This window comes from Meriones unguiculatus, chromosome 14 (assembly GCF_030254825.1).
Source record: "Meriones unguiculatus strain TT.TT164.6M chromosome 14, Bangor_MerUng_6.1, whole genome shotgun sequence".
NCBI classification, from domain to species: Eukaryota; Metazoa; Chordata; class Mammalia; order Rodentia; family Muridae; genus Meriones; species Meriones unguiculatus.
In genome coordinates, this window is record NC_083361.1 from 12,123,588 (window position 1) to 12,267,766 (window position 144,179).

The window sequence follows — 144,179 nt, forward strand, 5'->3', positions numbered from 1 at the left end:
ATTGCCAGGGAGTTTGTCTCTATTTTTTATGCATCATTTATTCTGTATTATTTTCTGGAGGCTGTTGCTAAAAGAGTTAACTTTGTTCTCTGCCAGGTGTACAATCTGTGATATTTCCTGGTACCTGAATTCAGCTCCCAGTCAAGATGGCTCTTTATTTTAAAATGGAGTTCTACTCAGGCTAACTATATCAGGACTAACTTAATCTGTTCATTTCCTTGAGGGATACAGGATTACTCAATCTATTTACCTGATCTTTACTTAATTTTGGTAAATGGAATCTATCAAGAAAATTTGAACACAGGGAACTCCCCAGAGTCTCATACTCCAACCAAGGACTATTCATGGAGATAACCTAGAACCCCTGAACAGATGTAGCCAATGGCAGTTCAGTGTCCAAGTGGGTTACATAGTAATGGGAAGAGGGACTGCCTCTGACATAATCTGATTGGCCTGCTCTTTGATCACCTCCCCCTGAGGGGGGAGCAGCCTTACCAGACCACAGTAGAGGACAATGCAGCCACTTTTGATGAGAACTGATAGACTAAGATCAGAAAGGAGAGGAGAACCTCCCCTATCATAAGTGCATAACACATGTTTTGAGTGTTATCGGATATGAATTCAAATTTTATATTATGTGGTTATCATAGAAGTTAAATTTATTTCTTGAACTATGTTTTGTCAGACTTATGCTTTCTAGAATGTGTTTTGCCCCTGATATGGTGAAGTGAGTTCTTTTCTGGTCTCAACAATATAATATAACACTTAGGGGCAAATATGAAGCCAAGAAGTGCTGCACTGGAAGCCACGATGGCAAAAACTTCCATAGCCACCATGACTTTCCCTTTAGTGCTGTGGTAGACAGGGAGGAAAGTGACCCAAACACAGAAGAACACCAGCATGCTAAACGACAGAAATTTGGATTCATTGAATGAATCAGGTAGATTCCTGGACAAGAAGGCCATGGTATAACTCCCAAAGGCCAAGAAGCAGTGATATCCCAGGACACAGTGGAAGGCAAGAGCTGAGCCCTTGTTACACAAAATGATGATGTGCTCATGTTCAACATGATCATCTTGGTCAATGAATGGAGGAGAGGTTGCCATCCATATTCCACAAAGAACAAGTTGGATCAGAGTACAAATAGGAATGATGTAGTTTGTGGCCCTTGATACCATCAGCCATCTCACCATTCTCCCTGGAAAAGTAGCCTTGAAGGCAATGACCACAGTAATAGCTTTGGCCAACACAGTGGCAAGAGCCACAGTAAAGGCAACTCCAAATGTTGTCTGCTGCAGGATGCAGGTGGCTGTGTTGGGGTGGCCAATGAAGTTCAAAGAACAGAGGAAACAGAAAGTGAGTGTGATGAGCAAAATGTAACTGAGAGCTTGATTATTGGCCTTGACAATGGGCGTGTCTCTGTGTTTCACAAACACCCCAATAGCAACGACTGTGACTGCAGAGAAGCACAGGGCTATGCTAGTGAGAGCCATTCCTAAGGGGTCTTCATAAGCCAGAAAGCTCACTGCCTTCTGGAGACACTGGTTCTTCTCTGTATTTGCATAATGGCTTTCTGGACACTTCACACACTGATCCACATCTGGTTAGAAATGAAGATGAACATGAGGACATGTTGAGGTGCTCCCTTTTATTCTGAGACATTACTCACTACGTGTTCACAGCATTGGCACAGAAGTCATCTTCTTTTGTTTTCTCAGGGACAAAGTAATAAGCCCACTGTTGTGAATAATTCCAGATTCATACAGCACACCCTTTTCCTTAGATAGTTCCTTTAGTATTTGTGTTCAAATATAATAGGTTTTAATCCAACCCATCTTTCTTTGCTACCATCATACTCCCTTCTTTCCCTCAGCTTTCACTCCTGACTTAATGTGCTTTCTATCTTTTCTTTTTACATTTTGCTAACTGCTGAGTCCAGTCAATGCTGCTGGTGTATATATGCTTGGGATGACCTGAGTTGGAACATACAAAGACTTTCAAGGTCTATATTCCTAAAGAAAGTGATGTCTATCTTCAGGTTGCCTTCAACTGCTAGTAGCTTTTTCACCAGCCCTTTTATCTTCTTTATAGTGTTTGAAACTGAATAAATCTAATGCCTTTTCTCTCTTTCCTGCCTTTTGTGACTCCTTTAGAAGTAACTAGAATACTAAGTTACACTATGTAAACCTACCTGGGCCCTTGTATCACCTCACAAATTATCGTAATTAATTGTGACATCATGTTAATTATGCTTTATTAATTTGACCTATGAAATTTACATAGGAGGAAAAATTTTTTGTAATCATTTTCATATAGTGCTTTTTTCACATGTAAGTCATACATCAATTTACCTCTTTCAAATTCTTTTAGTTTCAAATTCTGTTCATTCTCTGCCAGAGTTTTAGTAATAAACTTTATTAAATTAGTAAATGCTGAAAAGATACCCAATGAAACATTTCATGACATTTAGGAGGCAGCATATAAGATGAATTGAAGGACTTTAGAAAACAGTTACCCAGTACTCTGCTCTCAAAATTTTGTATGTTATGATTGATGTAAAATATATACATTCTAATTTACATGTATTGATTTACAATAGATCTGAATCTTTATAACTATTAAAAGGGATTGAAATATAGTTTGAAAAACATCAATCTTTGATACTTAACTAATATGTGTTAAATGGGACAGTGACATAAAACACACTGTTACATACAAGGGAAAATATTTTTCTACAAATGAATGCTTGCAATGGATCACATATATAAATCAAGTATGATTTTTAATTGCTCTGGTGAGCTATTTCAAGGGTATGGTAATGAATTATGATAGTTAAGTTCCTAATCAAAAGGAGGAAAATATTTATCTCTGAATTCTAGTCAGATAATTTTCATTTGCCATTATATTATGGAATTCTGTGTAGAAATATGAAAGCTTTCAACAAAACCTTCCTTTACCTGTCTCATTAGAAATCTCATTCTCTGCACAAGGAGTGCAGTTGTAACAGCAAACAGCCTTGCCCTCCAGATTTGCTTTCCTGAATCCAGGCCCACAACTCTCACTGCACACGGACTTAGGAATCTAAGAAGAATAAGAGAATATTGTCTAATATTTACAGTTTTAGAAAAATCGCAATAGATGTTTTTTTATATTATGCAAAGAATTTTCAGTTATTGTTGTGAATATAGAAAAATATTTAGAAATATGATGTCCGTCTGAAACAAACCTTTTAAAATATTAATGTGAGTATTTTCACAGTGTTGGAGAATTTGGAAGCATAATGAGTTTGGTACAAATTTAAGAAAAGTAGATCATTGGGAAAGAAGATATAGAAAGGCATAAGTTCTCTCCAGACTGATACAGCCTTTGTATTTACTAACTACTGCATTGAGCAGCATTACTTCCAACATTTTGCTTACTGTAAATGTGTGTGAACAGATAAACTCTATCTCTGTTTCCATGCCTGTTTCCCTTTGCTGTCATGCTGCTATCCATAGTGGACTCCTGTAACTCTGGAACCATGAGCCAAAATATATTCTTTCTTCCCAAAGTCACTTTTGGTTATGGTGTTTAATAAAAGCAACAAAAAGTAATTTTATATTGTTTCATAATGTTAATCCAAAATGAGACTTTCTCAATCTGATCAACCTATGAGACATTTTGAAGACGGTAAAACCCTGCTAAAAAATGTCCCAAATTTGTGTTAATTTGAAAAAAATTAACCCTTATATGAGAGAACTTTGCGATACATTTAACACTAGATACTTCCATTAATCTGAATCAAGGAAGGGGAAAACCATTATGCTAATAATTATTTCATGTTTTTTTTATGCTGGCAATTGGAGAGTGATGTTCCTTGGGTCAAACAACAAGTGTCATTACTTCAAGATTCATAATTTTATTATCAACTTGAGCTTGAAGCCTTGACATAATATATAACCCACCTCTGAAAATATTTCTGGCCATTGTATCATATGCTCAGATAAAGATAACTGTTTACCCTGAGGAGCATTTGCACAAAAATTTCCTATTTTCTTCTGTAGTCCAAGACCCTTGGGAAAATCCCAAAGGTTAAAGATGTTATACTCTTCATTTAACTTCTCTCTCCAATATAAACCCATGTTGTCTCTCACATGAATGTCTCTCAGGAAAGCGTTAAGCTGAAAGAGATTCATGAATTCATATTAAACTGTGTCCAAGAGGTAGAACAGATCCTGTGCTATGGAATATCTCTTATTATTTTCAACCTCTGTTGTGAAAGTCAACATTAATTAAGGTTTAAATGATGTGTAGTAAATAAAAGCCTGGATTAGTGGGCTTGTGAAAGAGCATCCAGTTTCCAGGGAAAACTTTGAACCACACTCACATAGTAGATCAATGACTGCTGACTCGTGCATGCAACAATTTCTTTAAAAGCTAGTCAGACCAGATCAGGTGTGTTCAGGGTGGTATGGCCATAGAAAAGATATTTCTGAGTAAGGTTACCCAGAAGCAGAAAGACATATATGATATATATATATATATATATATATATATATATACTCACTTGTAAGTGTATAGTAGCCATATAATAAAGGACACTAAAATCTATAGTCCTAAAGAAGCTAAACAACAAGGAGGACCATAGGGAAAACGCTTAATCCTCATTCAGAAAGGCAAACAGAATACACATTTGAAGTGGGCGAAGACACAGAACAGGAAAGGAGCCTTCCACAGGGAACCTGTGAAAGACTCTACCCATCAGAGTATCGAGGCAGATGCTGAGACTCATAGCAAAACTTTGGGCAGAGTGCAGGGAATCCTATGGAAGAAGGGAGAGATGAAAATACCTGGAATTAACAGGAGCTCCACAAAGAGACCAACAAAGCAAAAAAAAAAAATCTCGGCACAAGGGGTCCTGGAGAGACTGATGAATCAACCAAAGACCAAGCATAGAGAGGGCCCGTACCTCCTACTCAGATGTAGCCTATAGGCAGTTCAGTCTCCTTAGCAAGGGCAGTTGGCATTGTCTTTGACATGGACTCAGTGGCAGGCTCTTTGATCACCTTCCCATGGTGAGGTGGTCTAACTAGACCACAGAGAAAGAGGATCTAGGCAGTCCTGATGAGACCTGATAGGTATGGTCAAATGGTAGGGAAGGAAGACCTCCTCTATTAGTGGACTAGGGAAGGTATACAGGAGTGAAAGAGCAAGGGATGTAGGACAGGGAGTTGATGAGAGAGGAGGCTACAGCAGGGAAATAAAGTGAGTAAATTCTAATAAATAATAATAATTATTATTATCATTATAAAATTTAAAAGCTAGCAAGACTTATTTGCTTTCAGAATATCTTCAGTAATCTATTGTGCAAAATGATGGTACTGATGTCTACAGTGCAATTAAAAGGCATTTTTTTTAAGGTACAAAAGCACTGTCATTGTTTCATTTAAATATCCACTTTTATTTCTTTTATCAGAGATATATATAGGAAAAATACTGATGATTTTTCATATTGAACCTGTTGTTATAAGAAGATTAGACAGCTAGATATTGTTGACATGAACTTGATGTTGACTAAACATATTTCTTCCAGGAATCTTGTATCCAATTCCTCAGCAACACATACTTAAGACTGTCTTCACCTCCACTTAAGATTAGAACAAACACTTCTGTGATTCTGGATAACATATGCTGAATTTTACAATAGATGAGTTAGTGTCTTGCAAACTCTCATATGTCCCAGTGAGGATATTAAAATACAATGGAAAGAATATTACCTGCCATGGGAAGAACTCCATCTCTTTTCCATTTTCATATGGTTGCATTTGTACTTGGTTAAGCCTCATCTCATGCAGACTGTGAGCCACAGCATACGCAGCTCTGTATATATTGTAGCTCTCTTCACTCATGGACACATCAAATAAGTGTCTAGGTAATACATTCAGAGAAGCATTGGCTTGACAGTTGTCCAAAAGTTGACAATCAATTTCAGAAAATGAGCACCTGAAGAACAAATACCACATTTTAGGAAGATAAATGTCTTCTGGGTATCTGTAAGGAGTAACTGTTTGAATAAAATTGGTAAACTCAAAACTTCCCCTGTAATGGTGGGTAAAAATGAGGCTCCCATGAAATGAGTCTAACATAAAATAATCAGCATGAGAATTAACATCCTGTACAAAGTTCATGACCCACACTTTCCATGTCAATAACTTTTGCCCAATACTTCTCATCAGACCTTGTAAAGAATCAATGTCACCATGAATAATTATCACATTTGCAGATGATTCCTGGATCTCATCAATAAATTTCCAGCGCTTGTTAAAATATAAAGTCCATGTGGTTGGGATCATCTTCACAAAAGCTGTGCAGATTCTTTTTCTCTCCATCTCATCTCTGAAATCTGATAGGATTTTATTCCCTTTGTGGTCATCTGGGAGGATGAGACCAACCCAGGACCAGCTAAAATGAATCAGCAAAGAGACAATGCCAAGTGAAAGAGATGTATCCTTGGGTGCCATCTGGTAGAGAGAAGAATACTGACCTCTGTCACTCAAGATAGGATCATAAGGTCCAAAAGAAAGCTGAGCCAAATTGGAAAGAAAGGAAGAATATTAATATCAAACACTGTTACAGTTCTACGACCAAAGATGACAGCAGGTAAAAAAAAAAAAGTCCCATTTCAAAGGCAAATTCCACTTATACCATTTTATAGAAAGTCTTACCTAGCCTGTATGCTTCAAGGACCTACCTGATTTCATTCAATTCACCTTCCTTTGTCTTTCAAGCAAGAGAAATATGACATGATCACCATGTGTCTGGATACTGGCCTTAATGGTTGCATAATTCAAGTAATTCCCCTTTTAGCTTTTCAGACACTTACAGTATTTAAAAAGGGGGTGGCTGATTCCCAGGTCCCTTCCTTTATATTTTCTCACCTGAGGAAATTTAAAGAGTTGTAGCAATGTCCCAATGTAGGCAGATGTCGTCCATGATGTGCCTGTGAGTGCAGCAATAAAATTTCTCTTTTTACAGTTGTAATTAGGTAAAACTTTTTCTCGTCTGTGTGCTGTGAGCCATATACAGGTATTCATAAGAATTTCCTTCTCAGTGAATCGGACATTGTAGAAGTCAAATCCAATAGATATGTTGGGTAAATGATTCGGGTTCCCATTGATCTCCTCAATAGCATATACCAGAGCCAGAATAAACTGGTAATTCTTAAAATTATACCTGTGAAAATGGCACAAAATAAACAAGAGGAAGGCCACATAGAGCACATATGTCTGCATAGTTAGTCTAATAACTTTTTTATTTCACCTTTGTTTCTATAAAAAGTGTATTTTAATTTTTTTCACCATGAGTGGATGGATCTAGATTGGGTACCTCTTTTAAGATTAGGTAAAAATCCTTTATCGTTACCAGTCAATACTCTTAGTTCCTCAAAGCATGCTTTATTTATTTTTTCATTGATTGATATAGTACAAATACTGTCTGCAAATCAGAAATTAGTTTTTTTCAAAAAAGCTGATCTGCTGGTATCTAGATCTTAGCCTTTCATTCTCTTTAATTATGAGAAGTCACTATTTCCTTATCATTCAAATCAGTTTTTAGTAACAGTACCTTAATAAGATAATACTCTAAGTTTAGTTCATTCTATACATGGCCACTGTTGCCATTTCTCTGACACTGTCTTTTGAGGGAATTTTTTGAGGCAGCCTGGATTTGCCAGTGAATAACATATTCAACTTACAGAAAATACCTTGTATCTGCCTGTGTATTGATATGAGTAAAAAGAATATACTATGATGCCCGTTATATGTTTATACTTCTGTATATTTATGATGTTTGCACATGTCACTTGTGTGCATTGTGTGTGTCTATGTGTGTACAGTATATAAAGATCAATAAGTATGAATGCAAGACAGGACAACCTCCAGAGTTAGTCCTAACTATTCACATTTTTCACAAACAGTTTCTATTATTTATGTGTCACATTGATCATGTGTTTGATTGTTTGCTTGCCTCCCTGCCTGCTTTCACAAAAATGCCTACCTATCTCTCTCCTGTAATTCCACTTAATAAAGACTATCCCCACCATACCTGGCTCCTCGATTCCTTTGTTTAGAATACCACATTGTCCAGTTCTCTGTACAGCAAACTTCTAGAGACTCTTCTGTTTCTGTTTCCTGCCTTTCATGTGATCATTAAATTACAGGCATGCACTCATAGCCTTTTTTGGGAGAATTCTTTTTAGATAGTTTTCATTTTTATTTTTATTAATTACATTTTATATCCAACCTGTAGAGTCCTCCTTCTTTCTGTCCCAATCCCACCATCCTTCCTTCTTCTCCACCAATACACCTTCCCCAGTCCACTGATAGGGGAAGTCCTCCTCTCCTTCCATCTAATCCTAGTCTATAATGTCTCATCAGTAGTGGATGCTTTGTCTTTCTCTGTGGCCTGGTAAGGCTGCACCCCCCTAAGTGGGAGGTGATCAAAGAGTAGGCCACTGAGTTCATGTCAGACACAGTCCCTGTTTTGATTACTAGGGAAACCACTTTGAGACTTAGCTGCCATGGGCTATATCTGTTCAGGGGTTCTAGGTTATCTCTATGAATGGCCCTTGGTTGGAGTATGAATCTCAGAAAACACATCTGTGTTCAAAGTTTTTGGTTCTCTTGCTCTCCTTGTGGAGCTCCTGTCCCCTCCAGGTCTTTCTATCTCCCCTTTCTTTCATAAGATTCCCTGCACTCTGCCCAAAGTTTGGCTATGAGTATCAGCTCCTGCAACATTTGCCTGCAAATTTAATTATTTTTTGTTTTTAATTGCTGAGTAATATTCCATATTGCAAATGTACCACAATTTCTGTATCCATTCCTCAACTGAGGGGAGAGAAACTTAAATCAATCCCACTGTAATCAAGGACAAGGCAAAGCTGCCCATTCTCTCCATATCTCTTCAAGTTCTTGAATCCTTACTAGAGCAATAAGACAAGTAAAACTGATCAAAGGGATACAAATTGGAAAGGAAAAGGTCAAAGTATCACTATTTGAAGATGATATGTTATATACATGAGCAACCCCAAATATTCTACCAGGGAACTCCTAAAGCTGATAAACAACTTCAGCAAAGTGGCTGGATACAAAATTAACTCAAAAAATATCAGCAGTCCTCCTGCATACAAAAGACAAAGGGGCTGAGAAAGAAATTAGGAAACAACACCCTTCACAATAGCCACAAAGGTCATAAAGTACATTGGTATGACTTTAACCAAGCATGTCAAAGACTTATTGAAAAAAAAAATCCAGTCTCTGAAGAAAAAAATAGAAGAAGATATCAGAGAATGGAAAGATCTCCCATGTTCATGGCTTGGCATGATTAACAGTAAAAATGGCCATCTTTCCAAAAGCAATCTACAGATTCAACGCATTAAATTACGAACACAATTCTTTACAGACCTTGAAAGAAAAGTTCTCAACTTCATATGCAATAACAATGAACACAGAATTGCTAAAACAATTCTCTACAATAAAAACTCTTCTGGAGGTATCTCCATCCTTGATCTCAAGCTGTACTAAGAGCAACAGTAATTAAAACTGCATGGTACAGGCATAGAAACAGAATGGTGGATCAATGGAACTGAACAGAAGACCCAGAAATAAACCCACACAATTATGGCCACTTGATCTTTGACAAATATGCCAAAACCACACAATAGAAAAAAGATAGCATCCTTTTGGGAGATTTAAACTGAGATTTTCACACTTGTACTTACAGTATTCTCCTTTTCTAAGCACCTTTTCACCTGTATAATAATAAGGTAAGTGATGAAAATACCTTTTTCCCCAAAAGGTATTTTAGAGTAAAAGGTTGCAAATCCACAAGAGTATGATGTCATTTCAGTGTCAAAATATGTTGATCACACAAATGTCTTCATTAAGGTACTATTGTGTAAATTGTTCTTCTTTCACAAGGCTTAAACATCTTAGCTGAAGAGCAGTGGAAAGATTTTAAGAAGAAATGGCTATGAATAATTGCTATGAATGGTCCCTAGACACAGCAGGGAAGTTATACTTATGATCTCATGGTAAGGTAACAACATGAAAAACCTGTTCATTCTCAAGCGAGACAAAATGACAGCCCAGACAGTAGAGGTATGCACAAATTCACAACGGGGCCAAGAGGATTTTTTTTCATGGTCTTCTTGTGAAGATACACAATGACCATGGTTACTCTCATTAGGGAAAACATTTCATTGTGGCTAGCTTAGTTTCAGAGGTTCAGTTGATTATTAATATTGGGGCTAAGCTTGGCAGAGACAGGCACACATGGTTTTGGAGAAGAAGCTGCTAATATTACATACTGAACAACACACAGGAGAAGACTGAGAAACACTGGTCAGACCTGAGCTTCTTAGACTTCTAAGCCAACAAACAGTGACACATTTTCTCCAGCAAGGCCCCACCTACTCCAAGAGGGCAACACAGCTTAATAGTGCCACTCATTATGGACCAATCATTCAAACACATGAGTCTGTGCAGGTATTTCTATTCAAAACACCACAGTGTTGAAACTTGATAACTGTGGGAGAGGAAGAGTCACTTTTCTTCAGTCATCTGACCCTTGCTAAGCCAATCATATTTAGGATGATTCCACCTTCATAATACTTGAGCAAGACACAGTTGACTTGACTGGAGAGAAAGAATTAAATTTAAAATTGGGCAGGTATATAGGTGAAGACAGAAAAGGTGACTATAGATTAGAAGGGAGATTTATTGAATATAACCAATAAACCAAATTGCTTAGAAATGAAAACATATTGTGGTTAAATTTTGCATGAAAGCCATATGAGGTGTGGCAGGAGAACTTCCTCAGCAATAACAGTGCTTCTTTCCGGAGAACTCAGAAATCATGTCAGCTATCATGAAAGGCAGCTTGCACCTATCCAAAACTATGTCTCCCGAGGATTCAACACCTCTGCTGGCCTTTTTGGTCATTACCATAAAAGGATCATATATTCACACACACACACACACACACACACACACACACACACATGTAAATGAATAAATAGTAGTCTTAGTAAAGAAAATAATATAAAAAGAAGCAAATGGGGTATTGAAATGTAAACAGGAAAACAAGATAAAAAACATGGCAGCTGGGTTATATGCTCATTGCTCATGCTACCTATTTGCATGTATGTTTGAGATTTACTATAATGTTATGTTTAAATGCATGTCTTTGTTTTGAAAATAAATTTATTCTGTACTTGATAGTTAATAAAGTTGTTTGACAACAAAAATATCAAAATTTGTAAACATTCTTTTTAATTTTTTTGAATTTTATTATTTATTAAAATTTATTCACTTTGTATTCCAGCTGTAGTCAACACTATTATTTAAAAGAAAGTAGACTGAGAAAATTAAAATATATATATGTCTACATATATATATATACATATTGTTAACTGAAAAGGAATTAATTAGAAAAATGTTTACTTGTAAGGAATTGGACAAATGTGACATTTTCTCATCTATAAACACTACATATTTAAATGTATGCTGATATCAAATGAAGTTATGTATGTGTATATATACAAAGTTTTGACAATTCCATACATGTGTGTATATTCTACAAATAATAATTACTATTACTTATAGCAAACAAATCTGAGCAATTTAAAATGTCCAGTCACAAAGCAATCATAAAGAAATCATTTAAGCTCAAAGATTTGCTTGATGTCTTTAAGATACCTGTCTTGAAAGCTAACAGTATATAATAAATATTTTTTGAAAATGAAAACTAGTTTAATTATTTCCCCTTTTGAGATATATAAGATAATTTTTGAGATTACTATACAGTATGCTTTGATTTTATATAATATAGTAATATAATATAATGTAATGTAATGTAATAGTACCCTTCCTCTTTTTGCTATGCCAGCCCATATGCACTTCTTTTCTCTTTTTAAGTTTATTGGACTATTCTTTCTGTAATTGCCCAGGAAGACTGAAACGTACAAATAAAAAAGTGTACCTAACTAAAATAAATATGTAAAATAATCTGCCCAAGATATAAATAAATAGCCCCTGCTCCCTTAATAGGGAACCCACATGGAGACTGATCTGCTATGGGCTAATCTGAGCAGGGTTTCTAGGTCCTCTCCATGCATGGTCCTTGGTTGTTGCATCAGTCTCTGGAGGCTCCCTTCTGGGGCCAGATTTGTTGGCTCTGTTGGTCTTCCTATGGAATTCTTTGCCAGGTGAAAATGTTAAGAAATTGATAAAATTAATTTAAAATTAGAGTATAAGATGAATTGTCAGAAAAAATTTTAATGAGTAAAACTTGATAATATTGTGAGAAGAAGGATAATAACACCAGGATACGTAGACAAATCACTTGAAACTGTCATTAATCTGAGACACACCTTTTATACATTTTTAAAATTTTTATTTTTTAATATTAGTTACAGTTTGTTAACTTTGTATCTCTGTTGTATCCCACTCCCTCTTTCCCTCCCAATCCCACCCTCCCACCTTCATCTCCTCCCTGCCCCTTTCCAAGTCCACTGATAAGGGAGAACTTCCTCCCCTTACATCTGATACTGGTTTATCAGTTATCTTCAGGACTGGCTGCAAAGTCCTCCTCTGTGGCCTAGCAAGGCTGCTCCTCTCTGGGGGTGGAGGGGTCAAAGAGCCCACCACGGAGTTCATGTCAGAAACAGTCCCTGTTCCCCTTATTAAGGTACCCACTTGGATACTGAGCTACCAAGGGCTACATCTGAGCACAGGCTCTAGGTTGCATCCATACATGGTCCTTGTTTGGAGAAACAGTCTCATAAAAGACCCCTGTGCCCAGATATATTAGGTCCTTGTGGAACTCCTGTCCCCTTCAAGTTCCTTTTATACATTTTCAGCAACATCTAACTTTTCCAAAAATCATAGATAATATCACCAACTCTTAATTTATTCAATTAAAATAGATAAAGGTCAAACATATTATTCAATTTTGTATGGATTCCTAGCTTAGAATTGATTTCACAGAAAATCAATCCACAAAGTTCTGAGTTATTACTGAATGTGAATGCTATAGCTGGATACACACATCTTTCTCTATACATGGCAGTCCGAGATGAATGGTGAAAGAATCCCTGCAGTGAGGACAAACAAGAGCTAGAAGTACTTACCTCAGTGAGGCCTGGCAAGCACACTATACCAGAAATGTTGGTATCTCATTACTGAGATGCTTGTGTTTGTATTTATGCTGTTGCTGGAATATATCTCTTCAGACTATGTATTCCTTACAAAACACACTGAGAAAAATAGAACTAACGAACAAGACCTGAGTGCCAATGAAAGGCACAAACCGGAGAGGAATGAAGGCTAGTGGCTACAAAAGAGTAGACGACAATGAAGGAATTTTCAAGTAAGTGAAAATAAAAAGAATACCATAATGGAATTTATACAACACTCATAACCCAGTCTAGCTCTATGCACTGAAAAAAACACATGGGGGAAATTCAAGGAAAGAGGGAGATCAATTATAAGACCAAGTTGGGATCAGAATACAGTTAGGAGTGGAACCATATTCACTGCTATTATACATAAAAGAAGACATGGTAAAGAGAATCCAGAAGGGCATTATCTAAATGAGAAACCATCTAGAATTACCTAAATGAGAACTACTCTAGAAAGTTGGCAATGGAATATTTTAGAGTTTTTCCAGTCCTTCCTGCTACAAATGTAGTCCACATTTGTTTTAGTGTTTATGTTTATATTTAAACATTTCTGCTGTTGACAATTATATTATATAAATACCATTAAAAATATTGATAAATCTTAGTCAGAGTGGAATTTCATGTATTTTCAATAATGAATATAAAAAAATCAAATATGTTTAAAAATACATCACAATGTAAAATATTTTAGAATAACTTGACAGGAGATATTTTTGTGTTTCAATATGGAAAATTGTTCATAATTATACATAAATATAATAAAATTAAGAGTCAATGACATTTTTGCTTTTAATAAATTGCAAATTGTTAAGAAATATGTATGTTATTTATCAATTTTATTAACAGAATAATTTAATAAATATTGATGAAATACAAATTTGCATATTAATTAAAAGCGTATTTTAATTCACGTAAAGAAAAAGAATTCACCCTCATAAACATCCTCATAAACAAATAAGGATTCCTTATTTGATTTAGAAAGATATGAGCTATATCAATAAAAGATTTAACATACTGATAATAAAATGGCTTAGCCAGTGCAGGATCCTGCTGTGGGGCTGAGTGGCTGAGTTTAATCTCAGCACACACATTATGGGATGGGAAAATGGATTCCTACAGTTTTGTTTTCACGAGCAAGTATGAGTTGCATCAAAGGCAAAAGTACACACACACACACACACACACACACAGAGAGAGAGAGAGAGAGAGAGAGAGAGAGAGAGAGAGAGAGAGAAATACTGGATGCTGTAATAAACTTGAAAAAATTTTTTGTATGAATCTCAAAATGGAAAATCCATTTTTCTCTTAGAATAATTTTATACTCATCAGGAAGCACATATGCATTTCTTCAACACTCTATGCAACAAGTACTCACTTGACACCTCTCCTATGATGATAAACTAAATGAATTTAATTTGTTTTTTTCTGACTTAATAAAAAGTTAAATATTTTTGAGAGTTCCCAATCCTTGTGTTTATGATGAACAATGCAGATGTTAAATATTAAATAAATATTAAACCCAGATATTAAGTAACTGAAAGTATACTCTTCACAGCAATGGGCTTGATGCTGCACAACATACAGAGAAACACAAACCAATGCACGTTGGTACCTGCATTGCTGAAAGCAAAGGGCAGAGAAAATGTAGATCCTTAATCATGATGACATGGAAAAGGATTTACCCAACATCCACATCTGTTTTACATATGAGAAATTTTGTGATTTTATTTGAGACATAATAGGATTCCCTAAGAAATTAGAACTACCAAATAAAAATTTAATGAAAAACAAGAAATTAGAACTACCATGAAATATTTTATCTAAATAAGAAATTTTAAACAGCTCTTTCCTTTTTCAATTTTCTAAAAAAAAATTTGTCAAGGTAACCAAACATTTATTGGCCTTTACTATCTAACCAGATTTTCTATTCCAATGTCTTTGATTTGATGAATTAATACAACACCAAGTTCTTAAGAAATATATAGTATTCACAAACTGAGCATGATTCACTTTCACACTTATATTTCCTTTGGTCATTTTTCCACTTGTTGACTCTGAATTCATTTTCTTATGATTTCAGAGGAATTTACAATTGTTATTGCTGTAGTTCAGGTCCTTACATTTTGGATCTATACAGATATAACATCTGTACAGGAAAGGAAGGTCTGAATGGGATCAACCTATCTTATCTTACTTTCTTTATTAAGAAACATACATGAATATTTCTCTCTAATTCTGCAAGACCTGTTTGACACTATTAATCTCACATATTTTCAAGTAAGTGAAAATAAAAAGAATACCATAATGGAATTTATACAACACTCATAACCCAGTCTAGCTCTATGCACTGAAAAAAACACATGGGGGAAATTCAAGGAAAGAGGGAGATCAATTATAAGACCAAGTTGGGATCAGAATACAGTTAGGAGTGGAACCATATTCACTGCTATTATACATAAAAGAATAATATTTGACACTATTAATCTCACATATTTTACCCAAGCTAAGAAACAGTCCAAAGTTGGCTCCTTCCCAGACACTATAACTTGGTGAACACATCTAACTGGCACAATACTTCAAGACTTCAGGAATTCCATGAGCATCAGTGTCAGGCTTAAATAAAACACCCTTCCTTTGAAGTCATAAAGCTAAAATCTATTGAAAACTGGTGGCCTTACAGGCATGGTAGTCTTGCATATTTCACAAAAGCTAAAGAATAGCTCCATGTTCACACTTTCACAGTCACTGTGTCTTGATGAACACATCCATAAAATTGAGATGAAATACTTCAAAGAGATGGAAATGACAGGTAAACTGTGGAAATCTGCCTGAGAACTAAAAAGGAGATTAGCAAACACACACTTATACAAAAACATGGCATAAAGGACATTTTTGTAGAACACAGCAATATACACGACTTTTAACTGTGATATTCTTAAGTCTGGTTCAGTGTCAGGTAAAACAAGAGAGTGTCTTCAGCTAAGCATAATAATGAGCATTCAGGAATCACTGCATTTAGTCACCCCATTCCCTGATTAACAAGGTCAGGCTTAAATGAAAGCATCATTCCTAAGAAATTATAACACTGAAAACTATTCATACCTTGTGGCATTACAAGCACGTGACAGGTTACACTTAACAATCAATTGAGGAAACTAAAATGAAGAAAATCACATTTTCTATTTTATTTCCCTTTCGGAGAGGAATAGAAGCCAAAATGAAAACAAAATTGACAAGATTTGGAAACTGTAAAATAGAAATTGTCACAGTAAAAACCATAAGGAATATTCAAGATTTTTATAGGTATATCCCCTAAGTCATAAGAATTGTGAATTCTAAAAATGAATAATTGTACTTACTGTAGGTAATAGTCCTCATAGTACCCAAGTAGATGGGAATGTGGAATTTCTTGGATGGTGTAATAAGTATGAACAGGGAAAAATGCACCAATCACCACATCTCCTTCACGGTGAAAATCTTCTTTTATTTGGTAATAGCATTGATTGTTGTTAAAGGCACAGATAAGACTGGGAATCTGCAAGAGCCAGAGAATAAAAATCAAGGAGAACATCCCACTAATACATGTGTCTGCTTGATGCAGATCACACAGAATGCAAGATATATGCTTAGTTCATGTGTTTGCTAGCATGTGTGTTTTGAACATTATTGTTGTTTGAGACTCTCACACTAATCATTCCTAATCTTTGCTGTTTTCTTATCCCCTGCCACTGGGGATTCGGAACCTGTTTCTTCCATTGACTTTTCCATCTGAGCCCATCTACTTAGGTCAAAAACAAGCTAGAAAATATGTTTGCAGATCTTCTTTATTAGCCAAAGTTACTATGGTTTCAGCCAAGAGCTTGGGGTCAGGCTAAATTGGCTAAAAAGATGAAGCAAGAAACTTTTATATGAAACAACTTAGACTGATCCCCAGAGGTTACATCAAAAGAGTCCTACTAGTTTAAAAAGAAAGGGCCACAAAGAAAATGTTGTATGTATAACTACAATAAATGAATGAGACATCAGACTGTTTAAAAATCAAAATATATGTGCATGTCCTCCTGGCCTGTACTCTGCTGAAGTCTAACATGCTTACTTCTATCATATATGTACAACAGCATATCAGTATTATACAGGTGAGCACACACACACACACACACACACACACACACACACACACACCAAAACATGTTTATTCTCACTTCAGGGAAATTAATGGCTCTTCTGTATCATCTGATTGATGTATCAATCAATTCTTCTTTATATTTGGAGGTTTGAATCTTGTACTACTAATGTCTTCTTTTATGCTGTATAATTCATTGTATTGATTTTTATATCAGAATCAGTCCCTACATCTTGAACAGTGGGGTTTACCTTTTTATGAGTATATAAGCATAATTAGATATCCCTACCATTTCTTCATATACCTTTATAATTAAAAAGTATTTGATTGTTTTATTACACAACTTTTTAAAGCAAGCTATTCTTAGCAGGGCTCTATTATCAAGTCCATAGGAGTATGATATAGTAGTGAAAACTATATGTGTTATAGTATAGCAATGAATGGATGCCCTAATATATAAACTCTTTAAGAAGAATGGAAGAATGGGAACAGGAAACCAATGCAGCAACCAAAACAAAAACTATAACACAATCATAAATAGGTTAAATTGAATCTTTTTTCACTTGATGGATGACACATAATATATTCATGTACCATGAACAGAACCTCAAATATATGTACAATTAAAGTGTGAAAAAAAGATTAACTGTGGTAGACAACCTAAAGAATTTCATTTTATTGTACAACTGTCTAATACAGACTTGCATTGCTCCACCTTTTAGTAGAAGGACTGAACCAGGTTAAATAAACTATGCTTACTTTCATATCTTTCTTTTCTTAAGTAGTGAAAGTAAACTTGTGCACACCCAGGTTATTTCATTTCCATTGACACTCTATCCCATTCTGTCAAACATCCATACCCAGATACAGTTACACTAGGCATCTCTCTGGCCAAACATGTCTCAGACAGAACTGCTGAACCCAAGAATACTTTCTACCAAACACCCAGTTGCCACACTCAGCTGAGAATAGACCTCCTCTTCTAGGTCATTTAAATTTCTTTGTGTCAGATTAGATAATCAGAAACACTTTGTCCTAGGAACCTCCTGTAGCCATAGTAGCATTGGACCCAAGGACCCACATCCACAGGTAATGCTTAGGAAACAGAGAGGGTTATAACAGTCAAAGGGCAGAATATCCACTCAACAAAAATATGATCACATACTGACATCAAGCAACTCTTAACACATTACAACTGTAGTCCCAGAATAAAAAAAATTTAAAATGCAAAAAACAAAAATCATGAATAAACATGACAACATACTTTAGCAGAACCCAGTAAGACTGATACCATAAGCCCTTTAGTATAGTTAAACTTTGGGAAAGAACTTAAATATGGGAATTATGAGTAAATACAAAGACTTCAAAGAAAAATGAGTATAACTGTAGTCATCAAATAATGATGAGATAATCCCCAGTTAGACATATTGGTTGATCAAGTGACAATTTTAATGCCAGGAATGATGTACATTTTGTTCAGTTACTGGCCCAAGGACCTCCATGGGAATCTGCAAACATCACAGGCTATTGCCATCACTATTTATTGCTCTCCACAAACTGATAAGTTGGTTTGCTGCAAACAACATTTCTATATCTTATGTTATACAGAGAAGAAGAGCTGGTATCTAATGAGATGCTCCAACCCTAATGATTAATATTCATGGTACTGTAAGGTACTCTACAAACTACCAAAGAATGGTAAACTCCAACTCAGCATAAACCTTCATGACCTACAATGATAATCTCTCTGTATGATTTGCTGATCCAACAGTGCTTCAAAAGCTATGTAACTTGATTCTGATTGAATTCAAGGCAAATACCATGAAATGAAATGCATGTCTGACACTGTTCAGGTGGCCAAGAATCTACAATAATATAGGTCAGAGGATTTGGGAAAAACAAATGTATTTGTTCTGCTAAAATAAAAACCATATCAATTAAATTACTCTGAATCCTTATAACATTCTGCTATACTCATACATAATTGCCTCACCCAGCCATCATCAGAGAAACATTTTCTTCCAGTAAAGTGAAACTAGTGCAGAGACTCACAACAGTACAATGTCCTGAGAGAAAGAGCCTTGCTAAATGGGATGTTTTCAACAAATACCTCATCTCAGTGCTTTAGTGTGGTACTGTTCCTCTCTGGAGTATGAGGATATCACCAGGCACTGAGTCAGGAGGAAGGAAGTGAACACTTCTCCCTGGAACATCCAGGTGCTGCCAGACTCTGAGCTGAGGAGGAGGGATGGAGGATTTCTGGTCTTGCCTGAGTGCAGGAGAAAACCCTTTCTATCCAAAGTGTCATAGCTCTGTGATTAGCACACATGAGAGAAAGACCCTCTGCGTAATTCAGGTAGAATCAATGCTCTTTCACCAGGGCTTTGAGCACCAGGAAAAAGATTTGAGTCCATTGATGTTGATAGGTTATAGTGAACAATGAATGTTAGTTCCTTTTGTTGTGGATAGTGTGTTTGGTGATAGTATGTTTGTGTTCATGTTTTCTTTTTCTTTTTTGTTTTGAAGTTATCTATTTCTAATGTTTTCCTAAATGTAGTTGATCTCGTTGGGCTGGAGTTTTCCTTCTAGTATCTTCCTAGGGCAGGGTTGCTGCACATATATTGTTTAAATTTAGTTTTGTCATGGAATATCTTGTTTTCTCCATCTATGTTAATTGAATGTTTTGCTGGTTATAGTAGTCTGGGTGACATATGTTGTCTCTTAATGTCTGAATGACATCTGCCCAGTTCCTTCTGCTTCTGACTTTCATAGTCTCATAGTCTCTGTTCAGAAGGCTGGTGTGATTCTGATAGGACTATATATATATATATATATATATATATATATATATATATATGTTACTTGGCCTTTTTCCCTTGCTGCTTTAAATATTTTTTTCTTTGTTTGGTAATTCAGTGTTTTGATTACAATATGGTGGGAAGAGTTTCTTTTCTGGCCTAGTCTATTTGGTGTTCTGTAAGCCTCTTGTATGTTTAAGGCATCAATTTTTTTAGACCGGAGAAATTTTTTTCTATGGTTTTGTTGAAAATACTTTCTGGACCTTGAAGCATGGAATCTTCTTTTTGTCTGTTTCTGTTATTATTAGGTGTCATCATTTCAAGGTGCTCTTGATTGCTTGGATGTTTTGTATCAGGAATTTTCTATTTTTTAGCTTCTCTCTGAGAGATCATTTGATTTCTTCGATGAATCACCTGAGATTCTCTCCTCCAACACTCTATCTATCTATCTATCTGTCTGTCTGTCTGTCTGTCTATCTATCTGTCTATCTATCTATCATCTTTATTACAATGTATTCACTTTCTATCCATGCTGCAGCCCCCTCACTCATCTCTTCCTTTTCCAAACCACCCTCCCTCTTTACCCCCTATTCCCTTCCCTAAATCCCCTGATATGGGAGGAACTCCTCCACTGCTATCTGACCCTAGCCTATCAGCTTTCATGAGGGTTTGCTGCATCATATTTCTCTGTGGCCTGGCAGGGCTGCACCACATATGGAAAGGTGATCAAAGAGCTGGCTACTTACTAGGCTACCCACTGGGAAACTGAGCAACCTATCAACTTCCTCTAGGCAGGGTGCCTAGGTCCTTTCTAGGCATGGTCCTTGGTTAGAATATTCGTCTCTACTGGGCCCCCTGAGATCAGACTTTTAGCACTGTTTGTCTTTTTGTGTATTTCCTATCCCTTCTAGGTCTTTCCAGCTCCTTCTTCCAGAAGTTTTCCTGCACTCTGCCCAATGTTTAGCCATGATTCTCAGTATCTCTTTTGATATGCTGATGAGCAGAGTCTTTCAGAGGCCTCCTGTGGAAAGCTCCTGTCCTGTTTCTTGTCTTTTATGTCTTCCAATATCTATTGTCTTGCTCTCCTGAGTGAGGTTTCAGACTCTTCTCTAGGGTCCTCTTTGTTGTTTAGCTTCTTTAGGTTTATAGATTTTACTATATTTATCCTATATTATATGGCTAATGTCCACTTCTATGTGAGGATATACTATGTGAATCTTTCTGGTTCTGGGTTACCTCACTCAGGATGATCTTTTTTAGTTCCAGCCATTTGCCTGCAAATTTCATGATGTACTTGTTTTTAGTTTCTGAGTAGTATTCCATTGTGTAAATGTACCACAGTTCTGTATGCATTCTTCAGTTGAGGGACATCTAGATTGTTTCTAGATTCTGGATAATGGAGCTCCACAAGGAAAACAACAATGCCAAAAATCTGTGCCCAGAGGGGCTTGTAGAGAATGATATTCCAACCAAGGACCATTACATGGAAAAGACCTAGAATGCCTGCTCACATGAAGCCAATATGCTGTTCAATTTTCAAGTGGGTTCGCTAGTAAGGGGAACAGGCGCTGTCTCTGACATAAATTCAGTGGCCTTCTTTTTGCTCACTTCTCCCTGGGGTGTGCAGCCTTTCCAGGCCACAAAGAAAGTTAATGCCTCCAGAGCTAATGAGAAGAGATAGGCTAGGGTCAGATAGAATGGGAGGACTTCCTACATTATCGGTGGACTAGAGGAGGGACATAGGGGGAGAAGAAGCAAGGGGGGGGTCAGACTGAGAGGAGATGAAATAGGGCTATACCATGGATACAAAGTGAATAAATTGTTATTAATAATAATAATTTAATTGATTGAAAAAAAACACAGGAAGTTCAAGGCCATTTTGTCCTACATGATACTGTCTAATCAAAACATCAAGCAAACAATCTTTTCTTTAATCTTGTCTATTTCTTCTCAGTACTCTTCAATGACTACCACTATTTGTATCAATGTTGTTCATTTTATAGACTTCATGTCTTTCCTCAGGTTTTCTGATTATGCTAGCAACATAACCAACTTTTCTTTTCTTTTACTTTTTCTATTTTATTTTTTAATTTAATTTTATTTTTTATTATTAGTTACATTTTATTAACTCTGTATCCCAGCTGTATTCCACTCCCTTATTCACTCTCAATTCCACCCTCCCTCCCTCATCTCCTCTCTGCCCCTTTCCAAGTCCACTGAGTGGGGAGGACTTCCTCCCCTTTCATCGGACCCTGTTTTAATCAACTATCTTCAGGACTGGCTGCAAAGTCCTCCTCTGTGGCCTAGCAGGACTGCTAGTCCCTTGAGGGGTGGGGAGGTCAAACATCCTGCCATTGAGTTCCTGTCAGAAATAGACCCTGTTTCACTTACTATGGGAAACCAATTGGTTACTGAGCTACCATGGGCTTCATCCAAGCAGAGGTTATATCCATACATGGTCCTTGGTGGAGTGTCAGTCTCAGAAAAGACCCCTGAGCCCATATATACTTGGTCCTTGTGGAGCTCCTATCTTTTCCATGTCATACTAACTCCCTTTGTGCCGAAGGTTTGGTTATGAGTCTTAGTATCTGTTTTGAAACAGTGCTAGGTATGGTCTTTCAGATGCCTTCTGCGGTAGTCTCCTGTCATACATCCAATGTACATCCCATTTGTCTTTCTAAGTGAGTATTGATCCTCTTACCCCATGTCTCCTTTCTTCTTTAGCTTCTTTAGATGTATAGATTTCATTATGTTTATTTTTTCATATAGGTCTATATAAGCGAATATAAACCATGTTTTTCTTTCTCCTTCTAGGATACTTCATTCAGAATGATCTTTTCTAGATCCCACCATTTGCCTGCAAATTTCATAATTTTCTCCTTTTTGATTGCAGTGTAGTATTCCATTGTGTAAAAATACCACAGTTTCTGTATCCATTCCTCCATTGATGGACTTCTGGGTTGTTTCCAGGTTCTGGCTATTACAAATAAAGCTGCTACAAACATGGTTGAACAAATGTCCTTGTTGTGTACTTGAGCAAATTTTGGGTATATGCCTAGCAGTGGTATAGCTGGGTCTTGACAAAGCACTTTTCCTAAATGTCCGAGAAAGCACCAGATTGACTTCCAAAGTGGTTGTACCAGTTTACATACCCACCAGCAATTGAGGAGGGTTTCCCTTTCTCCACAACCTCTCCAGCATGTGTAGTCACAAGTTTTTCATCTTGGTCATTCTGATGTGTGTAAAGTGAAATCTCAGGGTTGTTTTAATTTGCATTTCCCTAACGGCTAATGAGGTTGAACATTTCTTTAAGTGTTTCTCTGCCATTTGATATTCCTCTATCAAGAATTCTCTGTTTACCTCTGTTCCCTATTTTTTAATTGGATTACTTGGTTTGCTGCTTTTCAGCTTCTTTAGTTCTTTATATATACTGGATATTAGTCTTCTGTCAGATACAGGGTTGGTGAAGATTCTTTCCCAATCTGTAGGCATTCGTTTTGTTTTGATGACAGTTTCCTTTGCTTTACAGAAGCTTTTCAGTTTCATGAGGTCCCATTTATTGATTATTGCTCTTAGATCCTGTGCTGTTGGTGTTCTGTTCAGGAAGTTGTTTCCTGTGCCAATGAATTCTAGGCTGTTCCCCACTTTTTCTTCTAACCGATTTAGAGTATCTGGTTTTATGTTGAGGTCTTTGATCCACTTTAGTTTTGTGCAGGGTGATAAATATGGATCTATTTTCATTTTTCTACATGCAGACATCCAGTTGGACCAGCACCATTTGTTAAAGATGCTGTCTTTTTTCCATTGAATGGTTTTGGCTTTTTTGTCAAAAATCAAGTATTCATAGGTGTGTGGTTTTATTTTTAGGTCTTCTATTCGGTTCCATTGATCCTCCTTTCTGTTTCTATGCTAATACCATGCAGTTTTTATTACTATTGCTCTGTAGTACAGCTTGGGATTGGGGATGGAGATACCTCCAAATGATCTGTTGTTGTACAGGATCATTTTGGAGATTCTGGGTTTTTGTTTTTCCATATGAAGCTGATATCTTCTTCAATTTCTTTCTTCAGAGATTTGAAGTTTTTTCTCAAACAGGTCTTTCACTTTCTTGGTTAGTGTCACTCCAAGGTAATTTACATTAGAAGATGGAAAGATCTCCTGAGCTCATGGATTGATAGGATTAACATTGTGAAAATGGCCATCATGCCAAAAGCAATCGAGAGATTCAAAGCAATTCCCATCAAAATACCAACTCAATTCTTTACAGACCTTGAAAAAAAGATTCTCAGTTTCTGATTTATTTGAGTTGATTTTTTTGAGTTGCCACTTTGCTGAAGGTGTTTATCAGCTGAAGGAGTTCTCTGGTTGAATTTTGAGGGTTGCTCATGAATACTATCATATCATCTGTGAATAGTGACACTTTGACCTCTTCCTTTCCAATTTTTATCCCCTTGATCTCCTTTAGTTGTCTTATTGCTCTGGCTAGGACTTCAAGTACTATGTTGAAGAGATATGAAGAGAATGGGCAGCCTTGTCTTTTCCCTGATTTCAGTGGGACCAATTTAAGTTTCTCTCCATTGAGTTTGATGTTGGCTATAGGCTTGCTGTATATTGCCTTTGCTATGTTTAGGTATGTGCCTTGTATCCCTGATCTCTCCAATACTTTAAACATGAATGGATGTTGGATTTTGTCAAATGCTTTTCAGCATATAAGGAGATTAATAAGTGGGTTTTTTTTCCTTTCAGTTTTTTTAATATGGTGGATAACATTGATGAATTTCTGTATATTGAACCACTACCCCTGCATGCCTGGGATGAAGCCTACTTGTTTGTAGTGGATGATATCTTTGATGTCTTCTTTGTTTCATTGGCAAGTATTTTATTGGGTAATTTTGCATCAATGTTCATAAGAGATATAGGTCTGAAGTTTTCTTTTTTTGTTGGGTCATTGTGTGGTTTAGGTATCAAGGTGACTGTGTCTTCATAGAATATGTTTGGTAATGTTCCTACTCTTTCTAGTTTGTGGAATAGTTTGGAGAGAACTGAAGTTATCACTTCTTTGAAGGTCTAGTAGAATTCTGCACTGAATCCATCTGGCCCAGGGCTTTTTTGGATGTGAGATTGTGGATGACTGTTTCCATTTCCTTGGGGGAATATATGAGTATTCAATCTTTCTACCTGATGTTGACTTAATTTTGGTAAATGGAATCTATCAATAAAATTATCCATTTCTTTTAGATTTTTGAATTTTGTGGTATATAGGCTTTGTAGTACGGCCTAATGATTGGGTTTCCTCGGTGTCTGTAGTTCTGTCCCCCTTTTCATTTCTTATTTTGCTGATTTGGATAATTTCTCTCTGCCTTTTAGTTAGTTTGGCTAAAGGTTCGTCTATCTTGTTCATTTTCTCAAAGAACCAGCTCTTGGTTTCATTGATTCTTTGAATAGTTTTATTTGTTTCTAATTGATTGATTTCAGCCATGAGTTTGATTATTTCCAGCCATCTGCTCCTCTTGGGTGTATTTGCTTCTTTTTTTTTCCTCTAGGGCTTTCAGTTGGGCCATTAAGTTGCTTTTATGAGATGTTACAAATTTCTTCTTGAAGGCACTTAGTGCTATGAATTTTCCTCTGAGCACTGCTTTCAATGTTTCCCATAAATTAGGGTATGTTGTATCCTAAAACTAACAGATTTGTTGTGGTAACAGGAACCAACATTCTGCTGCATCCAAGAAACACATCTCTTCAACAAAGATAAACACTACCTCAGAGCAAAGGGCTGGAAAATTGTTTTTTAAGCAAATGGACCCAGAAAACAAGCTGGGGTAGCTATCCTAATATCTAATAAAATAGACTTTTGAAAAATATTAATCAAAAAAGATGAGGAGGGATACTACAATCTCATCAAAGGAAAAATCCACCAAGAGGACATCACAATTCTGAACATCTATGCCCCAAATACAAGAGCACCTACATTCATAAACAAAACATTACTAAAACTTAAATCACACATTGATCCCAACATCTTGATAGTGGGAGACTTCAACACCCCACTTTCACCAAAGGACAGATCATCAAGACAGAAGCCTAGTAAGGAAATAAAGGCACTTACAGAGGTCTTAAATCAAATGGACCTGATAGATGTCTACAGAACTTTCCACCCAAACTCAAAAGAGTATACCTTCTTTTCAGAAGCTCATGAAACCTTTGCCAAAATAGACCATATAGTTGGTCACAGATACAAAGAGAGTGAAATAATCCCCTGTATTCTATATGACCATCATGGACTAAAGGTGGACCTCAACAACAATGGAATTAGAAAAAAGCCTAAGAGCACATGGAAACTGTACAACTTGCTGCTCAATGATAGCTGGGTCAAAGAAGAAATAAATACAGAAATAAAAGACTTCCTAGAATTCAAGAAAATGAAGGTCCAACTTTTCTTTCATTCAGGAATTTTTAACTCAATGATGACCTCATGGCAGTTGAATTACCACAGTGCTTTAAATAATTTGAACACACATCAGGAATATTGCAAAAGTGATCAAGTGTAACTGTTTTTTTTCTCAGTTCATGTGGCTCAGGTATCTACTGAGCCCCAGACAGGGAACCAAGGAGAGAAAAAAGTAATGATCATATAAAAGTCCAACTTGGTGAATTAAACTTGTTGCAATAACTTAGAGGAGAAAAAATTATTGGTGGTTACGTACTGCAACACAAACAACACAAAGGAACTCCATCACTCTAAAGTCCAGCATAGTCTGTATGTTGATTCAGGAGGGCTGTTTCATTTTTGTGTGACTTGTCCATGTCTTGGAAGACTATAAGTCTGTCATGTCTTGACAGACTCTTTGAGGAAGTTTTGCCACCACTTTTATCCTCTTATTTATTTATTATTTCTATAATTTTGGCTCAAATGAGACATTAGTATGAGCACATAAACACAGAGCATAACAACTTCTTTTAATACATTGCAAGCTTTGGAAATACCATGTTATCCATTTGTAAATATTTTCTATTGAAAATTGAATGTATACTAAAATTGCAAGATACTTACATACTAATGAAATTTCTAGTATGGCTATTAGAATGCATTTTTTATATTAAAAATATATTAGTAATTCAAACAGAGGAAAGAATATACATCAAGTTCATAAGCAGATTAAATCAATACTTGAAAATAAACAGTTTATATCAAAGAAGGATGCAAAATTGTGCCATGGTACAGTTGTTGTACCACCAATTCTCAAATTCAGAGCAGTTCATTCACCAAAGAGCAGACATTGATAAACAAATCATATCCTGCTCTACATAGAAGTTCCTTGAGAAGCTTGATATAAAGTTAGAAATTAATCACACATATAGTACACTGTGGTTTATAAACATGAACAAAATAAATGGCTCTCACACTAAGGCACGGTAAAACTGGAAAAGAAATAACATCTGACATAATGAAAATCATATTATATTGCATAACATATGTTTTGAGTGGTATGGAATATGAACTCAAATCTTGTACTATGTTCTTATCATAGAAGATAAATTTATTTGAACTATGTTTTATGAGGCTTATTATTTTTTAGAATGTGTGTTGCCCCTGATATGTTGAAGTGAGTTCTTTTCTGGTCTCAACAATATAATATAACACTTAGGGGCAAATATGAAGCCAAGGAGTGCTGCACTGGAAACCACAATGGCAAAAACTTCCATAGCCACCATGACTTTCCCTTTAGTGCTGTGGTAGACAGGGAGGAAGGTGACCCAGACACAGAAGAACACCAGCATGCTAAACGAAAGAAATTTGGATTCATTGAATGAATCAGGTAGATTTCTGGACAAGAAGGCCATGGTATAACTCCCAAAGGCCAAGAAGCAGTGATATCCCAGGACACAATGGAAGGCAAGAGCTGAGCCCTTGTTACACAAAATGATGATGTGTTCATGTTCAATATGATCATCTTGGTCAATGAATGGAGGAGAGGTTGCCATCCATATTCTACAAAGAACACAAAGTTGGACCAGAATACAAATAGGAATGATGTAGTTTGGGGCCCTTGATACCATCAGCCATCTCACCATTCTCCCTGGAAAAGTAGCCTTGAAGGCAATGACCACAGTAATAGCTTTGGCCAACACAGTGGCAAGAGCCACAGTAAAGGCAACTCCAAATGTTGTCTGCTGCAGGATGCAGGTGGCTGTGTTGGGCTGGCCAATAAAGTTCAAAGAACAGAGGAAACAGAAAGTGAGTGTGATGAGCAAAATGTAACTGAGAGCTCGATTATTGGCCTTGACAATGGGCGTGTCTCTGTGTTTCACAAACACCCCAATAACAATGACTGTGACTGCACAGAAGCACAGGGCTATGCTGGTGAGAGCCATTCCCAAGGGGTCTGTCTTCATAAGCCAGAAAGCTCACTGCCTTCTGGAGGCACTGGTTCTTCTCTGTATTTGCATAATGGCTTTCTGGACACTTCACACACTGATCCACATCTGGTTAGAAATGAAGATGAACATGAGGACATGTTGAGGTGCTCCCTTTTATTCTGAGACATCACTTACTACATGCTCATGGGATTGACACTGAAGTCATCTTATTTTGTTTCCTCAGGGACAAAGTAATGAGACCACTGTTGTGAATAATTCCAGATTCATAGAGCACACCTTCTTCCTTAGAAATTTCCTTTAATATTTGTGTTTAAATATAATAAATTTTAATCCAACCCATCTTTCTTTGCTACCATCATACTCCCTCATTTCCTTCAGCTTTCACTCCAACTTAATGTGTTTTCTATCTTTCCTTTTTACATTTTACTAACTACTGAGTCCTTTCCGTGCTGGTATTGTAAAATGCTTGGGATGACCTCAGTTGGAACACACTTAGACTTTCAAGGTCTACATTCCTAAAGAAAAGTGATGTCTATCTTCATGTTTCCTTCAACTGCTACTAGCTTTTTCACCAGCCCTTTTATCTTCTTTATAGTGTTTGAAACTGAATAAATCTAATGCCTTTCCTCTCTTTCCTGTCTTTTGTGACTCTTTTAGAAGTAACTAGAATACAAAGTTACACTGTATAAACCTACCTAGGCCCTTGTGTCACCTCACAAATTACCTTAATTAATTGTGATACCATGTCAAAATATCCTTTATGAATTTGACCTGTGAAATTTACATAAGAGGAAAAATTTTTGCAATAATTTTCAGATAATGTTTTTTGCACGTTAGTCATAAATGTATTTTAAAATTCCTTTTAGTTTCAAATTCTGTGCATTCTCCTCCAGAGTTTTAGTGAATAGACTTTATTACATTACAAAATGCTCAAAACATACCCAATGAAACATTTCATGAAATTTAGGAAGAGCCACATGAGAGGAATTCAAGGACTTTAGAAAACAGTTACATGGTACTCTGCTCTTGAAATTTTGTGCACATTTGGTTTGACATAAAATATATGCACCCTAATTTATATGTTACATTATCACTATGTACAAATAGTTCTATAATTCTTAATCCCAGAGCTCATCACCAGATTTTCAATTTCATTTCATTAATAATATTGAATTAATATCTCTCATTAAAAAAACAGTGTCCGTGAATAGTCCTTGGTTGGAGTATGAGTCTCTGGGAAGTTCCCTGTGTTCAAATTTTCTTGTTCTGTTGCTCTCCTTGTGGAGACCCTGTCCTCTCCAGCTCTTACTATTTCCCAGTTCTTACATAAAATTCCATTCACTCTGCCCAACAGTTGCCCATCAGGCTCAGCATCTGCTTTGATAGTCTGAAGGGCAGAGGCTTTCAGAGGCCCTCTGTGGTAGGTTCCTAGGTTGGTTCCTGTTTTCTTCTTCTTCTGATGTCCATCCTCTTTGCCTTTCTGGATGGGGATTGGACATTTTAGTTAGGGTCCTCTCTCTTGCTTAGTTTCTTTAGATGCACAGGTTTTAGTGGGTTTGTCCTATGTTGTATGTCTATATGAGTGAGTATATACCATGTGTGTCTTTTTGCTTCTGGGACAACACACTCAGGATGATCCTTTCCAGATCCCACCATTTACCTGCGAATTTCATGATTTCCTTATTTTTCATTGCTGAGTAATATTCCATTGTGTAGATGTACCACAATTTCTGCATCCATTCTTCAGTTGAGGGGCATCTGGGTTGTTTCCAGCTTCTGGCTATTACAAATAAAGCTGCTACAAACATGGTTGAGCAAATGTCCTTTTTGTGTACTTGAGCCTCTTTTGGATATATGCCCAGTAGTGGTATGGCTGGATCTTGAGGAAGCGCTATTCCTAGTTGTCTGAGAAAGCGCCAGATTGATTTCCAGAGTGGTTGTACAAGTTTACATTCCCACCAGCAGTGGAGAAGGGTTCCCCTTTCTCCACAACCTCTCCAGCATGTGTTGTCACTTGAGTTTTTGATCTTGGCCATTCTCATGTGTGTAAGGTGAAATCTCAGGGTTGTTTTGATTTGCATTTCCCTAATGGCTAGTGAGGTTGAGCATTTCTTTAAGTGCTTCTCTGCCATTCGGTATTCCTCTACAGAGAATTCTCTGTTTAGCTCTGTTCCCCATTTTTTAAGTGGATTACTTGGTTTGCTGCTTTTCAGCTTCTTTAGTTCTTTATATATACTGGATATGAGTCCTATGTCAGATAAAGGGTTGGTGAAGATTCTTTCCCAATCTATAGGTGGTCGCTTTGTTTTGATGACGGTGTCCTTTGCTTTGCAGAAGCTTTTCAGTTTCATGAGGTCCCATTTATTGACTGTTGCTCTTAGAGCCTGTGCTGTTGGTGTTCTGTTCAGGAAGTTTTCCCCTGTACCAATGAGTTCTAGGGTATTTCCCACTTTTTTTTTCAAGCCGATTTAATGTGTCTGGTTTTATGTTGAGGTCTTTGATCCACTTGGACTTCACTTTTGTGCAGGGTGACAAGTATGGATCTATTTTCATTTTTCTACATGTAGACTATTCACGGAGATAACCCAGAACCCCTGCACAGATGTAGCCCAGGGCAGTTCAGAGTCCAATTGGGTTACATAGTAATGGGAAGAGGGACTGCCTCTGACATAATCTGATTGGCCTGCTCTTTGATCACCTCTCTCTGGGGGGTAGCAGCCTTACCAGGCCATAGTAGAGGACAATGCAGCCACTTTTGATGTGAACTGACAGACTAAGATCAGAAAGGAGAGGAGAACCTCCCCTATTAGTGGACTTGGGGAGTGGCATGCAAGCAGAGGGAGGAGGGAGGGTGGGATTGGGAGGGGAGGAGGGAGGGGCTTATGGGGGGATGCAGAATGAATAAAGTGTAATTGATGAAAAATTTAAAACAAACAAACAAACAAACAAAAAAACAGTGTCAAGTTATTGTACAACTTTCAATCAACAGTATTTTTAAATTTGAAGTGTTTAGCCATTCTGTTTTCTAAATATTCATTATTATTATTTATTATATATACAGTGTGTTTTTTCTCTTTTAGTTTTTAATTTAATTTTTAATGTTATATTAATTACAGTTTATTCATTTTTTATGACAGCTGAAACCCACTCCTTCATTCCCTCCCATCCGACTCCACCTCCCACATCTCCTCTGCTTCCCCTCTCTAAGTCCACTGTTAGGGAACTCTAGCTTATCAGTTCTCTTCAGGACTAGCTGCATTGTCCTCCTCTGTGGCCTGGCAAGGTTGCTCTCCCCTAAGGGGGAGGTGATCATAGAGTCAACCACTGAGTGCTGACTCAATGCCCATCAGCATCAGGGAAATCTACATCAAAACAACCCTGAGATTTCACCTTACACCCATCAGAATGGCTAAGATCAAAAACTCATGTGACAATGCATACTGGAGAGGATGTGGAGAAAGGGGAACCCTCCTCCTTTGCTAGTGGGAAAGTAAACATGTACAAACACTTTTGAAATAAATCTGACACTTTCTCAGACAATTAAGAATAGCCCTTTCTCAAGATCTAGCTATACCACACCTAGGTGTTTAGCCATTCTTTAAGCTACATACTGTTTTTTTAATAGTTTATTATACATACAGGTTTTTAAAATATTTTTAATTAAATTTTTATTTTTTATATTAATTAGAGTTTATTCATTTTGTGTCCCAGGAGTAGCCCCTTCTTTCAGTCCCTCCCAATTTCTCCCTTCTTCCCTCATCTCCTTCTATGCCCCTCTCCAAATCCTCGGATAGGGGAGGTCCTTGTCTCCTTCCATCTGACCCTAGCTTATCCGGTCTCATCTGAACTGGCTTTAATGTCCTCCTCTGTGGCTTGACAAGGCTGCTCCCCCATCCAAAGAAGCTGATTAAAGAGCTAGCCACTGAGTTCAGGTCAGAGACAGTCCCTGCTCCCCTTGCTAAGGAACCCACTTGGACACTGAGCTACCATGGGCTACATCTGAACCAGGATTCTATATTATATTCATGAATGGTCCTTGTTTGAATTATCAGTCTCAGAAAAGACCATTTGCTCAGATATTTTGGTGCTGTTTCTATGCATATGGAGTTCCTGTCCTCTCCTGGTCTTATAATCTCACCCTTCTTTCCTAAGATTCCCTGCACGCTGCCCAAAGTTTGTTTATGAGTCTCATTATTTGCTTTTATACAATGCTGAGTAGAGTCTTTCAGAGGCACTCTGTGGTTGGCTCCTCTCCTGTTCCATGTTTTCTTCTTCTTGCTATGTCCGTCCTGTTTGCCTTTCTGAGTGAGGATTGATCAACTTACCCAGGGCCCTCCTTCTAGTTCACCTTCTTTATATGTACAGATTTTTGAAGGTTTATCCTATACTATATGTCTAGTATCACTTATAAGTTAATATATACCATTTGTATATTTCTTTTTCTGGATTACCTCACTCAGGATGATCTTTTCTAGCTCCCACCATTTGCCTGCAAATTTCATGATTTTCTTGTTTTCAGTTGCCGAGTAGTATTCCATTGTGTGAATGTACCACAATTTCTGACTCCATTCCTTCGTTGAGGGACATCTGGGTTATTTCCAGGTTCTGGTTATTACAAATAAAGCTACCACAAACATGGTTGAAGAAATGTCTGTCCTCATTGTGTAGTTGAGCATATTTTGGATGTATGCATAGGAGTGGTATAGCTGGATCTTGAGGAAGCACTATTCCTAATTGTCTGAGAAAGCGCCAAATTGATTTCCAAAGAGGTTGTAGAAGTTTACATTCCCACCAGCAATGGAGGAGGGTTCCCCTTTCTCCATATCCTCTCCAGTTTTTGTTCTTAGCCATTCTGATGGGTGTAGTGTGAAATCTCAGGATCATTTTGATTTGCATCTCCCTGATGACTAAGGACATTGTGCTTTAAAAAGACAGCATCTTCAACAAATGGTGCTGGTCTAACTGTATGTCTACATGTAGAAAAATGCAAATAGATCCATTTTTATCACTCTGCACGAAACTAAAGTCCAAGTAGATCAAAGACCTCAACATAAAACCAGACACACTAAATTGGTTAGACAGAAAAGTTGGGAAGAGCCTAGAACTCACTGGTACAGGAGACAACTTCCTGAGCAGAACACTAACAGCACAGGCTATAAGAGCAACAATCAATAAATGGGACCTCATGAAACTGAAAAGCTTCTCTAAAGCAAAGGATACTGTCATCAGAACAAATCGGCAGTCTACAGACTGGGAAAAGATCTTCAACAACCCTGTATTTGACAGAAGGCTAATATCAAGATATATAAAGAATGAAAGAAGTTAAAAAGCAACAAATCCCCCTTTTTGTTTTAGACGCATCAGGCAAGAGTAGAGGTCTGATCTCTGATATTAGAAATAAATTGGGACTTTGTACCGATGTTCCTTTAGGTGTCATCCACCCAAAGAGCATCAGACCCGTCCGATACCTTTTTCTCAGCGGCGGGACCTGGGGTATCAACCCACATGCAATCAGACATGCTCTTCTCTGGGTCGAAAGCAGCTGACCCTGAGTGCAGTGCTTAGCCTTGCATCCTGAGCGTAACATTTTAGCTTTTTATGGTATCCAACCATGCTTGGGGCGAATGTCCTGCTTCAATGGCTGTAAAGGCCTGAATGATCATGGCTGCATCACACTGTTGTGAGACTCTAATCTTGCATATATACCACAGGCAAACCAAGGAGACCAATACCAGAAGGCCTGCTAACGCTCCCATGCCCGCCCATTCCTTCAGATGATTCATGGCTGCAGCAATCCATGATGATAATCCTGTGGCTAGTCCTGCGTCCACTCTGGTAGAATTTACTGTGACAATGGCCACTCTCAGCTGCTCCATCGTAGTATCGAATTCTCCAGTCCAATTACCTAAAATATAGCTCGACAATTGTTTAGACAGATTTGCAGCACAGGAAAAATTCCTGGTGAGTGCTCTCTGTCACGAACAATTCCACATTTGGCTAAGGCTGAGGATCTGGCTTGCTTCCATGTATGTGGACCTATCTGCATTGCCTACGTGGCATGCCTGGGTTGGCTACCCAGAGGCTATTTAAGCTGTGGGCTGGCTTTCCCCAGGGTCAGATGATTGTTCAAGGTTCCTGAATAAACTGCATTGAAAAAAAAAAAAAAGACACACAGCAAACTTTGTGTTCTAATGCAATTATATACCATCAGGGTGAAGGAGGGTTATTTTCTCTGTCAGGCACAAAGCCACTTATTTGTCATTTTGTATAGTGTACCTTCTACATAGGTAAATCATGTTGAATCTATATAAAAATATAAAACTTGTGAAATAGTTTTCTCTATTTTCCCACCAGTAAAAGAAATGTCTATGGTTTCTACAATTCTAAAAATAACCTTAATTTTTTTCTTATTTTAAAAACTTTTAAAATTTGTTTGTAATTAAAATAGAATTATATCAAAAAAAGCAACAAATCAAAAAATTCAATTAAAAATGGGGTACAGAGCTAAACAAAGAATTTTCTGTAGAGGAATATAGAATGGAAGAGAAACACTTGAAGAAATGCATACTGTTTTTAAGTTTAGATATTAAACAGAAATCCAATCTGATTTGGTCTTGGTATGTGAACAACCACTATTATAATGCACAGGATCCATTCACCTCTCACTTTGTGACAAAGTGCCACACACACATACATGTATACATACATGAATACATACATGGGCATATTTTATTGAGGGTTTGTTGACAACTCTCAAGTGACATCCACACACTCAAGAGTAGATGAGCATCATAGATTATATAGGTTAATTATACAAACTTGGGCCGTTAGAGAAGAAAGAATTGATCTGGTAGGAGAGGATATACATATTCCCCGTCACCTGCAATGAGGCAAGGATGACATTGGAACAACAGATAAGCACTTGCATAATAATTTTAAAGCAAGCGGCAGAGAGAAAAGAGAGACTGGATGTGGAATGGACTTTTGAAACCTCAAAGCTTGCCCGAAGTACATGCACACACACACACACACACACACACACACACACAAATGCCATACCTCATAATCTTTTCTAAAGAGTTGGCTAACAAAATAACCTGTTTGAAAAATTCTTCTCTAAGAAAGGGGAGAAAGCTAACAAGACCTGCAGTCTGAAGAGTACTACAATAAAACAGGGTTTTCTGTACACATAGAGTAGTTCAATCTATGAATTCATAGCACTTGAGGCAATGCAATAGATGTCTGCTGGTTTAAGCCAGACAAAAATCCTGCATAAAGAGTTGACATTGGAACACCCCCAGAAAAGGAGCAATTGGAAACTGAGAGCTTTTGGGAGGATAGTCAGTTTTCTTTTTCAGGGTGTTTGTTTAACAACCCTCATGTGACATCCATAAGCCCAAGAGCAGACGAGCATCAAAGATTACATAGGTTAATTACACAAATTTGGGTAGTTCGCAGAGAAAGAATAGATGTAGGAAAAGCGGTAGGTGTGAATATAATCAAAATACATTCAAACAAATTATTGAGTGAGCTATCCCAGAAGCAGAAAGATGCACATGCTATATAATCACTCATATAGACATATAATATAGGATAAACCTACTAAAATCTGTACACCTAAAGAAACTACTCAAGAGGGAGGATTCTTGCTAAAATGCTCAATCCCCAGGCAGAAAGGCAAAAAGGATGAACACCAGAAGAAGGAGAAAAGAGGGAACAAATCAGGAGCCTGATACAGAGGACCTCTGAAAGGCTCTGCCTTGCAGACTATCAATGCAGATGCTGAGACTTATGGCCAACCTTTGGGCAGAGTACAGGGAATCTTAGGAAAGAAGTGGGAAACAGTAAGATCTGGAGAGGACAGGAACTCCACAAGGAGAGCAACAGAACCAAAAAAAAAAAAAAATATGAGCACAGGGGTCTTTCCTGAGACTGATAATCCAACCAAGGACCATGCATGGAGATAACCTAAGACCCCTGCACAAATGTAGCCCATGGCAGTTCAGTATCCAAGTGGGTTCCATAGTAATAGGTACAGGGACTGTCTCTGACTGATTGGCCTTCTCTTTAATTACCTCCTCTTGAGGGGGAAGCACCATTACCAGGCCAAAGAACAAGACAATGCAGCCACTCCTGATGAGACCTAATTGACTAGGATCAGAAGGAAGGGAAAGAAGACCTCCCTTATCAGTGGACTTGGGGAGGGGCATGCATGCAGAGGGAGGAGAAAGGGAGAGATTGGGACAGAAGGAGGGAGGGAACCGCAGGGGGAATACGAAGTGAATAAAGTGTAATTAATAAATTAAAAAAACTAACAAAAATGACAAAAACCATCTTTAAAATGAGCTAGAAATAATCACACAGTGAATAAATTAATGCAATAGATCTGAATCTTGTATAACTCTTAAAAGTCATTGAAACACAGTTTGAAAAATATCAGTCTTTGATACTTAATTAATATATGTTAAATGGGACAGTGAAATAAAACACACTGCTACATACATGGGAAAATATTTTCTACAATGAATAGTGGTAGTGGATCACATATATAAATCAAATATGATTTTTAATTGCTCTGGTGAGCTATTTCAAAGGTGATGAATTATGATAGTTAAGTTCCTAAACAAAAGGAGAAAAATATTTATCTCTGACTTCTATTCAATTTTCATTTGTCATGATATTAAGGAATCCTGGGTAGAAGAAAATGAAAGCTTTCAATAAAACCTTCATTTACCTGTCTCATTAGAAATCTCATTCTCTGCACAAGGAATGCAGTTGTAGCAGCAAACAGCCTTGCCCTCCAGAGTTGCCTTTCTGAGTCCAGGCCCACAACTCTCACTGCACACGGACTTAGGAATCTACGAAGAATAAGAGAACATTGTCTAATATTTACAGTTTCAGGAAAAATCACAGTAAAGGGTTTTTAATATTATGCAATGAATTTTCATGAATTTTTGTTATAAATATAAAAAATTAGAAATGTGATATCCTTCAGAAGACAAACCTGTTTAAAGATTAGTCTGAGTATTATCACAATGTTGGAGAATTTGGAAACTTAATGAGTTTGGGACAAATTTGAGAAAAGTGGGTTACTGGGAAGGAAGATTTGGAAAGGCATAGGGTCTCTCCAGACTGATACAGACTTTGTATTTACTAACTAATGCATTGAGCAGCATTATTTCCAACATTTTGCTTACTTTAAATGTGTGTGAACAGATAAACTCTGTCTTTGGTTCCATGCCTGTTTCCATGGATACCCCTTGCTGTCATGCTGCCATACATAGTGGACTCTCATAACTCTGGAACCATAAGCCAAAATATATTGTTTCTTCTCAAAGTCACTTTTGGTCATGGTGTTTAATAAAAGCAACAATAATTTTGTATTGTTTCATAATGTTAATCCCAAATGAGAGATTTTTCTTCATTACATCAATCTATGAGACATTATGGAGACTGTAATTCCCTGAAACAAAAGTTTCCCAAATTTGTGTCAATTTGAAAAAAAATTAACCCTTATATGAGAAAACTTTAGTATACATTTAACTCTAAATATTTCCATTGATCTGAATCAAGGAAGGGGAAAAATCATATGTTAATATTTATTTTATCGTATTTTATACTGGCAAATAGAGAGCAATGTGTCTTGGGTCAGACAACAGGTGTCATTATATCAATAATCATAATTTTATTATCAACTTGAGCTTGAAGCCTTGACATAATATATAACCCACCTCTGAAAATATTTCTGGCCATTGTATCATCTGCTCAGATAAAGATAACTGTTTACCCTGAGGAGTATTTGCAGAAAAAGTTCCTATTTTCTTCTTTAGTCCAAGACCCTTTGGAAAATTCCAAAGATTATAGATGTTATATTCTTCATTTAACTTTTCTCTCCAATATAAACCCATATTGTCTCTCACATGAATGCCCCTCAGGAAAGAGTTAAGCTGAAAGAGATTCATGAATTTATATTAAACTGTGTCCAAGAGGCAGAGCAAAACCTGTGCTATAGAATAGCTTATTATTTTCAATCTCTGATGTGAAATTCAACATTAATTAAGGTTTAAATCATGTGGAGTAAATAGAAGCCTTGATTAGTGTCCTAGTGAATGAGCATTCAACTTCAAGAGAAAACTTAGAACCACACATAGTGGATCAATGACTGCTGACTCATGCAAGCAACAATTTCTTTAAAAGCTAGTCAGACAAGATAGGGTGTGTTCATGGCAGTATGGCCATAGAAAAGATCATCCTGATTGAAGTTAGCCAGAAGCAGAAAGGCACATATTTTATATACTCACTTGTAAGGGGATATTAGTCATATAATATGATGAACACTAGGATGATGAACACATAGTATGATGAACATATAGGATGAACACTAAAATCTATAGTCGTAAAGACGCTAAACAACAAGAAGGACCATAGGGAAGAGGCTTTTTTATATATAAATATATTTCTTTTTTATTTTATTACATAAGAGAATTCCATCATTTGAAAATAGCTCTGTCCTCTCCAGATCTTACTATTTTCCACTTCTTACATAAGATTCCATGCACACTTTCCAATGGGTCTTCCCAGAGACTCATACTCCAACCAAGTACCCAGCATGGAGATAACCTAGAACCCCTGCACAGATGTAGTCCATGGCAGTTTAGTGTCCAAGTGGGTTACATAGTAATGGGAAGAGGGACTGCCTCTGACATAATCTGATTGGCCTGCTCTTTGATCACCTCCCCCTGAGGGAGGAGCAGCCTTACCAGGCCACAGAAGATGACAATGAAGCCACTCCTGATGTGATCTGATAGACTAAGATCAGAGGGAAAGAGAGGAGGACCTCCCCTATCAGTGGACTTGGGGAGGGACATGCTTGAAAAAGGGGTGGGCAGGTGGGATTGGGAGGGGAGGAGGGAGAGGCTTATGGGGGGAATACAATGTGAATAAATTGTAATTAATAAAAAATTTAAAAAAGACCCACAAACAACAAAAAAAGAAAATAGCTCTGATCTTTAAGTTAATTTTCTTTTTTTTTACTGTTTTTTTATTTTATTATTATTATTAGTTACATTTTATTAACTCTGTATCCCAACCCCTCATTCCCTCTGAAACCTTCCCTCCCTGATCTCCTCCCTGCCCCTTTCCAAGTCCACTGATTGGGGAGGACCTCCTCCCCTTTCATCTGTCCCTGTTTTATCAGGTATCTTCAGGACTGGCTGCAAAGTCCTCCTCTGTGGCCTAGCAGGACTGCTACTTTCTTGAGGAATGGGGAGGGCAAAGGGACTGCCATTGAGTTCTAGTCAGAAGTAGTCTCTGTTCCCATTACTATTGGAAACCAATTGGTTACTGAGCTACTACAAGGTTCATCTGAGCAGAGGTTCTAGGTTATATCCATTCATGGTCCTTGGTGGAGTGTCAGTCTCAGAAAAGACCCTGTGACCAGATATATTTGGTTCTTGTGGAGCTCCTATTCTTTCCATGTCATACTAACTCCCCCTTCTTTCATACGATTCCCTGCACTCTGCTGAAGGTTTGGTTATGAGTCTTAGTATCTGCTTTGATACACTGCTAGGTAGAGTCTTTCAGGGGCCCTCTGAGGTAGGCTCCTGTCCTGTTGCTTGTTTTCTCTTACGTCCAATGCAACTCCCAATTGTCTTTCTAAATGAGGATTGATCATCTTAACCCTGGTCCTCTTTCTTGTTTATCTTCTTTACATGTATAGATTTCATTATGTTTATCACATCTTTTAGGACTATATGAGTGAGTATATACCATGTATGTCTTTCTTCTTCTGGGATACCTCACTCAGAATGATCTTTTCTAGATCCCACCATTTGCATGAAAATTTTGTGATTTCCTCTTTTTTGATTGCTGAGTAGTATTCCATTGTGTAAAAACACCATAATTTCTGTATCCATTCTTCCGTTGATAGACATCTGGTTTGTTTCCAGGTTCTGGCTATTATGAATAAAGCTGCTACAAACATGGTTGAGCAAATGTCATTGTTTTGTACTTGAGCAAATTTTAGGTATATACTTAGGAGTGGTATAGCTGGATCTTGAGGAAGCACTATTCCTAATTGTCCGAGAAAGCACCAGATTGACTTCCAAAGTGGTTTATCAGTTTACATTCCCACCAGTAATGGAGGAGGGTTCCCCTTTCTCCATAACCTCTCCAGCATCTCCTTAGATGCCAAAAAAAAAAAAAAAGCATTTGACAAAGTCCAACACCTATTCATGTTTAAAGTCTTGGAGAGATCAGGGATACAAGGTACATACCTAAACATAAGAAAGGCAATATAAGCAAGCCTATACCAAATGTCAAACTCAATGGAGAAAAGATTAAAACAATCCCACTGAAATAAGGGACAATACAAGGCTGCCCACTCTCTCCATATCTCTTTAACATAGTACTTGAAGTCCTAGCTAAAACAATAAGACAACTAAAGGAGATCAAGGGATATAAATTGGAAAAACAGAGGTCAGTGTCACTATTTGCAGATGATATGATACTATACATGAGCGACCCCAAAAATTCAACCAAAAACTCCTTCAGCTGATAAACACCTTCAGCAAAGTGGCAGGATACAAAATCAACTCAAAAAAAAAAAAATCAGAAGCCCTCTTGTATACCAAAGGCAAAAGGGCTGAGAAAGAAATCAGGGAAACAACACCCTTCACAATTGCCACTAATAACATAAAGTACCTTGAGGTGACTCTAACCAAACAAATGAAAAACCTGTTTGAAAAAACCTTTACGTCTCTGAAGAAAGAAATTGAAGAAGATATCAGAAGATGGAAAGAGCTCCCGTGCTCATGGATTGGAAGGATTAACATTGTGAAAATGGCCATCCTGCCAAAAGCAATCTAGAGATTCAAAGCAATTCCCATCAAAATACCAACTCAATTCTTTACAGACCTTGAAAAAAGGATTCTCAGCTTCATATGGAAAAACAAAAACAAAAACAAAAAAACCCAGAATCTCCAAAACGATCTTGTACAACAACAGATCATCTGGATGTATCTCCATCCCCAATCCCAAGCTGTACTACAGAGCAATAATAATAAAAACTGCATGACATTGCCATAGAAACAGAAAGGACGATCAATGGAACTGCATAGAAGACCCAGAAATAAACGCACACATCTAAGAATACTTGATTTTTGACAAAGAAGCCAAAACCATTCAATGGAAAAAAGACAGCATCTTCAACAAATGGTCCTGGTCCAACTGGATGTCTACATGCAGAAAAATGAAAATAGATCCATATTTATCACCCTGCACAAAACTAATGTCCAAGTGGGAAGAGGTTTAATCCTCATTCAGAAAGGCAAACAGGATAGACATTGGAAGTAGGATAAAACAAGGAAGAGACAGGAGCCTTCCACAGAGAACCTCTGAAAGACTCCACCCATCAGGGTATTAAAGCAGATGCTGAGACTCATAGCAAAACTTTGGGCAGAGTGCAGGGAAACCTATGGAAGAAGGGAGAGATAAAAGACCTGGAGGTAACAGGAGCTCCACAAAGAGACCAACAGAGCCAAAAAATCTGGGCGCAAAGGGTCCTGGAAAGACTGATGAATCAACCAACGACCATGCATAGAGAGGCCCTCATGCCCCTGTTCAGATGCAGCTCATGGGCAGCTCAGTTTCCTTGTGGAAATTCCTAGCAATGGGAGTAGGGGCTGTCTCTGACATGGACTCAGTGGCAGGCTCTTTGATCACTTTCCCCTGGTGAGATGGTCTACCTAAGCCACAGATAAAAGGATTTATGTTGTCCTGATGAGACCTGATAGGCTACAGTCAGATAGTAGGGAAGGAGAACCTCCTCTATTAGTGAAGTAGGGGAGGGATATAGGGGGGAAGTGCAATGGTGGGTGGGACAGGGAGGAGATGAGAAAGGGGGCTACAAGTGGGATAGACAGTGAGTAAATTGTAATAAATAATAATAATGAATTTAAAAAACTAGCCAGACACTCTTTCAGAATAGCTTCAGTGGTCATTGTGTAAAATGATGGTACTATTGTCTAAAGTGTAATTAAAAGGCATTGTTTAGGTACAAAACCACTGGGTATTTTTTTTCAGTAAAATGTCCACTTTTATTTCTTTTATAAGAGATATACATAGGAAAATACTGATTATTCTTATTGAACCTGTTTTTATGAGATGTTTGGACAGCTAGATAATGTTGACATTAACTTGATGTTGACTACACATATTTCCTCCAGGGGTCATGCATCCATTTCCTCAGTGACACATACTAGAGCCTAGGGTCTGGTAAAAGCATGTTGTCATGTTTGTTCATTTTTGTTTCTTTGTTTTAGGATTTTTTTATTCTGGGACTAGAGTTATGTTGTTTTAGGAGGTCTTTGATGTCAGTATGTGATCTTATCTTTGTTGAGTAGATGTTCTGAACTTTGATTTTTATTACACTCTATGTTTCTTAAGCAAGAATTGTGGATGTGGGTCCTTGGGTTCAATGCTTCTATGACCATAGGAGGTTCCTAGGACAAAGTGTTTCTGCACATAATCTGACACAAACAAATGTAAATGACCTAGAAGGGAAGGTCACTTCTCAGCCAAGTGTGACAAATAGGTGTTTGGTAGAAAGTATTCTTGGCAAGTAATCCAATTAAAAAATGAGGAACAGGCAGAGCCAAGATGGCGACTAGCCCACACAGTTTCTGAGCTGTGGAAGAGCTAAACATCTGAGTTGGTGAGTGGAAGGACCTCTAACCCAAGGAAAACAACCGTGAGGCATTCCAAAAAACAGGGAACATCACAGGAGGTGAAAACGTTGGTCTCAGGCCACCCGGGGACTTGTTTGGGGAAAGTGAAAAACGATCCTTTGATCTCCTGGCACTCCACTCCCCCAGACCTCCCTCCTCCTTAGCACAGTGGACTCATCTTTCTCAGCGCAGACCTAACTGCCTGGGGTCTGCAGCCGCTGAGGCAGAGCTCCAAGCCCTTTAGCGGCAAATGCCAGCAGTACCCGTCTGGGAGTCCCAGATTCGCGAGGCGGCTGCACCATCCTCCCAGGGCCTGAGTCTACTAAATGCTATACTAGCTCCGCAGGATCGCGATCACTGACGGTACGGCATGCCCAATCCCACAGTGACAGAGAATACACTATATACTCACCAAAACCAGGCAGAAACGCCATACAAGCTAGGCACACCAGGCGCTGGGCCTCCCAAGCTTGGAGAGCACAGTGAAGAGACCCCAGGACTTCCCAGAAAGCATCTGGACTAGCAACCCAGTCTCCAGTTACAGTGAAACTTCCTAACCTGGCTGCGGAGCAGCACTGAGCTGGCAGGGTACAACAGCCCTCCAGTTTAAGACTAACCAGGGCCAAACCAGAGAACAGAGAGCCTGGTTACCCCGATCCCTACTGACTTGACCACCTTGAAATCTCCACTTGCAGCAAGACCTTATAACCTGGCAGTGACAGCAGCAAGAAACTGGTGGAGCACATCAAAGAAGCAGGGCCAAACCAGAGAGCAGAGAGTCCAGATAACCCAATCTATGCCAAGTGACCTGCCTGTAAGTGAGTGCACGCTTGAGAATCTTCAGATCCCCAGATCCTGGGCCCTTCTAAAACAGAAGCCAGGCATCGAACCCTGTCCCACCCATATACCCACTTTGGGAAACAGAGGGGCACTTAGGACATTGAAGTTCCTGCTCTGTGGGTCTAATTGAGGAGTTAAAGCAGTTAATGCCAGAAATTGTACTGTGATCATCACTAGCACCTGCGACATATACAGTGCAGAGTCCCTCCCACACTCTCAAGGGTTCAACATTATCCATCACTCTGTCCCTTGAGACACATGTTCACGCACACTTCCACACACACACACACACACACACACACACACACACACACGCCTGCATTTGCCCCGTTTGCGCCTGCATACTTTTCTCCCACAGGTACAGCTAGTCCTCAGCATACGCTGAGGACACGGGACCTCTCAGCTTCCTGAAGAACTCTCCAGACACCAGAGAGAGACAGTACCAGTCTGATCTGCAGACTCCAAAAACAAACAGGGAAGGTTTCAGATAAGCCAATGGCCAGGGGTAGGCGAAAGAACACTTCCAACATAAATGAGGACATCATGACTTCACCAGCAAACCCCAAAATCGATGGATACTCCAATTCATCAGGAGCACAGGAAAATGATCTTAAAGCCATGCTTGCCCAATTATTTGAGGCTCATAAGGAGGAAATGAACAAATCTTTCAAAGAGTTGGCCAGTCAATTGGAGGTAAAGAAAGAAGAAATAGACAATATCCTTAAAGAAACACAGGCAAACATAGACAAACAAATAGATACACAAGTAGAGGAAAAATTAGTGGCATATAGAAGGAAATGAATGAAGAAATAGAGGCCATCATAGAAAGACAGAAATCCAAATTCAAACACATGAAAGAAATGGTGCAAGGCATGAAAACAGAATTAGAATCAATAAAGAAAACACAAAATGAGAAAACCCTTGAGCTGGAGAACTTGGAGAAAAGATCAGGAACCACAAAAGTAAGCATCACCAACAGAATACAAGAGATGGAAGAGAGACTCTCTGGAGCTGAAGACACACTTGCAGAAATGGATACTTCTCTCAAAGAAAAAGTAAAATCAGAAAAGTTCCAATCACAAAATATCCAAGAAATCAAGGATGCTATGAAAAGACAAAATCTAAGAATAATAGGGATTGAAGAAAAAGAAGACTCCAGGCTCCAAGGTCCAGAAAATATTTTCAAGAAAATCTTAGAAGAAAATTTTCCCAACTTAAAGAAAGAGATGTCCACAAACATACAAGAGGCCTACAGAAAACCAAATAAACTAGACCAGAAAAGAAACACATCACGTCACATTATAGTCAAAACACTAAATCTACAGAACAAAGAAAAGATATTAAAAGCAACAAGGGAAAAAGGCCAAGTAACATATGATGGTAGACCTATCAGAATCACGCCGGACTTCTCATCAGAAACTATGAAAGCCAAAAGGTCCTGGGCAAGTATCATGGAGACACTAAGAGATCACAAATGTCAACCCAGACTACTATACCCTGCAAAGATTTCAATCAACATAGATGGAGAAAACAAAATATTCCATGACAAATCTAAATTTCTGCAATATCTACACAGCAAACCAACCCTACAGAAGACACTAGAAAGAAAACTCCAATCCAACGAAAACAAATTCACCCAAGAAAACAGGGCATACAGATAATATCCCAACAAAAATGAAAAGAAAACAAGCAATGAAACAGGGTAAGATCACCGACTGAATTACAAAAGGAACTAACATGCATTGGTCACTATTATCTATCAATATCAATGGACTCAACTCGCCAATAAAAAGACACAGGCTAACTGAATGGTTGCAGAAACAGGATCCAACATTCTGTTGCATCCAAGAAACACACCTATGCAACAAAGATAAATACTACCTCAGCGTAAAGGGGTGGAAAAACATTTTTCAAGCAAATGGTTCCAGAAAACAAGCTGGAGTAGCCATCCTAATATCTAATAAAATAGACTTTCATCCAAAGTTAATCAAAAAAGATAAGGAGGGCCACTATATTCGCATTAAAGGAAAAATCCACCAAGAGGACATCACAATCTTGAATATTTATGCCCCAAATACAAGAGCACCGACATTCGTAAATGAAACATTATTAAAGCTTAAATCATACATTGATCCTAATACCTTAATAGTGGGAGACTTCAACACCCCACTCTCATCAAGAGACAGATCAACTAGACAGACACCAAATAAGAAAATAAAAGCACTCACAGAATCCCTAAATCAAATGGACCTAATAGACGTCTACAGATCTTTTCACCCAAACTCAAAAGAGTACAACTTCTTTTCAGCACTGCATGGAACCTTCTCCAAAGTAGACCATATAGTGGGTCACAAAGCAAGCCTCAACAGATACAAAAAGATTGAAATAATCCCTTGTATACTATTTGACCACCATGGACTAAAGCTGGACATCAACAACAAGAGAAGCAACAAAAAGCCGACACGCACATGGAAACTGAACAACTTACTACTCAATGACAGCTGGGTTAAGGAATAATAAAAAATAAAAAAGAATAAATAAAGAAAGAAATTAAAGAATTCCTAGAATTCAATGAAAAGGAAGGCACAACATACCCAAATTCATGGGACACATTGAAAGCAGTGCTCAGAGGAAAATTTATAGCACTAAGTGCCTGCAAGAAGAAATTCGTAACATCACATACAAACAACTTAATGGCCCAACTGAAAACCCTAAAAAAAAAAAGAAGCAGATACACCCAAGAGAAGCAGACGGCTGGAAATAATCAAACTCAGGGCTGAAATCAATCAATTAGAAACAAATAAAACTATTCAAAGAATCAATGGAACAAAAAGCTGGTTCTTTGAGAAAATCAACAAGATAGACAAACCCTTAGCAAAACTAATCAAAAAGCAGAGAGAAACTATCCAGATCAGCAAAATTAGAAATGAAAATGGGAACATAACTACAAACACTGAGGAAATCCAAACAATCATTAGGTCATACTACAAAAGCCTATATGCCACAAATTTGAAAATCTTAATGAAATGGATAATTTTCTTAACAGATTCCATTTACCAAAATTAAGTCAAGATCAGGTAGAAAGACTGAATAGCCCTATATCTCTCAAGGAAATTGAAGCAGTCATTAACAGTCTCCCCTCCAAAAAAAAGCCCTGGGCTAGATGGCTTCAGCTCAGAATTCTACAAGACCTTCACAAAAGTGCTAATACCAATTCTCCTCAAACTATTCCACAAAATAGAAACAGAAGGAAAGTTACAAAACTCATTCTATGAAGCCACAGTCACCTTGATACCTAAACCACACAAAGATCCAACAAAAAAAGACAACTTCAGACCTATTTGTCTTATGAACATTGATGCAAAAATATTCAATAAAATACTTGCAACCAGAATCCAAGAACACATCAAAGATATCATCCACCATGACCAAGTAGTCTTCATCCCAGGCATGCAAGGATGGTTCAACATACGGAAATCCATCAATGTAATCCACCACATAAACAAACTGAAGGAGAAAAACCACATGATCATCTCCTTAGATGCTGAAAAGGCATTTGACAAAGTCCAATGCCCATTCATGTTTAAAGTCTTGGAGAGATCAGGGATAAAAGGCACATACCTAAGCATAGTAAAGGCAATATACAGCAAGCCTATAGCCAACATCAAACTCAATGTAGAGGAACTTAAATCAATCGCACTGAAATCAGGGACAAGAAAAGGCTGCCCACTCTCTCCATATCTCTTCAACATAGTACTTGAAGTCCTAGCCAGAGCAATAAGACAACTAAAGGAGATCAAGGGGATAGAAACCTGAAAGGAAGAGGTTAAAGTGTCACTATTTGCAGATGATATGATAGTATACATGAGCGACCCCAAAAACTCAACCAGAGAACTCCTTCTGCTGATAAACACCTTCAGCAAAGTGGCAGGATACAAAATCAACTCAAAAAAATCAGAAGCCCTCCTGTATACAAAAGACAAAAATGCTGAGAAAGAAATTAGGGAAACAGCACCCTTTCCAATAGCCACTAATAACATAATGTATCTTGAGGTGACTCTATTCAAGCAAGTGAAAGACCTGTTTGAGAAAAACTTCAAGTCTCTGAAGAAAGAAATTGAAGAAGATATCAGAAGATGGAAAGATCTCTCATGCTCATGGATTGGTAGGATTAACATTGTGAAAATGGCCATCCTGACAAAATCAATCTACAGATTCAATGCAATTCCCATCAAAATACGAACTCAATTCTGTACAGACCTTGAAAAAAAGGTTCTCAGCTTCCTATGGAGAAACAGAAAATCCAGAATCTCCAAAATGATCCTGTACAACAACAGATCATCTGGCGGTATCTCCATCCCCAATCTCAAGCTGTACTACAGGTCAACAGTAATAAAAACTGCATGGTATTGCCATAGAAACAGAAAGGAGAATCAATGGAACCACATAGAAGACCCAGAAATAAACCCACACACCTATGAATACTTGATTTTTGACAAAGAAGCCAAATCCATTCAATGGAAAGAAGACAGCATCTTCAACAAATGGTGCTGGACCAACTGGATGTCTACATGTAGAAAAATGAAAATAGATCCATACTTATCACCCTGCACAAAACTAAAGTCTAAGTGGATCAAGGACCTCAACATAAAACCAGATACAGTAAATAAGTTAGAAGGAAAAGTGGGGAACAGCCTAGAACTCATTGGCACAGGAGACAACTTCCTGAAAAGAACACCAACAGCACAGGCTTTAAGAGCAACAATCAATGAATGGGAGCTCATAAAACTGAAAACCTTCTGTAAAGCAAAAGACACTGTCATCAAAACAAAATGACTGCCTACACATTGGGAAAGAATCTTCACCAACCCTTTATCTGACAGAGGGTTAATATCCAGTATATATAAAGAACTAAAGAAGCAGAAAAGCAACAAACCAAGTAATCCAATTAAAAAATGGGGAACAGAGTTAAACAAAGAATTCTCAATAGAGGAACATCGAATGGCAGAGAAACACTTAAAGAAATGCTCAACCTCATTAGAAGGGCCAAGATAAAAAACTCAACTGACAACACATGCTGGAGAGGTTGTGGTCAAAGGGGAACCCTCCTCCATTGTTGGTGGGAATGTAAACTGGTACAACCATTTTGGAAGTCAATCTGGTGCTTACTCAGAAGATTAGGAATAACGCTTCCTCAAGACTCAGCTATACCACTCCTAGGTATATACCCAAAATTTTTTCAAGTACACAACAAGACCTTTGTTCAACCATTATTTGTAGCTGCTTGATTTGTAATAAGCAGAACCTGGAAACAACCCAAATGTTCATCAACGAAGGAATGGATACAGAAATTGTGGTATTTTTACACAATGGAATACTACTCAGCAATCAAAAAGGAGGAAATCATGAAATTTGCAGGCAAATGGTGGGATCTTGAAAAGATCATTCTGAGTGAAGTATCCCAGAAGGAGAAAGACAAACATGGTATATACTCACTTATATAGACCTACAAGATATGATAAACATAATGAAATCTACACACCTAAATAAGATAATCAAGAAAGCAGACATGGGTGAAGATGATCATTCCTCATTTAGAAAGACAAATGGGATGTGCATTGAATATATGACAGGAGTCTACCGCAAAAGCATCTGAAAGACTCTACCTAGCAGTGTTTCAAAGCAGACACTAAGACTCATAACCAAACCCTTGGCAGAGTGCAGGGAATCATATGAAAGAAGGGGATTTATTATCATATTGAAAGGATAGGAGCTCTACAAGGACCAAATATATCTGAGCACAGGGTCTTTTCTGAGACTCACACTCAACCAAGGACCATCTATGGATATAACCTAGAACTTCTGCTTGGATGTGGCCCATGATAGCTCAGTAACCAAAGTAAGGGGAACAAGGACTATTTCTAACAGATCTCAAGGGCAGGCTCTTTGACCTCCCCACTCCCCCAGGGGAGGAGCAGTCCTGTTAGGCCACAGAGGAGGACTTTGCAGCCAGCCCTGAAGATACCTGATAAAACAGGGTCAAATGAAGGGGGAGGAGGTCCTCTCCTATCAACGGACTTGGAAAGGGGCAGGGAGGAGACCAGGGTGGGAGTGTGGGGTTGGGGAGGGAATAAGGGAGCAGGATACAGCTGGGACACAAAGTTAACAAAATGTAACTAATAAAAAAAATACAATTTAAAAAAAATGGGGAACAGAGCTAAACAGAAAATTCTTGATAGAGGAATATCCAATGGCAGAGAAACACTTAAAGAAATGCTCAACCTCATTAGCCATTAGGGAAATGCAAATCAAAACAACCCTGAGATTTCACCTTACACCCATCAGAATGGCCAAGATGAAAAACTCAAGTGACAACGCTTGCTGGAGAGGTTGTGGAGAAAGGGGAACCCTCCTCCATTGTTGGTGGGAATGTCAACTGGTACAACCACTTTGGAAGTCAATCTGGTGCTTACTCAGAAAATAAGGAATAACGCTTCCTCAAGACCCAGCTATACCACTCCTAGGTATGTACCCAAAATTTGCTCAAGTACACAACAAGGACATTTGCTCAACCATGTTTGTAGCAGCTTTATTTGTAATAGCCAGAACCTGGAAAAAACCCAGATGTCCATCATTGGAGGAATGGATACAGAAATTGTGGTATTTTTACACAATGGAATACTACTCAGCAATCAAAAATGAGGAAATCATGAAATTTGCATGCAAATGGTGGGATCTAGAAAAGACCATTCTGAGTGAAGTATCCCAGAAGGAGAAAGACAAACATGGTATATACTCGCTTATATAGACCTACAAGATATAATAAACATAATGAAGTCTATACACCTAAAGGAAATAAACAAGAAAGCAGACACAAGGTAAGATGACCAATCCTCACTTAGAAAGACAAATGAGATGTGCATTGGACTATGACAGGAGTCTACCACAGAAGGCATTTGAAAGACCCTACCAAGCAGTGTTTCAAAACAGATACTAAGACTCATAACCAAATCTTTGGCAGAAGGAGAGTTAGTATGACAGGGAAAGGATAGGATCCTCACAAGGACCAAATATATCTGGGCACAGGGATTTTTTTCTGAAACTGTTTCTCTAACCAAGGACCATGTTTGGATATAATGTAGAACCTTTATTCAGAGGAAGCTTGTGGTAGCTCAATAACCAATTGGTTTCCCATAGTAAGGGGAACAGGGACTATCTCTGACAGGAACTCAATGGCAGGCTCTTTGACTCCCCACCCCCCAAGGGAGGAGCAGTTCTGCTAGGCCACAGAGTAGGACTTCACACCAGCCCTGAAGATACCTGATAAAACAGGGCCAGATGAAAGGGGAGGAGATCCTCCCCATTACATGGACTTGGACAAGGGCAGGGAGAAGCTGAGGGAGTGAGGGTGGGATTGGGAGGGATACAGAGTTAATAAAATGTAGAGTTAATACAGAGTTAATAAAATAAGGGAGGGGGATACAGCTGGGATACAGAGTTAATAAAATGTAACTAATAATAACGAACAATAAAAAAAAGTGTTCTAGGGGTCAGTAGTTCTTTCTCAGACTTTTTTGGCCAGAGAGATCCCTAGTATAAATGTATCTTCTGGGTATGGATGTTTGACAGAATGGGATAGAGTGTCAATGGAAATGAAATAACCTGTGTCTGTACAAGTTTATTTTGCAGTTTAGGGATAGAAAGTTATGAAAGTAAGCATTGTTTATTTAACCTGGTGCAGTCTTTTTGCTAAGAGGTAGAGCAATGCAAGTCTGTATTAGACAGTTGTACCATAAAACTAATGTCTTTGTTTGTCTAACACAATTAATCTTTCTCCCACACTTTAACTGCACATATATTTGATGTTCTGTTCATAGTACATAAATTTATTACATGTCATCAATCAAATGAAAGAGCCTCTATTTAAGCTATTTACAATTGTGTTATATTTTTTTGTTTTGGTTGCTGCATTTGTGTTTTCTTTCCCTATTCTTCCATTCTTCTTAAAGAGTTTATTATTAGGGCATCCATTCATTGCTATACTGTAATACACAGTTTTCACTACTATTTCATACACCTATGGACTTGACAATAGAGCTTGCTAATGATAGCTTGCTTAAACAAGCTGTGTAATAAAACAATCAAATACTTTTTAATTGTGGAGGTAAATGGAGAAATGGTAGGGATATTAGAAAAGGGCAAACTCTACTGTTCAAGATGTAGGGATTGAATCTGATATAAAATCAATACAATGAACTATAAAGGATAAAAGAGGATATTAGTAGTACAGGATTCAAACCTCCAAATATGAAGAAGTATTGATGTATCAAGAAGGTTCATTACTTTCCCTGAAGGGAGAAGAAACATATTTTGATGTGTGTGGTATGAGCATACCGATGCCAGATACTGATATGCTGTTGTACATATACTATACAAGTAAACATGTTAGACTTCAGCAGAGTACAGGCCAGGAGGACATGCACATATATTTTGATTTTAGACAGCATGATGCCCCATTCATTTTGGGTAGTTATACCTCCAATATCTTCTTTTTGGTCTTTTCTTTTTTTTAACCTAATAGGACTCTTCTGATGTAACCTCTGGGTATCAGCCTAAGTTGTTTCATGTAAAAAGTTTCTCGCTTCATCTTTTTAGCCAATTTAGCCTGACCCCGAGCTCTTGGCTGAAACCATAGTGCCTTTGGATAATAAAGAAGATCTGCAAACATGTTTTCTAACTTGTTTTTTACCTAAGTAGATGGAAAAGTCAATGGAAGTAATAGTTTCCGAATTCCCAGTGGCAAGGGATAAGAAAACAGCAAAGATTTGGAATGATTAGTGTGAAACTCTCACTCAACAACATGGGGCCATTTTTTAGCTTTTGTGAAATATGCAAGGCTACCATGCCTGTAAGGACACAAAGTCTCAATACTTTTCAGTGTTATGACTTCTGAGGAAGGATGCTTCAATTTGAGCAAGACACTGATGCTCATGGAATTCCTAAAGTCCTAAACTCTTGTGATATTTAGATGTGTTCCGCAAGTTATAGTGACTTTAAAGGAGTCAACTTTCAACTGTTTCTTAGCTTGTGTGAAATATGTCAGATTAATAGATACTTTCAAAAAGGTCTTGCCGAATTAGAGAAAGATATTCCTGTATGTTTCTTAATGAGGAAATTATGATAAGATGTGTTAATCCCTTTCAGATCTTCCTTTCCTGTGCAGAACTTATATCTCTATAGACCCAAAAAATAAGGACCTGAAATATAGCAATGACACTTGTAAATCCCTGTGAACACATAAGAAAATGAGCTCAGTATCAACAAGTAGATAATGACCAAAGGAAATATACATGTGAAAGTGAATTATGCTCAGTTTGTCAATACTATATGTTTGTTAAGAACTTGGTGTGGTATTAAGTCATGAAATCAAAGAAAGATATTGGAAGAGGAAAACTGTTTAGGTGTTAAAGGCCATTAAACATTTTCTAACATTGACAGAATTTTTTTGGAAAATTGAAACAGCAAAGATAGCTGTCTAAAACACTCCCTATGCTTGTGAAAGAGCATTCAGCTTCAAAAGTAAACTTTGAACTATACTCACACAGTGAATTAATGACTGCTGACTCATGCATGTATCAATTTCTTTAAAAGCTAGTCAGACAAGATCGGGTGCATTCAGGGTGGTATGGCCATAGAAAAGTTTGTCCTGAGTGAAGTTGCACAGAAGCAGAAAAACACATATGGTATATACTCACTTATAAATAAATATTCGCCATATAATATAGGATGAACACTAAAATCTATAGTCCTAAAGAAACTTAAAAAAACAAACAAACAATGAAGACCCCAGGGAAGAGGCTTCATCTTCATTCAGAAGGGCAAATAGGATAGACATTGGGACAGGAGCCTTCCACAGGGGGCCTCTGAAAGACTGTACCCATAGGGTATCAAAGCAGATGCTAAGGCTCATTGTCAAAATTTTGGGCAGAGTGGAGGTAATCTTATGGAAGAAGAGGGAGATGAAAAGACATGGAGGAAACAGGAGCTACACAAGGAGACCAACAGAGCCAAAATAATCTAGGCTCAGACGGTCCTGGAAAGACTGATGAATCAAACAAGGACCACACATGGAGAGGACCTAACACCCCAGCTCAAATATAGCCCATGGGAAGCTCAGTCTTCATATGGAATTCCTTGGTAAGGGGAGCAAGCACTGTCTCTGACATGGACTCAGTGGCAGGCTCTTTGATCAACTCCATCTGGTGCAGTGGTCTACATACCCACAGAGAAAGAGGATCCAGATAGCCCTGATGAGACCTGATAGGCTAGGGTCAGAGAGTAGGGAAAGAGGGCCTCCGTTATTAGTGGACTAGGGGAAGGACAAAAAGGTGGAAGATCAAGGGAAAGGGAGGAGATGAGAAACAGGGGTACAACCTGGATACGAGATAAATTAACTGTAATAAATAAAAATAATATATACTGGATATTAGTCCTCTATCAGATATCAGGTTGGTGAAGATCCTTTCCCAATCTATACTTAGTCATTTTGTTCTGATGACACTGTCCTTTGCTTTACAGAAGCTTTTTAATTTCATGAGGTCCCATTCGTTGATTGTTGCTCTTAAAGCCTGTGCTGTTGGTCTTCTGCTCAGGAAGTTGTCTCCTGTGCCAATGAGTTCAAGGCTCTTCCCCACTTTTTCTTTTAAGTGATTTAGTGTGTCTGGGTTTATATTGAGGTCTTTGATCCACTTGGACTTCAGATTTGTGCAGGGTGATAAGTATGGATATATTTGCATTTTTCTACTTGTAGACATCCAGTTAGACCAGCACCATTTGTTGAAGATGCTGTCTTTTTTCCAATGGTTTTGGCATCTTTGTCAAAAATCAGGTGTTGATAAGTGTGTGGATTTATGTCAGGGTCTTCTATTCTATTCTATTGATCCACCAGTCTGTTTCTATGCCAGTACCATGCCGTTTTTAGTATTGTTCCTCTATAGTACAACTTGGGATCAGGGATGGAGAGATCTCCTGACACAAATTAACAGAATGGATGTGTAAATAAGACCCAACAATCTGTTGCATACAAGAAACACACCTAAGTCACAAAGATAGACATTACCCGAGAGTAAAAGGCTGGAAGACAGTTTTAAGCAAATGGCCCAAAGAAGCAAGTAGGAGTAGCCATTCTAAGGTCTAATAAAATAGACTTTCAACCAAAAGTAATCAAAAGAGATAGTGAAAGACACTTCATACTCATCAAGGGAAAAATCCACCAGGAAGATATCACAATCCTGAACATTTATGCTCCAAATGCAAGGGTACCTACATTTGTAAAAGAAATATTAATAAAACGTAAACCACACATAGACCCCTACACATTAATAGTGGAAGACTTCAACACCCCACTCTCAACAAAGAACTGGTCAACAAAACAAATTAAACAAAGAAACAATAACTCTGACAGAGGTCATGAATCAAATGGACCTCATGGACATCTACAGAAACTTTTACCCAACCACAAAAGAATTTGTCTTCTTCTCAGCAACTCATGGAATCTTCTCCAAAATAGACCATATAGTTGGTCACAAAGCAAGACTCAACAGATACAAGAAGATTGAAATAATCCCTTGTATCCTATTTGAACACCATGGACTAAAGCTGGAACTCAATGACAAAAATAGCAAAAGGCCTACACACATATGGAAACTGAACAACTTGCTACTAAATGACAGCTGGGTCAAAGAAAAAAATAAAGAAAGAAATGAAAGACTTTCTAGAATTCAATGAAAATGAAGGCACAACATACCCAAACTTGTGGGACATAAGGAAAGCAGTGATAAGAGGAAAGTTCATAGCACTAAGTGCCTTCAAGAAGAAACTCGAAACATCTCATTCAAGCAACTTAATGGCTCACGTAAAAGCCCTAGGAAAAAAAAGAAGCAGACACTTCAAAGAGTTGTAGACAATGGGAAATAATCAAACTCAGGGCTAAAATCAATGAATTAGAAACAAATAAAACAATTCAAGGAATCAATGAAAACCAAGAGCTGGTTCTTTGAAAAAATCAACAAAATAGACAAATCCTTAGCCAAACTAACTAAAAGGCAGAGAGACACTAACCAAATCAACAAAATCAGAAATGAAAAAGGGGACATAACCACAGACACTGAAGAAATCCAAACAATAATTAGGAGTTAGTCTGATGGGGAAAGGATAGGAGCTCCACAAGGACCAAATATATCTGGGCACAGGGTCTTTTCTGAGACTGACATTCAACCAAGGACCATGTATGGATATAACCTAGAACCTCCACTCAAATGTAGCCTGTGGTAGCTCAGTAACCAATTGGTTTCCCAAAGTGAGGGGAACAAGGACTATTTCTAACAGGAACTCAATGACTGGCTCTTTGGTCTCCCCACCCCCGAAGGGAGGAGCAGTCCTGTTAGGCCACAGAGGAGGGCTTTGCAGCCAGTCCTGAACATACCTGATAAAACAGGATCAGATGAATGGGGAGGAGGTCCCCCCTATCAGTGGACTTGGAAAGGGGCACGGTGGAGATGAGGGAGGGAGGGAGGGACTGGGAGGGAATGAGGGATCAGGACACGGCTGGGATACAGAGTTAATAAAATGTAACTGATAAAAAAATAATAAAAAAATAAAGTAATAAAAAAAGTTTATATGACACAAAATTTGAAAATCAAAATGGAATGGACAATTTTCAAGACCGATTCCACATGCCAAAGCTGAATCAAGACCAAGTAAATCAATTAAATAGTCCTATATCTCCTAAGGAAATAGAAGCTGTCATCAAAAGTCTCCCATGCAAAAAAAAAAAAAAAAAAAAAAAAAAGCCCAGGGCCAGATGGTTTCAGCACAGAATTCCACCAGACCGTCAAAGAAGAGCTAACACCAATACTCTTCAAATAATTCCACAAAATAGAAACAGAAGGAACATTACCAAAATCATTCTATGAAGCCACAGTCACCTTGGTGCCTAAACCTCACAAAGAGCCATCAAAGAAAGAGAATTGCAGGCCAATCTTCCTCATGAACATCAATGCAAAAATACTCAACAAAATACTTGCAAACTGAATCCAAGATCACATCAAAGATATCATCCATTACAGCCAAGTAGGCTTCATCTCAGGCATGCAGGGGTGGTTCAATATATGGAAATCCATCAATGTGATCCACCATATTAACAAACTGAAGGAGAAAAATTACATGATCATGTCCTTAGATGCTGAAAAGGCATATGAAAAAAGCCAACATCCATTCATGTTTAAAGTCTTGGAGAGATCAGGGATACAAGGCACATACCTGAACATAGCAAAGGCAATATACAGTAAGCCTATAGCCAATATCAAACTCAATGGAGAGAAACTTAAATCATCCCCACTGAAATAAGGGACAAGGCAAGGCTGCCCACTCTCTCCATATGTCTTCAACATTGTTCTTGAAGCCCTTGCTAGAGCAATAAGAAAATAGAAAGAGATCATGGTGATACAAAATGGCAAGGAAGAAGTCAAAGTGTCACTATTTGTAGATGATATGATAGTATACCTGAGTGACTCCAAATATTCTACCAGGGAACTCCTATAGCTGATTAACACCTTCAGCAAAGTGGCTGGATACAAAATTAATGCAAAAAACTCAGTAGCCTCTTGTATACAAAAGACAAAAGGGCCGAGAATGAAATTAGGGAAACAACACCCTTCACAATAGCCACAAAGGACATAAAGTACCTTGGTGTGAACCTAACCAAGCAAGTCAAAGACTTGTATGAGAAAAACTTCCAGTCTCTGAAGAAAGAATTAAAAGAAGATATCAGAAGATGGAAAGATCTCCTATGCTCATGGCTTGGCAGGATTAACATAGTAAAAATGGCCATCTTACCAAAAGCAATCTACAGACTCAATGCAATTCCCATCAAATTACCAACACAATTCTTTACAGACCTTGAAAGAAAAATTTTCACATTCATATGGAACAACAAAAAACCCAGAATTGCTAAAACAATTCTCTACAGTAAAAGATTTCAGGAGTTATCTCCATCCCTGATCTCAAGTTGTACTATAGAGCAACAGTACTAAAAACTGCATGGTACTGGCATAGAAACAGACTGGTGGATCAATGCAATCAAATAGAAGACCCCGACATGAATCCACACACTTATGGACACTTGATTTTGGACAAAGATGCTAAAACCATTCAGTGGAAAAAGACAGCATCTACAACAAATGGTGCTGGACTAACTGGATGTCTACATGTAGAAAAATGCAAATATATCCATACTTATCACCCTGCACAAATCTGAAGTCCAAGTGGATCAAAGACCTCAATATAAACCCAGACACACTAAATCACTTAAAAGAAAAAGTGGGGAAGTCATTGGCACAGGAGACAACTTCCTGAGCAGAACACCAACAGGACAGGCTCTAAGAGCAACAATTAATAAATGGGACCTCATTAAACTGAAAAGCTCTGTAAAGCAAAGGATACCGTCATCAGTACAAAAGGACTGCCTATAGATTGGGAAAAGATCTTCACCAAACCTATATCTGACAGAGGATTAATATCAAGTATATATAAAGAACTCAAGAAGTTAAACAGCAACAAATCACGTAATACAATTAAAAAAATGGAGTACAAAGCTAAACAGAGAACTCTCTGTAGAGGAATATTGAATGGCAGAGAAACAGTTAAAGAAATGTTCAATGTCCTTAGTCATAAGGGAAATGCAAATCAAAACAACCCTGAGATTTCACCTTACAACCATCAGAATGGCTAAGATAAAAAACTCAAGTGACAACACATGCTGGAAAGGTTGTGGAGAAAGGGGAACTCACCTCCACTGCTGGTAGGAATGTAAACTTGTACAACCACTTTGGAAATCAATCTGGCACATTCTCAGACAAATAGGAATAGTGCTTCCTCAAGATCCAGCTATACCACTCCTAGGCATATGCCTAAAAGAGGCTCAAGTACACAATAAGGACATTTGCTCAACCATGTTTGCAGTAGCCTTATTTGTAATCACCAGAAGCTGGAAACAGCCCAGATGCCCCTCAATTGAGGAATGGATACAGAAATTGTGGTTCATCTACACAACGGAATATTACTCAGAAATAAAACACAAGGAAATCATGAAACTTGCCAGTAAATGGTGGGAATGGGAAAAGATCATCCTGAGTGAGCTGTCCCAGAAGCAGAAAGACGCACAGGGTATACTCATTCATATAGACATATAATATAGGATAAACCTACTAAAATCTGTACACCTAAAGAAACTAATCATGAGGGAGGACTCTTGCTAAAATGCTCAATCCCTATCCAGCAAGGCAGAGAGGATGGACATCAGAAGAAGGAGAAAAGAGAGAACAAGTCAGGAGCCTGATGCAGAGTGTCTGAAAGGCTCTGCCCTTCAGCCTATCAAAGCAAATGCTAAGACTTATGGCCAAACTTTGGGCAGAGTGCAGGAATCTTAGGAAAGAAGTGGGAAACAGTAAGATCTGGAGAGGACAGGAACTCCACAAGGAGAGCAACAGAACCAAAAAATTTGAGCACAGGGCTCTTGCCTGAGACTGATACACCAAACAAAGACTATGCATGGAGATAACCTAAGACTCCTGCACAGATGTAGGACATGGAAGAACAGTATTCAAGTGGGTTCCATTGTAATAGGAACAGGGACTGTCTCTGACATGAACTGATTGGCCTGCTCTTTAATTACCTCCCCTTGAGGGGGGAGCAGCCTTACCAGGCCACAGAAGACAATGCAGCAACTCCTGATGAGACCTAATTGACTAGGATCAGAAGGAAGGAAAAGAAGATCTCCCCTATCAGTGGACTTGGGGAGAGTCACATGTGCAGAGGGGGGAGGAAGGGAGAGTTTGGGACTGGAGGACGGGGGGAATCACAGGGGGTATACAAATTGAATAAAGTGTAGTTAATAAAGAATAAAAAAATCTTTAATGAATGGGGACATGAGGGAGAGATAGAGGCAAACAGGCAGTCAGATTGGTAGACAGGGAGACATAAAGAGGGATTGGGCAAGAGAGGGAGAGAGAGATACAGAAAGAGAGAGAGAAAGAGAGACAAAGACAAGCAGACAGACAGGCACACACACACACAAAGAGAGAGAGAAAGAGAGAGTTTTCTCGTAAAAATAAAATAAAAATACTGATTTTTCTTATTTAACTGATTGTTATGAAAAGATTGGACAGCTAGATATTGTTGACATGAACTTCATGTTGACTAAACATATTTCCTCCAGGTATCTTGCATTCAATTCCTCAGCAACCTATTCTTGAGACTGCCTTGAAGTAAGCATTTCTCTGATGCTGGGTAATGTACCGAATTTTAAAATATATAAGTTCTCATCTTTGCAAAATCTCTTACGTCACAGTGATGGTTTTAAAAAACAATGGAAAGAATATTACCTGCCAAGGGAAGAACTCCATCTCTTTTCCGTTTTCATATGGTTGCATTTGTACTTGGTTAAGCCTCATCTCATGCAGACTGTGAGCCACAGCATACACGGCTCTGTATATATTGTAGCTCTCTTCACTCATGGACACATCAAATAAGTGTCTAGGTAATACATTTAGAGAAGCATTGGCTTGACAGTTGTCCAAAAGTTGACAATCAATTTCAGAAAATGAGCACCTGAAGAACAAATACCACCTTTTAGGAAGATAAATATCTTCTGGATATCTGTAAGGAGTAACTGTTTGAATGAAATTGGTAAACTCCAAAGTTTCCCTGTAATGGTGGGTAAAAATGAGGCTCCCATGAAATGAGTCTAACATAAAATAATCAGCATGAGAAGTAACATCCTGTTCAAAGTTTATGACCCACACTTTCCATGTCAATAACTTTTGCCCAATACTTCTCATCAGACCTTGTAAAGAATCAATGTCACCATGAATAATTATCACATTTGCAGATGATTCCTGGATCTCATCAATAAATTTCCAGCGATTGTTAAAATATAAAGTCCATGTGGTTGGGATCATCTTCACAAAAGCTGTGCATATCCTTTTTCTCTCCATCTCATCTCTGAAATCTGATAGGATTTTATTCCCTTTGTGGTCATCTGGGAGGATGAGACCAACCCAGGACCAGCTAAAATGAATCAGCAAAGAGACAATGCCAAGTGAAAGAAATGTGTCCTTGGGTGCCATCTGGTAGAGAGAAGAATACTGACCTCGGTCACTCAAGATATGATCATAAGGTCCAAAAGAAAGCTGAATCAAATTGGAAAGAAAGGAAGAATATTAATATTAAACACTATTAAAGTCCTTTAGCCAAAGATGAAAACAGTTGGAAAATAGGTTCATTCCAATTTCAAAGGCAAATTCTACTTACATCTTTTCATAGAAAGTCTTACAAAGCCTGTATGCTTCAAGGACCTACCTGATTTCATTCAATTTACCTTCCATTCTCTTTCAAGCAGGAAAAATATGGTGTAATCACCATCTATCTGTGTACTGGCATTAATGGTTGAATAATTCAAGTATTCCCCTTTTAGTTTTTCAGAGACCTATAGCATCAAAATGCAAACAAACAAAAAGGCCTGATTTCCAGGTCCTGTCTTTTACATTTTCTCACCTGAGGAAATTTAAAGAGTTGTAGCAATGTCCCAATGTAGGCAGATGTTGTCCAAGATGTGCCTGTGAGTGCAGCAATAAAATTTCTCTTTTTACAGTTGTAATTAGGACTAATTCTGCCTTGTTTGTCTGCTGTGAGCCACATACAGGCATTCATAAGAGTGTCCTTCTCAGTGAATCGGACATTGTAGAAATCAAATCCAATAGATATGTTGGGGTTCCCATTGATCTCTTCAATGGCAAATACCATAGCCAGAACAAACTGGTAATTCTTAAAATTATACCTGTGAAAATGGCACAAAATGAACAATAGAAAGACCACATAGAGGAAACAAGTCTGCATAATTAGTCTGATAACTTTTATATTTCAACTTTGTTCCTATAAAAAGTGTTTTTTAATTTTTTTTCACCATGAGTGGATAGATCTAGATTGTGTACCTCTTTTAAGATTTGGCAAGATCCTTTATCATTACCAGTCATTACTCTTAGTTCCTCAAAGCATGTTTAATTTATTTTTTATAGATAGGTACATTAAAAATTCTCTCTACAAATCAGAAATTAATTTCTCCCAATATAACACATCTGCTGGTATCTTGACCTTGGCCTTTCATGCTCTTTAATTATTAAAAGCCACTATTTCATTATTGTTTCAAACAGGTTTTAGCAACAATATCCTAATTAAGTGATATTCCAATGTTAATTTATTCTATACATAGCCACTTCTCTGACACTCTCTTTTGAGGGAATTTTTTGAAGCAGCCTAGATTTGCCAGTAGATAACTTACTGGTATTCAATTTACAGAGGAAATCCTGTATCTGCCTCTGTATTGATATGATTAAAAAGAATGTACTATGATGCTTGTTATATGTTTATCTTTCTGTATATTTATGGTGTTTGAGCATATCACATGTGAGCATGGTGTGTCTCCCTATGTGTATAAGTTTGTGGAGATCAATAAGTATGATACAAGACAGGACAATTTCCAGATTTAGTCTTAGCTATTCATATTTTCAAAAATACTTTCTGTTATTTATTTATGTATTTCATTGATTATGTGTTTAATCACTTGCTTGCTTGTTTGCTTGCCTACTTGTTTGAATAAGACCACGTCAGAAAAGCTATGGCTTGTCTGGAAGTTGCAGCATGTATCAAGCTAGTCTTGAACTAAAAAAAAAAAAATGCTTACCAATCTCTCTCTGGTAAGTCATCCTAATTAACACTATCCCCACCATACCTGGCTCCTCGATTCCTTTGTTTAGAATACCACATTGCACAGTTCTCTGAACAGCAAACTTCTAGAGACTCTTCTGTTTCTGTTTCCTGACCTTCATGTGATCATTAAATTACAGATATTCACTCATATCCTTTTGGGGAAATTTTCACTGAGATTTTCACATTTACACTTGCAGTATTCTCCTATTTTAACCACCTCTTCACCTGTATAATAATAACTTATGTGATGAAAATATAAAAGGTCCCAAATTCATACTCACAGAATAGTATGATTTCATTTCAGTATCAAAATGTGTTAATCACATAAAAGGTTTCGTTAAGGTACTATTGTGTAAATTGTTCTTGTTTCACAAGGTTTAAACATCTTAGGTGAAGAGCAGTGGAAAGATTTTAAAAAGGAAAGGCTATGAATGGTCCCTACACACAACAGGGAAGCTATACTTATGATCTCACAGTAAGGTAACAACATGTAAAAACCTGTTCATGGCAAGTGAGACAAAATACCAGCCCAGACAGTAGAGGTAGGCATAAATTCACACCAGGGGCAACAAGGATATTTGCCTTAGGGTTTTCTTGTTGTGAAGATACACAATGACCAGGGTTACCATCATAAGGAAAAGCATTTCATTGTGGCTAGCTTAGTTTCAGAGGTTTAGTTGATTATTATCATTGGGACTAAGCTTGTCAGGAAACAGGCACACATGGTCTTGGAGACGGAGATGCTAATACTACATCCTGAATGACACACAGGAGAAGACTGAAACACACTCGGCAGACCTGAGTTTCTTAGACTTCTAAGCCAACACTCAGTGACACACTTTCTCCAGCAAGGCCACACCTACTCCAAAAAAGCTACACTGTCTAATAATGCCACTCACTATGGGCCAATCATTCAAACACATGAGTCTGCGCCAATTATTTCTATTCAAAGCACCACAGTGTTGGAACTTGATAACTGTGGGAGAGGAAGAGTCAGTTTTCTTTAGTCATCTGACCCTTGCTAAGCCAATCATATTTAGGATGATTCCACCCTCATAATACTTGAGCAAGACACAGTTGACTTGACTGGAGAGAAAGAATTAAATTTAAAATTGGGCAGGTATATAGGTGAAGACAGAAAAGGTGACTATAGATCTAGAAGGGAGATTTGGTGAATATAATCAATGAAACAAATTGCTTAGAAATGAAAACATATTGTGGTTAAATTTTGCATGAAAGCCATATGAGGTGTGGCAGGAGAACTTCCTCAGCAATAACAGTGCTTCTTTCTGGAGAACTCAGAAATCATGTCAGCTATCATGAAAGGCAGCTTGCACCTATCCAAAACTATGTCTCCAGAGGCTTCAACACCTCTGCTGGCCTTTTTGGTCATTACCATAAAAGGATCATACATTCACACACACACACACACATGTAAATGAATAAATAGTAGTCTTAGTAAAGAAAAAAATATGAAAAGAAGTAAAACGTATGGAAATGTAAACAGAAAAAAGATCAAAAACAAGGCGGCTGGATCATATGCTCATTGCACATGCTACCTATTTGCATATATGTTTGAGATTAACTATAATGTTATTTTTGAATGCATGTATTAGTTTTGAAAATAAATTTATTTTTTATTTGATAGATTAAGAAAGTTATTTGACACCAAAAATTATGAAAAATTGTAAACATTATTCTTTAAAAGAAAATAGACCAATAAGAGTTTTAAAGAAAATATTATTCACTGGAAAAGACTTAATTAGAAAAATGTTTAATAATAAGGAATATGACAAATGTGAGGTTTTCTCACCTATAAATATTATATATTTAAATATATACCTATATAAAATTAAGATATATGTGTGTATATATATAATTTTTTAAATTTTATTTTATTTTATTAATTACACTTTGTTCACTTTGTATCCCCCCATAAGCCCCTCTCTCCTCCCCTCCTAACCCCACCCTCCATCCCCCTTCTTCACGAGTGCTCCTCCTCAAGTTCACTGATAGGGTAGGACCTCCTTTCCTTCCTCTACCTTAGTCTATCAGATCTCATCAGGAGTGGCTGCGTTGTCATCTTCTGTGGCTTGGTAAGGCTGCTCCCCACTCAGGGGGAGGTGATCAAAGAGCAGGCCAATCAGATTATGTCAGAGGCAGTCCCTGTTCCTATTACAATGTAACCCACTTGGATACTGAACTGCCATGGGCTACATCTGTGCAGGGGTTCTAGGTTATCTCCATGCCTGGTACTTGGTTGAAGTATGAGTCTCTGGGAAGACCCCTGTGTTCAAATTTTCTGGTTCTGTTGCTCTCCTTGTGGGATTCCTGTCCTCTCCAGATCTTACTCTTTCCCACTTCTTACATAAGATTCCATGCACTCTGCCCAACAGTTGGCCATAAGTCTCAGCATCTGCTTTGATAGTCTGCAGGGCAGAGCCTTTCAGAGACCCTCTGTGGCAGGTTTCTAGGTTGTTTCCTGTTTTCTTCTTCTTCTTCTTCTGATATCCGTCCTCTTTACCTTTAGGGATGGGGATTAAGCATTTTAGTCAGGTCTTCTTTCTTAATTACTTTCTTTATATGTACAGATTTTAGTAGGTTTATCTTATGTTATATGTCTATATGAGTGAGTATATACCCTGTGTGTCTTTCTGCTTCTGAGACAGCTCATTCAGGTGATTCTTTCCAGGTCCTACCATTTACCTGCAAATTTCATGATTTCCTTATTTTTCCTGGCAGAGTAATACTCCATATGTACCACAATTTCTGCATCCATTCTTCAGATGAGGGGCATCTGGGTTGTTTACAGCTTCTGGCTATTACAAATAAAGCTGCTACAAACATGTTGAGCAAATGTCCTTATTGTACTTGAGCCTCTTTTGGATATATGCCTAGGAGTAGTATAGCTGGATCTTGAGGAAGCGGTATTCCTAGTTGTCTGAGAAAGCACCAGATTGATTTCCAGAGTGGTTGTACAAGTTTACATTCCCACCAGCAGTGGAGGAGGGTTCCCCTTTCTACACAACCTCTCCAGCATGTGTTGTCACTTGAGTTTTTCATCTTGGCCATTCTGATGGGTGTAAGGTGAAATCTCAGGGTTGTTTTGATTTGCATTTCCCTAATGGCTAATAACATTAAGCATTTCTTTAAGTGTTTCTCTGCCATGCGATATTCCTCTACAGAGAGTTCTCTGTTTAGCTTTGTACTCTGTTTTTTAATTGGATTACTTGGTTTGCTGCTTTTCAGCTTCTTTAGTTCTTTATATATACTGGATATTAGTCCTTTGTCAGATAAAGGGTTGGTGAAGATTCTTTCCCAATCTGTAAGCAGTCGTTTTGTTTTGATGACTGTGTCCTTTGCTTTACAGAAGCTTTTCAGTTTCATGAGGTCCCATTTATTGATTGTTGCTCTTAGAGCAGGTGCTGTTGGTGTTCTGTTCAGGAAGTTTTCTCCTGTACCAATGAGTTCTATGGTTTTCCCTACCTTTTCTTCTAACTGGTTTAATGTGTCTGGTTTTATGTTGAGGTCTTTGATACATGTGAACTTTAGTTTTGTGCAGGGTGATAAGTATGTTCTATTTGCATTTTTCTACATATTTTATATATATATATATATATAATTTTTGACAATTTCATACATGTGGGAATACACTACAAATAACAATTACTATTATTCATCTTATACCAAACAAATTAGAACAGCTCAGATTTACCAATCACAAGTAATCATAAGGGAATATTTATGATTTAAGCTCAAAGATCAGGTCAATCTCTTTTTGATACCTGTTTTGAAAGCAAATGGTATATAATAAATACTTTTGAAAATGAAAAATAGCTTCATTATTTCCATTTTTAAGATTATAATATAATTTTGAGATTATAATATAGTATAATATTATGAAATTATAATCTAATCTAATCTAATATAATATCACCTTTCCTCTACTCGCTATGCCAGACCTTATGAACCTCCTTTCTCTTTTTAAATTTATTGACTCTTCTTTTTGTAATTGCCCAGGAAGACTCAAACTTCATACACACAAAAAAGTGTAACTAAATAAGAAACTCTGTAAAATTATCTGCCCAAGATATAACATTCTTCCACAGGAAAGAGCACACCAATTAGTTATGGCCTACCAAATGTTCAGCCCAGAGAAAAAATATGGCAGCTTTCAATATGAACAACTGCCCAGAGGAAAATGGAGATGAAGATAATTAAAGCCATGGTGTTTGGTTCAGGAAGTTTATGATCTCTGATATATGATGGCCTAGCAGTCACAGGAAGGTTAGACTTAAACAAAATAGATCATCTCACAGCATCACAAAAAGCCTCTCAGATTTAGGACAGCATTCAAAGAAAGACCCATTGAAAGGAAAAAGAAAATTAATAAAAAAAATGGTGGGTCCTGATATTTTCTCTAAGTTCTCCAGCTCCAGAGGTTTCTCATTTTGTGTTTTCTTTATTGATTTTAATTCTGTTTTCATGCCTTGCACCATTTCCTTCATCTGTTTGAATGTGGATTCCTGTCTCTCTATGATGGTCTCTATTTTTTTGTTCATTTCCTCTCTGTATGCCACTTGTGCCTCTATTTGTTTGGTTATATTTGCCTGTGTTTCTTTGAGAATTTTGTTCATTTCTTCTTTCTTTGCCTCCAGGTGGTTGGCCAAATCTTTGAGAGATTTGTCTGTTTCCTCTTTTTTAAAAAATTCTTTATTAATTACACCTTATTCATTTTGTATCTCCCCTGTGGTTACCTCCTCCTCCTGTCCCAATTCCTCCCTTCCTCCACTCTCTGCATGCATGCCCCTCCCCAGGTCCACTGATAGGGGAGGTCTTCTTTTCCTTTCTTCGGGTCCTAGTCAATTAGGTCTCATCAGGAGTGGCTGCATTTTCTTCTTCTGTGGCCTGGTAATGCTACTGCTGTTTCCTCTTTAACTGTCTGTATTTGTATGGCTATTGCTCTGAGAGATTTGTATGTTTCCTCTTTATGTGCCTCAAATAATTTAATAAGCATAGCTTATCATTTCCCGTGTTTCAGATGAATTAGTGTACGCAACAATTTTGGGGGTTGCTGGTGAAGCCATGATGTCCTGATTTATGTTGGAAGTGTTCTTTCACCTATCCCTGGCCATTTGATTATCCGTAATCTTCCCTGTTTGTTCTGAAAGACTCTGTCTAGCAGTATACCAAAGCAGACACTGAGCCTCATAACCAAACCTTCATCAGGGTGCAGGGACTCATATGAAGGAAGGGGGAGTTACTATGACCTAGAGAGGACAGGAGCTCCACAAGAACCAAATATATCTGAGCACAGAGGACTTTTATGAGAATGTTTGTCCAACCAAGGACCATGTGTGGATATAACCTAGAAGCCCTGCTCAGATGTAACCCATGGTACCTCAGTATCTAAGTGGGTACTCTAGTAAGAGGAACAGAGACTATTTCTGACAGGAACTTAATGATGGACTCTTTGAACTCCCCCTCCCCGAGGAGGAGCAGCCTTGCTAGGCCTTTGATGAGGACTTTGCAGCCAGTTCTGAAGATACTTGATAAACCAGGGTCAGATGAAAGGGGAGGAGGTCCTCCCCTATCAGTGGACTTGGAAAGGGGCAAGGAGGAGATGAAGGAGGGAGGGTAGGATTGGGAGGGAATGAGAGAGTAGGATACATCTGGAATACAAAGTTAATAAACTGTTACTAATATTAAAAAAATAAAAATAAAAAATAAACAGGGAACAAGACAGGAGCCTATGACAGAGGGCCTATGAAAGACTCTACCCAGTAGAATATTAAAGGAGATGTTGAGACTAATAGCCAAACTTTGGGCAGAGTGCAGGGAACCTTATGAGAGAAGGGGGAGATAGAAAGACCCTGAGGGGACAGTAGCAACAAATTCTGTTTGAAAACTCTTGGCACAGGGGTCTTTTATAAGACTGATACTCCAACCAGGGACCATGCATGGAGATAACCTAGAACCCCTGCATAGATATAGCCCATGGCAGCTCAGTCTTCAAGTGGGTTTCCTAGTAATGGGAACAGGGAATGTCTCTGACATGAACTCAGTGGCTGGCTTTTTGATGACCTCCCCCAAAGGGAAGCAGCCTTACCTGGCCACAGAGAAAAAAATGCAATCAGTCCTGATGAGACCTGATAGGCTAGGGTCAGAGGGAAGGGGAGGAGGACCTCCCCTATCAGTGGATTTGGGGAGGGGCAAGGGAGGAGATGAGAGATGATGGGTAGAGTTGGGAGGGAATGGGGAAGAGGGCTACAGCTGGGATATAAAGTGAATAAAATGTAATGAATAAAAAATTAATTAATTATAAATAATCCTTTCCAAACGTGAAAAAAAAAGAATGATGGGCACACCCAATGAGCCACATTGTGAAAAGTTGTACAAAATACTATATTCTGATTATTTGACATTTGTTACTACAGTGAATTTGATCCTTCCATCTTACATATTGGATAAAAATTTATTTTAATTAATATATGTAAAGTACTTATATATTTTTAACTTAAAATCATTTTCATAATCAATTTACTTTACATCCTGATAGTAGCCCCATCACTTATCTCTTCCAGGTCCCACCTTCCTTCTGTCTTTCCCCCTACACCCCTCCCTTATTCCTCAGAAAGGGGGACCCCCCATCCCCTACCATTTGACCCCAACCTATAAAGTCTCATTAGGATTGCCTGTTTCTTCTTCCTCTGTGGCCTAGCAAAGACCCCTAGCCAGAGGGGAAGTGATCAAAGAGTGGGGAACAAAGTTAATATCATAAACAGCATGAGCTCTCCTTGCTAGAGAACCCACATGGAGACAGATATGGCTATAGGCTAATCTGATCAAGGGGTCTACGTCCATTCCATGAATGGTCCTTGGTTGGTGCATCAGTCACTGAATCCCCCATCCTGGGGCCAGATTTGTTGGCTCTGTTGGTCTTCCTCTAGGGTTCTTTGACCACGTGAAAATATTAAGAAATTGGTAAAGTTAATTTAAATTTAGAGTATAAGATTGTGAATGCTAAGAAAAAAAAACAATTTTAATGAATAAAATTTGATAATATTGTAAGAAGAATGATAACACCAGAATTTATACACAAATCACTTAAAATATCATTAATCTGAGAAATGTCTTTTATACATTTTCTGCAGTACCTAGTTTTTGCAAAAAAGTTATAGAAAATATCACCAATTAAAGTATATAAACGTAAAATGTATTATTCAATTTTGTATGGATTCTCAGCTTAGAATTGATTTCACAGAATATCAGTCCACAAAGGTCTGAGTTATTACTGAATGTGAATGCTATAGTTGGATACACACATCTTTCTCTATACATGACAGTCTGAGATGAATGGTGAAAGAATCCCTGCAGTGCAGACAAACAAGAGCCAGAAGTACTTAACTCAGTGAGGCCCTGCAAGCACACTATACCAGAAATGTTGGTATATCGCTACTGAGATGCTTGTGTTTGTATTTATGGCTTTGCTGGAATATAACTCTTCAGATTATGAATTCCTTACAAAACACACTGAGAAAAAAATAGAGATAACAAACAAGACCAGAGTGCCAATGAAAGGCACAAAGTGGAGAGGAATGAAGGCTAGTGGCTACAAAAGAGTAGACGACAATGAAGGAATTTTCAAGTAAATGAAAGTAAAAAGAACACTATTAAGGAATTTATACAACACTCAAAACCCAGTCTAGCCCTGTGCACTGGGAAAAAAAATGGCTGAAATTCAAGGAAAGAGGGAAATCAATTATAAGACCAAGTCGGGATCAGAATACAGTTAGGAGTAGATCCATACTCACTACTAATATACATAAAAGAAGACATGATAAAGAGAATCACATTATCTAAATGAGAAACAGTCTAGAATTATCTAAATGAGAACTAGTCTAGAAAGTTGGCAATGGAATATTTTTGAGTTTTTCCAGTCCTTCCTGCTACAAATGTAGTCCACATTTGTTTTAGTGTATATGTTTATATGTAAACATTTCTACTGTTTTTGCAATTATAGTAAAGTTTTCATAATTACCATTAACAAAATACTGATAAATCTTAGTCAAAGTGGAATTTCATGTAATTTAAATAATGACTATCAAAAATCAAGTATGTTTAAAAATACATCATAATGTAAAATATTTTAGAATAATCTGCCAGGAGATATTTTTGTATTTTAATATGGAAAACTGGTTCATAATTATACATAAGTATGGTAAAACATAAAGTCAATAGATTTTTGGAATTTAATAAAACGCAAATTATAAAGAAATACATTTTGTGATGCATTTATTTTAATAACAGAATAACTGAATATATATTTATGAAATACAGTCTTGCATATAAGTTTAAAACCATATTTTAATTTATCTAAAGGAAAAGGATTCACACCCATAAACACCCAGAGGAAAGTCCTTCTTTGATTTGGAAAGATATGAGCTAGATCAATAAAAGGATTTAACATACTGGCTAATAAAGTGGCTTAGCCAGTGCAGGTTCCAGCTTTTGGGTCTGAGGGGCTGAGTTTAATCTCAGCACACACGTTGTGGGATGAGAAAATTTGTTCCTACAGTTGTGTTTTCACTAGCAAGTAAGTGTTGCATCAAAAGCAGAAGTACACACACACACACACAGAAAGAGAGAAAGAGAGAAAGAGAGAGAGAGAGAGAGAGAGAGAGAGAGAAATACTGAATTCCATAATGAACTTGAAAAATATGTACATTGAATCTGAAAATGGGACAAGCCATTTTTCTCTTAGAATAATTCTATAGTTATCAGGAAGCACATATGCATTTCTTCAACACTAGGCAACAAGTACTTACTTGGCACCTATACTATCATAATAAACTAAGTGAATTTAGTTTTATCTTTTTCTAACTTAATAACAAGTTAAATATTTTTGAGAGGTTGCAATCCTCTTGTTTTTGATGACGAATCCAGATATTAAATGACTGTGTAACTGAAAGTCTAGTCTTCACAGCAATGGGCTCGATGCTGCACAATATACAGGGAAACACAAACCAAAGCACATTGGAACCTGAATTGCAGAGAGCAAGGGGCAGTGGAAATATGTAGCCTTAATTATGATGAAGTGGAGGAGGACTTACCCAACATCCACATCTGTTATATAAATGAGAAATTTTGTGATTTTATTTAAGACATATTAGGATTCTCTAAGAAAGTAGAGTTACTATGAAATATTTCATCTAAGTAACAAATTTTAGATAGCTATCGTTACTGTTTCAATTTAAAAAAAATTGTTAAGGTAACCAAACATTTAATGGCCTTTAACATCTAAGCAGTATTTCTCTTCCAATGTCTATGATTTAATGACTTAATACCACACCAAGTTCTTAACAAACATATAGTATTGACAAACTGAGCATAATTCACTTTCACAAGTATGTTTCCTTTGATCACTATCTACTTGTTGATACTGATCTCATTTTCTCATGTGTTCACAGGGATTTAACAGTATTATTGCTGTATTTCAGATTTTTACTTTTTGGATCTATACAGATATAACATCTGCACAGGAAAAGAAGATCTGAATGGGATTAACACACCTCAATTTCTTTATTAAGAAACATACAGGATTATTTTCTCTAATTCAGCAAGACCTGTTTGACACTATCTATTAATCTGGCATATTTTACACAAGCTAAGAAACAGTCCAAAGTTAACTCTCTCACAGTCACAATATCTTGGGGAACACATTTAAAGATTACAATGGAATTCCATGACCATCAGTGTCAGGTTTAAATTAAAGCTTCCTTTCTCTGAAGTAATAACCCTGAAATCTACTGAGACCTTGTGTCCTTACAGGCATAGTAGTCTTGCATATTTCATAAAAGATAAAAAATAGCCTCGTGTTGACACTCTCACAGTCAGAAACACATCCATAAAATTGAGATGAAATACTTCAAACAGATGGAAAAAAACAGGTAAACACTGGAAATCTGCCTGAGAACTAAAAGGAAATTAGCAAACACACACTTACACAAAAACATGGCATAAAGGACATTTGCAGGACACAGAAGTATACACAACTTATAATTATGACTTTCTTAAGTCTGGCTCAGTGTCAGGTAAAACAAGACAGGTTCTTCACACAAGCGTAACAATGAACACTCAGGAGTCTCTGCCTTTAGTGACCTCATTCCCTGATCAACAAGGTCAGGCTTAAGTGAAAGCATCATTCCTATGAAGTCATAACACTGAAAACTATTCAGACCTTGTGGCATTACAACCATGGTACAGGTTACAGTTAGCAATCAAATGAGGAAACTAAAATGAAGAAAATCACATTTACCATTTTATTTCCCTTTCAGAGAAGAAAAAAGTCCAAAATGAAAACAAAATTGTCAAGATTTTGGAAACTGTAAAAGAGAAATTGTCACAGTAAAAACCATAAGGAATATTCAAGATTTTTAGAGCTATACCCCCTAAGTCATAAGAATTCTGAATTCCAAAAATGAATAATTGTACTTACTGTAGGTAATAGTCCTCATAATACCCAATTAGATGAGAATGTGGAATTTCTTTGAGGGTATAATAAGTATGAACAGGGAAAAATGCACCAATCACCACATATCCTTCACGGTGAAAATCTTCTCTTATTAGGTAATAGCATTGATTGTCTTTAAAGGTGCAGAAAAGACTGGGAATCTGCAAGAGCCAGAGAATAAAAACCATGGAGAACATCCTATTAATGTATGTGTCCGCTTGATGCAGGTCACGCAGAATCCTATAGATATATGCTTAATTCATGTGTTTGCTAGCATGTGTGTTTTGGACATTGTTAAGCGAGACTCTCACACTAATCATTCCTAATCTTTCCCATTTTCTTATCCCCTGTCACTGGGGATTCGGAAACTGTTTCTTCCATTGACTTTTCCATCTGAGCCCATCTACTTAGGTAAAAAACAAGCTAGAAAATATGTTTGCAGATCTTCTTTATTAGCCAAAGGCACTATAATTTCAGCCAAGAGCTCGGGGTCAGGCTAAATTGGCTAAAAAGATGAAGCAAGAAACTTTTTGTATGAAACATCTTAGACTGATTCCCAGAGGTTACATCAGAAGAGTCCTACTAGATTAAAAAGATAGGGCCAAAAAGAAAATATTATAGGTATAACCACTCAAAATGAATGGGGCATCATGCTGTCTAAAATAAAAATATATTAGCCTGTCCTCCTGGCCTGTACTCTGCTGAAGTCTAAAATGTTTACTTCCATGGGATATGCACAATAGCATATCAGTATTAGGCATGTGACCCTACACCACACACACAAAAACATGTTTCTTCTCACTTCAGAGAAATTAATGGCCCTTCTTGATACATCAATTTTTCTTTATATATGGAGGTCTGAATCTTGCACTACTAATGTCCTTCTTTATCCTTTATAATTCATTGTATTGATTTTATATCAGAATCAATCCCAGAATCAATCTTTAACAGTGGGGTTTACCCTTTTCTGAGTACATAAGCATAGTTAGATATCCCTCCCATTTCTCCATGTATCTCCATAATTAAAAAGTCTTTGATTGTTTTGTTTTGTTTTGTTTTTGCTTAAGCAAGCTATTCTGAGCAGGGCTCTATTGTCAAGTCCATTGGAGTATGATATAGTAGTGAAAACTATGTGTATTATAGTATAGCAATGAATGGATACCCTAAAAAAATAAACTATTCAAGAAGAATGGAACAATAGGGAAAGGAAACACAAATGCAGCCACCAAAACAAAAACTATAATACAATTGTAAATAGGGTAAAATGTTCATCTTTTCATTTGATTGATGACATGTAATAAATTTATGTACTATGAACAGAACCTCAAATAGACGTTCAATTAAAGTGTGAAAAAAAATTAACTGTGGTAGATGACCTAAAGACTTTAGTTTTATGGTACAACTGTCTAATACAAACTTGCATTGCTCCACCTCTTAGCAAAAGGAGTGAACCAGGTTAAAGAAACTATGCTTACTTTCAGATTTTTTATTCCTAAATTGCAAAAGAAGCTTGTGCACACCCAGGTTATTTCATTTCCATTGACACTCTATCCCATTCTTTCAACCATCCATACCCAGATACATTTATACTAGAAATTTCTCTGGCCAAACAGGTCTGAGGCAGAACTGCAAGTATTTATCCATCAAACAAGTAGTTGTCATACTTGGTTGAGAATTGACCTTCTCTTCTAGGTCATTTACATTTCTTTGTGTCAGATTATATGCAGAACCACTTTGTCCTACAAACCTCCTGTAGGCATAGTAGCATTGGACACAAGGACCACATCCACAGTTCTTGCTTAAAAAACAGAGAGGGTTATAACAATTAAAGGGCAGAACATCCATTCAACAAGGATAAGATCACATACTGACATCAAGCATTTCCTAAAACATCATAACTCCAGTCCCAAAATAAAAAATCCTAAAAGAACAAAACCAAAAAACATGAACAAACATGACAACAAGCTTTTAGCAGAACCCAGTAAGACTGATACCATAAGCCCTGTAAAAGAACATAATATGGGAATTATAAGTACAAAGACTTCAAAGAAAATAAGAAATGAATCTAACTAGAGTCATCAAATGATGATGAGATAATCCCCAATTAGACATACTGGGTCACCAAGTGACAATTTTAATGCCAGGAATGATGTACATTTTGTTCAGTTATTGGCTAAAGGGTCTCCATGAAAATCTGCAAAGATCACAGGCTACTGCCATCACTATTTATTGCTCTCCACAAACTGATAACTTGCTTTCCTGCAGACAATATTTATATATCTTATGTTATACAGAGAAGAAGAAATGGTACCTAATGAGATGCTCCAACCCTAATGATTAACATTCATGGTACTGTAAGGTACTCTACAAACTCTCAAAGAAGAATGGTAAACTCCAACTCAGCTAAAACCCTCATGACCTATAATGATAATCTGTCTGTTAAGATTTGCTGATCCAATAGTGCTTCAAAAGCTATGTAACTTGATACTAATTGAATTCAAGGACAATTCCATGAAATGGAATGCATGTTTGACACTGTTCAGGTGGCCAAGAATATACAATAATATAGGTCATAGGATTTGGGAAAAACAAATGTGTATTTGTTCTGCTAAAAAACCATATCAGTTAAATGACTATGAATCCTAAGGACATTCTCCTATACTCATACATAAGTGCCTCACCCAGCCATCATCAGAGAAGCATTTTCTTCCAGTAAAGTGAAACTAGCACAGAGACTCACAACAGTACAACGTCCAGAGAGAAAGAACCTTGCTAAATGGGATGTCTTCAATAAATACCTCATCTCAGTGCTTTAGTGTGGTACTGTTCCTCTCTGGAGTATGAGGATATCACCAGGCACTGAGTCAGGGGGAAGGAAGTGAACATTTCTCCCTGGAACATCCAGGTGCTGCCAGACTCTGAGCTGAGGAGGAGGGATGGAGGATTTCTGGTCTGGCCTGGAGTGCAGGAAAAGAAAACCCTTTCTGTCCAAAGGGTCAGAGCTCTTTGATAAGCATGCACAAGAGAAAGACCCTCTATGTAATACAGGTAATGTCACATCTTTTTTACCAGGGCTTCCAGCACCAGGAAAAAGTGTTGAGTCCACTGATATTGATAGGTATTAGTGACTAATGAATGTTAGTTCTTTTTATTGTGGAGTTGCTGGTGATAGTGTGTTTGCGTACTTGTTTTCTTTTGAATTTTTTGTTTTGAAGTTATCTATTTCTAGTTCTTAAATGTAGTTGATCTCATTGTGTTGGAGTTTTCCTCTAGTGTTTTCTTAGGGCAGGGTTGTTGCATATATGTTGCTTAAATTTAGTTTTGTCTTGGAATACCTTGTTTTCTCCATCTATGTTGATTGAAAGTTTTTCTGGCTATAGTAGTCTGCCTTGGCATCTATGACCTCTAAGCTTCTGCATGATACCTATCCAGGCCCTTCTGGCTTTCATAGTCTCTGTTGAGAAGTCTGGTGTGATTCTGATAGGTTTGCCTTAATATGTTACCTTGTCTTTTTGCCTTGCAGCTTTTAATATTTTTCTTTGTTTTGTAGATTTAATGTTTTGATTATTATGTGGCAAGAGGAGTTTTTTTTTTTTTTCTGTTCTAGTCTATCTGGTGTTCTGTAGGCTTCTTGTATATTTATGGGCATCTCTTTGTTAAGGTTGTGGAAAATTTCTTCAATGATCTTCTTGAAAAATATTTTCTGGGCCTTGGAGCCTGGAATCTTCTTTTTCGTCTATTCCTATTATTCTTAGGTTTTGTATTTTCATGGTGTCTTTGATTTCTTGGATGTCTTTGGTTGTTTTTTATTTGTAACTTTTCCAATTTTATTTTTTCTTTGAGAGATATATCAGTTTCTGCAATTGTATCTTCAACACCTGAGATTCTCTCTTCCATCTCTTGTATTCTCTTGGTGATGTTTACCTTTGTGGTTCCTGACCTCTAAGTTCTCCAACTTCATGGTTTTCTCTGTTTGTGTTTTCTCTATTGATTCTAATTCTGTTATCATATATTGCACCATTTCCTTCATCTGTTAGAATGTGAATTTCTGTCCATCATGGCTTCTATTTTTTGTTTATTTCCTCTTTATGTACCTCTGTATGTGCCTCCATTGTTTTGTTCATTTCCTCTTTATGTATCTTGAATAACTGCATAATTATAGATTTAAATCATTTTCCTGTGATTCATCTGCAATAGAATAGCCATTGATTTTTGGAGATTCTGGTGGAGCCATGATGTCCTGGTTTTTGTTGCTTGTATTCTTGTGCTGGCTTCTAGCCATTGGGCTGTCTATAGTCTTGACTGATTATTCTTGGAACCTCTACTGCAGACTGGATCCACTTGTCTCTGGAGTTTTGAGTAGTCTCCCCTGCATTCACTGTCTCTGCTGGCTCACTGTGACCCAGGTAACTGGGGCACAGGTGGAAAGATCTCTGGGTTTAGAACTGCTCCAGTGTCCCATAGTTTTTTTTAAGAAGGTGGATGACATTTGATTCCCAGGCCTGGCTCAGCTCTGATGGGTTCACTGGCTGTGCTGGGCTTATTGTTTCTGACCCAAGTGGGCTAGCATTTTGGAGAGCAGGTAGAAAGATCTCCAAGCCTAGAGTGCTCCAATGCCCCACAGGCCTCCATGGGGAGGAGTACAATAGAACTTGGGTCAGGTGCCTAGCTCAGCTTCATTGGGTTCTCTGTCTGTGCTGGGTTCACTGATTCTGGCCTATGTGAGCCCATCTGCCCAGGCACTTTTGGATAAATTTCTTTGCCTAGAGCTGCTCCAGTATCCCACAGGTGTTGTAGGCAGTGATTAATATTTACTATTGGTTTATCTTTTATTTATTTATTTATTTATTTATTTATTTATTTTTATTAATCACACTTTAGTCACATTGTATCCCCCCATAAGCCCCTCTCTCCTCCCCTCCGGATCTCACCCTCCCACCCCCTTTTACGCATGCCCCTCCCCAAGTCCACTGATAGGGGAGGTCCTCCTCTTCTTCCTTCTGATCTTAGTCTATTAGATCTCATCAGGAGTGGCTGCATTGTCATCTTGTGTGGCCTGGTAAGGCTGTTCCCCCCTCAAAGGGAGGTGATCAAAGAACAGGCCAATCAGATTATGTCAGAGGCAGTCACTCTTCCCATTAGAAGTGGGAAATAGTAAGATCTGGAGAGGACAGGAACTCCACAAGGAGAGCAACAGAACAAGAAATTTGAACACAGGGGTCTTCCCAGGGACTCGTACACCATACATGGAGATAACCTAGAACCCCTGCACCGATGTAGCCCATGGCAGTTTAGTGTCCAAGTGGTTTATCTTTTATTAATGCTTGATATTAATCCTAGACAGTTGTATAACCAAATCACCACACAGAGACTGGGTTTATTTAGTTAACCTAAAACACAGTGCTGGGAAATAGTTACGCCCTCCTAAAACTCCAAGCCCTCATAGTTTCCTAACATTTAGATTTCCCACATTATACTTGCTTTTAGTGATATCTTAGGTCCATAAATATCTTCACGTAGTTCCAAGATCTCTCCTCCAGCTCTCTATCCAAGCTCACCTTGCTCTTTCTCCTCTCACTCATTTCCTGCCCTCTAGCTCCTCCTCTCTTTCCTGTCCTCTGGCTCCTCCCAACTCAACATTGTGTCTAGTTGCTTTATTTGGAAGTTTACACCAAGTTGAGACAGGATGCTTAGAATAAGTATCACAATGCAATGTCCGGATTGAAACCAGAGAGTGTTTGGGAGAAATCAGCATTTGAATGAACAAGGGTAAGGTGTATACATTTCAAAAGAACATTATACCAAAACACAGGTTTCTCTGAGATGGTGGGGAATGGAACCTGGGTCCCAAGCCTAGTTCAGCTCTGCTGTGTACACTGTCTGTGCTGTGCTAGATGATTCTAAGCTGGGTAAACCAGGCAGGAGGGGAGTGAGCGGAATGGAACTACACCTGATGCACCATACCAGAATGTATCCCCTCCATGGGGTGATGAGAGTGAGTGCCACTAGCCACTTCGACCAGGACAGTGTCCACAGTGTGGACTCCCAGGTTTGGAAACAGGAGCCTCTAGTACCTAGAAGGTATCCACAGGAATGTGAGAGTGGGCGCCCAGGATTGGAGTCACACCCACAGTACAGGAAGGTATTCACTCCACAGGCGGTGAGCACCCAAAGTCAGAGCTGCCTGGCTCTGGTTCCAGGAAGATATCCACAGAAAGTGGGCTTGGGGGGTAGGTGGCCTGAGGCTGCAGAACCAGCCTCCTGAGAACCAACGCTACCTATTCCAGAAGGTATCCACAAATGGAGTGTTTGGGACACTGGGTGGCCTAAGGCTATAGAGTAGGAGCGCCCTGAGCATGCTGCAGGTCCCAGGAAATTATCTACATTTTGAGTATATTATAGCCAAAGATTTATTGGCCAAGTATTGTTGAAGTTTTCGCTGGAGACACATTTTTATGTCTCAGTTTTAGAGTTATTCCCATGTAAAGGGATTAGCAATATAAGTTACTATTATTATTGAACATACAATCATTATCACCAAAACAAGGTTGGATAAATTAAAATATCTTTTTGGGCTCTAGCATGCCTGTTATATTAGGCCAAGCTGCTACCTACTTCCCTAGAGAAGCCTCCCATTAGAGAAACAAGCTGGTTGCCTTGAGCAATAGAAAACACATGTTTTTAAGTAAACTTTATATAAACTCCTTTTTAATTTATAATATATGCACACCGTAGGTATCTTGTACCTGTAGGTATTTATATAGCTTGTTTATATAGAATTGGCAGTTATGCCTTTATAGCCAAACTTTATTTAAACTCCCTCTTACCTTTAGAATTTAAGCATACCCTAGGCATCTTGTACCTGGGCTTTACATTGTTTGTAGCTATTTTTTGGCTGCCCCTTATTTATACAGGATGAGCATCTATGCCTGTATAACCAAACTTTATTTAAATTTCCTCTTAACTTTAGCATTTATATAAACTTTTTTTAATTTTATTTTTCTTATTAGTTATATTTTGTTAAATCTGTATCCCACTCCCTCATTCCCTCCCCAATTCCACCCTCCCTCCCTCATCTCCTCCCTGCCCCTTTCCGAGTCTACTGATAGGGGAGGACCTATTCCCCTTTCATCTGACCCTGTTTTATCAGGTATCTTCAGGACTAGCTGCAATGTCCTTCTCTGTGGCCTAACAGTACTGTTCCTCCCTTAGGGGTGGAGTGGGGAGTTCAAAGAGCCAGCCATTGAGTTCCTGTCAGAAATAGTCCTTGTTCCCCTTACTACGGGAAACCAAATGGTTACTGAGCTACCACAGGCTACATCCGAGCAGAGGTTCTATGTTATATCCGTTCATGGTCTTTGTTTGAGTGTCAGTCTCAGAAAAGACCCTGTACCCAGATATATTTGGTCCTTGTGGAGCTCCTATCCTTTCCACATCATACTAACTCCCCTTCTTTCCTATGATTCCCTGTACTCTTCCGAAGGTTTGGTTATGAATCTTTGTATCTGCTTTGAAAACACTGCTAGTTAGAGTCTTTCAGATGCCTTCAGTAGACTCCTGTCATATGTTCAATGCACATCCCATCTGTCTTTCTAAATGAGGATTGCTCATCTTACCCCATGTCCAGTCTCTTGATTATCTTTTTTAGGTCTATAGATTTCATTATGTTTATCATATCTTATATCATATATCATATCTATATAAGTGAGTATATACCGTGTTTATCTTTCTCCTTCTGGGATATTTCACTCAGAATGATCTTTTCTAGATCCCACCATTTGCCTGCAAATTTCATGATTTCATCCTTTTTGATTGCTGAGTAGTATTCCATTATGTATAAATATCACAATTTCTGTATCTATTCCTCTGTTGATGGACATCTGGGTTGTTTCCAGGTTCTGGCTATTACAAATAAAGCTGCTACAAACATGGTTGAGCAAATGTCCTTGTTATGCACTTGAGCAAATTTTGGGTATATGCCTAGGTGTGGTATAGCTGGATCTTGAGGAAGAAATATTCATAATTGTCTGAGAAAGTGCCAGATTGACTTCCAAAGTAGTTGTACCAGTTTACATTCCCGCCAGGAATTGAGGAGTGTTTCCCTTTCTCCACAACCTCTCCAGCATGTGTAGTCACAAGTTTTTCATCTTGGCCATTCTGATGTGTGTAAAGTGAAATCTCAGGGTTGTTTTGATTTGCATTTCCCTAATGGCTAATGAGGTTGAGCATTTCTTTAAGTGTTTCTCTGCCATTTTATATTCCTCTATCAAGAATTCTCTGTTTAGCTCTGTTCCCCATTTTTTAATTGGATTACTTGGTTTGCTGCTTTTCAGCTTCTTTAGTTCTTTATATATACTGGATATTAGTCCTCTGTCAGATACAGGGTTGGTGAAGATTCTTTCCCAATCTGTAGGCATTCATTTTGTTTTGATGACAGTGTCCTTTGCTTTACAGAAGCTTTTCAGTTTCATGAGGTCCCATTTATTGATTATTGCTCTTAGAGCCTGTGCTGTTAGCGTTCTTTTCAGGAAGTTGTCTTCTGTGCCAGTGAGTTCTAGGCTGTAACGCACTTTTTCTTCTACCTGATTTAGCGTATCCGGTTTTATGTTGAAGTCTTTGATCCACTTGAACTTTAGTTTTGTGCAGGGTGATAAATATGGATCTATTTTCATTTTTCTGCATGTAGACATCCAGATAGACCAGCACCATTTGTTGAAGATGCTGTCTTTTTTCCATTGAATGGTTTTGGCTTCTTTGTCAAAAATCAAGTATTCATAGGTGTGTGATTTTATTTCTGGGTCTTCTGTTTGGTTCCATTGATCCTCCTTTCTATTTCTATGCCAATATCATGCAGTTTTTATTACTATTGCTCTGTAGTACACCTTGGGATTGGGGATGGAGATACCTCCAGATGATCTGTTGTTGTACAGGATTGTTTTAGAGATTCTGGGTTGTGAAGCTGAGAATCTTTTTTTTCAAGATCTGTAAAGAACTGAGTTGGTATTTTGATGGGAATTGCATTGAATCTCTAGATTGCTTTTGGCAGGATGGCCATTTTCACAATGTTAATCCTACCAATCCATGAGCAAGGGAGATCTTTCCATGTTCTGATATCTTCTTCAATTTCTTTCTTCAGAGACTTGAAGTTTTTCTCCAACAGGTCTTTCACTTGCTTGGTTAGTGTCACTCCAAGGTACTTTATGCCATTTGTGGCTATTGTGAAGGGTGTTGTTTCCCTAATTTCTTTCTCGGCCCTTTTGTCTTTGGTATACAGGAGGGCTTCTGCTTTTTTTGAGTTGATTTTGTATCCTGCCACTTTGCTGAAGGTGTTTATCAGCTGAAGGAATTCTCTGGTTGACTTTTTGGGGTCGCTCATGTATACTATCATATCATCTGTGAATAGTTACACTTTGACCTCTTTGCACCCCCTTGATCTCCTTTAGTTGTCTTACTGCTCTGGCTAGGACTTCAAGTACTATGTTGAGGAGATATGGAGAGAGTGGGAAGCCTTGTCTTGTCCCTGATTTCAGTGCGATTGATTTAAGTTTCTCTCCATTGAGTTTGATCTTGGCTATAGGCTTGCTGTATATTGTCTTTACTATGCTTAGGTATGTGCCTTCGATCCCTGATCTCTCCAAGACTTTAAACATGAATGGGTGTTAGACTTTGTCAAATGCTTTTCGGTGTCTAAGAGGATGATCATGTCATTTTTCTCCTTCAGTTTGTTTATGTGGTCGATTAGATTGATGGATTTCAGTGTGTTGACCCACACTTGCATGCCTGGGATAAAGCCTACTTGGTCATGGAGGATGATATCTTTGATGTGTTCGTGGATTCAGTTTGCAAGTATTTTATTGAGTATTTTTGTGTCAATATTCATAAGAGATATAGGTCTGAAGTTCTTTTTTTTGTTGTGTCTTTGTGTGGTTTAGGTATCAAAGTGACTGTGGCTTCATAGAATGATTTTGGTAATGTTTCTTCTGTTTCTATTTCGTGGAATAGTTTGAGGAGAATTGGTGTTAGCACTTCTTTGAAGGTCTGGTAGAATTCTGAACTGAAACCACCTGGCCCAGGGCTTCTTTTGGAGGGAAGACTGTTAATGACTGCTTCAATTTCCTTGGGGGATATAGGGCTATTCAGTCTTTCTACCTGATCTTGATTTAATGTTGTTAGATGGAATTGATCAAGAAAATTGTCCATTTCATTTAGATTTTCAAATTTTTCTGGTGTATAGGCTTTTGTAGTATGACCTAATGATTGTTTGAATTTCCTCAGTGTCTGTAGTTATGTCACCCTTTTCATTTCTGATTATGCTGATTTGGATAGATTCTCTCTGCTTTTTAGTTATTTGTCTAAGGGTTTGTCTATCTTGTGGATTTTCTCAAAGAACCAGCTTTTTGTTTCATTGATTCTTTGAATAGTTTTATTTGTTTCTAATTGATTGATTTCAGCCCTGAGTTTGATTATTTCCAGCTGTATGCTCCTTGTGGGTGTATCTGCTTCTTTTTTTTCTAGGGTTTTCAGTTGGGCCATTAAGTTGTTTGTAGGTGATGTTCCAAATTTCTTCTTGATGGCACTTAGTGCTATAATTTTCCTCTAAGCACTGCTTTCTATGTGTCCCATAAATTTGGGTATGTTGTGCCTTTATTTTCATTGAATTCTAGGAAGTCTTTAATTTCTTTCTTTATTTCTTCTTTAACCCATCTGTCATTGAGTAGCAAGTTTTTCAGTTTCCATGTGCGTGCAGGCTTTTGTAATTTTCATTGTTGTTGATGTCCAGCTTTAGTCCATGGTGTTCTGATAGAATACAGGGGATTATTTCAATATTTTTTCATCTATTGAGGCTTGCTTTGTGACCAAGTATATGGTCTGTTTTTGAGAAGGTTCCTTGCAGGGCTGAAAAGAAGGTATACTCTTTTGATTTTGGGTGAAATGATCTCTAGACGTCTATTAGGTCCATTTGATTTAGGGACTCTATAAGTGTTTTTATTTCCCTATTTGGTTTCTGTCTAGTTGATTTGTCCCTTGGTGAGAGTGGGGTGTTGAAGTCTCTCACTATTAAGGTATTAGGATCAATGTGTGATTTAAGCTTTAATAATGTTTCATTTTTGAATGTATGTGCTCTTGTATTTGGGGCATAGATGATCAGAATTGTGATGCCTTCTTGGTGGATTTTTTCTTTGATGAGAATGTAGTGCCCTTCTACATCTTTTTTGATTAGTTTGGTTGAAAATCTATTTTATTAGATATTAGGATAGCCACTCCTGCTTGTTTTTTGGGTCCATTTACTTGAAAAACTGTTTTTCAGGCTTTTACTCTGAGGTAGTGTTTATCTTTGTTGTGTAGGTGTGTTTCTTGGATGCAGCAGAATGTTGGATCTGTTTTCCGCACCCATTCTTTAGTTTGTGTCTTTTTATTGGAGGGTTGAGTCCATTGATGTTGGTAGATAATAATGACCATGGAATATTATTTCCTATTATTGTGGAGTTGGTGATGTTACTGTGATTCATTGCTTGTTTTCTTTTTTTTTCTTTTTTTTTTTTTGGAAATTATCTTTAACCTATGTTTTCTTGGATGTTGTTGTTTTCATTGGATTGGATTTTTCCTTCTAGTATCTTCTGTAGGGCTGGTTTGCTGTTCAAATATTGCCTAAATTTAGTTTTGTCGTGGAATATTTTGTTTTCTCTGTCTATGTTGATTGAAAGCTTTGCTGGGTATAGTAGTCTAGGTCGGCATCTGTGGTTCCTTAGAGCCTGCATGATATCTCCCCGGGCCCTTCTGGCTTTCATAGTTTCAGATGGGAAGTCTGATGTGATTCTGATAGGTCTGCCTTTATATGTTACTTGGCCTTTTTCCCTTGCTGCTTTTAGTATCTTTTCTTTGTTCTGTAGATTAAATGTTTTGACTATGATGTGGCATGAGGAGTTTCTTTTCAGGTCTAGTCTATTTGGTGTTCTGTAGGCCTCTTGTATGTTTGTGGACATCTCTTTCTTTAAGTTGGGGAAATTTTCTTTTATGATTTTCTTGAAAATATTTTCTGGGCCTTGGAGCCTGGAATCCTCTTCTTCGTCAATTCCTATTATTCTTAGATTTTGCCTTTTCATGGCATCCTTGATTTCTTGGATGGTTTGTGTTGGGATTTTTCTGATTTTACTTTTGCTTTGAGAGAAGTATCAATTTCTGCGAGTGTATCTTCAGCACCCGAGATTCTCTCTTCCATCTCTTGTATTCTATTAGAGATGCTTACCTTTGTGGTTCTTCTCTTTTCTCTAAATTCTTCAGTTCCAGGGTTTTCTCAGTTTGTGTTTTCTTTATTGATTCTAATTCTATTTTCATGTCTTCCAATAATTCCTTCATCTGTTTGAGTGTGGATTCTTGTGTCTCCAAGATGGTCTCTATTTTTTGTTTGTTTGTTTCCTCTCTTAGTGCCACTACTTCTGCCTCCATTTGTTTGGCTATATTTGCCTGTGTTTCTTTAAGAGCTTTGTTCACTTTGTTTTTCTTTGTTTCCATTTGGGAGGCCAAATCTTTGAGAGATTTACTTGTTTCCTCTTTAACTGTTTGAATCTGTATGACTATTTCTCTGAGAGATTTGTTGGTTTCCTCTTTATGTGCCTCAAATAACTGGATAATCATAGCTTTAAAAATCATTTTCTTGTGTTTCTGATGAGTTGGAGTATCCAATAATTTTGGGGGTTGCTATTGAAGCCATGATATCTTGATTTACGTTGGTTGTGTTCTTTCTCTGACCCCTGGCCATTTGATTATCTGTGGTGTTCACTGTCTGTTCCTGGATTCTCCAGATCAGGCTGATCTTTCTCTGGTGTCTGGAGAATTCTTCAGGAAAATGGGGGAGGTCTAGTGGTTTCAGTGTGTGCATTGGTGATTCTGCTATACCGGTAGAAGGAAAGTTTGCAGGCACAGAAGGGCAAATGCGGGGTAATGTGTGTTTGAGCGTGTGCTTGTGGGTGTGTCCTAAGGGACAAAGTGTTGGCAAATGAAGAGGCCTTCAGTGTGTGAGAGGGATGCTTTGCAGACACTGAAGGTATTGCAGTCACTTAAAGGATTATAAGCGCTGTTGAAGATTGCAGGCGCTATTGTTTTTGCAGGTCTGTGAGACTTTGGTGGCTATTCAGCTGGTTTTCTGCCACTTGCAGACCTGGAATCTGGGAAGGATTGTACTGCGGATCTGAGTTTCTTTGGCTAGCACTCTTTGGGCATGCACTCTGGTGGGGTGGAGTTTCCAGCAGTGAGTGCACTCTGAAGGGACCAGGTGGTGATGGTGGTGGGGGGTGCACTCCGAGGATCCAGAGCTCTGCGAGAGGGCACTAGGTGGGACATGGGCTCCTCAAACGTGTGTTCTGAGGGCTGGCATTCAGCTGGCAGTTACAGCTCTCTGCTGGGGCTGCGGGGTCTGGAGTCCTGCCTCCACCATCTTGGGTCCCAGGCACTGAGCTTTGCGGCTTTGGGATCCAGGTAAGATTGTATTGTGGGACTGAGTCTCTTTGGTTGGCACTCTGTGGTTGGGCCTGTGCTCTGGCGCGCAGTGAGTATGCTCCTCTGGTGTGGCTCTTTCCATTGGTGTGTGTGCTCTGGCTGCTTGGGACATGAGCTCCAATGTGCTTCTTGTGGAGGGATTGCATCAGTGGGGTGTGGAATAGGGGACGCTCCGCGGGTCCAGAGCTCAGCAGAGGGCCCTGGGCGGGACCAGGGTGGGATGTGTGTCCAAGGGGTGGTGTTCAGTGGGTGATTACAGCTGTCCCCTGCGGTAAGGGGCCTGGAGCACTATCTCTGCTGTCTTAGTCCCCAGGCAGTGAGCTTTGTGCTCCGCTGCCTGGTGCTGTGTGCAGGTTTCCCCCTTGTGGGAGGCCTGGACAAGGGAAGGGCCTTACTTCCTTCCCAGAGAAGTCTGCACCCAATCTATCTCTACATGCACTTAATGCTTCTGTGGTGTCCCCTCTCCTTTAGAAATCCCAAAAGTCCAAATTCTAGTTTCGATTGTCTCTCCACTCACCAGTTCCAAAGATTCATGTCCTCTGCCTCTCCAAAATGGTGTGCTCTGCTTGCCGCCATCTTGGAACCCCCTATATAAACTCTCTTACTTTAGCATTTAAGTATATCCTAGGCATCTTGTACCTGGGCTTTACATTGACAGTGGCTATTCTTTGGCTTGCCCTCTTTTTAATATGGGATGGACAGTTTTGGTTTTTAAACATATGAATATGATTTTTGAGTTTTTAGGACTAAACTAGGTTGGCATGTACTTTGCCATTTTTAAGCCTCTTGTGTCTTTTTCGCATCAGCATGACCAACATTTTTCCCCTGTGAAAATGTCTCACGTTTAAAAGGATAAGACAGTTTTTAGAGCAATGTGACATTATTTCTCTTTACATAAGCCTAAAAATGATGTGAATCCAACCTTTAAAGCAGTAAGGACATAACATCTATTATTAAGAAAAAAGAATTTACATGGTAACCTTAATGAAAATTTTGTCATTTTGAATCTTGGAGTATCTCTGCAAATGGTTAAACAGCAGGAGTTGTTATCCTGGCTTTTATTATGTAAATAAACTTGATCCAGAACTCAGAGATCTATCTGTTTCTTTTTACTTTGTTTTGGGAAGAAAGGCATGTGCCTTCACCCACTTGTTCAGATATATATCAGTATCATTGTAACTCAAAGCCTTTAAATGAAAATCAGACAAAGAGACAAGAAATTTTTAAGTTTAGAATCAGTTGTGCCAATTTACGCTGTAACAAACAAAGCCCAGTTGGTTATTTTTTGTTGATGTTTCAGTGAATTGGCGGACCCTTACCAGAAAGAGCTGACAAGTATCTTGCAGCTAGAGAGCTTTGGATTTTAGCCATTATTAATCTAATTATTAGGAAGAGTGCCCTTTTTCTCGTCTGTATTCCAATCCTTGTTTTTTTCCCCATTTTCTCCTTCAACTTTCTTGGAGAAGCCATGGAGAAGAACCAACACCATTAAACATATTGCAACCAGATCCATGACTATGACAGTCAAAATGAAGCCAAAAGTGATTAAAACACCCTCTGCCATGGCAATTTTTTTATTTTAGATACAGTTTAAGCCAAACTTTGTCTAGAGCTCTGTCTGCCTCCAGTTCCTTTCTTTCCTGCCATGGCTGCTGAGCTGAGCCAGTTGATCCAGCCCCAGTATAAAAGAGCCATGCTTGTTTACCCCTCAGTCAAACTGCAGCAGCAGCCAGTTTTGTTATGGAAGTCTCAGATCTGCCCAGAGGAAGCTGTCTTTTGCTCCTGGGCAGGTTTAAGAGTCTCTCTTAAAGAGTCAGTAATTGCCCTGGGATTTTTTAGGTTTTAAGTTTGGGTTTTATCACTGGGAGTTTATTCCTCCCACCAAATTATGATAAAATATGATTTAAAGGGTGTGGATACTTAGATTAGTTAGGCGCCATTTGTTGTAAGTGGATTAATATTTACTAAGAATTATCTTTTAGTAATGCTTGCTGTTAATCCTAAACAGCTGTATAACCAAATCACCACACAGAGACTGGGTTTATTTAGTTAACCTAGAACACAATGTTGGGCAAGATTTACTCCATCCTAAAACTCTAAGCCCTCATAGTTTCCTAACATTTATATTTCCCACATTATACTTGCTTTTTCTAGTCCATCTCCACGTAATTCTAAGTTCTCTCCTCCAGCTCTGTTTTCAAGCTCTCCTCTCACCCCTTCTCCTCCCACTCATTACCTGCCCTCTGGCTCCTCCCCTCTTTCCTGTCCCCTGGCTCCTCCCAGCTCAATATTGTGTCTCACAATGCAATGTCTGGATTGAAACCAGGGAGTAGGGGGGTGGGGGGAGAAATCAGCATTTGATTGAACAAGGGTAAGGTGTATACATTTTAAAAGAACATTTTAAAAGGGCATGAGAGACTGGGTTACCCTGTCAGGAGAAAACCCCACAGGGAGGGAAATAGCAGGTCCCAGCTTAGAGCACTCAGCCAAACTCCACTACCACCACCACCACACATGGGAAAGTTGTCAGGAAAGTTCTCAGATTCCTGCCCAGTCACCAGCTTGTAGCCACCACCCACCAGTGCTTGCATGCTCTATATGCCACCCAAAACACCACTGACTGGGTCTTCCTGTTGGGAGGAAACCCTATGGTGGAGGAAACATCTGGCCCAACCTCAGAACACCTAGCTCCTGGTTAGCCACAGGCTCCAGACTCTAGCCTCCTGCTGCATGTATGAGAGCGGTTCTCACATGCCACTGATTACTGCTTGGGTACTGGGACACATAGCTCCAACCCAAGACCTACAGAAGCCTGGGATCCCCAAGATCAATCCCCAGATACTGCTCCAAGGGGCAACCAGTTATCCCCAATTAAACTGACCAAACCACAGGGCACCCAGGTTACAGCAGCAACTCACTAAATTTACAGCAAGAAACCCAGAAGCAGGGCAGCTGTCTCCAGGACTTCTCCAGGTGAGAAGAGAGCCACCTTGACTAACAAAGACCACAATTACCACTCAGGTCTGTATGCCTGAGGTGAGCTGTGGCAATTCGTGAGAAACACTGGCCATATAGTGACCATATCCCAAAAGCAGAGGAGACCTCTTTCAGGAAAAATCCTCTTCCTTCCAAGGGGATTCTCCTCACCACAGAATTCCAGAAAGCACCAGAAACTAATACCCAACACCTAAGATAGCCCAATGGGTAGAGGCCAGTGTAAAAGCTCAACCAACAAAGTACAGAGCAATATGGCATCTCCAAAACCCAGTTATCCATGGGCAAGTAGCTCTGGACACCCGAGCAAAAATAAAATTCAAGAAGATAACCTCACATCTATGCTTATGAAAAGCATAATAGAGGAAACAAATAAAATGTGTAAAAAATTGGAGGAAGATAAAGTCAAACAGATTATGACCATCTGTAAAGAAATGGAGGAAGATACAGACAAAGAGATTATAGCCATCCATAAAGAAATACAGTAAATTGCAACCAAACAGTTTTTGGCCTTTAGAGATGAAATACTTAAATCACTGAAAGAAATAAAAGAAACAGAGGATTTTTCAAACAAACAGCTGAAGGAATTGAAGGAAAATACAGTCAGGCAGGTGAAGGAAATCAACAAAATGGCTCAAGATCTGAAGCTAGAATTGGAAAAATTAAAGAAAACACAAATGGAGGAAATTATGTAGAAAAAGAACTTAGAGAAGAAAACAAGAACTACAGAGGTAAGCATAACCAATAGACTAAAAGAGATAGAAGAATGAATCTCAAGTGTAGAAGATACAACAGAAGAAATCGATGTATCTGTCAAAGAAAATGTTAAATCTAAAATATCCTGACACAGACCATCCAAGAAATCCAAGACAACATGAAAAGACAAAACCTAAGAATAATAGGAACAGAGGAAAAAGAAGAGTTTCTCCTCCAAGGCCGAGAAAATATTTTCAACAAAACCATAGAAGAAAATTTTCCCAACTTATAGGAGAAGCCTATAAGAATACAAAAAGCCTAAAGAACACCCAATAAATTAGACCAGAAAAAAATTCTCCTGCCACATAATAATCAAAAGAATAAGTATGCAAAACAATGAAAAAAATACTAATAGCTGCAAGGGAAAAAGGCCAAGTAACATATAATGGCAAACCCATCAGAATCACACCTGACTTCTCAACAGAGACTATGAAAGCCAGAAGGCCCTGGACGGATATCATGCAGACCCTAAGAGAACACAGATGTCAGCCCAAACTAAAAAGAGTATACTTTCTTTTCAGCACCTCATGGAACCTTCTCCAAAGTAGACTATATGGTTGGTCACAAAGCAAGCCTCAACAGATACAAGAAGATTGAAATAATCCCTTGTATCCTATCTGATTACCATGGACTAAACCTGGACCTCAAAAACAACAGAAATAGCAAAAAGCCTACACACACATGGAAACTGAACAACTTGCTACCAAATGACAGGTGGGTCAGGGAAGAAATAAAGAAAGAAAGTAAAATCTTTCTAGAATTCAATGAAAATGAAGACACAACATACCCAAACTTATGGGACACAATAAAAGCAGTGCTAACAGGAAAGTTTATATAGCACTAAGTGCCTTCAAGAAATTTGAAACATCTCATTCAAGCAACTTAATGGCTCACCTAAAAGCCCTGGAAAAAATAAGAAGCAGACACACCAAAAATGAGTAGACGGCTAGAAATAATCAAACTCAGGGCTGAAATCAATAAATTAGAAACAAATAAAACAATTCACAGAATCAATGAAACCAAGAACTGGTTCTGAGGGAGTCTGGTAATTGGAATTCTGCTTCCTGGCCTTGGCAGATGTGGGTCTTATCTAACACTCAGTTTCTCAGAGACCGGCCTTGGCAGTGGGGTGTTCTGAGCCTGTGAACTAGATAGCAAGGTCCATGCAACCCAGGGAACCAGATAGCAAACTTTGTGTAACCTTGAGTGAATTCTCAGATGCCTTGCCAGGTGACACAAATGAGTTGTTACTGTGAGAAAATTTCCCTGTAACCCTTTGCTTTATAAGTGTTGTCTGTAGGTTCAGTAAAGAGAGGCTTTGATTAGAAACCTGTCTTGGCCTCCATTCTTTGCATCCATGCCCCTCCTCATTTCCACTCCCTCTTTCAGGTAGACCGTGTTCGACTGGCCCACAGGACAGTTCATGTTTCTTTAAGAAAATCAACAAGGTAGACAAACCCTTAGCCAAACTAACTAAAAGGCAAAGAGACACTATCCAAATCAACGAAATCAGAAATGAAAAGGAGGACATAACAATAGACACTGAGGAAATCCAAACAATTGTTAGAACTTATTTTGAAAGTCGATACGCCACAAAATTTGAAAATCTAAATGAAATGGACAATTTTCTTGTACGATTTCACTTATCAAAGCTGAATCAAGACCAGGTAAACCAATTAAATAGTCCTATTTCCCCCCAAAGAAATAGAAGAAGTCATTGAAAGTCTCCCATCTAAAAAAAAGCCCAGGAACAGATGTTTTCAGTGCAGAATTCTACCAGACCTTCAAAGAAGAGCTAACTCCAGTTCTCTTCAAACTATTCCACAAAGTAGAAACAGAAGGAACACTACCAAACTCATTCTATGAAGTCACAGTCACCTTGGTACCTAAACCTCACAAATACCCAACAAAGAAAGAGAATTTCAGGGCAATCTCCCTTATGAACATTGATGCAAAAATACTCAACAAAATACTTGTAAACCAAATACAAGAACACATCAAAGACATCAACCACTGTGACAAAGTAGGCTTCATCCCAGGTATGCAGGGTGGTTCAATATATGGAAATCCATCAATTGATCCACTATATTAAGAAACTGAAAGAAAAAGACCACATGATAACCTCCTTAGATGCTGAAAAAGCATTTGACAAAATCCAACATCCATTCATGTTTAAAGTATTGGAGAGATAAGGGATACAAGGCATGTACCTAAACATAGTAAAGGCAATATACAGCAAGCCTATAGCCAACATCAACTGAAATAGAGAGAAACTTTAAACAATCCCACTGAAATCAAGGACAAGACAAGGCTGCCCACTCTTTCCATATCTCTTCATCATAGTTCTTCAAGTCCTTGCTTGAGCAGTAAGAAAATTAAAGGAGATCAAGGGGATACAAATAGGAAAGGAAGCAATCAATGTATCACTATTTGCAGATGATATGATAGTATACCTGAGTGACCCCAAAAATTCTACCAGGGAAATCCTACAGCTGATAAAAACTGTTAGCAAAGTGGCTGGATACAAAATCAAAGTAAAAAAAAAAATAAGTAGCCTTCCTGTATGCAAAAGACAAAAGGGCTGAGAAAGAAATTAGGGAAACAACACCCTTCACAATAGCCACAAAGGACATAAAGTTCCTTGGTATGACCCTAACCAAAAAAGTTAAAGACTTGTATGAAAAAATTTCAAGTCTCTGAAGAAAGAAAGAGAAGATATCAGAAGATGGAAAGATCTCTCATGCTCAGAGCTTGGCAGGATTAACATAGTAAAAATGGCTATCTTATCAAAAGAAATCTAGAGATTCAATAAAATTCCCATCAAATTACCAACATAATTCTTTACAGACCTGGAAAGAAAAATTCTCAACTTCATATGGAATAACTAGAAACCCAGAATTGCTAAAACAATCCTCTACAATAAACGATCTTCTGGAGGTATCTCCATCCCTGATCTCAAGCTGTACTATAGAGCAACAATAATAAAAACTGCACGGTACTCGCATAGAAGCAAAATGCTGGATCAATGGAATTGGATAGAAAACACAGAAATAAACCCACACACTTATGGACACCTGATTTTTGACAAAGTTGCCAAAACCATACAATGGAAAAAGGTAGCATCTTCATCAAATGGTGCTGATTTAACTGGATGTCTACATGTAGAAAGATGCAAATATATCCATACCTATCATCCTGCACAAAACTAAAGTCCAAGTGGATCAAAGACCTCAATATAAAACCAGACACACTAAACCTCTTAGATGAAAAAGTGGGGAAGAGCCTTGAACTTATTGGCCCAGGAGACAACTTCTTGAACAGAACACCAACAGCACAGGCTCTAAGAGCAGCAATCAATAAATGGGACCTCATGAAGCTGAAAAGCTTCTGCAAAGCAAAGGACACTGTCATCAAAACAGAAAGTCTGCTTACAGATTGGGAAAGGTTCTTCACCAACCCTATATCTGACAGAGGGCTAATATCCAGAATACATAAAGAACTCAGGAAGTCAAACAACAACAAATCAAGTAATCCAATTAAAAAATGGGATACAGGCCACAGAAGAAGACAACGCAGTCACTCCTGATGAGACCTAATTGACTAGGATCAGAAGGAAGGAAAAGAAGACCTCTACTATCAGTGGACTTGGGGAGGGGCATGCATGCAGAGGATGGAGGAAGCAAGGGATTGGAACAGGAGGAGGGAGGGAACCACAGGGGGGATACAAAGTGAATAAAGTGTAATTAATAAGGGAAAAATGGGGTACAAAGCTAAACAGAAAATTCTCAATAGAGGATTATAGAATGGCAGAGAAACACTTAAAGAAATGCTCAACATCTTTACTCATCAGGGAAATGCAAATCAAAATGACCTTGAGATTTCACCTTACACCCATCAGAATGGCTAAGATCAATAACATAATTCAAGGTGCAACACATGCTGGAAAGGGTGTGGAGAAAGGGGAACCCTCCTCCATTGCTGGTGGGAATGTGAACTTATACAACTACTTTGGAAATTGATCTGGTGCTTTCTCAGACAATTAGGAATATTGCTTCCTCAAGATCCAGCCATACCACTGCTAGGCATATATCCAAGAGACTTTCAAGTATACAACAAGGACATCTGCTCAACTATATTTGTAGCAGCTTTATTTGTAATAGCCAGAAGCTGGAAACAGCCCAGATGCCCCACAGTTGAGGAATGCACACAAAAATTGTGGTACATCTACACAATGGAATACTACTCAGAGATAAAAAAAAAAACAAAAAACAAAAAAACAAGGAAATCACGAAATTTGCAGGTAAATGGTGGGAACTGGAAAAGATCATCCTGAGCGAGGTATCCCAGGAGCAGAAAGACACACAGGGTATATACTCACTCATAAGTGGAAACTACACATATATTATAGGATAAACATACTAAAATCTGTACACCTAAGGAAGCTAATCAGGAAGGAGGACCCTGGGTAAGATGCTCAATCCACATTCAGAAAGGCAAAGGGGATGGATATTGGAGAAGGGAGAAAACAGGGAACAGGACAGGATCCTACCACAGAGGGCCTCTGAAAGGCTCTACCCTGCAGGGTATCGAGGCAGATGATGAGACTCATAGTCAAACTTTGGGCAGAGTGCAGGAAATCTTATGAAAGAAGTGGGAGATAGTAAGACCTGGAGAGGACAAAGGCTCCACAAGGAGAGGAACAGATTCAAAAAGTCTGGACACAGGGGTCTTTTCTAAGACTAATACTCCATCCAGCCAAGGACCTCTGATGGAGATGACCTGGAACCCTTGCACAGAGATAGCTTATGACAGTTCAGTACCCAAGTTGGTTCCATGGTAATGGGGACAAGAACTGTCTCTGACAGGAACTGAAGAGCTTCTTCTTTGATCACATCCTGCTCACGGGGGAGCAACCTTACCAGGCCACAGAAGACAATGCAGCCACTCCTGATGAGACCTGATAGATTAGGATCAGAGGGAAGGGGAGGAGGACCTCCCTTATCAATAGACTGGGAAAGGGGCACAGGTGAGGAAGAGGGTAGAATTGGGAGGGGAGGAGAGAGGGAGGCATAGGAGGGATACAAAGTGAATAAACTGTAATTAATAAAAATAAAAATAATTAAATAAAAAAGTTAACAAAAAAAGAAAGAAAGAAATCTGGCACTTTCTCAGGAAATTGGGAATAGTGCTACCTCAAGACCGAGCTATACCATTCATGAGAATATACCCTAAAGATGCTACACCATACAACAAGAGCATTTGCTCAACTATGTTCATATTTGATTTATTCATAATAGCCAGACTCTGGAAACAATCTTGATGTCCCTCAACCATAGAATGGATAAAGAAATTGTAGAACATATATACAGTTATATTACACCAAGAAACTTAATATTATTTGTGGCTTTTTGAAAGGTGTTATTTCCCTAATTCCTTTCTCAGCCAGTATAATTTTAACAAAAACCCACACTATACAATGATAAGACAAAATCATCTTCATGAAATGATGCTCTTCTAACTGGATGTCTGCATGTAGAATGCAAATATATCCATATTGAACATATTGAACACACTGCAGAAATTTGACATCCAAGTGAATCAAAGACTAGACATATAACTAGATCCAATAAATCTATTGAAGAGAAGGTGGAGAATAACCTTGAATATTTTGGTACAGGAGAGAACTTTATGAAGATAACAACAACAGCTCAGGCACTAAGATCAATAATAAGTAAATGAAACCTCATGTGACTAAAAAGCTTCTGCAAGGCAAAGAACACCATCAATAGAACAAAATGACAGCATACAAACTGGGAAAAATCTTCACCAACTCTCTATATGACAGAGGGCTAACACCCAAAATATATAAAGATCTCAAGAAATTAAACAGCAACAAACCAAATGAAACAATTATAAATGGGTTACAAAACTAAATAGAGAATTTTCAACAGAGGAATCTCAAATGACTGAGAAGCACTTAAAGAAATGGCCAACATCCTTAGGCAGCAAGGAAATGCAAAACAAAATTACTCTGAAATTTCATTTTATACTTGAGAATCGCTAAAATCAAACACTCAAGTGACAGCACCTGTTGGCAAGGCTATGGAGCAAGTGGAACACTCCTCCCTTGCTTGTGTGAGTACACACTTGTATAACCACTGTAAAAATCAATCTGGAGGTTTTTCAGAAAAATTGAGAATAGATCTACCTCAAGACCCAGCTATACCACTCATGGGCATATACCCAAAAAGATGTCCAACCAAACCACAAGGACTGTTGCTCAACTATTTTCATAGAAGCTTTATTCATAATTGACAGAAACTGTGAAGACCCTACAGGTCCCTCAACCAAGAATGACTAAAGAAACTGTGGCACATTTACACAATGGAATATTACTCAGCTATTAAAAACAAAGACATCATGCAATTCAGAGGCAAAAGGATGGAACTAGAAAATATCATACCAGTGAGGTAACCCAGCCCCAGAAAGAAACTGGCACCACAAGCTTTTATTAACAAGTATGCATCAGGTCGAAGCTTCACAGCAAAAATAGAAGCCTTTTTCTTTGGTTGGCCAATAAGTAACAAGCAGGCAGGGAAATTGAAATGAAGTATTGCTAACATGATGCACACTACTGAAGGCAGTGCAGCTTTGGATCTGGCCACAGATAAACCCTATTACTCTATCCCCAAAAGTTGAATGTTACCAAATAACCACTGGTGTTAATAGTCCTTTGTCTTCAGGGACAGTAAAGATGATCTTGGGAAGAAGTGGAGTAACTTATCAAAAATTTATTGTGCATCCTTAGATGAAGATTGCAAGGAAGAAATTAAAATCATGGCATATGCAAAAAAGGAGATGCAAATTAATGTGGGTGATAGAATTTCTCAGCTGTTACTGTTTCCCTATATCAAGGGCAAAGCTGCTCCCATAGAAATAACAGGGACATTTGTGGGTACTCGCAAGCTTTCCCATGAATAAATAATGTAAGCTTCTGACATGCATTCTGCCAAACAGTGGTTAACAATCAGAGATCTAAATTAGTATTATAAATGAATAGTGCTGAAATAGAAAGTTTGGAGCTGCTGCTAGTATTTATTCCCAAAAGTCTTGCAATCCAGAATGGCAACTTCAGAAGGTTTATACATAGTTTATAGGACTGGTAAGTTATCTTAAACAAGACAAAGCATACCATGAATTAAATATGTGGACACAGAAGGGCAAGAGAAACTCTGTGGCTGATATACCTATAAATTTATGGAGATGTGATCTTTTACAACAATGTGATCTTCAAATTAATATTCCTGCATTCCATAGACAACCAATGAAAATGGTAGGTGCTCGTGAAGGTTTTGATATATGTCATCAAGAATAGTCACAGAATATGACAGGGATTGTGCAATCACAGAACATGACAGGGATTGAGTTTCCAAATTTATAAGAGGAGCTCCTGCTGAAATTTCAACAGCCCTACCCCTAAAATAGATATCAAATAGACCTCTGTGGCAAGAGTAGTGGTCCATAACAAAGGAAAATTGCAGTCACTTGAACAGCTGGTACAAGAGCAGCAGGAGGTTCAACACGTACAAGAGTCTACCATCCCATGCAGTTCCCCTGTGCTTGTGGTAAATAAAAATAAGAACAACAGAGGATGATGATGGATTTAAGAGCACAATATAGAGTTATTAAACCAATGAGATTTTTTTTAACAGCCTAGGATTCCTTTACCTTATTTGTTACCTATATCATGGTCTATAATAGTAATTGATTTAAATGCTTGCTATTTCATAATATTCTTGCATGGGCAGGTTAATGAAAGATTTGATTTCTCAATACCTGCTATTAACAAGAGTGGACCAGTAAATAGATATCTTTGGAAAGTGCTTCCACGGGGAATATTGAATAGTGCAACTTAATGTCAACATTTTGTGTGACAACAGCTATAAATAATTCATAGGCAATTTCCTCAATCTATTATTTATCACTATATGAATGATACTTTTGGCTGATTCTGATCCAGATAGTTTAGAGAAAAATGTTTAAGTAAACACAATTTCTCCATTCTGGGGTTTACAGATTGCTCCCAAAAATTATAAAGAGCAAATCAAATCAGCTATTTGGGTTATGAAATAAGTCAACAAAAAGTTCTACCACAAAAAGTACAGATCTACAGAAATCAGCTGCAAACTTTTAATGGTTTTCAAAAATTAATTGTAGATAGTAATTGACTGAAACCTACAATTAATTTAAATACTGTGAGTTAAGAACTTTTATTCAAATATTATAAGTAGATTCAGATTTAAACAGTCCAAGACATTTAGCAGGTGAAATAGAAAAATAGTTAACTCTAGTAGAACAAAGACTGCAAGATGGATATGTGGATCAAATTGATTTTAAACTTGATTGTATTTTGGTTATTTTGCCTTCAACCCATTCTTCTACTGGGCTCATTATACAAAGGAAAAATATTATTATAAAATGGATTTCTTAGCACATAAACAAAGTAAACATTGAAGACACACATAGAAAAGGTTTCTGAATTAATTAAAAAATGTAGCATAATGTATCAATTGTCAGAAACAGACCCTGCCAAAATTGTAGTGTCTCTTACTAAGGTGAGATTATGTTATTATAACTAATCAGTGAAGAATGTCAAATACTTTGTAGAAACTGTGGGAGAAATTAAAAACATATCCTAAAAGCAAATATACACAGCTTACAAAAAGAACTAATTGGATTCTTCCATGTATAATGAAGGGAACACCAATTCTTGAAGCACCTGGATTCTATACTGATGCAAACATGATGGGAATGGCAGGTTATAAGTGAGACAGAATAAACAAGGTGATCAAAATCCCATATAATTTAGTTCAAATATCAGAATTGTATGCAATCCTTATAGTATTATTGGCTTTTTCTGAATATCTAAATATAATTACTGACTCTTCATATGAAGAAAGGGCTTTTTTCATATAGAAACTTCCTAATTTATTCTTGATAACTCCAAATTAACTTTGTTATTTATGCCATTGCAACAAGCCATCAGAAATAGAAACTATCCAGTATATGTTACACATAGTCATTCTCATATAGGTTTGCCAGGTCCACTGGCACAAAGAAATGAGGAAATTGGCCAATTACTAACAGGAACTGTATTAGAAGCTTCAAAAATTTATGAAAAACATCATTTTAACTCTAAAATTAAAAAATTCTATCAGTTGGCAACAAGACAAAGGGAAAAAAAGTAAGTCCTATGTGTTCTCTGTATAACCAAACTCCATTACCTGCTGGAAGATAGATGTATCTTGTTTTGAAGAATTTGAAAAGGAATGTTATATAGACCATATGATTGATACATTCTCAGGGTTTCAATGAGCAACTGCTTTATGTCCTGAAAAGGCTGATTGTGTAATTACACATTTATTGGAAATAATAGCAATTATAGGGACGCTTGCACAAATTAACACTCATAATCTACTTGCATATGAATTCAGTAAGATGAAGCAATTCTTTGCATATTATAAAATAAAGCACATTACTGGTGTACTTACAGGACAAGCTGTTGTAGAAAGAGCAAATCATACTTTAAAAAAAGAAGTTTATTAAACAAAAAGGAAGAGTAAAGACCCCCAGAAATAGACTAAATTATTCTTTGTTCAGATTAATTTTCTTAATACTAGTGAAAAAGGAGCTGAAACAGCAGCTGAGAGACACTGGGTTATAGAAAAAAACCTGTGGAACTAGATGAACCTATATAATATAAAGATGTGTTGACCTCAAAATGGAAACCTGCAATAGTGTTGAGATGGACATATGGTTTTGCTAATGTGTCTACAACAATTGACAGACTATGCTTACCAACAAACTTATGAAGATTATATTTGACCAGAGAAGACCTCCTACTAGCTGAGACCTGAATGTTTTTACATGGCAAATGAATCTCATAACATTCCATTCTCCTAACATGGATGGAGATTTATATTACAGTCCAAATGGACTTATAAAGGTGATAGATGCCTTTTACCTGCTCAAACATAGAGGAGAAAATTACCTTTAGCTGACTTATGCACCTTGCCTATTCCAAATACATTCTAATACAGAAATGTACATATATTTTCTTTAAAAGTTTATGTCTTTTCAGAGTAAAAGACCAGATAACAATGAAGACAAAGCAAATGCCTTAGTAATTCAAGCCTTACAGACTGCCTCAGTTACTGTTGCCTCAAGAATTTGAAACATGGCTGGCTCAAATGGTCCAGCTTCAGACTGTTTCAAGACAGGAAAGCTCTACAATTTTCTATCTTACATAGACTGAACAGCAATTATTCTGGCAATTCCAGCACTTAGCCAACATTCCAATTTTCTTAGGGTACCCAAAAGATGTCTTTATTCCCAGACAACAAGAAGTAATTTTAAGAACACTATGCCCTCATTTTCAAGATATGGGGTAGGTGTTTTCGTCATTTGGTGGGTTATGAATGTTTTTTGTTCTCTAGGGGAGTTGGTTATAAGTTGTTATTGGTCATGGTCAGGGAAGAAACAAGATAAAGGTTAGAATATTTCTTTCTCTCTGATCTAGTGTTAGGAGGAAAAAGGAGGAAAGGGGATAGTAAAAGTGTTAAAATAAAAAATGGGAGGAAGGAAATGGAATTATAGGATAAAAGGTAGATTATTGAATCTATTAATCTAAAATATTTTACACTGGTATGGATTATTGTATCTTGATACAAATTTGATATTATTTTGTTCAACTCGTGTTTAATGTATTATATATATGCAACTCATTTTAAAATGTGATGTAAAGTTCTAGTCTTATGAAAGCTACTATTGCAAATTGTTCGGGATATTAAGAAATGCAAATTAGTAGTTACTCATTTATTAATACTTTTACTTGTATTCTTGCTAGACTATAGTTTAGTTAAATACATAAACCTTATTTAGTTGCTTGTGTATTTTTTCAAGGTTAAACAGATAGGACATAGCTAGAAAAAAGCAATGTTTGTCTATTTAGATATACTGAGATAAATATGTGGTCTTCAAACACTATAGAATATAGCATTTAAAGATGTTTTAATAATAAGAGTTTTTTTCTGACAGAGCACAGTGACTCCTGGCAGCACGCATCAACTACTTTGAAGAAGATAATGGGCACCAAAGAACCAAATGTGGCAAGATAGCCATTGCACAAAAATAAAAAAATATAATAAAAAATATTTCTTACTTCAACTGCTGACAGCAGGCTGGCCAATCTGTTGATAAGCAGGACACTTTGAAAAAATTGACTATCCAACTTCGTAGAAACTAAGTAGGCCAGTTCTTTAAAATTCCTGCTCCACAGAAAAGTCTGTCAGATATTCTGGGCTGGTAGGCTGAAGACTGGATGCCCCAACAACACAGAAAAACTTCTGGTGACTGTCCAGGCAATCATCTTGAAGGTGCCACTCTACACTTCCTACATACTTATATCATATTATTTTCTTCTCACATCTCTGATGGGGTTGAAGAATAAATAGTTATACTTACCACAATTAAACTAAATTTGTTTAGGAACTAAGACAACGTTTTAGATCTAAAAAGATGTTTCTAGGTTGATAAATGCAAGTTACAAAAAGTGATCTAGGTACAGTAGTTTGGACACACCAGGATAGCCTAGATAGTGGAATACTTTCTCCAATATTAACAAATACAAAGGGACTAGACATTGTAGATGTAATTCTTACCTGATAATTGTCATAATTATTTTTATTGTATATAGTTTATTCACATTAGAGAAATGCCTATTTTTTTTTAATAAGGAGGTGGGTATGTAGTGGAAATTTTTGTTTATTTAAAACCTCAGTTAGGTTATACGACTATGATTTTGTATCAATCCCAGGTGTGATTTATGGGGCTGTCTAGGTTTTTTCACAGCTGATAATTTCCTTCTGCAGCTAGAAGAGGTACATGGTCTTTGACAGCTGCAGTTAGTGGAATTTTGAGGACTCAGAAAGGGGATAAATAACAGAGCCCAGAAGGAGAAAAAGAGGCTTTCAGGAGATAGTTGGAGGAGGAAGAAGGCTGCTGGATTGTCCTGTTCCTGTGTTTGCTGTATGCTGGTTTGCTGGTTAGATTGGCTTCTGGATATCCTGATGAATTAGATTGGTATTGGCCCAAAAGAATTGGAAAACCCCAACAAGCCAGAGTTAGCCAAAGAGAACTCACCTGTTGGTATAATGTTCCTGTAGAATGTTTACACTTTACCTTTGTTCATTCACATGCGGATTTCTCTATCCCACTATCTGGTTTCAATTGCATTGTGATGTTTATTCTTTTTTAATTAAATTTTTATTTTTTATATTAATTACAGTCCATTTACTTTGTATCTCAGCTATAGCTCCCTCCCTCAGTCCCTCCCAATCCCACCTTCCTTCCCTTATCTACTCACTGCCCCTCTCAAAGTCCAGTGATGGGGGAGGTCCTCCTCCACTTCCAACTGACCCTAGCTTATCAGGTCTCATCAGGACTGGCTGCAATATCCTCCTCTGTGGCCTCGTAAGGCTGCTTCTCCCTCAGGGGTTGCCGGGGAGGTCAAAGAGCCCACCACTGAGTTCATGTCAGAGACAGTCCCTGTTCCCCTTACTAGGGTACCCAATTGCATACTGAGCTGTCATGGGCCATGATCAAGCAAGGGTTCTAGGTTATATCCATGCATGGTCCTTGGTTAAAGAATCAGTCTCAGAAAAGACCCCTATGCCCAGATATATTTTGTCCTTGTGAAGCTCCTGTTCCCTCCAGGTCTTACTAACTCCACCTTCTTTCATATAATTCCTTGAACTCTGCCAAAGGTTTGGTTTTGAATCTCAGCATCTGCTTTCATACACTGCTAGGTGGAGTCTTGGAGTCTTTCAGAGATCCTTTATAGTAGGCTCCTGGATCAGCTGTGTCAAATTTGTGTAAACAAGCCACCATTTTTTTCTCTGTATTGTCAATAAAACAACCAGCCAATGCTGAGCAATGGTGAGAATAGGGTGGGACACCCTGATCTGGAGGGGAGGAGAAGGAAGGCAGTGGGAGGAGTCAGAGAGCAGAGGTGGGCAGGAGTGGACTTGGAAACATGAGGAGAGATGAACTGGACCTAATATATGACTAAAAGCAAGTACTGAAAGGGTTAGGCTAACTTTGTAACCTATATGTCTTCTAAAGCCTATAGTTTTGAGTTTTAGGTCCAAGTTAAGCTAAAGCCTCTTAGTACCTTTCCAGAGAGTGAAGGAATGTGACCCTATCTGTGGGGACAGATATAAAAAAAGGGCAAGCAAGCAATGACCTTCACTCAGCAAAAGAAGGACCAGACCCTGTCCTTGAGATAGCTTTTCTTAGCAACGATCCTAGACTTCTTCTGAGTAGCTTTTGACCTCCAGCCAAAAGTCTGTAGCCCCTAATCTTCAAGGATGAGCTAACCACTCCCACCTTCAATTGCAGCTGCATCCACACTTGGCAGGACTGGCCAAGCTTGAGCACCTAAGACTAACCAATTATCTTACTTTATAGCTTCCTCATCCAATCCTAAATTGCCAAAACTGCAACTTCAAATTTCCCACAATTTTTCTTTTAAAAACCTAAAGGCCTTTATCTCCAGGTGCCACTTTTTGCTGACCAGCAGGGGTGACTCCATTGTGCAATGGTTAATAAAACTCTTGATTTTGCAACGAGTCTTGGTCTGGGGGAGTTTCTGGGAAGGGCGCGATCTTGAACTCCTGAGCTGTGAGACCCCAGGTCTTACAGTATAATGTGGGAAATCTGAATGGGAGGAAGCTATGCAGTCTTGGAAGTTTAGGATGGAGTAACTATTGCCCAACATTGTGCTCTAAATTAATTAAATAAATCCTAGACTCTGTGTGGTGGTTTGGGTGTAGAGCTGGTTTATGAATAACCACTGTTCAACTAAAAGATAAAACAATAATAAATATTAATAATCATCAACAAATAGCATACCAATATAGGGCAGAATTTACAGTAATCTAGCAAGAACTTAAATAGAAAATAAAACTATAGGGCAGTTTTCTTAGTTCTATCCTTAAAAACAAAGCAAAGGAAGTTTTTAAACTAGGAGCTCACAGATTCCTGATTAGACCGACCCCCCACAGAGCAGCAAGGTCTCCAGGAAGCTCCAGAAAAACAAAAATTGATACATATAGACCCAAGAGTGGCATTTTCTTTAAGTAGAAAAAAAAGTGGCTCTTTAGCAAGGAAATTTCTAAAAGCCAGACTATGCTAGCCAAGGCAGAAAACAAAATCCATTTGAGAACCAGTTCTTGTCAGTCTGAGGAACAAACATTTGTGGACCCAAGAACTTCCCAGAGTGAGGAAGGGATCAGGATCTAGTAAGGGAGGCAGAAAAAATAACAGACTAAGAAGCCTTAAGCATCTGAACTGATAAGGTCTGAAAGGGAAGCTGGGTCTAAGACAATAAAGTCCTTATGGAGAGGTTTTTAGATTTAAAAAGATAGTTTTCTATGTTGAAAATAGAGGAAGACACAATGACACAGTGCTTCTGGATACCATTTTGAGTTTGTTTCTCTTACTATACGAATAAATTTTTCAGTGACGATTTCAGTTTTGTATATCCTCTTTGAGAGAGATCAGAATAAGAGAAACTTGGAGAAAGAAGACACTGAGAAAATAAATAAAAAATTAAAGGCCTTAGAACAGAGGTTGAGGGAATCTTTGAATCAAAATCAAAATTCAGAGCAATCCAATCTGGTACTTACAGAAGAAGTGGTTCCTGATGAGAAAAGTCCAAAGAGGCTTGAAGATATTGCAAAATGGCAGCCCATTGAGATGCTGAAGAGAAAGTCTTCAGCTCTAGGCCAACCTGATCAGACTGGATATTATATTGTCAAGGTTCAATTACTGGATGAAGATCTATATGCTAAAGCAGAAATGCTGATCCTGTTTAGTGTTGTTTTGCAACAAGGTCATATTGTGGTTGGTGTGCTCCATTTTACAGAGTTTGGAGAACGGAAATACATGCACCATGCCGTAGATTCATATTCAGAATTCCAGTGGGCTTTTGCCTTAAATTCTGGAACGCATGACCCAAAGGTTACACATTTCTTAGAAATGGTGAATGTTTTGGAGATGTCCTTGCAAATTGGGGCTGATGGTGCTTCAGCATGTATATCCATTGGAATTCAACAATATCTTAGATGTGACATGAAACCTGTTAGAGATATAACTTATAATCCTACAGGTCAAGCAATTATGAAAATATATAAGATGGCCATAAAACAAAAGGGAAACATAATATCTCCCCAAAATAAATTAAATATTCACTTATACAATTTTAAATGTTTAAATGAGATAAGTAGCACACCTGCTAAGACACAGTGGAGAGGACTGCTGAATTAGAGCAGCATGTAAAGGTCCTGGTTCCAAAGTGTGATCAGAGAATATGTTATGCTGGGGAAGAAGTTTTGTGTATACTCATACAGGAGAAGAGAAATTATGGGTTCCATCCAAACTAATAAAAATCAGATATGACAGAGGTATACCACCTGAAGATCTTGGCCACACACAAGAACAGAAAATTCAAGAAGACTAAACAGAAGAGGTAACAGAAAGTGCTTACTCCTTTACATGGAAACAACTTTGAAACTGACTGAGACATAAAATATATCTCCAGCCAGAACTTAAATACTACATGGCCAATAAATCTTTGGCAACAGTATCCAGCAATTATTATTATGCCAGCAATGGAGTAGGGTTCCTCTTTCTCCACATCCTCTCCATCATGTGTTCTCACTTGAGATTTTCATCTTAGTCATTCTGGTAGGTGTAAGGTGAAATCTCAGGGTCGTTTTGATTAGCATTTCTCTGATGACTAATGGTGTTGATAATTTCTTTAAGTGTTTCTCTGTCAGTCGATGTTCCTCTATTAAAAATTCTCTGGTTGGCTCTGTATCCCGTTTTTAAATGGGTTACTTGATTTGTTGCTATTTAACTTCTTGGGTTCTTTATTTATTCTGGATATTAGCCCTCTGTCAGAAATAGAGTTGGTGAAGATCCTTTCCCAATCTGTAGGCAGTCTTTTTGTTTTGATGACAGTGTCCTTTGCTTTACAGAAGCTTTTCAGTTTCATGAGGTCCCATTGATTGATTGTTGCTCTTAGAGCCTGTGCTGTTGGTTTCTATTCAAGAAGTTGCCTTCTGTGCAAATAAGTTCAAGGTTCTTCCCCACTTTTTCTTCTAAGAGGTTTAGTGTGTCTGGTTTTATATTGAGGTCATTGATCAACTTGGACTTTAGTTTTGTGCAGGGTGATAAGTATGGTATGGATCTATTTGCATTTTTCTGCATTGTGGGAATGGAAACTTGTACAACCACTTTGGAAACCAATCTGTTGCTTTCTCAGACAAATAGGAATAGTGCTGCCTCAAGACCCAGCTGTACCACCCGTAGGCATATATCCAAAATATGCTCAAGTACACAACAAGGACATTTGTTCAACCATGTTTGTAGCAGCTTTATTCATAATAGCCAGAACCTGAAAATCCCTCAGATGTTCCTCAATGGAGGAATAGAAACAAAAAATGTGCTACATTTACACAATGGAATACTATTCAGCAATAAAAAACAAGGATATCATGAAATTTTCAGGCAAATGGTGGGATCTAGAAAAGATCGTCCTGAGTGAGGCATCCCAGAAGCATAAAAACACAGAAGGTATATACTCACTTATAAGTGGATACTAGACCTGTAAGATAGGATAAACACACTTAAATCCATACACCTAAAGAAGCTCAAATCCGTACACCTTCTTGGAGGACCAGGGGTAAGACGATCAATCCTAACTTAGAAAGACAAATGGGATGGACATTGGAAGAAGGAGAAAACAAGAAACAAGATAGGAGTCTACATTTGATGTCCTCTGAAATACTCTACCAAGCAGTGTATCAAAGCAGATGCTGAGATTCAGAGTGCAGGCAATCATACGAAAGAAAGGGGAGTTAGTAAAACCTGCTGATTTCAGGAGCTCCACAAGGAGAGCAACATAATCAAAATATCTAGACACAGGGGTCTTTTCTGAGACTGATTCTCCAACCAAGGATCATGCATGGATATAACCTAGAACCTCTGCTCAGATGTAGCCCATGGCAGCTCAGTATCTAAGTGGGTTTCCTAGTAAGTAGAACAGGGACTACCTCTGACATGGACTCAGAGGCTGGCTCTTTGATGTTCCCCCTTCCCCCGAGGGAGGATTAGCCTTGCCAGGCCACTGAGAAGGACATTGCAGCCAGACCTGCTGAGACCTGATAGGCTAGGGTCAGATGGAATGGGAGGAGGACCTCCCCTATCAGTGGACTTAGAGAGGTGCATGTGAGGAGATGAGGGAGGGAGGGTAGGATTGGGAGGGGGAGAGAGAGGGGGCTACAGGTGGGATACAAAGCAAATAAAATGTAGTTAATGTAAAAAAATAAAAATTTAATTAAAAATAAAAATTAATTAAATTATTTTTTTTAAATCAAGTATTTTTTAATTATGGTGGTATATGGAGAAATGATAGGGATATTTATCTATGCTTATATACTCAAAAAGGGTAAACCCCACTGTTCAAGATGTAGGGATTGATTGTAATATGAAATGAATACAATGATTTATAAAGGATAAAAGAGGACATTAGCAGTGCAGGATTCAAACCTCTAAATATAAAGAAGTATTGATGTATCAAGAAGGGTCATTAATTTTCCTGAAGTGAGAAGAAACATATTTTGGTGTATGGTGTGTGTGTGTGTGTGTGTGTGTGTGCAAAAGGCCTAATATTGATATACTGTTTACATATATCATAGAAGTAAACATGTTAGCCTTCAGCAGTGAACAACAGGCCAGGAAGACATGCATATATATTTTCATTTTAGACAGCATCATTTTGAGTGGTTATACCTACAATATTTTCATTTGGCCCTTTCTTTTTAACCTAGTAGGACTCTTTTGATGTAACCTCTTGGGATCAGCCTAAGTTGTTTCATATAAAAAAGTTTCTTGCTTCATCTTTTTAGCCAATTTAGCCTAACCCTGAGCTCTTGGCTGAAACCATAGTGCCTTTGGCTAAGAAAGGAAATCTGCAAACATATTTTCTAGCTTGTTTTTGACCTAAGTAAATGGGCTCAGATGGAAGAGTCAATGGAAGAAATAGTTTCCAAATCCCCAGTGGCAGTGGATAAGAAAACAGCAAAGATTAGGAATGATTACTGTGAGAGTCTCAACAACAACATTCAAAATGCACATGCTAGCAAACACATGAACTAAGCATATATCTATTGCATTCTGTGTGATCTTCATCAAGCGGACCCACACATTAATAGGATGTTCTCCTTGATTTTTATTCTCTGGCTCTTGCAGATTCCCAGTCTTGCCTGTGCCTTTAACAACAATCAATGCTATTACCTAATAAGAGAAGATTTTCACCGTGAAGGAGATGTGGTGATTGGTGCATTTTTCCCTGTTCATACTTATTACATCATCCAAGAAATTCCACATTCCCATCTAATTGGGTATTATGAGGACTATTACCTACAGTAAGTACAATTATTCATTTTTAGAATTCACAATTCTTATGACTTAGGGGATATAGCTATAAAAATATTACATATTCCTTATGGTTTTTACTGTGACAATTTCTCTTTTACAGTTTCCAAAATCTTGTCAATTTTGTTTCCATTTTGGCCTCTATTCCTCTCCAAAAGGGAAATAAAATGGAAAATGTGATTTTCTTAATTTTAGTTTCCTCACTTGATTGCTAAATGTAACCTCTCAATGCTTGTAATGCCACAAGGTTTGAATAGTTTTCAGTGTTATGATTTCATAGGAATGATGCTTTCATTTAAGCCTGACCTTGTTGATCAGGGAATGAGGTGACTAAATGCAGTGATTCCTTAGTGCTCATTATTATGCTTATGTGAAGACACTCTCTTGTTTTACCTGACACTGAACCAGACTTAAGAATGTCACAGTTAAAAGTTGTGTGTACTGCTGTGTTCTACAAAAATGTCCTTTATGCCATGTTTTTGTATAAGTGTGTGCTTGCTAATTTCCTTTTTAATTCTCAGACAGATTTCAAGTGTTTACCTGTTTTTTGCATCTCTTTGAAGTATTTCATCTCAATTTTGTGGATGTGTTCATCAAAACACAGTGACTGTGAGAGTGTCAACATGGGGCTGTTTTTTAGCTTTTGTGAAGTATCATGCCTGTAAGGACACAAGGTCTCAACAGGTTTCAGCATTACGACTTCAGAGGAAGGATGCTTTATTTTAAGCCTGACACTGATACTCATGGAGTTCCTGAAGTCCTGAAATCTGTTGATATTTATTTGTGTTTCCCAAGTGTAGTGACTGTGAGGGATTCAACTTTGGACTGTTTCATAGCTTGTATAAAATATCCATATAGAGAGTGTCAAACAGGTCTTACCAAATTAGAGAGAAATATTCTTGTATATTTCTTTTTTTAAGCTATGTTTTTAACTTTTATTAGCTACACTTTCTTCACTTTGTATCTCCCCATAAACTCCAGCCTCCTCCCGTCCTAATCCCACCTTTCCTCACCCTTCTTCATGCATGCCCTTCCACTGACACGGGAGGCCACCTCTCCTTCCTTCTGATCTTAGTCTATCAGATCTAATGAGGAGTGGCTGCATTGTCATCTTCTGTGGCCTGGTAAGACTGCTCCCCACTCAGGGGGAGGTGATCAAAGAGCAGGCCAATCAGTTTATGTCAGAGACAGTCCCTGTTCCCATTACTCTGGAACCCACTTGGACACTGAACTGCCATGGGCTACATCTGTGCAGGGGTTCTAGGTTATCTCCATGCCTGGTACTTGGTTGAAGTATGAGTCTCTGGGAAAACCCCTGTGTTCAAATTTTTTGGAGTTCCTGTCCTCTCCAGATCTTACTATTTCCCTCTTCTTACATAAGATTCCATGCACTTTGCCCGACAGTTGTCCATAAGTCTCAGGATCTGCTTTGATAGTCTGCAGGGAAAAGCCTTTCAGAGGCCCTCTTGTGGCAGGCTCCTAAATTTTTTCCTGTTTTCTTCTTCTGATGTCCATCCTCTTTTCCTTTCAGGATGGGGATTGAGCATTTTAGTCAGAGCCCTCCCTCTTGATTAGTTTCTTTAGATGTACAGATTTTAGTAGATTTATCCTATACTATATGTTTATATGAGTGAGTATATACCGTGTGTCTTTCTGCTTGTGGGACAGCTTACTCAGGATGATCCTTTCCAGGTCCAACCATTTACCTGCAAATTTCATGATTTCCTTGTTTTTCATTGCTGAGTAATACTCTATTGTATAGATGTACCACCATTTCTGTATTCATTCTTCAGTTGAGGGGCATCTGGGTTGTTTCCAGCCTCTGGCTATTACAAATAAAGCTGCTACAATGGTTGAGCAAATGTCCATATTGTGTACTTGAGCCTCTTTTGGATATATGCCTAGGAGTGGCATGGCTGGATCTTGAGGAACTGCTATTCCTATTTGTCTCAGAAAGCACCAGATTGATATCTAGAATGGTTGTACAAGTTTATATTCCCCCGAGCAGTGGAGGAATGTTCGCCTTTCTCCACAACTTCTCCAGCATGTGTTTTCACTTGAGTTTTTTATCTTGTCCATTCTGATGGGTGTGAAGTGAAATTTCAGGGTCGTTTTGATTTGCATTTCCCTGATGGCTAATGAGGTTGAGCATTTCTTTAAGTGTTTCTCTGTCACTCGATATTCCTCTATTGAGAACTCTTTTAGATCTGTTCCCCATTTTTTAATTGGATTACTTGGTTTGTTGCTTTTCAGCTTCTTTAGTTATTTATATATACTGGATATTAGCTCTCTGTCAGATAAAGAGTTGGTGAAGATTCTTTCCCAATCTGTAGACATTCATTTTGTTTTGATGACTATGTCCTTTGCTTTACAGAAGCTTTTCAGTTTCATGAGGTCCCATTTATCGATTGTTGCTCTTCAAGCCTGTGCCATTGGTGTTCTGTTCAGGAACTTGTCTCCTGTGCCAATGAGTTCCAATGTCTTACCCACATTTTCTTTTAACTGATTTAGTGTACCTAGGTTTATGTTGAGATCTTTGATCCACTTGGACTTTAGTTTGGTACAGGGTGATGAATATGAATCTATTTCATTTTCTACATGTAGATATCCAGTTATACCAGCACCATTTGTTGAAGCTATCTTTTTTCCATTGTATTGTTTTGGCATCTTTGTCAAAGATCAGGTGTCCATAAGTGTGTGGTTTTACTTCTGGGTATTCTGTTCAGTTCCATTGATCCAACATTCTGTTCCTATGCCAGTACCATGAGGTTTTTATTGCTATTGCTCTATAGTACAGCTTAAGATCAGGGATGCAGGTACCTCCAGAAGATCTTTTATTGTAGAGGATTGTTTTAGCAATTATGGGTTTCTTGTTATTCCATATGAAGTTGAGAATTTTTCTTTCCAGGTCTGTAAAGAACTGTGTTGGTAATTTGATGGGAATTGCATTGGATCTGTAGATTGCTTTTGGTAAGATGGCCATTTTTACTATGTTAATCCTGCCAAGCCATGAGTATGGGAGACCTTTCCATCTTCTGATATCTTCTTCTAATTATTTTTTCAGAGACTTGAAATGTTTTTCATGCAAGTCTTTCACTTGCTTGGCGAGGGTTACACCAAGATACTTTATGTCATTTGTGGCTATTGTGAAGGGTGTTGTTTCCCTAATTTCTTTTTCAGCCCTTTTGTCTTTTGAATACAGTAGGGCTACTGATTTTTTGAATTAATTTTGTATCTGGCCACTTTGCTGAAGGTGTTTATTAGATGGATGAGTTCCCTGGTAGAATTTTTGGGGTCACTCAGGTATACTGTCATATCATCTGCAAATAGTGATAATTTGACTTCTTCCTTTCCAATTTGTATCCCCTTGATCTCCTTCAACTGTCTTATTACTCTAGCAAGGACTTCAAGAACTCTGCTGAAGGGATAGGGAGTGTGTAGCCTTGCCTTGTCCCTGGTTTCAGTGGGATTTCTTTAAGTTTCTCTTCGTTTACTTTGATGTTGGCTATAGGCTTGCTGTTTATTGTCTTTACTATGTTTAGATATATGCCTTGTATCCCTGATCTCTCCAATACTTTAAACATGAATGGATGTTGGATTTTGTCAAATGCTTTTTCAGCATCTAGGGAGATTATCATGTGTTCTTTTTCTTTCAGTTTGTTAATATGGTGGACCACATTGATGGCTTTCCGTATACTGAACCACCCCTGCATACCTGGGATGCAGCCTACTTGGTCATAGTGGATAATATCTTTGATGTGTTCTTGTATTCGGTTTGCAAGTATTTTGTTGAGTATTTTTGCATCAATGTTCATAAGGCAGATTGAAATTCTCTTTCTTTATTGGGTCTTTGTGAGGTGTATGTACGAAGGTGACTCTGGCTTCATAGAGTGAGTTTGGTAATGTTCCTTCTGTTTCTATTTTGTGGAATAGATTGATGAGAACTGGAGTTAGCTCTTCTTTGAATGTCTGGCAGAATTCAGGGCTGAAACCATGTGGACCTGGGCTGTTTTTGGATGGGAGTCTTTCAATGACTGCTTCTCTTTTCTTAGGGGATATAGGACTATTTAATTGATTTACCTTGTCTTGATTCAGCTTTGGTAATTGGAACCTATCAAGAAAAATGTCCATTTCATTTAGATTTTCAAATTTTGTGGCAAACAGCCTTTTGAAGTAAGTCCTAATTTCCTCAGTGTCTGCAGTTATGTCCCCCTTTTCATTTCTGATTTTGTTGATTTGGATGGTGTCTCTCTGCCTTTTAGTTAGTTTGGCTAAGGGTTTGTCTATCTTGTTGATTTTCTCAAAAACCAGCTCTTGCTGTCGTTGATTCATTGAATAGTTTTATTTTTTTCTAATTGATTGATTTCAGCCCTGAGTTTGATTATTTCCAGCCGTCTACTCCTTTTTGGTGTGTCTGCTTCTTTTTCTAGGGTGTCTAGGTGAGCCATTAAATTACTGAATAAGAAAAAAAAATTACTGAATAAGCTACCTCAAGTTTCTTCTTGAAGGCAGTTAGTGATATGAACTCTTAGCACTGCCTTCATTGTGTCCCACAAATTTTGGTATGTTGTGCCTTCATTTTCACTGAATTCTAGGAAGACTTTAATTTCTTTCTTTATTTCTTCCATACCCAGCTGTCATTTAGTAGCAAGTTGTTCAGTTTCCATGTGTGTGTAGGCTTCTTGCTATTTCTGTTTTTGTTGTTGTTGAGGTCCAGCTTTATTCCATGGTGATCAGATAAGATACAAGGGATTATTTCAATCTTCTTGTATTTTTGAGGCTTGCTTTGTGACCAACCATATGGTCTATTTTTGAGAAGATTCCATGAGGTGCTGAGAAGAAGGTAAATTCTTTTGTGTTTGGGTGTAAGGTTCTGTAAATGTCTGTTAGGTCCATTTGATTCATGACCTCTGTTAGAGGCATTGTTTCTTTGTTTAATTTCTGTTTTGTTGACCTGTCCTTTGTTGAGAGTCGGGTGTTGAAGTCTTCCACTATTAATATGTGGGGATCTATGTGTGGTTTAGGTTTTATCAATGTTTCTTTTATAAATGTGGTTGCCCTTTTATTTGGGGCATAGATGTTCAGGATTGTGATGTCTTCCTGGTGGAATTTTTCCTTTGATGAGTATGAAATGTCCTTCCCCATCTCTTTTGATTAATTTTGGTTGAAAGTCTATTTTAGCAGATATTAGAATGGCTATTCCTGCTTGCTTCTTGGGTTCATTTGCTTGGAAAACCCTCTTCCAGCCCTTTACCCCCATGTAACATCTATCTTTGTGACTTAGGTGTGTTTCTTGTAAATAACAGATTGCTGGGTCTTGTTTATGCATCCAGTCTGTTAGTCTGTGTCTTTTTATTGGAGAATTGAGTCCACTGATGTTGAGAGAGATTAATGACCCGTGGCTGTTAGGTCCTTGGATTTTGATGTTGGCTGTGGTCATAAGTTTGTGTGCTTGGTTGCTTTTTGTTTCACTGTAGTGAGGTTATTTATTTCCTGTGTTTTCTTGAAAGTAGCTAGTTTTCTTAGGTTGTATTTTCCCTTCTAGTGTCTTCTGTAATGCTGGATTTGTGTGTAGGTATTTTTAAAATTTGTTTTTGTTGTTGAAAATCTTGTTTTCTGTGTCTATGAGAACTGAGAGTTTTGCTGGATATAGTAGCCTGGGCTGGCATCTGTGTTCTCTTAGGGTCTGCATGATATCTTTCCAGGGCCTTCTGTCTTTCATAGTCTCTGTTGAGAAGCCAGATGTGATTCTGATGGGTTTGTATTATATGTTACTTTGCCTTTTTCCCTTGCAGGTTTTAGTATTTTCTTCTTTGTTCTGTATATTTACTGTTTTGATTATTATGTGGCAGGAGGATTTTCTTTTCTGGTCTAATTTATTGGGTGTTCTATAGGCCTCTTTTTTCTTATAGGCCTCTCCTTTAAGGTGGGGAAATTTTCTTCAATGGTTTTGTTGAAAATATTTTCTGGGCGTTGGTGCAGGGAATTTTCTTTTTCCTCTGTTCTTATTATTCTTAGGTTTTTTTTATTATTCTTTTTTTTTTCAATGCAGTTTATTCAGGAACCTTGAACAATCATCTGAACCTGGGGAAAGCCAGCCCACAGCTTAAATAGCCTCTGGGTAGCCAACCCCAGCGTGCCATGTGGGCAATGCAGATAGGTCCACATACATGGAAGCAAGCCAGATCTTCGGCCTTAGCCAAATGTGGAATTGTTCGTGACAGAGAGCACTCACCAACGGGAAGGTGGAAGGCGGAAACCAGCTCCATCTTTAAGGCACAGCATTCTGCAGCTCTCTACAGTTCCCCCTTTTTGTTTTAGATGCATCAGGCAAGAGTAGAGGTCTGATCTCTGATATTAGAAATAAATTGGGACTTTGTACTGATGTTCATTTAGGTATCATCCACCCAAAAAGCATCAGAGCAGTCCGATGCCTTTTTCTCAGAGGCGGGACCTGGGGCATCAACCCGCATGCAATCAGACATGCTCTTCTCTGGGTCCAAAGCGGCTGACCCTGAGTGCAGTGCTTAGCCTCGCATCCTGAGTGTAACATTTTAGCTTTTTATGGTAGCCAACCATGCTTGGGGAGACTGTCCTGCTTCAATGGCTGTAAAGGCCTGAATGGTCATGGCTGCATTACTCTGTTGTGAGATTCTAATCTTGCATTTTTACCACAGGCAAACCAAGGAGACCACCACCAGAAGGCCTGCTAACGCTCCCATGCCCGCCCATTCCTTCAGATGATTCATGGCTACAGCAATCCATGATGATAATCCTGTGGCTAGTCCTGCATCCACCCTTGAATTTCATGAATGGTCTGTGTCAGGAATCTTTTAGATTTAACATTTTCTTTGACAGACACATCAATTTCTTCCATTGTATCTTCCACACCTGAGATTCTTTCTTCCATCTCTTGAAGTCTATTGGTTATGCTTACCTCTGTAGTTCCTGTTTTCTTCCCTAAGTTCTTCCTCTCCACATTCATTCCTCCATTTGTGTTTTCTTCAATTTTTCCAATTCTATCTTCAGATCTTGAACCATTTCGTTGATTTCCTTCACCTGTCTGACTATATTTTCCTGTTTTTCCTTCAATTCCTTCAGCTGTTTGTTTGAACAATCCTCTTTCTTTTATTTCTTTCAGTGATTTAAGTATTTCCTCTCTAAATGCCACAAATGGTTTGACTTCAACTTCCTGTATTTCTTTATGGATGGCCATAATCTGTTTTTCTTTTTCTTCCTCTATTTCTTTACGGATGGTCATAATCTGAGTTTATCTGCCTCTGTCTTTATACATTTTATTTGCTTCCTCTTATCCTCTTCATGAGCATAGATGTTAGGTCATCTTGAATTTTAATTATGCTGGGATGTCTAGGGCTGCTTGTCCCTGGATAACTGGGTTCTGGAGATGCCATATTGCTCTGTCTTTTGTTGGTTGATCTTTTACACTGGCCTATACCCATTGGGCTATCTTAGGTGTTGGTTATTAGTTTCTGGTGCTTCCTGGACTCCTGTGGTGAGGAGAATCCCCTTGGAAGGAAGAGGATTTTTCCTGAAGGAAGCCTCCTCAGCTTTTTGGGTATGGTCACTATATGGCCGGTGTTTTCAGGAGTTGCCACAGCTCACCTCAGTCATACAGACCTGAGTGGTAACTGTGGTCCTTGTTAGTGGAGAGGGCTCTCCTCTCACCCAGAGAAGTCTTAGAGACAGCTGCCCTGCTTCTTAGTTTCTTGCTGTAAATTTAGTGAGCTGCTGCTGTAACCTGGGTGTCTTGTGGTTTGGTCAGTTTTGTTGGGGATAACTGGTTACCACTGGAGCAGTATCTGGGGATTGATTTCGGGGATCCCAGGCTTCTGTAGATCTGAAGTTGGTGCTCTGTGCCCCAGTACCCAAGCAGTAATCTGTGGCAGGTGAGTACCACTCTCGTGGTAGTAGTAGGCTAGCTGGTGCACAGTAGGTCCCTGGGTTGGGCTGGTCTGCAGGACTTTTTCCAGGGATATACTGGGTGGCCTAAGTCCACCCCAGTTTGCTTCCTGCCATATGGAGGATTTCTTCCAACAGGGACTCCACGTCTCTGGTACCCTGAGGTGCACAGTTCTGTCTGTGATGAATAGTTGGCTCACAGCAGGTTTCTGGGCTGGTGGCTCATGTGCCTGCTGGTCTGTGGGACCTTTTCCAGGGATATACTGGAAGACCTAATTGGGTCCCCATTTCCTTCCTTCCCTGTGGGTTTTTCTTGTGACTGGGACTCCCAGTCTCTGGTGTTTTTGTGCCCACCGTTCAGCCTGGGAAAGTGATCAACACACACAGGCATGTGGCACTGGTCTGGCAACCTAGTGCCTTTGTGACCTGGGATCTTTTCTGAGTTCTGGCTGGGTGACCTGAAAGTAGACTGGATTGATTCCTACACCGTGGAGGTTTTCTTTCACCTGGGAAACACCATAGCTGTTTTTTTAGGGCCCAGAGTACAATCTCTTGGTCTCTATACGGAAAATGTTGTCCTGCTCCTCAGACGCAGAGTTCTCCTGGCACCACCATCTTGGTCCCATAATTCTTGTATATTTCTTAATAAAGTAAGTGAGATATGTTAATCCCATTCAGAACTTCCTTTACTATGCAGACCTTATATCTGTATATATCCAAAAAGCAAGGACATGAAATATAGCAATAGTACTTGTAAATCCCTGTGAACACATGAGAATATGAGATCAGAGTCAACAAGTAGAAAATGAACAAAGGAAATGTACGTGTAAAAGTGAATCATGCTCAGTTTGTCAATACTATATGTTTGTTAAGAACTTGGTATGGTATTAAGTCATTAAACCATAGACATTGGAGGAGAAAAACTGTTTATATATTAAAGGCCATTAAATGTTTTGATACCTTGGCAGAATTTTTTTTGAAAATTGAAACAGGAAAGATAACTGTCTAAAATTTTTATTTAGATGAAATATTTCATGGTAGCTCTAATTTCTTTGGAAATCCTATTATGTCTCAAATAAAATCACAAAATTTCTCATATGCATAAGAGGTGTGGATGTTGGGTAAGTCCTCTTTGATTTCATCATTATTAAATCTCCGTATTTCCTCTGGCCTTTACTTTTCACAATGTACCAATGTGCATTGTTTTGTGTTTCTCTGTATTTTGTGCAGCATCAAGCCCATTACTGTGAATACTATACTTTCAGTTACACAGTCATTTAATATCTGGATTGTTCATCATAAATAAGAGGAGTGACCTCTCAAAATATTTAACTTGTTATTAAGTCAGAACAAAACAAACTAAATTCATTTAGTTTATCATAATAGGATAGGCGCCAAGTGTGTACTTGTTGCATAGACTGTTGAAGAAATGCACGTGTGCTTCCTGATTAGTATAGACTTTCTAATAAAAAAATGGCTTGTTCCATTTTCAGATTCAAGGTACAGTTTTTTTTCAAATTTATTATAGCAGTCAGTATTTCTCTTTGTGTGTGTATGTGTACTTATGCTTTTGTTGAAACTCATACTTGCTAGTGAAAACACAACTGTAGGAACAAATTTTCTCATCCCACAATGTGTGTGCTTAGATTAAACTCAGTCCTGCATACCCAAAAGCAGGATCCTGCACTGGCTAAGCCACTTTACTAGCCAGTATATTAAATCCTTTTATTGATCTAGCTCATATCTTTCCAAATCAAACAAAGAATTTCCTCTGGGTGTTTATGAGGGTGAACTCTTTTCCTTTACATGAATTAATATATGGTTTTAAACTTATATGCAAAAGTGTAGTTCATCAATATACATTCAATTATTCTGTTAATAAAATTGATGAATCACAAAATGTATTTATTAATAATTTGCATTTTATTAAATGCTAAAAAGTCTATTGACTTTATATTTTACTATAGTTATGTATAATTATGAACAATTTTTCATATTAAAATAAAAAAATAACTCCTGTCAGATTATTCTAAAGTATTTTATGTTGCGGTGTTTTTTTAAACATATTTGATTTTTAATATTCATTATTGAAATTACATGAAATTCCACTTTGACTAAGATTTTTCAATATTTTGTTAATAGTAATTATGGAAACTTTACTATAATTGCAAAAACAGCAGAAATGATTAAATATAATCATATAATCATATAAGCATATAAACTAAAACAAATGTAGACTACGTTTATTACAGGAAGGACTAAAAAAACTTTAAAATATTCCTTTGCCAACTTTCTAGACTGTTTCTCATTTACATAATGTCATTCTGGATTTTCTTTACCATGTCGTATTTTATGTACATTAGCAGTGAATATGATTCCACTACTAACTATATTCTGATCTTGACTTGGTCTTATAATTGATCTCCCTCTTTCCTTGAATTTCCGCCATGTGTTTTTTCAGTGCACAGAGCTAGACTGGGTTTTGAGTGTTGTATAAATTCCATTATGGCATTCTTTTTAATTTCATTTACTTGAAAATTCCTTCATTGTCGTCTACTCTTTTGTAGCCACTAGCCTTCATTCCTCTCCAGTTTGTGCCTTTCATTGGCACCCAGGTCTTGTTTGTTAGCTCTATTTTTCTCAGTGTGTTTTGTATGGAATATGTAATCTGAAGAGTTATATTCCAGCAAAGCCATAAATACAAGCACAAGCAGCTCAGTAGCAACACACCAAAATTTCTGGTATAGTGTGCTTGGCAAGGCCTCACTGAGGTAAGTACTTCTGACTCTCGTTTGTCCGCACTGCAGGGATTCTTTCACCATTCATCTCAGACTGTCATGTATAGAGACAGATGTGTGTATCCAACTATAGCATTCACATTCAGTAATAACTCAGACCTTTGTGAACTGATTTTCTGTGAATCAGTTCTAGGCTCAGAATCCATACAAAGCTGAATTATATGTTTTATTTTTATCTATTTTAATTGAATAAATAAATAGTTGGCAAAAATTAGATACTGCAGAAAATGTATAAAAGGCATTTCTCAGATTAAAGACAGTTTCAAATGATTTGTCTATATATTCTGGTGTTACTATCATTCTTCTTACAATATTATCAAGTTTTGTTCATTAAAATTGTTTTTTTTCCTGAGCATTCACAGTCTTATACTCTAATTTCAAATTAACTTTAACAATTTCCTAACATTACACACAAGAACCCCATGGGAAGACCAACAGAACCAACAAATGTGGCCCCAGGAGGTGGGCTGCAGTGACTGATGCACCAACCAAGGACCATGCACGGAGAGGACCTAGAGCCCTTGATCATATTAGCCTATAGGCAGATCAGTCTCCATGTGTGTTCCCTAGTAAGAGGCGCAGGAGCTGATTATGACATAATCTTTGTTGCCCACTATTTGATCACTTCTCCCCTGCTTGGGGGTCCTTGCTAGGCCACAGAGCAAGAAGATACAGGCAATCCTAATGAGACCTTATAGACTAGGGTCAGATGGTAGGCGATAGGGTCTCCCCCTTTCTGAAGAATAGGGGAAGGATGTAGGGAGGAAGACAGAAGGAGAGTAGGTACTGCAGGAGATGAGGGATGAGGCTACAATCAGGATGTAAATTGAATAGATTATAAAAAATTAATTTAAGTTAAAAATATGTAGGTATGTCACCGACCTGCATTGAAATTTGGATACCTCCTGAGTGAAGGCTGGGGGAAAGAGTGCAGGGTGCACACAGATGGACACCAATTCTAGGCTCTGAACAAGGTGTCATTTACTGACTGTAAGGTTAAAACTTAAATAGCAGAAAAGTACAAGCAGTTTTTCTGTTTTCTTTTTTTTAGTTTAAAATACTGATTTATTGTTTTATATAGTAAAAACAGTTGTTTTTTATTTTTATTAATTACAGTTTATTCACTTTGTATCCCCCCCGTGCCTCCTTCCCTCCTCTCCTACCAATCCGACCCTCTCTCTTCTTTACACGTATCCCTCTCCCTGTCCATTGAAGACAGAGGTCCTCCTCCCTTTCCCTCTCATTCTAGTCTATAAGGTCTCACCAGAAGTGGTTGCATTATCTTCTTCTGTGGCCTGGTAAGGCTGCTCCCCTCTCGGAGGGAGGTGATCAAAAAGCAATCCAATCAGTTCATGTCATAGACATGTAACTGTAATGCTGCAACACTGGATTTGTGTGTAGGTATTGTGTTTTTTTAATTTTTTCATTAGTTACATTTTATTAACTCTGTATCCCAGCTGTATCCCACTCCCTCATTCCTTCCCAATCCCACTCTCCATCCCTCATCTCCTCCCTGCCCCTTTCCAAGTCCACTGATTTGGGAAGACCTCTTCCCCTTGCATCTGACACTGTCTTATCAGGTATCCTCAGGACTGGCTGCAAAGTCCTCCTCTGTGGCCTAGCAGGACTGCTCCTCCCTTGGGGAGTGGGGAGGTCAAAGAGCCTGCCATTGAATTCCTGTCAGAAATTGTCCCTGTTCCCCTTACTAGGGAAAACCATTTGGTTACTGAGCTACCACGGGCTCTATCTGAGCAGAGGTTCTAGATTATATCCATATATGGTCCTTGATGGAGTATCAGTCTCAGAAAAGACCTCTGTGCCTAGATATATTTGGTCCTTGTGGAGCTCCTATCCTCTCCACCTCATACTAACTCCCCCTTCTTTCATATGATTCCCTGCACGCTGCCAAAGGTTTGTTTATGAGGCTCATTATCTGCTTTTATACAATGCTGGGTAGAGTCTTTCAGAGGCCCTCTGTGGTAGGCTCCTGTTTTATGTTTCCTTTTTCTTCCAATGTCCATCCCATTTGTTTTCCTCAGTGAGAATTGATCACCTTATCCAGGGTCCTCCTTCTAGCTCACATGTACAGCTTTTTGTAGATTTATCCTATATTATACTGTGTGTGTCTTTCTCTTTCTGGGATGCCTCACTCAGAATGATCTTTTCTAGATCCCACCATTTGCCTGCAAATTTCATGGTTTCCTCCTTTTTGATTGCTGAGTAGTATTCCAATGTATAAAAATACCACAATTTCTGTATCCATTCCTCCATTGATGGACATCTGAGTTATTTCCAGGTTCTGGCTATTACAAAAAAAGGTGCTACAAATATGGTTGAGCAAATGTCCTTGTTGTGTACTTGAGCAAATTTTGGGTATATACCTAGCAGTGGTATAGCTGGGTCTTGAGGAAGCATTATTCCTAATTGTCTGAGAAAGACAAATGGGATGTGCATTGGACGTATGACAGGAGTCTATCGCAGAAGGCATCTGAAAGACTCTACCAAGCAGCATTTCAAAACAGATACTAAGACTTATAACCAAACTTTCAACAGAAGGGGAGTTAGTATGACATGGAAAGGATAGGAGCCCCACAAGGACCAAATATCTCTGGGCACAAGGTTTTTTTCTGAAACTTTCTCCAACCAAGGACCATGTATGGATATAACCTAGAAACTTAGCTCGGACGAAGCTCATGGTAGCTCAATAACCAATTGGTTTCCCATAGTAAGAAGAACAAGGACTATCTCTGACAGGAACTCAATGGCAGCCTCTTTGACCTCCCCACCCCCCCCCAAGGGAGGAATAGTTCTGCTAGGCCACAGAGGAGGACTTTGCAGCCAGCCCTGAAGATACCTGATAAAACAGGGTTAAATGAAAGGGGGGAAGGTCCTCCCCTATCAGTGGACTTGGAAAAGGGCAGGGAGGAGACCATGGAGGGAGTGTGGGATTAGGGAGGGGAATGAGGGAGCGGGATACAGCTAGGACACAGAGTTAACAAAATGTAACTAATAAGAAAAATAAAATTAAAAAAAAAAAAACAGGGCCAGAAGAAAGGGGAGGAGGTCCTTCCCAATCAGTCAACTTAGAAAGGAGCAGGGAGAAGCTGAGGGAGGAAGGGTGAGATTGGGAGGGAATAAAGGAGGGGGATACAGCTGGGATACAGTTAATAAAATGTAACTAATAATAATAAACAAAAAATGTTATTGGTCTACTTTCTTTTAAAGAATAATGTTTACAATTTTTGATAATTTTTGTTATCAAATAAATTTGTTCATCTATCAAATACAAAATAAATTTATTTTCAAAACAAATACATGCATTCAAAAATGACATAATAGTAAATCTCAAACATACATACAAATAGGTAGCAGGACCAATGAGTATATAACCCAGCTGCCATGTTTTTTATCTTGTTTTCTCTTTATATTTCAGTACCCCATTTGCTACTTTTCATATTATTTTCATTACTAAGACTATTATTTATTCATTTACTTGAGTGTGTTTGTTTGTGACTGTATGACCCTTTTATGGTAATGACTAAAAAGGCCAGCAGGGGTGTTGAATCCTCTGGAGACATAGTCTTGGATAGGTGCAGCCTGTTTAATATGATGTCTGAGTTCTCTGGAAAGAGACACTCTTAAATGTTGAACCCATTCTCCTGCTACACCTCATATTGTTTTCATAACCACAATATATTTACATTTATAAACAATTCGTTATATTGATTACATAGACAAATCTCCCATCTAGATCTATATTCAACTTTTCTGTCTTCATCTATTTCCCTGCCCAATTTTAAATTTAATTCTTTTTCTGCAGTCAAGTCAACTGTGTCTGTTTAAGTATTATGAGGGTGGAACCATCCTAAAATATGATTGGCTTAACAGGGTTAAATGAAGACTGAGCATTTCAGACAGATGACTGAAGAAAACTGACTCTTCCTCTCCCACAGTTATCAAGTTCCAACACTATGGTGTTTCGAATAGAAATTACTGGCACAGACTCATGTGTTTGAATGATTGGCCCATAATGAGTGGTGCTATTAAGCAGTGTAGCCTTGTTGGAGTAGGTGTGGCCTTGCTGGAGAAAGTGTGTCACTGTTTGTTGGGCTTAGAGGTATAAGAAGGTCAGGTCTGTCCAGTGTATCTCAGTCTTCTCCTGTGTGTCATTCAGGATGTAGAATTAGCAGCTCCTTCTCCAAGACAATGTGTGTCTGACCCCTGCCAAGCTTAGCCCCAATGATAAATATCAACTAAACCTCTGAAACTAAGCTAGCCACAATGAAATGTTTTTCCTTATGAGAGTAACCATGGTCATTGTGGATCTTCACAGCAAGAAAACCCTAGGACAAATACCCTCTTTTCTCCTCGTTTGCATTTGTGCCTACTTCTACTGTCCAGGCTGGTATTTTGTCTCACTTGAGAATGAACAGGTTTTTACTTGTTGTTACCGTACCATGAGATCATAAGCATTACTTCTCCGTTGTGTCTAGGAATCATTCATAGCAGTTACTCATAGCCTTCCTTCTTAAAATCTTTCCACTGCTCTTCAGCTAAGATGTTTAAGCCTTGTGAAAGAAGAACAATTTACACAATAGTAGCTTAATGAATCCTTTTGGGTGATCAACACATTTTGACGTGAAATGAAATCATGCTTTTCTCTAAGTGTGGATTTGGGACCTTTCAGAATAAAAGATATTTTGTCACATGAGTTATTATTATACAGGTGAAGAGGTGGTTAAGATAGGAGAATACTGCAAGTGCAAATGTGAAAATTTCAGTGAAAATCTCCCAAAAATATATGAGTACATGCCTATAATTTAATAATCACATGAAGGGCAGGAAACAGAAACAGAAGAGTCTCTAGAAGTTTTCTGTGCAGAGAAATATGCAATGTGGTATTCTATGTTTTTATCTGTTTTATCTTTTTTATTAGCTATGTTTGTTCACTTTGTATCCCAGCTGTAGCCCTCCCATCCCCACCCAATCCCACCCTTCATCCCTCTTCTTCTCCTATCCCCTCCCCCAATCCAATGAGTTGCGGGGTCCTCCTCCCCTTCCAGCTGATCATACTCTTTCAGGTGTCATCAGGACTGTTTTCTTTGTCTTCCTCTTTGGACTGGTAAGGCTGTTCCCCCCTCAGGTGGAGGTGATCAAAGAGCCAGCTACATGTCAGAGACAGTCAAGTTCCCCTTACTAGGGAACCCACTTGGAGACATATGCAATGTGTCTAAAAACAGGAATTGAGGAGCCAGATATGGTCCGGGAGCCTTTGTTGAGTGGACATACCAGAGAGAGATAGGTAGGAATTTTTGTGCAAGCAGGTAGGCAGGCAAACAAGCAAACAAATAAGCAATTGACAAACACATAATTAATGAAACACATAAATAAATAATAGAAAATATTTGTGAAAATGTGAATAGCTAGAACTAAATCTGGAAGTTGTCCTGTCTTGCATTCATACTTATTGATCTCCACAAATCTGTACATATAGGAAGACACAGATGCATACAAGTGACATACACAAACATCACAATTATACAGAAGGATAAACATATAACAGGTGTCATACTATATTCTTTTAATCATATAAATACAGATGCAGATACAGGATTTTCTCTATAAGTTGAATGCCAGTATATTATATGCTCAATTCCAGGATGCCTCAAAAAATCTCCACAAAAGCTAGTGTCAGAGAAATGGCAGCAGTGACCATGTATAGAATAAATTAACCTTGGAGTATTACTTAATTAAGTCATTGTTACTAAAAACGGATTTGAAAAATAATGAAATATTGACTTTTAATGATTAAAGAGCATGAAAGGCCAATATCAGATATCAGTAGATCTGCTATTTGATTTTTGATATGTAGATCAAATTTTTATTGTACCTATCAATAAAAAATAAAGCATTCTTTGAGGAATTACAAGTAATGACTAGTAATGATATAGGATCTTGCCGAATCTTAAAAGAGGTGCCCATTCTAGATCTATCTCTTCATGGTGAAAAAAACTAAAAAACACTTTTTGTAGAAACAAAGTTGAAATATAAAAGTTATTAGACTAAATATGCAGACGTGTGCTCTATGTGGTTCTCCTCTTGTTTATTTTGTGCTATTTTCACAGGTATAATTTTAAGAATTACCAGTTTGTTCTGGCTATGGTATTTGCCATTGAGGAGATCAATGGGAACCCCAATCTTTTACCCAACATATCTATTGGATTTGATTTCTACAATGTCCGATTCACGGAGAAGGACACTCTTATGAATGCCTGTATGTGGCTCACAGCACACAGTCAAAGTTACATTTTACCTAATTACAACTGTAAAAAGAGAAATTGTATTGCTGCACTCACAGGCACATCATGGACAACATCTGCCTACATTGGGACATTGCTACAACTCTTTAAATTTCCTCAGGTGAGAAAATGTTAAGGATGAAACCTGGGAATCAGGCTTTTTTAAATATATACTATAAGTGTCTGAAAACTAAAAGGGGAATACTTGAATTATTCAACTATTAACGCCAGTACCCAGACATGGTGATCATGCCATATTTCTCTTGCTTGAAAGAATGGAATGTGAATTGAATGAAATCAGGTAGGTCCTTGAAGCATACAGGCTTGGTAAGACTTTCTGCAAAATTGTGTAAGTGGAATTTGCCTTTGAAATGAGAATTTTCCCCCTGTTGTCATCTTTGGCCCTAGGACCATTATTGTGTTTGATATTAATATTCTTCCTCTTCTTTCCAATTTGATTCAGCTTTCTTTTGGACCTTATGATCCTAGCTTGAGTGATCGAGGTCAGTATTCTTCCCTCTACCAGATGGCCCCCAAGGACACATTTCTTTCACTTGGCATTGTCTCTTTGCTGACTCATTTTAGTTGGTCCTGGGTTGGTCTCATCCTCCCAGATGACCACAAAGGGAATAAAATCCTATCAGATTTCAGAGATGAGATGGAGAGAAAAAGAATCTGCACAGCTTTTGTGAAGATGATACCAACCACATGGACTTTATATTTTAACAAGCGCTGGAAATTTATTGATGAGATCCAGGAATCATCTGCAAATGTGATAATTATTCATGGTGACATTGATTCTTTACAAGGTCTGATGAGAAGTATTGGGCAAAACTTATTGACATGGAAAGTGTGGATCATGAACTTTGAACAAGATGTTACTTCTCATGCTGATTATTTTATGTTAGACTCATTTCATGGGAGCCTCATTTTTACCCACCATTACAGGGAAACTTTTGAGTTTACCAATTTCATTCAAACAGTTACTCCTTACAGATACCCAGAAGACATTTATCTTCCTAAAATGTGGTATTTGTTCTTCAGATGCCCATTTTCTGAAATTGATTGTCAACTTTTGGACAACTGTCAAGCCAATGCTTCTCTAAATGTATTACCTAGACACGTATTTGATGTGTCCATGAGTGAAGAGAGCTACAATATATACAGAGCTGTGTATGTTGTGGCTCACAGTCTCCATGAGATGAGGCTTAAACAAGTACAAATGCAGCCATATGAAAACGGAAAAGAGATGGAGTTCTTCCCTTGGCAGGTAATATTCTTTCCATCATATTTTAATATCATCACTGTGACATAAGAGATTTTGCAAAGATACTATCTTATATACTGTAAAATTCAGTATATGTTACCCAGAATCGCAGAAGTTTTTACATCAAGGCAGTCTCAAGAATATGTTGCTGAGGAATTGGATGAAAGAGACCTGGAAGAAATATGTTTAATCAGCGTCAAGTTTATGCCAACAATATCTAGCTGTCCAACCTTTTCATAACAATAGGTGCAATAAGAAAAGTCAGTGTTTTTCCTATGTATATCTCTCATAAAAGAAATAAAGGTGCACATTTAACTGAACCAGTGACAGTAGTTTTGTACCTAAAGCATGCCTTTTAATTACAATTAAACACCAATACTGTCATTTTACACAATGGACCCCTGAAGATATTCTGAAAGCAAATACGTTTTGCTGGGTTTTAAAATGTATTATTATTATTTATTATTTACCTTTGTATCCTGGCTCTCATATCCTTCCTATCTCACCTTTCTATGCTCTTCCACCCTCCTTATTTCCCTCCACTATTCAAGTAATAGAGGAGGCCCTTCTTCATAACTATCTGACCCTAGACTATCAAGTCTCATCAGGACTGCCTGGATCCTCTTACTGTGTGGTCTAGTTACACCACTGTGCCAGGCAGAAGATGTCAAAGAGCCTGCAATGAGTCCATGTCAGAAAGCCTTGCTCCCTTACTAGGGAATTCCACATGGAGACTGAACTGCCCATGGGCTGCATCTGAGCAGAGGTGCTAGGTCTTCTCTATGAATGGTCCTTGGTTGATGCATCAGTCTCTTTAGGAACCCCTGAGCCCAGAGATTTTTTGGCTCTGTTCGTCTTCTTGTGGAACTCCTGTCTCCTCCAGGTCTTTCCATCTCCTCCTTCTTCCATAGCATTCCCTCTACTCTGCCCAATGAGTCTAAGCATCTGCTTTTATACCTTAATTGGTAGAGTCTGTCAGAGGCCCTCTGTGGAAGACTTCTGTCTTGCTCACTGTCTTCACTTACTTCCTAAATCTGTCCTGTTTGTCCTTCTGAATGAAGATTAAGCCTCTTCCCTGAGGTTCTCCTTGTTTTTTAGCTTCTTTAGGACTATAGATTTTAGTGTTCATCCTATATTATATGGCTCATATCCACTTACAAGTGAGTATATACAATGGGTATCTTTCTATTTCTGGGTAACCTCACCCAGGATGATCTTCTCTACAGCCATACCACCCTGAACACACCTGATCTTGTCTGACTAGCTTTTTTTAACTTTTTTAAAAATTTTTTATTAATTACACTTTATTCATTTTGTATCCCCCCATCAGCCCCTCCCTCCGCCCCTCCAGATCCCACCCTCCCTCCCCTTTCTCCATGCATGCCCCACCCCAAGTCCACTGATAGGGGAGGTTCTCCTCTCCTTTCTGATCTTAGTCTATCAGTTCACATCAAAAGTGGCTGCATTGTCCTCTTCTGTGGCCTGGTAAGGCTGCTCCCTCCTCAGGGGGAGATGATCAAAGAGCAGGCCAATCAGATTATGTCAAAGGCAGTTCCTCTTCCCATTACTAGGAAACCCACTTGGACACTGAACTGCCATGGGCTACATCTGTGCAGGAGTTCTAGGTTATCTCCATGCCTGGTACTTGGTTGAAGTATGAGTCTCTGGGAAAACACCTGTGTTCAAATTTTCTTGTTCTGTTGCTCTCCTTGTGGAGTTCCTGTCCTCTCCAGCTCTTACTATTTCCCACTTCTTACATAAAATTCCATTCACTCTGCTCGACAGTTGGCCATCAGGCTCAGCATCTGCTTTGATAGTCTGCAGGGCAGAGGCTTTCAGAGGCCCTCTGTGGTAGGTTCCTAGTTTGTATCCTGTTTTCTTGTGGCTTTCAGAGGCCCTCTGTAGCAGGTTCCTAGGTTGTTTCCTGTTTTCTTCTTCTTCTGATGTCCATCGTCTTTGCCTTTCAGGATGGGGATTGACCATTTTAGTTAGGGTCCTTTCTCTTGCTTAGTTTCTTTAGATGCACAGATTTTAGTGGGTTTGTCCTATGTTGAATGTCTATATGAGTGAATATATACCCTGTTGTCTTTTTGCTTCTGGGACAACTCACTCAGGATGATCCTTTCCAGGTCCCACCATTTACCTGCAAATTTCATGATTTCCTGATTTTACATTGCTGAGTAATACTCCATTGTATATATGTACCACAATTTCTGCATCCATTCTTCAGATAAGGGGCATCTGGGTTGTTTACAGGTTCTGGCTATTACAAATAAAGCTGCTACAAACATGGTTGAGCAAATGTCCTTTTTGTGTACTTCAGCCTCTTTTGGATATATGCCTAGGAGTGGTATGGTTGGATCTTAAGGTAGTGCTATATTCCTAGTTGTCTGAGACAGCGCCAGATTGATTTCCAGTGTGGTTGTACAAGTTTACATACCCACCAGCAGTGGAGAAGGGTTCCCCTTTCTCCACAACCTCTCCAGCATGTGTTGTCACTTGAGTTTTTCATCTTGGCCATTCTGATGGGTGTAAGGTGATGTCTCAGTGTTGTTTTGATTTGCATTTTCCTAATGGCTAATGAGGTTGATCATTTCTTTAAGTGCTTCTCTGCCATTTGATATTCCTCAATTCTGAATTCTGTTTAGCTCTGTTCCCCAGTTTTTAATTGGATTACTTGGTTTGCTGCTTTTCAGCTTCTTTAGTTCTTTGTATATACTGGATATTAGTCCTCTGTCAGATAAAGGGTTGTTGAAGATACTTTCCCAATCTGTAGGCAGTTGCTTTGTTTTGATGACGGTGTCCTTTGCTTTACAGAAGCTTTTCAGTTTCATGAGATCCCATTTATTGATTGTTGCTCTTAGAGCCTGTGCTGTTGGTGTTCTGTTCAGGAAGTTTTCTCCTGTACCAATGAGTTCTAGGGCATTCCCCACTTTTTTCTAGCTGATTTAATGTGTCTGGTTTTATGTTGAGGTCTTTGATCCACTTGGACTTCAGTTTTGTGCGGGGGTATAAGTATGGATCTATTTTCATTTTTCTACATGTAGACATCCAGTTGGACCAGCACCATTTGTTGAAGATGCTATCTTTTTTCCATTATATAGTTTTGGCGTCTTTGTCAAAGATCAGGTGTCCATAAGTGTGTGGGTTTATTTCTGGGTCCTCTGTTCGGTTCTATTGATCCACCATTCTGTTTCTATGCCAGTACCATGCAGTTTTTAAAATTGTTGCTCTATAGTACAATTCAAGATCAGGGATGGAGATACCTCCAGAAGATCTTTTATTGGAGAGGATTGTTTTCACAATTCTGGGTTTCTTGTTATTCCATATGAAGTTGAGAATTTTTCTTTTCAGGTCTGTAAAGAATTGTGTTGGTAATTTGATGGACATTGCATTGAATCTGTAGATTGCTTTTGGTAAGATGGCCATTTTTACTATGTTAATCCTGCCAAGCCGTGAGTATGTGAGATCTTTCCATCTTCTGATATCTTCTAATTCTTTCTTCAGAGACTTGAAATTTTTTTTCATACAAGTCTTTAATTTCCTTGGTTAGGGTTACTCCGAGGTACCTTATGTCATTTGTGGCTATTGTGAAGGGTGTTGTTTCCCTAATTTCTTTCTCAGCCCTTTTGTCTTTTGTATACAGGAAGGCTACTGATTTTTGTAGTTAATTTTGTATCCTGCCACTTTGCTGAAGGTGTTTATCAGCTGTAGGAGTTCCCTGGTAGAGTTTTTGGGGTCACTCACATATACTATCATATCATCTGCAAATAGTGATAATTTGACTTCTTCCTTTCCAATTTTTATCCCCTTGATCTCCTTCAACTGTCTTAGTGCTCTAGCAAGGACTTCCAGAACTATGTTGAAGAGATAAGGAGAAAGTGCAGAACTATGTTGAAGAGATAAGGAGAAAGTGGGCAGCCTTGTCTTGTCCTTGATTTCAGTGGGATTGCTTTATGTTTCTCTCTATTCATTTTGATGTTGGCTGTAGGCTTGCTGTATATCACCTTTACTATGTTTAGATATGTCCCTTGTATCTCTGATCTCTCCAATACTTTAAACATGAAAGGATGTTGGATTTGGTCAAATGCTTTTTCAGCATCTAGGGAGATTATCATGTGTTCTTTTTCTTTCAGTTTGTTAATATGGTCGATCACATTGATGGATTTCCTTTTGTTGAACCACCCCTGCATACCTGGGATGAAGCCTACTTAGTCATAGTGGATGATATGTTTGATGAGTTCTTGTGTTTGGTTTGCCATTATTTTTTTGAGTATTTTTGCATCAATGTTCATAAAGGAGATTGGCCTGAAATTCTCTTTCTTACTTGGGTCTTTGTGAGGTTTAGGTACCAAGGTGACTGTGGCTTCACAGAATGAGTTTGGTAATGTTCCTTCTGTTTCTATTTTGTGGAATAGTTTTAAGAGAACTGGAGTTAGCTCTTTTTTGAATGTCTGGTAGAATTCTGTGCTGAAACCATCAGGTCCTGGGCTTTTTTTGGATGGGAGATTTTCGATGACTGCTTCTATTTCCTTGGGGGCTATAGGACTATTTAATTGATTTACCTGATCCTGATTTAGCTTTGGTAAGTGGAATCGATCAAGAAAATTGGCCATTTCATTTAGATTTTCATATTTTGTTGCGTATAGACTTTTGAAGTGAGTCTTAATTATTGTTTGGATTTCCTCAGTGTCTGTGGTTATGTCCCCCTTTTCATTTCTGATTTTGTTGATTTGGATGTTGTCTCTCTGCCTTTTAGTTAGCTTGGCTAAGGGCTTGTCTATCTTGTTGATCTTCTCAAAGAACCAGCTCTTGGTTTAAGTGATTCTTTGAATAGTTTTATTTGTTTCTAATTGATTGATTTTAGCCCTGAGTTTAATTATTTCCAGCTGTCTACTCCTTTTTGGTGTTTCTGCTTCTTCTTTTTCTAGGGTTTTTAAGTGAGCCATTAAGTTGCTTGAATGCGCTCTCTCTAATTTCTTCTTGAAGGCACTTAGTGTTATAAACTTTCCTCTTAGCACTGCCTTCATTGTGTCCCACAAGTTTGGGTATGTTGTGTCTTCATTTTCATTGAGTTCTAGGAAGACTTTAATTTCTTTCTTTATTTCTTCTCTGACCCAGCTGTCATTTAGTAGCAAGTTGTTAAGTTTCCATGTGTGTGTAGGCTTTTTCCTATTTCTGTTATTGTTGAGGTCCAGCTTTATTCCATGGTGATCAGACAAGGTACAAGGGATTATTTCAATCTTCTTGTATCTGTTGAGGCTTGCTTTGTGACCAACTATATGGTCTATTTTGGAGAAGGTTCCATGAGGGGCTGAGAAGAAGGTAAATTCTTTTGTGTTTGGGTGTAAGGTTCTGTAAATGTCTGTTAGGTCCATTTGATTCATGACCTCTGTTAGAGATATTGTTTCTTTGTTTAATTTCTGTTTAGTTGACCTGTCCTTTGTTGAGAGTGTTGAAGTGTTGAACTCTCCCACTATTAGTGTGTGGGGATCTATGTGTGGTTTAAGTATTATCAATGTTTCTTTCACAAATGTGGTTGCCCTTGTATTTGGGGCATAGATGTTCAGGATTGTGATGTCTTCTTGGTGGACTTTTCCTTGATGAGTATGAAGTGTCCTTCCCCATCTCTTTTGATTAATTTTGGTTGTAAGTCTATTTTATCAGATATTAGAATGGCTACTGCTGATTGCTTCATCCATCCATTTCCTTGGAAAGCCGTCTTCCATCTCTTTATCCTCAGGTAATGTCTATCTTTGTGACTTAGGTTTGTTTCTTGTATACAACAGATTGCTGGGTTTTGTTTATGCATCCATTCTGTTAGTCTGCATTTTTTTATTGGAGAATTAAGTCCATTGATGTTGAGAGAGATTAATGACCAGTGGCTGTTAGATCCTTTGAATTTGATGATGGCTGTGGTCATAAGTTTATGTTCTTGGTTGCTTTTTGTTTCACTGTAGTGAGGTTATTTATTTCCTGTGTTTTCTTGAATGTAGCTAGTTTTCTTGGGTTGTATTTTCCTGTCAAGTGTCTTCTGTAATGCTGGATTTGTTTTTAGATATTGTTGAAATTTGTTTTTGTCATTGAATATCTTGTTTTCTTCGTCTATGAGGACTGAGAGTTTTGCAGGGTATAGTAGCCTGGGCTGACATCTGTGTTCTCTTAGGGTCTGCGTGATATCCGTCCAGGCACTTCTGGCTTTCATAGTCTCTGTTGAAAAGTCAGGTGTGATTCTAATGGGTTTGCCATTATATTTTACTTGGCCTTTTTCTCTTGCAGCTTTTAGTATTTTTTCTTTGTTCTGTATACTTACGGTTTTGATTATTATGTGGCTGGAGGATTTTCTTTTCTGGTCTAATTTATTGGGTGTTCTGTAGGCCTCTTGTATTCTTATAGGCCTCTCCTTTAATTTGGGGAAATTTTCTTCAATGATTTTGTTGAAAATATTTTCTGGGCGTTGGTGCAGGGAATTTTCTTTTTCTTCTGTTCCTATTATTCTTAGGTTTTGTTGTTTCATGTTGTCTTGAATTTTATGAATTATCTGTGTCAGGAATTTTTTAGATTTAACATTTTCTTTGACAGATACATCTATTTCTTCCATTGTATCTTCCATACCTGAAATTCTTTCTTCCATCTCTTGTAAGGAGTAGTACCAACTACTGCAAAGTAGTACAAGTACAAAGCAGGCCTCTGGGCTGGCGGATTATGTGCCGGCTTGCTAGTCTGTGAGAGCTGGGTTCCCAATAACTCTGTGCTCCCTGCTTGGGCTGTGATCCATGATGGCTGGGCCTACTCGCCTGTTTGTGATCTGGGGTCGGCTCCATTTTCCCCAGGCAAAGCCTAGGTGACCCAACAGCATGGTTTCTTCCTTCCCTGTGTGGCCCTCTCTGGACAGGGATTCCAAGTCTCTGTTGCACTGGGGCGCACAGCTTGTCTGTACAGGTGAGCTGGGCATGCAGCCACTCTCAGCACATGGCAGGAGCTCAGTTGTGATGGCGTTGGGTACCTGTGGTCTGCAAAACCTTCCAGGGAAAGACTGGGTGACCCATGATCAGACTCACAACTTTCTTTCCCCATGGGGTTTTCTTGCACCTGGACTCCCAGTCTCTGGCACCCTTGTGCCCACCGATCAGCCTGGGAAAGTGATGGGGACAGGTAGGCGCGAGGCTCTGGCTGGAGACCCATTCCCCGTGTTACCCGGGATCTTTTCCGGGTTCTGGCTGGGCAGCCCGAGGGTGGACCTGACCGATTCCCACGCCATAGGAGCCTCCCCTCACCTGGGAAACGAGATCGCTGTGGTTTTAGGGCCCAGAGTTCAGTCTCCTGGTCGCTGCACAGAGAGTGCTGTCCCGCTTCTCAGACACAATGCTCTCCCGGCGCCGCCATCTTGGCTCGTCTGACTAGCTTTAAAAGGAATTAATGCATGCATGAGTCAGCAGTCATGGATTCACTATGTGATCTTGGTTCAAAATTTTCTCTTGAAGGGGAATGCTCTTTCAGAAGCCCACTAATTCAGGCTTTTATTTACTCCACATCATTTAAACCTTAATTAATGTTGAATTTCACATCAGAGATTGAAAATAATGAGAGATATTTCATAGCACAGGTTCTGTTCTACCTCTTGGACACAGTTTAATATAAATTCATGAATCTTTTTCAGCTTAACTCTTTCCTGAGGGACATTCATGTGAGAGACAACATGAGTTTATATTGGAGAGAGAAGTTAAATGAAGAGTATAACATCTTTAACCTTTGGAATTTTCCAAAGGGTCTTGGACTAAAGAAGAAAATAGGAACTTTTTCTGCAAATGCTCCTCAGGGCAAACAGTTATCATTATCTGAGCATATGATACAATGGCCAGAAATATTTTCAGAGGTGGGGTATATATTTTGTCAAGGCTTCAATCTCAAGTTGATAATAAAATTATGATTATTGACATAATGACACTTTTTGTCTGACAAAAGGAACATCACTCTCCAATTGCCAGCATAAATTATCACAAAAATATTTGCATAATGGTTTTTCCCCTTCCTTCATTCAGATCAATGGAAATATTTAGTGTTAAATGAATCCCAAAGTTCTCTCATATAAGGGTTTGTTTTTTTTCAACTTGACACAAATTTGGGACACTTTTATGGATGGTTTTACAGTCACCAAAATGTCTCATAGGTTGATCTGATTGAGAAAATCTCTCATTTGGTATTAACATTATGAAACAATATAAAATTACTTTTTATTGCTTTTATTAAACACCATGACCAAAGGTGACTTTAAGAAGAAAATATATTTTGGCTTATGATTCCAGAGTTATGGGAGTCCACTATGGATAGCAGCATGACAGCAAGGGGTAGCCATGGAAACAGGCATGGAACCAGAGATAGAGTTTATCTGTTCACACACATTTAAAGTAAGCAAAATGTTGAAAGTAATGCTGCTTAACACAGTAGTCAGTAAATACAAAGGCTGTATCAGTCTGGAGAGAACCTATGCCTTTCTATATCTTTTTTCCCAATGACCTACTTTTCTAAAATTTGTCCCACTCATTAAGCTTCGAAATTTTCCAACTCTGTGATAATACTCAGACTAATCTTTAAACAGGTTTGCCTTCTGAAGGATATCACATTTCTAAATGTTTTTCTATATTTCTAACAATAATACTTGAACATTCATTGCATAATATTAAAAAAACCTTTTACTGTGATTTTCCTAAAACTGTAAATTTTAGACAATGTTCCCTTATTCTTCTTAGATTCCTAAGTCCGTGTGCAGTGAGAGTTGTGGGCCTGGATTCAGGAAAGCCACCCTGGAGGGCAAGGCTGTTTGCTGCTACAACTGCACTCCTTGTGCAGAGAATGAGATTTCTAATGAGACAGGTAAAGGAAGGTTTTATAGAAAAGCTTTAATTTTTCTACCCAAGATTCCTTAATATCATGACAAATGAAAATTATCTGAATAGAAGTCAGATATAAATATTTTCCTCCTTTTGTTTAGGAACTTAGATATAATATTTCATTATCATACTCTTGAAATAGCTCACCATAGCAATTAAAAATCTTACTTGATTTATATATGTGAACTACTACCACTATTCATTGTAGAAAATAATTTCCCATGTATGTAATAGTGTGTTTCATTTCCCATTTAACACATATTTGCTTAGTATCAAAGAATGATGTTTTTCAAACTGCATTTCAATCTCTTTTAAGAATTATATGAGATTTAGATCTATTGCACCTTCACTGTAATTATTCCCAGCTCACTTTAATGATGTTTTTTGTCATTTTCATTAGTTCTTTAAATAAGTTTTAGAATGTATTTTGATTATATTCACACCTACCACTTTTCCTACATCCATTCTTTCTTCCTTAATGACCCAAATTTGTGTAATTAACCTATCTAAACTGCGATGCTCATCTGCTCTTGGGCTTGTGGATATCACTTGAGGGTTATCAAACAAACACCCTGAAAAAGAAAACTGACTATCCTCCCAATAGCTCTCAGTTGCCAAAACTTCTGTCACTCTATGCTGGAATTTAGTCTGCTTAAGCCTGCAGACATTTATTGCATTGTCTCAAGTGCTGTGAATTCATAGATTGGACTGATAAGCTAGACTCAGATGGAAGGGGAGGAGGACCTCCCATATCACTGGACTTGGAGAGGGGCAGCAAAGGAGATGAGGGAGGAGGCTTCAGCTGAGATACAAAATAAATAAACAGTAATTAATATAAAAAATAAAAATTTAATTAAAAAATAAAAGAGACAAAATAACATTGTATATATAATAAATAATAGAAATGAATATTTAGAAAAAAGAATGGCTAAAGATTTCAAATTTAAAAATATTGTTGAATGATAATTGTACAATAATTTGACACTATTTTTTCAAAAGACAGATATTAATTCAATATTATTAATGAAATAAAATTGAAAATCTGGTGATGAGCTCAGTGATTAAGAAATATAGAATTGGACATAGTTACAATATAACATAAATCATGGTGCATATATTTTATGTCAAACATAACATGTACAAACTTTGAAGAGTAATATGTAACTGTTTCCTAAAGTCCTCCAATTCCTCTAATGTGTATCTTCCTAAATGTCATGAAATATTTCATTGGGTGTTTTTTGAGCATTCACTAATGTAATAAAGTCTGATCACTAAACTTCTGGCAGAGAATGAACAGAATTTGAACCTAAAAGGAATTTTAAAGAGGTAAATTGAATTATGACTTACGTGTGCAAAAAGCACTATCTGAAAATTAGTGCAAAACATTTTTCCTTTTATGTAAATTTCACAGGTCAAATTCATAAAGGATATTTTGACACGATGTCACGATTAATTAAGGTAATTTGTGAGGTGATACAAGGGCCCAGGTAGGTTTACACAGTGTAACTTAGTATTCTAGTTACTTCTAAAGGAGTCACAAAAGGCAGGAAAGAGAGGAAAGGCATTAGATTTATTCAGTTTCAAACACTATAAAGAAGATAAAAGGGCTGGTGAAAAACCTACTAGCAGTGGAAGGCAACCTGAAGATAGACATCACTTTAGTTAAGAATGTAGACCTTGAAAGTCTGTGTGTGTATCAACTCAGGTCATCCCAAGCATATATATACCAGCAGCATTGACTGGACTCAGCAGTTAGCAAAATGTAAAAAGAAAAGATAGAAAGCACATTAAGTCAGGAGTGAAAGCTGAGGGAAAGAAGGGTGTATGATGGTAGCAAAGAAAGATGGGTTGGATTAAAACCTATTATATTTGAACACAACTACTAAAGGAAATATCTAAGGAAGAAGGTGTGCTCTATGAATCTGAAGTAATTCACAACAGTGGACTCATTACTATGTCCCTGAGGAAACAAAAGAAGATGACTTCTGTGTCAATCTCATGAACACGAAGTGAGTAATGTCTCAGAATAAAAGGGATCACCTAATTGACTAGGATCAGAAGGAAGGAAAAGATGTCCTCCCCTATCAGTGGACTTGGGGAGGGGCATGCAGGCAGAGGGGGGAGGAAGGGAGGGATTGGGATGAGAGGAGGGATGGAAACACGGAGGGATACAAATAAGTAAAGTGTAATTAATAAAGAAAGATAAAAAAAATTAAAAAAGGGAGCACCTCAACATGTCCTCATGTTCACCTTCATTTCTAACCAGATGTGGATCAGTGTGTGAAGTGTCCAGAAAGCCATTATGCAAATACAGAGAAGAACCAGTGTCTCCAGAAGGCAGTGAGCTTCCTGGCTTATGAAGACCCCTTGGGAATAGCTCTTACCAGCATAGCCCTGTGCTTCTCTGCAGTCACAGTCATTGTTATTGGGGTGTTTGTGAAACACAGAGACACGCCCATTGTCAAGGCCAATAATCGAGCTCTCAGTTACATTTTGCTTATCACACTCACTTTCTGTTTCCTCTGTTCTTTGAACTTTATTGGCCGGCCCAACACAGCCACCTGCATCCTGCAGCAGACAACATTTGGAGTTGCCTTTACTGTGGCTCTTGCCACTGTGTTGGCCAAAGCTATTACTGTGGTCATTGCCTTCAAGGCTACTTTTCCAGGGAGAATTGTGAGGTGGCTGATGGTATCAAGGGCCCCAAACTACATCATTCCTCTCTGTACTCTGATCCAACTTGTTCATTGTGGAATATGGATGGCAACCTCTCCTCCATTCATTGACCATGATGATCATATTGAACATGAACACATCATCATTTTGTGTAACAAGGGCTCAGCTCTTGCCTTCCACTGTGTCCTGGGATATCACTGCTTCTTGGCCTTTGGGAGTTATACCATGGCCTTTTTGTCCAGGAATCTACCCGATTCATTCAATGAATCCAAATTTCTGTCATTTAGCATGCTGGTGTTCTTCTGTGTCTGGGTCACCTTCCTCCCTGTCTACCACAGCACTAAAGGAAAAGTCATGGTGGCTATGGAAGTTTTTGCCATCATGGCTTCCAGTGCAGCACTCCTTGGCTTCATATTTGCCCCTAAGTGTTATATTATATTGTTGAGACCAGAAAAGAACTCACTTCAACATATCAGGGACAAAATACATTCTAAAAAAATAATAAGCCTCACAAAACATAGTTCAAATAAATATCTTCTATGATAACAGCATAGTACAAGTTTTGAGTTCATATTCCATACCACTTAAAACATATGTTATGCAATATAATATGATTTTCATTCTGTCAGATGTTATTCTTTTCCAATTTTACAGTGTTCTAGTGTGAGAGCCATCTATTTTGTTCATGTTTGAAAACCACAGTGTACTGTTTATGTAATTAGTTTCTAACTATATATCAAGCTTCTCTGGGGACTTCTATGTAGAGCAGGATACATGTTCTTTATATACCTCTGCTCTCTGGTGCATAAACCACTCTGAATTTAAGAATTGGTGGCACAACAACTTTATCATGTTGAATTTTCACATCCTTCTTTGATATAAACTGTTCATTTTCAAGTATTGATTTAATCTCCTAATAAACTTTATATATTCTTTCCTCTTTTTGAATTATTAAAATATTTTTAATATCAAAAATGCATTCCAATAGCCATACTAATAATTTCATTGTTATATAAGTAGCTTGTAATTTTTAGTATACAATTTTCTTCTTTTAATTTTTATTTTTAATATTAGTTACAGTTTCTTAACTTTGCATCCCTGCTGTATCATGTTAACTCTTTCCCTCCCAACCCCACCCTCTCTCCATCATCTCCTCCCTGCCCTGTTACATGTCCACTTATAGGGGAGAAAGTCCTTCCCTTTCATCTGATACTGGTTTATCAGGTATCTTCAAGACTGGCTGCAAAGTCCTCCTTTGTGGCCTAGCAGGGCTGCTCCTACCTCGGGGGTAAGGGGAGATCATGGGCCTTCCATTGTGTTCATGTCAGAAACAGTCTCTGTTCCCTTGATTAGGGTACCCACTTGGATACTACAGGTCTACATCTGAGCTACCCAGGTCTACATCTGAGCAGAGGTTCTAGGTTATATCCATACATGTCCTTCATTGGAGAAACAGTCTCATAAAAGAACCCTGTACCCATATATATTTGGTCCTTGTGGAGCTCCTGTCCTTTCCAGGTCATATTAACCCCCCCCCCCACTGAGAATTCTCTGTTTAGCTCTGTACCCCATTTTTTAATTGGATTGCTTGGTTTGATGCTTTTTAACTTCTTAAGTCTTTATATATTCTGGATATCAGCCCTCTGTCAGATATATGGTTGGTGAATATCCTTTCCCAGTCTGTAGGCTGTCGTTTTGTTTTGATGACTATGTCCTTTGCTTTATAGAAGCTTTTCAGTTTCATGAGGTCCCATTTATCGATTGTTGCTCTTAGAGCCTGTGCTGTTGGTGTTCTATTCAGGAAGTTGTCCCCTGTGCCAATGAGTTCCAATGTCTTACCCACTTTTTCTTCTAACAGATTTAGTGTATCTGGTTTTATGTTGAGATCTTTGATCCACTTGGACTTTAGTTTTGTGCAGGGTGATAAATATGGATCTATTTTCATTTTTCTGCATGTAGACACCCCGTTGGACCAGCACCATTTGTTGAAGATGCTGTCTTTTTGACACTGAATTGTCAAAAATCAAGTATCCATAGGTGTGTGGGTTTATTTCTTGGTCTTCTATTTGGTTCCATTGATCTGCTATTCTATTTCTATGCAAATACCATGCAGTTTTTACTACTATTGCTCTGTAGTACAGCTTGAGATCAGGGATGGAGATGCCTCCAGACGATCTTTTGTTGTACAGGATCATTTTGGAAATTCTGGATTTTAGTTTCTCCATATGAAGTTGATAATTTTTCTCTCAAGGTCTATGAAGAATTGTGTTGGTATTTTGATGGGAATTGCATTGAATCTGTAGATTGATTTTGGCAGAATGGCCATTTTCACTATGTTAATCCTGCCGATGAGCATGGGAGATCTTTCCATATTCTGATATCTTCTTCAATTTCTTTCTTCAGAGCCTTGAAGTTTTTCTCATACAGGTCTTTTACTTGCTTGGTTAGAGTCACTCCAAGGTACTTTATGTCATTAGTGGCTATTGTGAAGGGTGTTGTTTCCCTAATTTCTTTCTCAGCCCTTTTGTTTTTGGTATACAGGAGGGGTTCTGATTTTTTTAATTAATTTTGTATCCAGCCACTTTGCTGAAGATATTTTTCATCTGAAGGAGTTCTCTGGTTGTATTTTTGGGGTCACTCATGCATACTATCATAGCAGAGTATCATTATTAGTGTTAGGGGCTGGCTCTCTACCGTGGGGTGCGTCTCAGGTTGGGCCGATTATTTTTTGGACTTTCCTGCAATCTTTGTTCCCTTGGTATTCCTGCACTTTTTGTATGTAGGGTAATTTTGGATCACAGGTTTTGTCAGTGGGCTTTTGTTCCCCTCTTTCCTCAGGGGCCTGCCATGTAGGAGGCCTCCAGCATGACAAAGAGATGTCCTCTTCCTTGCCTCTCACTGCCCTAGAGAATCCCTGACCTCCTGATTACTGTTGCTATTTACTTAATGGATAATCATCATTAAATTAACTGTCATGTACTGTGTAAATAAAACTGCAAATCAATAAGCTGTAGTTGTATTTATCTTAACACTGTTAAAAATGTGAAGAGTCACTTTTTAAAATTTAACATGTATAAGAGTTTTCAGAAAAATTATGACTCATACCTTGAGTTGAACTGTCTGATCAAACCCCACACAGTAATTATGTGGATGAAATCATCTACAAAGTAGTTCAAAATATCTAAGTAACTTTCTGAAGCTTTTTGGTAGCTGGCTGCTACCTATTGCTTAAAGATGGGTTATGACATTCTCTGGAGCCATTTCCTGAAAGACCTTAGGTTTTTTTTTTTCTTTGCTTTGTAATTTTGTTCTGTTTTGTTTCTCTTTCTCTTGAATATGGATTCCATCAGACTTAGTCTATACTTGAGAAAAATACTAAAATTGTAATCTGGCCTGCTCTCCCTGGCAGTTTTTGCAGAGACATAAAAGACTGATGTCTTTACAAACATAACCAGCTTGTGCTATTGTCTGACTGAAGCATTCACCACTGGCTTCCCATTTTACATCAAATACTTTCAATGTTCTTCAAATAAATAGCTCTAGTATGCTGCTTGCTTTTAAATTACAACTGTGGTATGTTCCTCAAAAGGATTTTGGGCATCTGAAGTTAACCATGTGCTTTTTGGCTCACCTTTGTTCCTGCCTTACATTTTTAAATTAATTAATTAAATTTTTATTCACTTTACATCTTTTGTTGTTGCCCCATCCCTCCTGGTCTCCCAGTCTCTCCCTCCTTCCCCCTCTCTCCTTCCCTATTCCTCAGAAAAGGAAAGACCCCCTTTCCATCCATCCCAGCTCATCAAGTTGAATCAGAACAGAGTATGTCCTGTTCCCTTGTGGCCTGGCAAGGTAGTCCCTGCCAGGGAAAAGTGATAAAAGAAAAAAAAAGTTGGCAAGAGAGTCAATGTCAGATACAGTCTCTGCTTTCCTTACTTCTGGACCCACAGGAAGCCTAAGCTGCCCACGGATTACATTTTGTTACAGGGTCTAAGCCCAGTCCATGCATGGTCCTTGGTTGATGCTTCAGCCTCAGCAAGCCCCTCTGGGCCCTGGGTAGTTGGTTCTGTTGGTCTTCTTGTGGAGCTCCTATCACCTCTAAGTCCTTTTCTCCTTCCTCCCATTTTTCTACAAGATTCTGTACCTATTGCCCAATATGTGGCTGTGAATCTTAGCATCTATTTTGAGGCATTGCTGGGTAGAGCCAGGTGGTTTTATTTTGAGGTCCTTGATCCTTTTGGAGTTGAATTTTGTGTAGAGTCATAACATCCTTTCATGAAATGGTGTAAACAATGAAAAATGGTAAATAAATAAATTGGAAACCTCATCAAACACATCACTTAAAGGAGTAAAAAATTAATTTAACAAGAAGTGAGTGGTCAAATGGCTGTTTAGATGCTTATATTAAAATGGAAGTGACGATAGAATCAGGTGGACTACAACTTTTCTTATGACACATTTAACCGCATTTTTAAATAAAAGTGTCATATAGTTCTAAGTTCTAATTTGATTGAGCACATTGAAGGTATTTAATGTGTTCATTAAACTCATAAGTGAAATAAAAGCATAATAAATTAGTGAACTGCCTGGAGAATTCAGAAACACATTGATGTACATATACAAACATTTGTATTGATAGTTTAATATAAAAATATAAAACTAAAATCTGTATTTGTCTATCTTAATTTTTATCACAAAAGAATAAAGAGGATAATTTGTTAGAGTCTACTTTCAAAATTAATATCTGTAGAAAATAAAAGTTTAAGGTAAAATAAGCCTGGAGCTCATAAGAATTATATCAATAACAGAAAAATTAAAACTCTATATAGAAGGCTGATACAGAACATTGAAACATAAACCCATCTTGTAAAACATACTATTAAGTTGAGAACTTTAAAGGCAAAGATAATTATATCTCTGTAAATTTAAGGTCGGTATTCCTAAACACTTGGCTGAATAGCAAATATGGATATCCAGTTAACTCCTATGATACAAAAACACTACAATTTGAGTTCAAACACAAAAATATTGAAGGTGCCAATGCTAAGAAATTTATAATTGGGTGAAAGCATAATAGTCATAGACTCAAATCCCATATTA

The 144,179-nt window shown here is 38.0% G+C and overlaps 3 protein-coding genes across 3 annotated transcripts; 1 reads left to right on the plus strand and 2 right to left on the minus strand.

Annotated features, from left to right (window-relative positions):
* Positions 1–671: 671 nt before the first annotated feature.
* On the minus strand, positions 672–16,790 carry LOC110544219 (vomeronasal type-2 receptor 116-like). The gene is made up of 6 exons (XM_060366245.1): positions 16,579–16,790; positions 6,918–7,212; positions 5,757–6,563; positions 3,945–4,160; positions 2,958–3,081; positions 672–1,600 (listed from the first exon to the last, which is right to left on the minus strand). Exons 1-6 carry the CDS (start codon positions 16,788–16,790, stop codon positions 672–674), a joined length of 2,583 nt encoding a protein of 860 aa, XP_060222228.1.
* Positions 16,791–27,706: 10,916 nt separating this feature from the next.
* On the minus strand, positions 27,707–73,620 carry LOC110544256 (vomeronasal type-2 receptor 116-like). Its single transcript, XM_060366246.1, is given in 7 exon segments — positions 27,707–28,525; positions 28,527–28,624; positions 37,254–37,377; positions 38,251–38,466; positions 60,528–61,334; positions 61,699–61,981; positions 73,409–73,620. Coding segments are annotated over 7 exon segments (2,559 nt in total).
* A 35,389-nt stretch (positions 73,621–109,009) lies between these two features.
* LOC110541144 (vomeronasal type-2 receptor 116-like) lies at positions 109,010–139,625 on the plus strand. The gene is made up of 6 exons (XM_060366195.1): positions 109,010–109,221; positions 126,075–126,369; positions 126,712–127,518; positions 135,176–135,391; positions 136,266–136,389; positions 138,673–139,625. Exons 1-6 carry the CDS (start codon positions 109,010–109,012, stop codon positions 139,623–139,625), a joined length of 2,607 nt encoding a protein of 868 aa, XP_060222178.1.
* The last annotated feature ends 4,554 nt before the right edge of the window (positions 139,626–144,179 follow it).

What these genes read in the sequence shown, in the direction of transcription:
- LOC110544219 (XM_060366245.1), bottom strand. Translation starts at nt 16,790, where the DNA reads ATGTTCTCCTTGATTTTTATTCTCTGGCTCTTGCAGATTCCCAGTCTT. An exon ending in TATGAGGACTATTACCTACA is followed by an intron (nt 7,213 to 16,578) that starts GTAAGTACAATT and finishes CCATTTTCACAG; the next exon opens with GTATAATTTTAAGAATTACC. An exon ending in TGAGATTTCTAATGAGACAG is followed by an intron (nt 1,601 to 2,957) that starts GTAAAGGAAGGT and finishes ATTTCTAACCAG; the next exon opens with ATGTGGATCAGTGTGTGAAG.
- LOC110541144 (XM_060366195.1), top strand. Translation starts at nt 109,010, where the DNA reads ATGTTCTCCTTGATTTTTATTCTCTGGCTCTTGCAGATTCCCAGTCTT. An exon ending in TATGAGGACTATTACCTACA is followed by an intron (nt 109,222 to 126,074) that starts GTAAGTACAATT and finishes CTATTTTCACAG; the next exon opens with GTATAATTTTAAGAATTACC. An exon ending in AACTCTTTAAATTTCCTCAG is followed by an intron (nt 126,370 to 126,711) that starts GTGAGAAAATGT and finishes AATTTGATTCAG; the next exon opens with CTTTCTTTTGGACCTTATGA.